Below are 144179 nucleotides of genomic sequence, written 5' to 3' on the forward strand. Positions count from 1 at the left end.
GCAAATATTGCCAAATTTATTGGGCATGGCTTCAGAAACAAACTACAGGAGCAGAAACGAAGAACATTTCCACAAGTTGGAATTACTGTTTGACATAACAAGGCTATTAGTTCAGTAAATTTCATCAGCTTTTAAGATGGATAATTTGGAAATTAGTAAAAACATAAAAGTAAAATGTGTTATAATGACCAACACACAGAGATTGATATTACAAGTATACTGATTCTTTCTTAATTGTGTGTATATGTATGTATGTGTACTTTTAAGTGGAAATACCACTGCATATTTATTTATTACTTCATTTAGCAAATATATACAGCATGTTTGCCAATGCCTGGCGCTATTCTAGGCACTGGGGAAAGTGAAAGTCACTCAGTTGTGTCCGACTCTTTGTGACCCCAGGACTACCGAGTCCATGGAATTCTCCAGGCCAGAATACTGGAGTGGGTAGCCTTTCTCCAGGGAATCTTCCCAATTAAGGGATTGAACCCAGGTCTCGCCCGCTGCAGGTAAATTCTTTACTGTCTGAGCCGGGCAAGCATTAGAATACTGACTTGATAGGCTATCCCTTCTCCAGCTGAGCACCCAGGGAAGCCTGGGTACTGCAGAAAATCAACTACGAATAAAAGACAATAACTCTTTAACTCATGCAAGTTATCATCTATATATAATTGAATATTTCACTTAAAATCACAATGAAAGCATTTTTATGCCATTAAATATATTTAAATGGCAGTAAATAACTGTGCAATGTTTCATTAGTGATATTATGAGGCATTTAACTACTTCCCTATTGTTGAAAGTCTAATTTCAAGTTTTGTTGTCATAAATAACACTGAATATTTTTGTGCATAAATCATTAATCCCATTTCTCATTTATTTCCCATGTAACATTTCCTGGATCATATGATGATAACTCTTTCTCAATAGTTTCCAATTGGCTTCTGCAAAGATTGTAACTATTTATACCCAAACAAGTAATAAATGAATGTGTATATTTTCCTTACCATGAGTATTAAATTAAAATTTGAAAACAAACCAACTGACATTTGGCAATTTGATGGATAAAATTTTATTGAGATTTTAATTTGCATTTTTATTACAAGTTGGGACTGAATTTTTATGTGTTTATTAGATATTATCATTCTTTTTTGTTGTCTGTAATATCTTTATTCTATCAGTAAGTAGAATGTTCACCTTGTTTACGTTATTTGCAAACACTCTTTAGATAGGTAGCAAAATATAAAGAATAAATCTTTAATGGATAAACCTTATGTGGGAAAATATAAACATAAAAGTCAAGTCAATCTTTCTCTCTCTCTCATACACACACACACAAATCCAAACACAAGATGGAAGATTCCTTTCTTAATTGTAATACAATTTCATTTTAAAAAAAAAAGGCTTTTAGATAATATGCAAATAATGACTAACACTAAAATATTATAAAGAAAAAAGCAATATTAAGGGAAATCATGTGTTCAAATGTGGGGTAACAATTCTACTGATTTTTAAAAGTAAAAAATACTCCTCAAATTTGAGTTCACAGTTAACAATGACACTGACAAAGACTTTTCAAGAAGACAGTGACCAGAAACAGAATTTAAAATTATATTGTCACCAAAAGTAGAAGGGAGGATATTTATATTTACAAATGTTGTTTTCCTCTTTCAACCATAAAAAAAAAAAAAAAAAAAAACCAGTGTGTTCCAGAATAGACTAATGTGGTGCTATAGGGCCCTGAGCTAATATAGCCTCTGTCGTGGTGGTCTAGTCTCTTAAGTCGTGTCCCACTCTTGCGACCCCATGGACTGCAGCCCGCCAGACTCCTCTGTCCATGCGATTTCCCAGGTAAGAATACTGGAGTGGGTTTGCCGTGTCCTCCTTCAGAGGATCTTCCCGACCCAGGGATCAAAATCGGGTCTCGTGCATTGCAGGCGGATTCTTTACTGAGTGAGCCACCAATTATTGAGTACAGGAATAAATGAGTGAGTGAATGAATGAATGACCAAATAAGCAAAACTGAGCAATTGATCAAAACTGATCACCTAAAATGAATAGAAGTTCCAATATATATGACTTAGTCAACACAAGAATTACCTTTCTGATCATTAGATTTTACCAACAAAGGGTGGGCCACCACAAGCAATAGTGAGCACCTCAGGATTTTTAAGTATGGAGGAGAGGAAACTGGGGTGACATGGAGACTGAGTTAGCATGAGTTAGCCAGATACTCAGTAAAGCCACTCTTCTACGATTCTTAACTTCTACAAAAGAAGCCAAGCCTGTTACCATTTAGGAACCCAAACAGGAATAAGCAGATGAAACGAACGCTGAGAAATAGAAAACAAGTTCTTATTTCAAGTCTGAGGTGCAGGCAATAGATTGAAGAATAGATAATTGTGAAAACCAGAGTATCTGAAAGCATACTTGAGAAGCCTGAGGGTTAGGAGCTCCGAGTCTAAATGACTTCGGAAGTCACTCAGATTCGTTTACACCACTTTCTGTGTTTTAGAATGGGATCATACATTTTAATGTGATATCTGACCAAAACGTTGAATGAACAGAAAATGTTAGTGAAGTGTATTTCATTCATATTCAATTTGGTGGGGGGTTGTAGATTATAAAGAACATTCAGTAGACATGATGGTATTTCATTATTATTAGCACTCATCAGTTAAACAGCACAGGCTTGATAGAATAAGTTATTCTAGAGAATGGGTATAATCAAGATGAAAATCTCCCTCTAAACTTTTATACCTTATACATTAACTGCAATCAGGTTTCCAGCCAAATTAATCAAACAGATATATAAACTATTTAAGATGTTCGAGTGGGAGAGCCAGAGCCACTCTTTCGAGGCTCCGTCTGCCAAAAACCATTGGAGGCGCCTCTATTTCTAATATTAGATACTACAATTGGACCTCCGCCTCCTGTCTCCAGATAACTACTCGGTAGGGCTGACTTTCTCTCAGCTTATGTGAAGACAGAGGAGAACAAGCTTCGTGACATCCTGGGATTTTGCCAGGATTCAGTGGGTGGTAGAACCAAGGCTGAAGGCCAAGGGGCAAATCCACTAACTCCACACAACACACCCTCATGCCTTTGTTGATTAAAGCGTCATATTAGTTTTTCTTTTTTTTAATCTGAGCGTAGGGGTAGGGAGGAAATAATCTACTTTTCAAAAGTGTCTCTCCAAGAAAAATAGTTCCAAGTTTAGGCTGGTATACTGTAGGGGAGGGGGGGGGGGGACAGCTAAAATAAAAAGCTGAGCTGTAGTTCATTAACTTTAATTGGTTTTTGTTGCCTCTCCTCAGGTTTCCTGGATCTTTCAGCTCTCTCCTCCCCCTACTCTCTGCTTCCCCTTCTTCTACCTCTCGCCTCCTCCCCCTCCAATCTGGCTTTCCCTCCTTCCTGGCAGCATTTTTAGCTTTAATTTGATAGTAAAAAACTGAATCCAAAGTTACAAAATTCTTCAGATTCAACTTCTTTGAAAGAAAAAGAAGTTTTGGAAAAAGAATGGATATCTCAACTTCAACCTCACACAGCTTAAAGGCACATGTCCTCACAGGTGGCAGGTGCTCTATGAAGGTGAACTGGATCATACAAACACATGAAATCATTCTTCTGTGTAAACAATGTTTTCTGGCAGGCTGGCTTAGTAAAAGCACTGTTCAGGGCCCTGGACACTAGTGCAGAACAAGCAAAGTCCCCATTCGCATGGAATGTATAAATTTACTGACAGACAAAAACAGATGAACAAACCAATATATTAAAACTTGGTAGTGAAAATGCTATGGAAAAAAACATAAAGCTGGAAGGAATAAATTAGTGTTGGGGTGCTGCTTTAGAGAGCAAAGGCTTCTCTCAGGAAGTGACTCTTGGACACCGAAAAAAGTGAGAAGACAAACGTTGGGACCTTGCAGGGGAGCTGTGTTCCAGAGAGGGGAACGTGCAGTGGCAAGAAGGCCAATATATACAGACTGAGGTTAACGTGGGGGGCAAGGGAGAAAATCAGGCCAGCAATAAAGGAAAGAAAAAACGGAATTAATCAAGCAACTTTTCCATTCATCTTCTACCACTGGAGAGATATCTGGATGCTTAAGCACTCTATAAAATCTATTAGGTTCTAAACCATTGCTGTATAAAGATGTCCTAAGCATTGATTTCTGAAATGCAAGCCTTTTTAGGATCCCTGCTCCGAAGTCCCCACTCTCACCATCACGAAATTAAAGTTCATCTATTGTATAACCATAACTCAAAGGTCCAGAGCTAATTTGAGTTGAGGGTAAAAAGGACAAGGAGGCTGAACCCTACATCTAGCGCAGTTAAGTCCTATGCAGATAACTGGCCCACACATTCATTTAGCTAAGGGAATTTGTAGGGGTCAGATATCTCCTCCCCTTTTTATTTCTGCTGCACTCCACAGGGATTAGAGTCAAGTTCATTCAAAGATACTCAAGACCTTAAAAAATCATATATATGCACAAACATAAAATATATGTTTATGTACTATACACTATATATACATACACATACAATATTACTTGCTACATACATGCTATACACACACACACACACACATATATACACATCTATCTACCTAAATAAAAATGAATGTGTGTCCCATACTCCCATTTCATGGAAAACAAAACTGATTGCATTTTATCAGCCATGTTTGATATTTAAAAATGTGGCTGCAGAAAATATTTATAAGCACCTGCCTGTTTTAGATTCACTCAGAATTCCTCACTTATACAGATTCTTTTTAAAACCAAAGCGAAAACAGAAAGGAATGCTAAATTGCTTTTTGGTCCACTGGATGATTTCCATTAGCCTTGACTTATTTTAAGTTCAAGACACACACACAAGTACTAATTTTCATTACTAATGTAGTCCAATCCAACCTGATCTACCCAGGAAAAACTGCACCTAAACCTCAGACTTAATTCAGTGCTTCCTAACAGAAGTGGGAGCTTCCAACTTTGGGAGAAAAAAAAAGTTTTACAGAAACAAAATACTGATGGACTATAAATACTGTTGGACTACAAAGAAAGCTGAGTGCCACAGAATTGATGCTTTTGAACTGTGGTGTTGGAGAAGACTTTTGAGAGTCCCCTGGACTGCAAGGAGATCCAACCAGTCCATCCTAAAGGAGATCAGTCCTGAATATTCACTGGAAGGACTGATGCTGAAGGTTTAACTCCAAAACTTTGGCCACCTGCTGCAAAGAACTGACTCATTTGAAAAGACCTTGATGATGGGAAAGATTGAAGGCAGGAGGAGAAGGGGACGACAGAGGATGAGATGGTTGGATGGCCATCACTGACTCGATGGACATGAGTCTGAGTAAACTCTGGGAGTTGGTGATGGACAGGGAGGCCCGGCGTGCTGCAGTCCATGGGATTGCAAAGAGCTGGACATGACTGAGCGACTGAACTGAACTGAACTGAACCGAATGAGTAGGCAGAGTATTGCCCTGGAACCAGTAAAATAAAGTCAGTCCTGGTATATGTTGACTGGAAAATCATTTTATTTTTCTGTTTCAGGGTCCTCATCTATACAAGGTAAGTATGTTGAACTGATGAGTTCTAAAATCTATTTGAGATATTACATTTGATCATTAAAAGATTCAAAGAAGATTTGAAATAGACTCTTGGATAATAAATCCATATCCATGACTATGCTTTAGTAACATTATATTAAGCAGACTACTTGTCAAGATTGACAGCTGTCCCAAATGTAAACTAGCTTTCAGGTAAGAATAGAAAAGAAAAGGCAAAATGAGAAGAAAAGATTTTGAAAAGAAAAAATGAAAAGGGCTAGGAAAATGAAGTAAAAACAAAATTTGTAGAGCAGTATTATTCTGTAAGTACTCAAAATAACCCCTGGATGCTGAGAGCAGGAAAAAGAAAAGAGGAAGTCCATATAGTTCAACACTTGGAAAACAAAGACGTCCTAATAATAATAGCAAGAGTAAAGTAAAGTGAGACATTTCTCAGGCTATAACTGACTTCATGACCAAGAGAATTCAGGACTTATGTTCTGTTATGGACTAAATGATTGTGTTCCCCCACCCCCAAATTAATATATTGAGGCCCTCACCTCTAACATGATGGTGGTAGGTGATGGGGCCTTTGAAAGATAACTGGGATTAAAAGAGGTCATGAGGGTTGAGACTTCATAATGGCATTAATGTTCTTATGAGAAAGAGATACCAGAACTTCCTCTCACCAACCCGTGGGGATAAAATGAGAAGGTGACTATCTGCATGTCAGGAAGAGAATCTAAAGAAGGTCTACTCACCTTTATCTTGGACGTCTCAGATCCAGAACTGTGAAATATAAATGATCAATATCTGTTGTTCAAGCCATTCAGTCTATGGTGTTTTGTGATAACAGACCAAACTAAGACACATTCATCTGATACACTGTTCAATTATTTATCCTCTGGTGGCTCGGTGGTAAAGAATCTGCCTGCCAATGCAGGCGATGTAGGTTTAATCCCTGGGTCGGGAAGATCCCCCGGAGGAGAAAATAGCAGCCCACTCTAATATTCTCGCCTGAAAAATCCCATGGACAGAGGAGCCTGGCAGGCTACAGTCCGTGGGATCTCAAAGAGTTGTACACGATTGAACACACACACACATGTCAATGACCTATTGAATGAGAAAGGTCATCTGTTAAAAGAATTTAAACCCAGAAGCCTTTGAGGGCTTTTGTTTCTTTCAGAGAAAATACAAGCAAGAGAAAGACTGAAAGGCTGTTTACAAATTCTGTTTAAAAAGACAATGGGGAGGGGAGCAAAAGGAAGTTGAGAAGAAACTTCAAGATGATGAGACTACAAGGCCTCCTGCATTTTGTCCTCTTTCTCTTCAACATGCTCCCTTCTAGACCTAAGACAGAAGTAAATGTCAGAGGACTCCACATGTTTCTGGTAAAGGGGGGATAGAAATTAGGTACAGAGACACTGGATTTAGTAAAGGATAAGTGTCCTAATCCAGGAGGCTGATGCTTGAGGCTTTTCCCATCCAGAAAATACCCCTTCCCCCTGAAAGTGAAAGTGAAGGCGCTCAGTCATGTCCGACTCTTTGCGACCCCATGGACTGTAACCTGCCAGGCTCCTCCATCCGTGGGATTCTCCAGGAAAGAGTATTGGAGTGGGTTGCCATTTCCTTCTCCAGGAGATCTTCCCAACCCAGGGATCAAACCCGGGTCTCCCGCATTGCGGGCAGACGCTTTACCATCTGAGCCACCAGGGAAGCTTGTAACAAAAGCCCCCTAAACAAATGGTATATATTTGCCTAATTTTTTGACCTATAATCATATATCAAATAAGTCAAAGCTTTTGAAAAATTGAATAATTGGCCAGATAAGTCTCAAATAATCCACAAACTATCCTTTCTGTGACTCCACATCCCCTAGAATTTTCTCCCTTCTATCTGACTTCATGATATTTTATTTGAGTAACAGGATTAATTCTGTTAAAACAAAAAAGGAAATCCTGCTTTTTGTAATTACATGAATGAAACTGGAGGGTATAATGCTAAGTGAAATAAGCCAAACCAAAAAGAAAGAGAGAGAGAGAAATACTGCTTGATATCATTTATATGTGGATTAAAAAAAAAAAAATAGTAGAAACCAGAGTAGAATGGTAGATGCCAGAGCTGGAGAGTCAAGGAAACAAGAAGAAACTGGTAAAAGGGTACAACTTTCAGTTATGAGTAAGGTCTGAGGATCTAACATATCATATAGCAAGTATAGCTGTTATTGTATAATTGAGATTCACTGATAGAGTAGAACTTGTGTTCTCATTTTTAAAAAGGTAAATATAGGAGGCAATTAATTAATTTGATGGTGGTAATCCTTGCACAATGTAAATGTATACCAAATCATCATGTTGTACACCTGAAATATATTACAATTTGATTTGTCAATTGTACCCCAATATGGGCTTCCCTGGTGGCTCAGCTGGTAAAGAATCCACCTGCAATGTGGGAGACCTGGGTCCAGTTCCTGGGTTGGGAAGATCCCCTGGAGAAGGGAAAGGCTACCCACTCCAGTATTCTGGCCTGGAGAACTCCATGGACTGTATAGTCCATGGGGTTGCAAAGAGTCAGACACAACTGAGAGACTCACTCACTCACCCCAATATAGCTTAAAAAAGAAAAAAAAATGATTTTATGATAACTTTAAGAAATTATGAATGGCATGGTTTTTCTCTGATAACGCAGGATCAATACGTGATTTAAAGAGTGAGAATAAAAACAAATGCAATGCAATTAGTTCTGACACAAATCCTACGCTCCTTGAAGGCTTTCTTGCCTTAAACTTGCTATGGTGTGTCATGAATAAGGGCCACGATGCTTCAGGATGCATGTTCAGCCCTCTCAATGGAAGAAAAAAAGAGATAAATAAGTTAACAGCAGTTAAACATCTCTTCTGGGAGATACACTGTTTCAGTCATTTCACACATGCTATTTTATTAAGTTAGTCCTCAGGATACTATTCACCCCAGATTCTGTGGATTTCAGGAACATATCCAAGGCCAAAAATGAGTAAATAGTAGAACTAAAATTTGAACCCAGGTCTAAAGGTGGGCTAGTTTTTTAAAAAGTTTGTCAAAAGCAGGGATTATTAAAATGAATTTGCTTTGGACACTGGGAATCATCAAGATTTGAGGCTTTTAGCACCTTTGTGACAAGAATTGAGTTCACATTGATGGAATAACATAGATCTTTCAGGAAACAACAATTTGCTTGTGTATTATATACAGAACACCAAGCTGGGTGCTGTATGAAAGAAATGTATACATACATAGATATATACATGTGCATATCAATTTCTCAAGTATTTGACTATTAATTAGCACCTATAATTATAAGTTATCTTCATGCCTTAGCATTCTATTTTTTATAAGAAAGGGGCAAATAATGATAAAACCAAATGACATCTGCACATAATTTCCAGGTATGCTCCTGTGTCAATAATCAGTCCATTCAACCTCTTAGCCCTGCTGCAAATATAGCTCCTCCCCTCGATCAGGATAATTTCATATTCTCAGTGGTAATCCTGAATACCAGATATCCTCAATCATCAAAGTTTGAATTATGTTGACTCTAAAATTATAGAGATAGGAACGTTTATTTGTAAATATATTTGAGGAAAGAGATTTAAGAAATGAATAAGAGATTTTTTTTTTTACTTCTCCCTTCAATCTCATACCAATAAAATGTGCCTTTCATTCTTTCCTTTAGCTTTTAGCTGTCTAGTAAGACAGAAGAATTTTTTCTCACATTTATTGACAAAATTCCTTAAAGACTTACTACTGAGATTGCACATTGTGAGATGAAGATGAAAGATTGCACTTTTAATTGCTTTGATCCCTTATGTGTGACTACTAACAGTTAAAATAATTTGAAATACCATTTCTTTCTCAAAGATACAATATATTGAAACTTCATACTCCTAAAACTCTTTAATTGTGAATGACCATTTGAAAAGACCCTGATGCTGGGAAAGACTGAGGGCAGGAGGAGAAGGGGACAACAGAGGATGAGATAGTTGGATGGCATCACCGACACAATGGACATGAGTTTGGGTGGACTCCCGGGAGTTGGTGGTGGACAGGGAGGCCTGGTGTGCTGCGGTTCATGGGGTCACAAAGAGTCAGACACGACTGAGTGACTGAACTGAACTGATGTAACATTAAAGATAACAGGATGGTCTGGTGTCCATGGTTCACCTTCTCCTCGGGCAACAACACGCATGCATGTTCGGTCACTCAGTGTGTCTGACTCTTTGCAGGACTGTAGACCATCAGGTTCTTTTGTCCATGGGACTTTCCAGGCAAGAATACTGGAGTGGGTTGCCATTTCCTACTCCAGGGGAATCTTCCCAACCCAGGGATGGAACCCACGTCTCCCGCATTGCAGGTAGATTCTTTTACCAGTGAACCATCTGGGAAGCCCTTGGGTAACATAGTAAGCCATTTAAGCCTTGGGATACCAAGATGTCACAGATTCACCTACGTCTTAAACTAGTTTCTTTGTTTGTCTTCATTACTTTAACTTGTGCAGCTCACATTGGAAATTATCTGAATTCCACTTCTGGGATGGAATTTCTGTAGTTTGAATCTAATTCAAATACAAATGTGTTACAAAAGGATAAGAATGAGTGAATAAGCAAATGAATAAAAGGATGAAGTACTACTAACATCAGTTCAGATTCTTTGCTGAGAGCTGACTTTGATTGTGAGGACTACTTATGTTTTTATAGTTGAATAATACTCCACTGAGTGTATATGTATATGAATATACATATATATATATACACACACATATATGTAACACAACTTCTTTACCCATTTATTCAATGAAGGACACTTATTTTGCTTCTCTGTCTTGGCTATTATGAATAATGCTGCAATGAATGTGGGGATACAGATATCTCTTTGAGATAGTGATTTCATTTCCTTTATACATATATGCAGAAGGAGGATTGCTGGATCATACTATTGTTTCATTTTTAGTTTCTTAAAGAACCTCCATATTATCTTCCTGTGGCTATACCAGTTTATACTTCCACCAACAGTATACAAGTGTTCTCTTTTTTCCACATTCTCAACACCATTTTTATGTCTTGCATTTTTTATAACAGACCTCCTAACAGGTATGCAGGTGGCATTTATTGTGGTTTTGATTTACATTTTCCTGATAAGTAACGATGTAGAGATATATTTCATATATCTGTTGGTCATCTGCATGTCTTCTTTGGAAAAATGTCTATTTAGGTCCTTTGCCCACTTTTTGACTGTGTATTTGTTAGTTTTGTTATTGAGTTGCATAAGTTGTACTGGATATCAAACTTGTAGCAGATGTGTGGTTTGCAAATATTTTCTCCCATTCCATAGATTGCCTTTTCATTTTTATGACTTTCTTTTCTATGTAGAAACTTTTTAATTTGATGTAATATCACTTATTTTTATTGCCTATGTTTTGGTGTCAATTATAAAAAAAATTATCCTACATCATATGCAAAAATAACTCAAAATGGATTTAAGACAGTTAACACAGGACATATAACCAAGAACTTCTGTAAAATAACAAGGGAAGTAGACTCCTTGTCATTGGTCTTGGCAATGAAGTTTTTTAAAGAACACCAAAGCAAAGGCAACAAAACAACTTCCTTGGTTAAATTTATCACTAATTAATTCATTATTTTTGATGTTAACATAAATGAGATTACTTTCTTAATTCCTCTGATAATTTGTTTTTGATATATACAAACTTACTGATTTTCATGTATTGATTTTGTACCCTGAAACTTTATTGAATTCATTTTTAGTTCTAGCAGTCTTGTGATAGAGCCCTTAGGTTTTTTTTGTTTTTTTTTTTTTACACATAATACCATGTAATTGGCAAACAGAAACAGTTTTATTTAGTCCTTTCTGATCTGAATGCCTTTTATTTATTTTTCTTGCCTCTGACTAGGACTTCTAGTACTATGCGGAATAAATGTGGCAAGAGTGGATGAACATCCTTGTCTTGTTCCTGATCTTAAAAGAAGTTTAGCTTTTCACTGGTATGATGTTACTTGTGGAATTCTCATATGTGGCCTTTATTATGCTGAAGTACATTTCGTCGACACCATGGTCATTGAAATAATGTTGAATCCTGTCAAATGTTTTTCTGCATCTATTGAGACAATCATATGATTTTTATTTTTCATTTTGTTAAAGCAGTATATTAGATTGATTGTTTGCATATATTGAATCATCCTTGCATTTCTAGAATACTTGTTCATGGTGTACGATCTTTCTAATGTATTGTTGAATTTAGTTTGCATAATATTATGTTCAGAAATTCTGCATCTACATTCATCAAGCATAATAGCCTTGGTTTTCTTTTCTTTTCTTTTAGTGTGTTTATCTGGCTTTTGTCTCAGAGTAATGCTGGCCTCATAAAATGAGTACAGAAGTAACTCCTACTTTTTTATTTTTTTAAAAAGTTTAAGAAAGATTGGTATTAATCCTTTAAATGTTTGGTAGAATTCACCAATGAAGCCACCTGGTCCTGGACTTTGTTTGTTGAGAGGTTTTCAATTACTGATTCAATATCATTATTAAATGGTCTCTTCAGATTTTCTGTTTATTCATGGTTCAGTCTTGTTAGGTTTGGGGTTCCAGGAACTTATCCATTTCTTATGGTTTGTCCAGTTTTAGTGATATATAATCATTCAGGGTGGTCTCATAATCTTTTGAAATACCGTGTTATCAGTTGTAACATTTCCTCTTTCATTTCTGATTTTATTTTTCTCTCTTTGGATCTTGACTAGCCTAGCCAAAGTTTCATCAATTATGTTTATCTTTTAAAAAAAAAAAAAAAGCTCTTACTATACTGACCTTTTCTATTGTCTTTCAAGTCTATTTCTCATTTCAGATCTGTTAATATTTGCTTTAAATATTTAAGTGCTCTGAAGTTGGGTTCATAAATACTTACAATATTTATATCTTCTTGATGAATTGATCACTTTGTTATTATATAATGACCTTCTCTATCTCTTGTTACAGTCTTTAGCTTAAAGTCTATTTTGTCTGTTATATAAACAGCTACCCTGCCTTCTTTTCATTTCTATTTGTATGGCATACCTTTTTCCATCCTGTCAGTTTTATTCTATGCATATCTTTTAAACTAAAGTGATTTTCTTATAGGCATATAGTTGGGTCTTGAGGGTTTTTTAAATCCATTCAGCCACTCAGTGTCTTTTGATTAGAGAATTTAGTCCTTTTACATCTGAAGTAATTATTGAAAAATATAGACTTACTTTTGCCATTTCATTCACTGTTTTTGGTTGTTTTATAGTTCCTTTGTTCCCTTTTACCTCTCTGGCTCTTTTCCTTTGTAATCTAATGATTTTACATAGTAGTGTGCTTAGGTTCCATCTCTTTATCCATTTATGCTTCATCTATATAGGCTTCTACTTCGTGGTTACCATGAAGCGTACATACACTATCATAGAGTTGTAACAGTCTATTTTAAATTGGTAAGTAGGTGAGGGTATGTCAAGAGCCATCAATGTCACAAAAGGCAGGATCTCAGCTCACACATATGCAGACTGATTAGAAGCCAAACTCTCAGACTGAAGCTGGGCAGGTATATTATGAAGTACCTTCCAGAGAGAAACTGAGAGAGAGGAGTTTTTGCCAGCTCCTCTCCACTGACCCCAGGTGTACAGACGTAGGAGGGCAAGGGTAGAGAGAATCCCTCTTCCCATTTAAACACTGGTTCTCTTTTAACTACAGCCCTGTGGGAATCATGAATGCAGGTCCCATTGGCTATCAGGTGATTTAGGGACCCATACCCTGGTGGCAGCCACAAAAGCTGGAATTCTAGATGTGTGGACAAGCTTGTAATGGTGGCTTGGCTTTCTGTTGAAGTGAGCCAGAGGGAGAAGGCAGGGGAAGTATCCACTGGTGGCCCTGGTCTCCAAGGAGCATCAAAGCTAGCCTCTAGACACAAATTAGAAGGTAAACCTTCAGACACCAGCTTTAAAGGATGTATTCAAACCCCTTCTTGGAAAGACTGGGAGATGGGCCTTATTATTGCCTGCTCCCTCTGCCCTGAGTACTGGAAGTTGTAGTTGTGGGGAGTGCTTATGTAACTATTAAAAACTGCTTCTCTGCTTGCTACAGCCCCATATTTCTTGTAGAGGCAACCCTCTTAGGTTTCAGAAATAGATATTTGGAAGCCTAAACAGAGTGGGACCTTAAAAGCTGAAGCACTAGATATGCAGTCCAAATGCTTCATTCCTCAGGGATAATCTGGGAGTTGGGGGTTCCTTCCCAATCATATGGCACTATGATAGGGGTGGGGTGCATGACAAGAATGTATTGCAGCCTGTCCTAGCTGTTTTAGGGAGGGTATTTGCTCATTTGCCCAATGTGTAGCCATCACTCATCTAATTTCTGAATTTCTCTCAGAAGGATTTGCCCCATGTGTAGCTACATATCTAGTGTATCTCTGGGAGGGAGAGAAATTCAAAATCTGCCTTGCCTTCTTGCTATTTTTTTAATACTGTTAGGGACTGATCACATAGGCTAATGAGTCTGTTTCTCACCCAGAGAGAATTTGATTTTTCTTTTGCTTTCACCAATTTAGATACTCTTATTTGAAGTATGTTACACATGTTCCTGCCTTCATAAACCAAGTATTAGGAATACAATTTTTATATCAACAAATACACTTAAAGCAAGTTGAACTATTGAAATAAAAAAAGATTAAGAAAAAAACTATATTTCTGTTTTTGTGTCAATACCTTACTGTTTTTGATGAAAGAAAAGGCAACCCAGTCCAGTATTCTTACCTGAAAAATCCCATGGACAGAGAAGCCTGGTGGGCTACAGTCCAGTGGGTTGCAAAGAGTTGGACATTACTGTTTTGATTACTATAGCTTTGTAGTATAGGTTGAAGTCAGGGAGCCTGATTCTTATAGCTCCATTTTATTCCCTTTGGCCACTCAGGGCCTTCTGTATTTCCATAAAATTTTTTTAAAAATTTCTAATTCTGTGAAAAATGCCATTGGTAATTTGTCAGAGATTGTACTGAATCTATAGTCATTGGATAGCATAGTCATTTGACAATATTGATTCTTCCAATCCAAGAACATGGTATATCCCCCTCCATCTGTTTGTGTCAGCTTTGATTTCTTTCATCAGTATCTTAAAGTTTTCTGAGTATAGGTCTTTTGACTCCTTAGTAGATTTATTCCTAAGTATTTTGTTATTTTTGATGCAATAGTAAATGGGATTATTTCCTTAATTTCTCTGTATGATATTCATTGCCAGTGTTTAGAAATGGAACAGATTTTTTTATACTAATTTTTTATCCTGCAACCTTACCAAATTCACTGATGAGCTCTAATCGTTTTTTGGTAACATCTTTAGGATTTTTCTAGGTACAGTATTATTTCATCTGCAAACAGGTATACTTATTTTCCAATTTGGTTAGAAAGTCCAAAAATTAACCCATGCATCTCTTTTCAACTAATCTATGAAAAAGGTGGCAAGAATACACAGTGGAAATACACAGTTTCTTCAGTAAGTGGGGCTGTGAAAAGTGGACAGCTACATGTAAAAGAATTAAATTAGAATGTTCTCTCATACCATATGTGAAAATAAATTCAAAATGGATTAAAGGCCTAAAAATAAAACTGAATACTATAAAACTCCTACAGGAAAACAGAACACTCTATGACGAAAATTGCACCAAGATCTTTTTTGATCCACTACCTGGACAAGTAAAAATAAAAACAAAATTAAAAAAATGAGACCTAATTAAACTTAAAAGCTTTTTCTTAGCAAAGGAAACCATAAACAAAATGAGAATAAAATCCACAGAATGGGAGAAACTATTTGCAAATGTTGTAGCTGACAAGAGATTAATCTCCCACATATACAAAGAGCTCATGCAGCTCAATATAAAAAACACAAACAAGCCAATCAAATTAAAAAATGGACAAAAGATCCAAACAGATATTTCTACAAACAAGACATACTGATGGCCAAGAGGCACATGAAAAGGATGTTCAGCATCACTAATTATTAGAGATATGCAAATAAAAACTACAATGAAGTATCATCTCACACCAGTCAAAATGGTTATTATCAAAAAAAAAAAAAATCTACAAACAATAAATGGTGGAGAGAGTGTGGAGAAAAGGGAACCTTCCTACACTGTTGGTAGAAATGTAAGTTGGTACAGCCACTATGGACAGTAGAACAGAGAATCTTTAAAAAATTAAAAACAGAGTTACCAATGATCCAGAAATCCCACCCCTAGGCATACATCCAGAGAAAACCATAATTTGAAAAGATACATGTACCTCAATGTTCACTGAGCACTATTAACAGTAACCAGGATACTGAAGCAGCTTAAATGTCAACCATCAGAGGACTGGATAAGAAGATGTTGTACATATATACAATAGAACATGATTCAGTTATAAAAAAAGAATGAAATAATGTTATTTGCAGTGACATGGATGGACCCAGAGATTGTCATACTGAGTCAAGTTAAGTCAGAGGAAGATAAATATAGTATGATATTGCTTATACGTGGACATCTAAAAAATGATACAAATGATCTTATTTACAAAACAGAAATAAGAGTCACAGATGTAGAAAACAAATTTACAGTTACCAAGGGTGAGGTAGGGGAGAGATGAGCTGGGAGATTGGGATTGACATATGCACATAGCTCTACATAAAATAGATAGCTAACAGGAACCTACTGATGGCACCAGGAACTACTCTGTAATGACCTATATGGGAACAGAATCTAAAAAAGGGTGTACAAAAGTCTGTGTAGTCAAAGATATGGTTTTTCCAGTAGTCATGTGAGAGTTGGACCATAAAGAAGGCTGAGCACCAAAGAATTGATGCTTTTGAACCGTGGTGTTGGAAAAGACTCTTGAGAGTGCCTTGGACTGCAAGATCAAACAAGTCAATCCTAAAGGAAATCAACCCTGAATATTCATTGGAAGGACTGATGCTGAAGCTGAAGCTCCAATATTTCGCATCCAAGGATGCGAAGAGTAGACTCATTGGAAAAGACCCTGATGCTGGGAAAGATTTAGGGCAGGAGGAGAAGGGGGCAATAGAGGATGAGATGATTAAATGGCATCATCGACTCAATGGACATGAGTCTGAACAAACTCCAGGAAATAATGAAGGATAGGAAAGCCTGGCGTGCTGCAGTCCACGGGGTCACAAAGAGTTGGACACAACTGAGTGACGAACAATGAACAACAAAAGTGACTAACTTTGCTGTACCGCAGAAACTAATGCAACACTGTAAATCAACTATACTCTCATAAAAATTAATTTAAAAAATAAAATAAAGTGAAAGAGAATCCTAACCCTCCCTAAACTCACAGCTTAGTTAAGAAAATTAGGAATTCAAAAAATAATTACGCTATAATCAGGCCCATTCCTAAGACTTGGGGGACCTGAGCAAGGGTATAATGGAGGCCCAAATACCAGATGTCTAAATATTCAAAACAATTTTAAGTTAAGCTACAAACAGTTGAATAAAACAATTTTTTTTTCTACCTTGGCAAATATACCTTCTTAACAACAGAGACTATCAGGTTGAAGTTTAGAATCCCTGGATTACTCAAAATTCCACGCTGAAAACTAATGTCATCAAAGAAGCTGCTTCCAGCGGCAGACCTGTAGCTCTCCTCTCTTCTTTCACTGCCCTGCCTTCAGCTCTGTCTTTTATTTTGAGGGGCCTAGAAAACATGTATGCGGACACCCCAAGGGAATATGTGTTCTATGGTATCCCTGGGTTGTCCTTAGAATATGCTTTCCATCCTTCTCTATATCTCTCATTTTTCTCCATAGAAAGTTGCTGCTTTGCAAAGACAAGCTTAGCAGCGATGCAAGAAAGGCCAGCGTTTGGAGATTAATAAATCAACCCTTGTCTAAAATGGATTTTACCCCATCAGAACCTCGTAGATACTGTAAAGGAACAGAGAAAGGGCTTTCCCTAGCCAGTCCCATCAGCCACAATTCTAGAAGCTAGCTTCTCTTTCCTCTATGAAGGAGATGCCCTAACTGAAAATAAGCCTGTGCACAATTTCTCCAAGGTGTCTTAGCTATAACCTGAAGGGGACGCACCCAGGGGTGAAGAGCCTGGCCTGGCTTGTAGGAGTTTGAAGTGTAGGTGGTGATTTCCAAATGCCTTCCAAACAAACAGTAGGTCCCAGAAATACAGCATGATAAAAAGCATTTCTAACAAAGCTCCGATTTGCATTTAAAGCATTTGCCTCATTAAGATAGTGCTCAAATAAATGGTTCACTTGACTAGGCTGAAAACAAACCCAGAAACCAAGTTCCAACAACACTCCCTCCATACCTCTGATCTAGTGGTGCTCGCATTATCAGCATGGGCTATTTTCAGACACAAAGACCCAAAGAAAAGACTTTCAGCAGTCCGAGGGATAAGACTTGGGCTACTAGTAGAGTTTTATGGCATTATATATTCAGAGAATAACTTCAAAGGGGGGGGAGTTAAGACTTTGGATAGCACATCCCTTTGACCACATGGATCTCCCCCAACTGGAGGAGGGTCGGAGACCTTTAAATCAGGTTCACTCTTTGCTAGGCCTGGGGGTGGTACTAACTGTAATTATCTTAAACAAGGTATTCATAAAACAGCAATGGAACCCTGAACAGGAGTTCTTCTTTCCAGGAGTGAGGAAGTTTTCAGAGGAGAGATGGCATTTGAGCTGGGTCTTACAGCGTGAGTGGGAGTTTCCCACGTAGAGAAAGGAGGGAAGGGCACTCCAGGAAAAGAAACAGCATATGGGGAAAAACAAGAGTTTGAAAGAGTGGCATATTCAGAGAGTGGTGAGAAGTTACTTGTGGCTGAGGCGTAGGGGGCATGTGGGAGACGAGGAGAGATGAAGGTGGCAGGGTTTGCGGAGGGAAGATTGGGAAGGCTTTGATCGTGAAGACTGCGGTTCTCCCAGAGGCATTGGTGACTATATGAATGGTAGCATGGCATACTCTAAGGCATCAACCTTGTGATTTCAGAAAGGACCTATGGCAGCGTGGACAGAAAAGAACTAGGGAGACCAGCTGAGAGGCAGTCACACCCAGAAAATAATGGGCCGTAAGGTTCTTGTCATCACAAACATTCCTCTCTGTGTCTCACTTATGGTACAGGGTCAGGAACATGATTAAGGAAGATAAAGGTCTCAAAAGTGTAGTTCCTTCCAAAATATAAACAGTTGCAACAAAGACATGGACCTAAGATGAAGAAATACTTAAGAGGGAGAACTGGGAGAACTTGGCTACTTGGCAAAGGAAGGGAGGGTAAGACAAAGGAAGGTCTAAGGATGATGCCAAGGTTTCCAGATTCAGTAGATTGCAGGGCTGAGGTGAGATGATGAGGAGAGGAACAGGTTAATTTGACAAAATTCACATCATTCCGTTGATACTGTCCTACGTGGAAGCACAGTGGCAGACCACAGCGTTCCTGGCCTACCCTGAAAGACCCCTCAAATTTTGCAGTCTTTCCTTTTCCCGCTTTTTAAACATTTTCTGTTCTGGTCTTTGTTAAGAGATTATCACTTGTCAGATATTTTTGTTGTCAAAGCCCCAAAACGGACTGTAAATCAAAACATCCTCTATGTTACAGCTATAAGATTAAACAAGGACCAAAAGATGGACTCAGTGGCTCCTCTAGATCAATTATGAAAACTTCAGGACACTGCTATGATTTCTTAAAAGTTTCTTAAAAGTTCCGTCCCAATGAGCTGAAACTGTCAGATTGGATCTCCAAATAAGAGGTATATTTGCCAACATCTGCAAAGAAGGCCTTGGGGTAACTTGAAGAAGGATGTTGTTTTGTCTTTAATCCTTCTGACGACTGACTTTTCTCCTGCATAAAATGCTTAGTTTTTATTCTCCTAGATCAACAGGAGCCCTGTTGGAAATATCTTTGATACCATCTCTGTGCATGTTTGAAATATAAAGGCAAACTTCAGCTCAGCCATTTAAATTTCTCCTTCCCATTTCTCCCAAACGCTTTGGATAATTTTAAGGACTCCAGAAGAAGCATTTACAGCTAGCTCAGGCCCTCTGAACCATCAGGTAGACTGACCTAGGAAGAAAGCTGGGGTACTTAGCCAAGGCCCAGAAAGATAAATACCGGCCAGTCCTCTGCAGAACTCTGTAACCCACACAGGAGGCATAGCTTCAACTACTGCAGCTGCGCTGGGAGGGAACGTCTCTGACTCTCCTTGAGCTGTCTGTGGGCTTCTCACCCTCCCAACCCGTCAATCTGGTACCATTCCGTGATTACTAAATGTACAAACAACAATGACAAAAAATCAGATACAACAAAAACAATATTAGCCGGGTAAGGAAGACAGCAATAATGTATAGACACAGGATGACTGCTTTCAGATTAATAGAAATATATCAGCAACTTGAGTAATGGAGATATCTGTGATTGTGACTGCCATATATGAAAACAACCATGAAGGATTTTTATGCAACAGTCTTTCAGGCATATAATCCAAAGTAAACAGTCTTCAGGAGATTGTTTTAAAGTGCAATTTCTTTCTTCTAATTATATGAACATATTGAAGATTTTCTCCAGACTTCTTGAAAAAATTATTTTATTCCTCCCTTTTTAAGTTTCTAATTAATTCAGGGTTGTTCTTTTTTTTTTTTTTTTCCCGAGAGAAATATATTTTTGAAAGGCCTCAATTACTTGCTCCTCCTAAATGTTTTCCATTGCAAGGATTAGAGGTGATAAATCACATTCAGTTTATCTCCTACGGTTTCTTCTAGCACATTTTCAACTCCCCTCTCACCCTCGTGTGCACACCCCCTACACAGTAGCTGCCTATGGGACAGTGTAAAGGCTGGGGGATAAGTGACACTATTAGCTCAGTGTGGTGGCTTTGATGTGTAGCTCTCGGCAGGGTTGCCAGAAGAGTGACAGACTCCTGCTCTAATGCAAAGACTATTTCTCATTTACTCGGTTCACTTCTAATGGTCTTCTGTTACCATTAGTGGCAGAGAGCAGACAGACACCACGGCGGAAAAATTTCACATCCTTGGGATTCCTTTATTGTGTTGAGTGCCAGCTTTTTGTACATAAAAACCCTTAGTGAAAAAATAAAAATAGTGAAAAACATTTTTATAAAGAAAAATATTCAAACATATAATGGGTATCAAAATGAGGTCACTTGCGTTTAATTCAACTAAGGAGAATGTTGTCTCCCACCACCACCACTCCCCGAGCCTGGCACAGAGGTGCGGAAACTCCATTTTCTGTGCAGTTTTCTGAGGCAAAAGCTGTCCTAGTCTCCCTGCAGGTGCCAGCGTGCCATGAATTTAGTTTTGCCATTTTCTAAGCCGTGAGCGAAACGTTGTTCCCAAACAGGAACAATAACAAAAAATTAATGAATAATTTTGTATCTAAAAATAAATCGTATTAATGGTTGAAATTGGAGGAAAAAGAAGAAAATGGGATCAAAGGCACCCAAGAAAACAGGGTGGATTGCACACGGTGAATGAAGGAGGAGTTAACCAATGAGCAGTTAACCAGTGGGTTTAAAGCAGAAGCCAACCCACCTATAAATGTGGGAACATTTTTAGTGTGAGAACGCTGTTAAAGGGGACTTAAAAGAACAAAAAGTACCATTTGTTCCCCTAATTAACTTTGAAGAGTCTAATTAAGGGCAACATAAAAGCTTAAGAAATGTTGGTTATTAGGCATGTACTTTAACTTGATCAGTGAGATGGTATTCTTGTAAACAAAGATGCTAATTTCACCCAGCCCAAAATAAACCTCTCTGCAAATATCTCACAACATAATCATGCAGTACCTTGGGAGCAGAATCTCTATCTAGTGCAGGCTGCCTCTTGAGGGTCTTAATTCTAGGCATTAATAGCACTCAATTTAAAGATGCCACCAAGGATAAAGAACATTCTGACAATTTGGTCTGAACATGGCCACTCCTCAAAGGAATCTTCTTCTTGTCTTATAACCTGCCTGAGCAGCTCTAAGAATTGACAATTTCAATCATAAAGAGATAGAACTTTATCTCTAAAATGGAGACAAGCCAGATAAAAATTAAAGAGCATTTGTACCTGATTAAAACAATACATTAGTATTATTCAAGGTTAAGTTAGGCTTTGCTACAAGACTATGCTTAAATTTTAGTTTTTAACACAAACAGATTTAGGGAAAATAGCATTTCTTTTTAGAAAATGAATCTGCCAGTAATATAAAAGTGATTATAATATCAGAATAATGGGATTATGTGATTGTGTTTTTATCTAATACTCCTTTAGCTGTTCTTAGGAGTTGCTCTATGAGGGAACGAAGGAAGCTTTCATCCCAGAGTTGAAAACTTTGACTTCTGGGAACTTGTCTTATGTTTTGATTCAGTGAAGATCAGTGCTGGGGAAATTCAGATGAAGGTATTTTCTAGGAATGCTTTGCAGGGAAGCCAATAAAGAGCTTTGCATTTTTTGTGAAAAAGGTATTATGATTTTTATTATTGTTAACACCAATATTAAGCACAGGAGTGTGTGAAGGTAGACAATTGTGGCTTAAGGATATAATCACACCAAACGAATTCCCAGTCCTATATAGTGCTTTGAATTACCATAGCCTGCAGTACGTAGTGCTGCTTTGCAAATGGCATGCTATTAAAACTAACCCTAAAGCTTGCAGCTAGGGAAAAGAGAGGCTTCTATGATGCTTTGAGACTTGGTTCTAAGATTGGCACTCAAAAGGACAGCTTTCAAAGAGGGCAGTGTCTAAGAACCTTGAGATGAAGGATTATAGATTATAAACAGAATGAGTATTAAATACATATTTTGGCATACAGATACATCTAAGGATTTTCTCTTGCTAGACTCTCAATAGCCTACTGCCTGTACTTAACCTGGCAAAATCTGTAGGGACGACTACTTTGCTCAGGGCTTCTTGCCTCTAGAGAACCAATTGAATGTGGAAATTACAAGACCACAAAAATGACATATACTAGAGTCAAATTGGAAGAGTTACACAAAATTAAGCACCCTGGACTGGGTAACAAAGTGACCTAATCTTTAAGTCTACAAATAAAACTCTTGTGCGCTTCTACACATTTCAGAATGTACAGAGTATCTGCCGTGTTCAAAACACTACACTTTTATTTGAAGAAGAGCAAAGAAAGGGTAGAAAAGAAGGATAACACATGAAAGAATATGCAGAAGACAGAATCACTAAATCGTTTTCTTTCAGCCCAGATCTTGTAATTTACCCTTCAAATTATTATTTAGAAATTATTGGGCCCAGGAAAATCCTGGTGGCTCAGATGGTAAAGAATCTGCCTGTAATGTAGGAGACCTGAGTTTGATCCTTGGGCAGGAAGATCCCCTGGAGAAGGAAATGACAACCCACTCCAGTATTCCTGCCTGGAGAATTCCGTGGACAGAGAAGTCTGGTGGACTATAGTCTATGGGGTCCCAGAGAGTCAGACATGACTGAGCTAGGGGTCAAATAATGAAATCGGGCCCAGGAAAATTATATTACACTGTTCCAAACCGTAATTATCCTGCCCGGAGTATACACACAGCTTCCATCAGTGGTTTCCTTCCCTTTCTCCTGCAGTTCTTCCATCTCTTAGGTTAGGGAAAGCCATCATCTTCCAGAAGCATACAGAAGCATATGTTACCCACACCAAATCCTTTGGGAACAAACGGACAAGAATGAAGGACAGAATCCATTTCAAATCTATCACCCAATATATTTAAAGTACTACCTGAGGTTTGAAAAGGCTTGATCATATCCTAGAAACTATTTTTATCATCCTAATCAATTAGTGATAGAAATTACCCTCAAGAAAATCAATGGAGACAAGAATCATTTTTCTTGTGAAAAGAAATGAGAATATGGATAGATATTTGATTACCGGATTCCTCTCTGATATGACAAAGGCTAGTCCATGGTATTTTTCTGCTACACTGGACTGTGTGACTTTAATATCTTTATGGAACCTTACGTGTCTTTACCTGTAGCAAGAGACTAATTTAGTTCTAGTTGCTTAGCATGGTCATCTGTCAGTGTTGTCTGCAACATCTCACTACCTGTGAGTAGCTTTGGGTACAGATACTTGGTCTGCATATTTATCTGTTTATTAGCCTTTTCACTTACCTATATCCTTTATTTTTCACTTTAGCCAAATTAAAAAAAAAAACAAAAATGAATTGTTACTGGGAGCACCCTAAGTGTTGCCCTATAAGTAATGTGTGAATAACTTTTCATCACTTTCCAGATTTAAATGTTTACAGAAGAAATGAAGAATTCAGAAGACTGAGAGTTACCTAGGTCTGTATGCTGAACCTCTTTTTTAATGTAGTACATACCTATTTATACATTTTCTCAAAACAGAAAAAACAAATGACCCAATAAAAAAATGGGCCAAAGAACTAAACAGACATTTCTCCAAAGAAGACATACAGATGACTAACAGACACATGAAAAGATGCTCAACATCACTCATTATCAGAGAAATGCAAATCAAAACCACAATGAGGTACCATTACACGCCAGTCAGGATGACTGCTATCCAAAAGTCTACAAGCAATAAATGCTGGAGAGGGTGTGGAGAAAAGGAAACCCTCTTACCCTGTTGGTGGGAATGCAAACTAGTACAGCCACTATGGAGAACAGTGTGGAGATTCCTTAAAAAACTGGAAATAGAACTGCCATATGACCCAGCAATTCCGCTGTGGGGCACACACACCAAGGAAACCAGATATGAAAGAGACACGTGCACCCCAATGTCCATCGCAGCACTGTTTATAATAGCCAGGACATGGAAGCAACCTAGATGCCCATCAGCAGACGAATGGATAAAGAAGCTGTGGTACATATACACCATGGAATATTACTCAGCCGTTAAAAAGAATTCATTTGAATCCGTTCTAATGAGATGGATGAAACTGGAGCCCATTATACAGAGTGAAGTAAGCCAGAAAGATAAAGAACATTATAGCATACTAACATATATATATGGAATTTAGAAAGATGGTAACGATAACCCTATATGCAAAACAGAAAAAGAGACACAGATGTACAGACCAGACTTTTGGACTCTGTGGGAGAAGGCGAGGGTGGGATGTTTCGAGAGAACAGCATTGAACATGTATATTATCTATGGTGAAACATATCACCAGCCCAGGTGGGATGCATGAGACAAGTGCTCGGGCCTGGTGCACTGGGAAGACCCAGAGGGATCGGGTGGAGAGGGAGGTGGGAGGGGGGATCAGGATGGGGACATGTAACTCCATGGCTGATTCATGTCAATGTATGACAAAACCCACTACAATATTGTAAAGTAATTAGCCTCCAACTAATAAAAATAAATGAAAAAAAAAAAAAACTTACACCTTTGCAACTTAATATACTTCTATAAGGATAAAGAAACTCCCTGGACTTCTCTTCATCGAAGGTTAGGTGATAAATAAGAGAACATGGAGCAAACTGACCATTCTCCCAATAAAAATGAAATCAGGCATTATTTTGAAACCTTGTGGAAAGCTAATCTATTGCTTCCTCTCAGTTGTTTCTCTGGGAATCTAGAAGCATGTTTCCTGTGGTTAACTCAGGCAGGTATGGACCTAGTCCTACCAGGGAAAGAGGAAATCTTTTTCAAATTCCATTAAGACTTGTTCTTCAAAGCTGCATTTGTTATAGGCGTTTTTGGAAGGAGTACGTAAGATAGCACTAGTGGTAAAGAACCCACCTGCCAATGCAGGAGACACAAGAGATGTGGGTTCAATCCCTGGGTCAGGAAGATCCCTTGGAGAGTGAAAGGGCAACCCACTCCAGTATCCTTGCCTGGAAAATCCTATGGACAGCAGACTACAGTCCATGGGGTTGCAGAGAGTCAGACACAACTGTGCACACATATAGTAGTATGTAACAGAACTACACCTCTGTGTTGAAAGGCCCTGAATATACTTTCCCTCCAAAGAATATTTCCTATTAGCATATTTGGATAAACCTGGAAGCCAAAGTTTAACCTTCAGAGTCCAATATCAGAAACATATCAACCCACATCTTCACTGCCTTATATGTGGAGAATGAAATGCTCTATCCAGATGTTCTAACACCATGGGTGAGATGAATGGCTACAAAAGTAATTCAGCAAGATACACCAGGGGTCAAAGATTTGGGGTGGAGTTATACACCCACATTCAGAAGTAGCAGCTTGTTTCCTGCCATAGATGGAAGGGGACTTGCTAGTGAGAATGTTGTCTCCCAGACATGACACTGGATACCCACTTTTTATGCAGCATACACTTCAAGGTATTTGGGTGCATGAAGCAATGAATCTGTACTGATAAATTCACACTGTTTCTCAGTCTCCTGGTGTGAATCAACCACATCCATCCAGGATGAGTAACAGAGGTTGGAGTCTATTTGCAGACATGGGGCATGGAGGAGGTAATTCAGTCTCAGGGATACAGACTTGGAATCATTGAGAAAATGTTCTTTCTAATCCATGGAGCTAACCATTTAAACAAGGGAAAGAGAGGTACTAGAATAATGTGGGTGGGCCAACATAAAATTTTTGTAAGAACTGTTGTATCTCAACCATTTAAATTGACACTTCCCTGAAAGTTTTCAAAAGCACGCTGCAGGTGAGTCTAAATTGCACAAATGAAAAAAAGGAAGGTGCTAAAGTGCAAATTTACATGTCATCTCCTAAAAGTTATTCATTATTAGCATCATGAAATACCTGAAAAACATTTGTGATGTCTGTGTGACTTGTTTTATTTTTTAACAAAAATTCTGCGTTGGTGTTAAACAGATTTTCAACCCTCAACAAACCAGATGGCTAATCCAAAATTATTACATGAAATATGAATAGGAAACTAAGAACTGTACTCTGCAAAAAGATAATGAGAATTTTTCAGCATTTACATTTTTACCAAATAAGTTATAGTTTTATTTCATTGGTATCTACTTTGGAATTGTAACAAATAGTCCCAGTGATAATTACCAAACATCTATATTTAGGGAAAACTAGCACATGTGTATCATAAATAATAGCACAAATTGATATTTCTGAATTGCCTGTTTTTCTAGATATAGACATTTGGTAATTATTGCCAGAGTTGGCATGTAAAGAGGTGTTTAGACAATTTTTAAATGCATATTGCTTACTCAGACCATGCACAAATGATATTCTGCAGTAAAAATCATATTTAGGTAAGTTACAATAAGGTGAGATCTTGACCCAGTAGATAATAAAGGAAAACTATACACTGTAGCTTAGTAAGCACAACCACTTCACTTTAGGGCCACCAAGAACAGCTCTGTCTGTGACTGATAAACCATTTGCTAATCTAATAGTGGTCCCCAGGTGGAATAACTTTGACCTTAAAACTAAAATGTTTACTGCCCAAATATTATTTCTGTTCCTTGGCACAAAGAAGTTCATTAATTCTGCATCGCTTGTCTGTCTCCTGCAGCTTTCAGTTCTGACTTATTGCCTGATTGGCAAAGAGAAATGTCCAACAGAGACAGGCTTAACACAGCTTAGCCAGAAAGGGCTTGCTTTTGGCTCCTTCACCTGGCAGAATGGATGTCTATAGGAGCAAGTCTCTTTTTCTGCTCAGGTAATATACAGGTACATTCAGAGAGCAAAAAGCGGGTAGCAGATGGAAGACTTGCTTGACTCTGTCCACTACAGTGTCTGGCCAACTCTTGGCAAATATTATTTTCAGAGCACATTAAGACATGCGAAACACCATCAGCTATTACCAGGTGACACCAGCAACAGAAATGGAAGCTGTGACTTGGGCAATGGGAAGGATCAACTGGCTGGAAGTAATGTGAAGTTACCGAGCTGAAACTATCTTGTTCATTGCCGCTGTGAGAAGATGATGCAGCTCAGTGGGCTGCTAATGAGAAGCAAAAGAGGAATACAAAGGCATTGCCAAGAGGCATAAGACAAGGAAGGAAGATAATTAAGAGACAGCATTTAAGCTTCTAGTAAAATCAGAAGTCTGTAGTATTAAGTTTAAGGATGCAGGCCAGTTGGACTGACTAATAATAAGAATTTAACAAATATGCTTGAAATGCTTAGGCAAGAACAACAGAATAGCATAGCAAAATAGATGTAATGGAAAAATAAGAACAATATGAGTAAAAATATAGTTAGTATTACAACTAAACAAAATATCAAAAGAATCTCTGCTAGGATAAGTTAGTATAATAAGGTATTTTGCTGGTTCTTGGCAGGATTCTAAGAGCTGGAAAAAAATTGTTCTAGATTAAGTATTTTCAATTATCTATTAATTCAGCCTATATGATGAAATGTACATATTATATAATTAAATATTGGTTCTCTTCCTGCATACACATCAACCCTCAGCACCACGGATCTAAATGTTCATTTCATTCACAACTTTTTCTTCTGTTGTTGTAGTCATTAACGGAGGTTTCCCAGGTGGTGCAGTGGTAAAGAACATGCCTGCCAATGCAGGAGATGCATTGGATCCCTGGATAAGGAAGATCCCCTGGAGTAGGAATCAGCAACCCACTCCAGTATTCTTGCCTGGAAAATTCCATGGACGGAGGAGCCTGGCAGGCTACATATAATCCATGCAGTCACAAAGAGACAGACATGACTGAGTACCAAGTCATTAAACAGCAATCCTTCATGAGTCCTAATATGATCTCACATTCTGGCAGAGAACATTAGAGCTCACCTATTATTACATATGTGCCCTTATGTGCTTGTTTTTTTCATGTGTCAACTTGGCTAGCTACTGTACTTTAATCAAATACTAAGATAGGCATTGCTGTGAAGGGAGTTTGCAAATGTAATTAAAAAGATACATCAATTGACTTTAAGGAACGTTACTCTGGATAATTTGGGTGGGCCTGATTCAATCAGTTGAAAGGCCTTGAAAACAGATAGGTGACTTCCCTGAGACAAGAAGGAAAGTCCTGCTAAGTAGAGCAGCTGGAACCTGTGCCTGTAAACTCCAGCCTGCTCACAGTCTCGGCTTCTTGGGTACCCCCTTCAGATTTCAGACTTGCCTATCAGACTCAGTAATTTTATAAACCAATTCCTTATAGCAAATCTTTTAGTATATCTATCTCCTACTGATTCCATTTCTCTAGCTGAATCCTAACAGACACAAAATTTTTCTAACCTCCCTTACAACTAGGTTGAAGCTATGTGGCTAATTTGGCAAAAGGACTAAGAATTTAGAATGGATGCATGCCACTTGCAAACTGAGACAGCTAAAATATATAATTGGTGTGCCTTCTTTGTCTCTCCTTTTTCCATGGCAACCTTGAAGGCCACATGCTAAGATGGTAAAGCCCTAGTCAAAAGTAGACAGTGTCCCTAAGCCACAGAGTTGAAGTGCCCTCTGAACTGCATCAGATTTCATAAGAACGAGAAACAAGCCTGCCTTCTATTAAAGCTCAATTCTCTTAACCTCATTTTCAGGATTTATTTATTATGTCAATGTAGCCTTCTAGTCCCACTTAATAAATGTATTTCTGACTTTCTTACAGATCCCTATGTACTTAGGTAGGGTACTTAGGATCTCACTGGCCACATTTTTGTCCTAAATTATGAAGAAGCACTATTGTAGATGATAGGAAACTTCATTTTCATTGCCAAGATTTACACTAAAAACAAGACAGAAGTAGAAAACAATAACTGGGTCAAAAGCACAAGTTGTAATTACTGCATTGGCCATAAATATTAGTAGAATCTTTGTTACTTTGTAAAATCAATTTTATACTTGCTTGATCTTAGCTCCACTGTAGGCCACACTTATCAAAATACAAAGAGTCCTATGATCAGAGTCCATGGCATCCTATCACAGGCAGAAGTTGGAAGAAGAAATACCAATATAATGTTCAAGAAACAACAAAAGAATCTAATACAACAAACTGGAGGGGTGGTTGCTATATGTATGTGTGTATGTGTGTGTGTGTGTGTGTGTGTGTGTGTGTGTGTGTTTGGAAAATCTTTTCAATTCTTTGGTCTTATTGGCTCCTGATCTACTAATCTTACTATATTTTATTTACTGAAATAATAAAAGGTAAAAAATGTCTGGGAAGGTGTTTTTTAATTTAAAAGAACAGCTCTCATATACAATGTAAGGTGAACTACATGAACAATACATATAGACATGTATATGAATACAGATACACATAGGTACCCATGAGAAAAAATACAAGAATGTTAGAAGCTTCACAAGTGACAAAGGTGATTATTCTAATGATGGAACAAATATGTCATTTTAAAATTATTTCCTCTATCTTCTCTATTTTCCAATTTTTCTAAAATAAAGATATTTTTAAATCAGGGGAAATTTTTATAATATAAGCAATAAAGGAATTAATTAAATATGGAATATTAAGAAAAGTGTTGCAAAAGATGATAGCATTATAAGCATTAGTTCCTTGTATTTATTATAACATTTGCTTTTCAGATGGTTTTTCATTTAAAATTAACAGAATTTAGATTATTAATAACTAACTACCTTTTGTACAGAATTATCAAAAGTATTTTTTAATGAACAGCTAATCTTTCCCTAGCAACTAAGTGATTACTCTATGCAGTGAAATCTAAATCTAAATGCACATTTCTCATTTTAACAAATATCTACTCAGCTCCCTTAGTGGATTTTTTTAAATCAAATGGATAGGAATAAGTTATAATTAACATCATGAAATACTTTTTATGTCAAAAGATGCTACTAAATGTATAAGTATGCTTGAAAACAACTTTATTTCTAGTCAATATGAGAATTATATCTGTCTCCAAAATTTGTAAATACTATTAGCTCCCATTACCTCTTGCTTAGGAAAAGTGATCATCTAGTCCCCAGCCAACTGATCACAAGGTCCTAATTTACAAGGATTTATTAGTAGGATTCAATTATTACTCAATTCTACTACCACCATCACATTCATGATTATCACTACATTGTTCAGTACAAGTTTATTTTTGTTAGCAATATTTATAATGTCTCAATTTTCTTCTAATCATTTTAATTATGTCATGGAAATAATTTATATCCTATATATACATGTTACTACCTTTCATATAACATATTTATCAATAATTGATCTTGGCTTTACTCTATTTTAAAATCCTTACCAATCGTGAAGCTTATAGAGATATATCATCATGGAAGTAGAATGGAAATGAATGAATGAACAAATGAATGAATAAATAAATATTAGCCTATTTCAGAGACCAGCTGACAGAGTTAAGTGTGGTTTGTGACTTGAAATGATTTAGAAGTATTCAACCTCAGAAGCCAAGGGGCAAAGGAATGTCAAAGTCCTTCTGGTCCATGTGAAGTTTAAATGATCCTGGGAGTTGAAAGGAAAAGAAAGAACTGCTTGTCAGTTACTCCCTGAAATGTTTTTCTCTGACTTCTGCCTAACTTTGGTGATTCTTTCTTCTTCCTTTAACCCTTAACTGCACATCAACCCCCAAATGTTACTTTTTCTATATCACAACACCAATCTAAAGACCAAATATAGTTCTAACTTAACCTGTTTTACCAAGACAGTCCATATGCATCTGAGGCATTTTATAGACTAGCTTTTGAGTTTGTTTATCTAGCAAAACTCCTTAATGTTTTTCTAAAGGTAAGTAAACAAGAACAATTACAACTTTGTCTTGATGGGCAGAAGGAGTCAAGGGTGTCTCTGAGGCTGTGGTGAATAAAAGAGCAGCTGAGGTGAGGATGAGGGGACTGTCTCCTTCTGAGGTATCATTGTGGGTTTGCTAGAGAAATCCAGGAAAGTAAAAGCTTTCTATATCTTACTAAATGAAGTTATGTCATCTCTACCATAAACATGAATAGCCCTGCCACCAGAGAAAAAGCTACACAATTAATGAGTCTTGGGTGTCTATCTTGACCACCATGCCCACTCCCCTATGAGTGGTTTTTGAAATTAGAAAGCTGCATGCATTCCCAACTGTATATACAACGTGTGTATAAAAATACAGCAAAAACAGCCCCATGACATTTTCAATGAACACTGTCCTGAAATACCAGTTGACTGTTTGCTGTTCTAGGACTTGTTTAGCTAGAGACATAAATATAAAAATACAAATAAATAAACATACAAATAAAACACAGAGACTGGCTTTTTAGGTAAGGAGAGACAGGGAGAAATCATGTTTACCATGTGTGGTTGGAACAATGCAGCCAACATTTACTTAAATTCTACAATGAGTATCTAGTCATAGAGTGGGCTCCCCAGGCGGTGCAGTGGTAAAGATTCCACCTGCCAATGCAAGAGATGAGACACTCAGGTTTGATCCCGGGATAGGGAAGACCCCCTGGAGTAGGAAATGGCCACCTGCTCCAGTATTCTTGCCTGGAAAATTCCGTGGACAGAGGACCCTGGCAGGCTCCAGTCCATGGGGTTGTAAAGAGTCAGACACAACTGAGCTACCGCGCACACGGAGTAGAAAGTTTCTTCACTTCGATTTCTTAGTTCCACAGTAGAGTTACTGCGGGCATTACTGACAATCACGGTGTAAAATGAGAAATCTTCTGTGATGAAGGAATTAAATAATAATGGCAAGAGCCAACTTACAAATCAAGTTATTGGCTTACAAAGAAGAGTTTTACAGAATAAAAGAGGAACTCTTTCAGATGCCAAGGTTAACAGATATCCACACATGAATAAAGCTCTTCCAGTAGTCTGCCTGCTCACCTTGATAGAGGTTTAAAATGTACAAAGGAAATATTCATTATCATTAACTGACTAGCACATAATAAAACCCAATGACAATTTTTGTTTTAAGGTCACCATCATCTTCCACACCACAGCTGAGGATTTCTCCTTTCTGCAGGGCTACAGCTGTTTCTGACTGTCAATATTGTTCTAATTCAAAGATCAAGCAGTTTGTTATCATCTGACACTGAACTAGACTTTTCAGCTATTTGCTAGAAACTATACTCTAATTTTTGCTGTTATACATTCGTCTGTTTGAGAACCTTTAAAAAGTCAACCTTTGTCTGATGCTTTAATTCTGAGATAGTACTCAAAAATGTATGCTGGTAGGAAGACAACAGTCAAAGTAAATCAACAATTACCCTGGAGAATTTGGTGCCCTCCTCACCTTCTGTTCCTCCCCAAATCAACAAGTTCTTGGTTCTACCAGATCCTTTGAAAAATGGCAGATCAAATGCCACAATGGGCCTCAAAACATAGTGAAAATAAAAGGTATATTGATATATTTGATACATTATATCAAGACCTAAAGGACTTAACAAAAGTGCAATAAAATGTGAAAAAGTCTTTGTTACTTTATACTTTCTGTACACTTGTCTTCTGGCCTAAAGGATATCAGTTGTTCAGTAAATCTAGTAGCAAAACGAGCATTCCTAACTTTCTTTCTCAGTTAACCATGCCCTCCCACAGCTCTTTCCCTGATGAAATAATAGCAAAACTCATTTTCTTCATCACCTTTATCACCAAACAACTTACGTAATTACAAATTAGCTGTTTGAACTTGGACAAATTACTTAATTTGTCCTGTGCTTCAATATATACCTATGAAATGGAGATAATAATATCTCCTATGCTACCGAGTTGTCATAAGAAATTTTAAATAATAAGTACAAAACACGGAACAATACATGGCATGCATTGACTTCATAATTGTTATTGTTTTATCTTTATTATAATCATTCTTACTTTCATATTTCACAACACAAAAGTTTTATCAAAAATTGTTCATCACAATATTCCTAAACGTATCAAGTATTTCAAGAACAGGAAGCCCAAAGAGATCTTGACAGTAACGTTAGATCCTTTCATATGGAAGCACTCTGATCTCATGATCATCTTTAATATTCTACATTTGGATTAAGCAGTATCCCTCCATGACAAAAGAAGTTTCTCCTAAATTACTTTTTCCAATCTTAACATAAATTTTATACCACATAAATAAAAAATTACATTTGTGGGTAGAGGTCACTTCTGTTGGGAAACCTGAAATATTTAATTATGCTCCATAATTTCAATAAATTTTCTAGAGTATAAAATATTAGTTGGAAATCTCATTTTGATAGTTTTGACTGGCTTCTGTTAGACCTGCTAGGCTGCAAACATGTGTTTGGATGTATGAGAAAATAAAGTCAACCTCAGGCAAAAGAAATAAATCAGGTTTGGACTTTTATCATAACCTGTTGATTCACTACTAGCAATCTGTCATGTTCTGGGTCACATTACTACAGAAAATGGAGCGTCACCTCCCGGAGTGCCCCTCTGAGAACCTTAAGTTCATGGGAATGAACAGTGGAAGGGACCTCTGAACTCTTTCCCACAGCCAAATGACAGCTGCGATTCTTTGGCCTCAGCTTGCCTTCTTAGGCTGATTCGGCGCGAAATTTATGGTGCCTCCTCCACAGGGTCCCATGCCAGCTCTGGACATTTATTATTCTGACCAATTATTGAAGGATATATGTTTTTCCTATCATCCAGTTTGATCAAAATTCCAGCCTCTAAGACAGGAGGAATAAGCCACAGCTGAGGAATGAAGTAGGAGTGTATTCTGATGTGCTGCCAAAACTTGTTCCCTGAATCTTAAGTGCAAACTTAAGCATATTTTAATACTGTTTTTAAAAAGCCATGTTGAGGCTTCATTTTATCAGCAAGTTTTCTCACATCAGAAAGATGTGCAGGATAGGGGAAAAAAAAAAAAAAAAAGACATCAAAGGGGCAGACGAAGAGCTCAGACTTTTTCACATGAATGTTGGATTTCAATCTTTTCAAGCTTCTATTTAAGAGCGAGTCATCTTTAGTTGATTTCCTAACCTCCCTAAGCCTCAGTGCTCTCATCTGCAAAATGAAAATAATGCACAACTTATAGAATTTTGTGAAATTCAAACAAAAAACAGATGTTAAACATTTAATACAGAAAGGACTGGGTGAATATTACTTGTTACTAATATGATTAGTGAACTTTGAGTTCACATGCACTCGGCCTGGTATTTGTTGAGATTTCTGAATTATTGAATACAGAATGCTTGAATGCTCCAAGCTTAATAAACTTGTGTACTAAATAAGTCCTTTAAAAATGGAAGAATAATTATTTTTTTATTCTTAAATTCCACAATCGAATGATGGACTTTGATCAGTTTTTCAATTTTACTTGCACACAGAAGCAAGTGTTACTATACTTACAGAGAATTACTATATTTGTCTTTTTAAGTATTTTGTATTATCAGTTTTGTAGAATTTTTTCAAAACTATATGAAAACAAATGTCTTCATAAATTTCATTGCTAAAATCTAAAATATAAAATTTAACTCACTGTGTGTGTGTGTGAGTCACTCAGCTGTGTCCCACTCTTTGAGACTCCATGAACTGTAACCCACCAGGCTCCTCTGACCATGACATTCTCCTGACAAGAGTACTGGAGTGGGTTGCCATTCCCTGGTGGCTAAGATGGGAAAGAACCTGCCTACAATGCAGGTTTGATCGCTGGGTTGGGAAGATCCCCTGGAGAAGGGAGTGGCAACCCATTCCAGTATTCTTACCTGTGAAGTCCCATAGACAAAGGAGCCTAGTGGGCTACAGTATGTGGGGTCGCAAAGAGTCAGACACGACAGAGTGACTAACACTTACTCATTATAAAGGCATTAATTCAACAAGTACTCAGTCTCTGCTTTGTGACAGACACCGTTCATGGCACTGGATGTTCAGTGGTGAGAAGACAAAGTCCTAGTTATTATGAAACTTATACTATTTGAAGGAGGTAGACAGGAAGCTATACATAACAAGAGATTGTATAAGGATTAGAGAGAAAAGAAAACAGTAAAATGAAATGATAGAAGCTGACACTGAGACAAGAGGTCTGATTGGAGACTTTGGATGGTGCTTTAGATAGGTGGGCATGACATAATCTCGAGGGTGAGGCTTTCAAAGTGATTCGCAAATGATGGAGAGAAGGAGCCAGCCACATGAAGAGCAGGGAAGGAACATTTTGGGAAAAAGAAGGCAACATTGTCAAACACTGAGAAGGCCTCGGTGTGTCAGAGGACACAGTAGAAAAGATTGGAAAGAGCTAAGCGATGCAGGACTTGGAAGACCATGGGAAGGAGCTAGTTTTATCTTGGAAATAATGGGAGTTTTTTGGATGAAAAATACCATGATTTGTCTTTAAAGAAAATTAAATGACAGAACTTTAAAAAAAAAGAAAGAAACAATAGGGATACTTGTTAGAGAGCTGCTTCTGGTCTGGAGTCAGAAGGCAGAGTCTTAGACTAGGATGGTGGTAAAAGAAATGAAGTAGGCATATTTAAATATCCTCTGTAGGTAGAGTCAGAAGGACCTGCCCATGTATCGTGTATGAGCATGGAGAAAAGGCAATAGACAAGGTGACAAACAGTGGTGCTATTTGCTGACTTGAGGAAGAAAGAAGAAAAGTTTTCATCTGAAATGTGGGAGTGGGGAATCGGAAGTTTTCTTTCAGACACGTTACATTTATGAGGACCATCAGACAAGTATGGGGTTTAGTGAGGGCTGAGCTCATGTAGATCTTCAGGCTGTCATCATACTAATACCTGAAGAGTCAGTTTAGCCAAGAAAGCCCTGCAAGGACCTGATGTAATAGCAAGAAACCCCTCCTACTTGAAATTCCCTAAGTTACAGGAGCAAATATATTTACTGGGGAAAATAGCTTGCTTAGTATGTGTCGGGAAAAGAACTCTGGCTGATTGAAATTTCTTGAGAATCACATATCCAGAGTCACATTCATCACTTATTTAGGCCTAACATGTGAATTACAGAAGCAGTAAAGCGAGGTATGGGACATGGGAAACTTAAGTACAGGACAAATCAATCAGAAATCTTAAGTATCCAGAGGACACTATTTGGAGTTTATGTGAACAGTAATTGTGGAGATAGCATCCCAGATAGCTATGTAGGATAAAAGTATCAACACCACATTTGAAAGAGAAACTACTTCTTCAGTGGTTTCCTTTGAAATAGTCATATGTACAGCCAACTCTCTATTTTGAAATCTAGAGTCTCCAAACAATTATGCTAGACATCAATTTTAGTCCCATTTTACATTTCTAAAATAACCAACAATCAACCACACATGGACTTACATTAAGGCTTTAAAAAAAAAAAAAAATGAAGGTCTGTACTTGCTCTTTTCACTCTTTTCCTCAAATAAATGTGCTAATAAAATGTAAAAATAAAAAAAAAATGCAGCCAAGAAGGAGAAAAGAATACGGTCAAGATATTCCATGTTTCAGGACAAACAAGGCTTTGCACATTCTAAGAATTAGGTGGGGTATTATCAACCTAGGATTATGTCTGAGTATAATTTAAGTCAGAGTTGCTGTTCATAGAATGTGAAAAAAAAATATACCTTGAACATACTGCCTACTCTCTTTCCAGAAGATAACACCTCATAAGAAAAATTAAAAATGTGTGTGTGTGTGTGTGTGTGCGCGCGCGCGCATGCATGTGTGTATGTATAAAAGACAGAAAGAAGGAGGGAGGGAAAGAAGCAGAGAGGTGGGGGGAGACATTCTGTGACACATCCAAACATGAGCTTTAATTCTAGCCCAGAATGACGGCAACCGGTCTTTGGAACCCTGGTGATCCCTGAGGTGGGCCTTAGGATGCAGTCTGAAATCTCCCGCAGCAGGGGGTGGCTGAGCACTGTTGTCCTACAGCTGAGCCAGCAGAGATACACACTTTCCGTCTTTCCATCTGAGCTGCTAGAGAGCAGGTTTTGGAGCAGGTTCTTAGAGCATGAAGCCATCACGACTGAAGCTTGATGCTCCAAGCACAGACACATTCTCGCATCCACAAATGTTTAAGTAAAAAGAGAATGTGCTGAAGGAGGAAATTATTGTCTTTTTGTTTCCTTCTTTTCATTTTTTTTTGCTGCGAAAGCATACCTCGTATGGTGTTTTGACTTCCAAAAAATGAAAAACAAAGATTAATTCTGAGACTGCTAGTAGTGAAGAAACATGGATTTTTCAAAGGAAGAACAAGTTCTTTCATTAACACAGAAATAATTTTTGAAGAGAAAGTATCAGCCTTTTTCCTTAGACTCTTTCTTCCAGTAGAACAGATATTTGGACAAGATTCATCAAAATATATCTCTCAAAAAACCCTACCATAGCGAGCTGATTTTTTCACGTTTCTATATGATCATATTTAAAGTTAGTACAATTTCTAATACAGAGACATTTTTTCATGAAACAGTAGTTATTCATTTAAGCAAAAGGCTTTGATTTCAGATAATGAGAGTTAACGAATTAATATGAAAAAGTGAAAGTGATAGTCACTCAGTCGTGTACAACTCTGCGACCCCATGGACTGTACCCCGCCAGGCTCCTCTATTCATGGAATTCTCCAGGCAAGAATACTGTAGAGGGCAGCCATTCCCTTCTCCGGGGTATCTTCCCAACCCAGGGATGGAACCTAGGTCTCCTGCATTGAAGGCAGATTCTTCACCATCTGAGCCACCAGGGAATCCCCTGATATCAAAAGTGTACACCAAAAAAACTGACAGATACAGTATGACATTAAGTAGATACCAACTATTTCTTCCATATGTACTTTCAGATGGTAAAGAGTCCACCTACAATGCAGGAGATCCAGGTTTGATCCTGGGTTGGAAAGATCCCCTGGAGAAAAGAATGAATATCCACTCCAGTATTCTTGCCTGGAGAATTCTGTGGATAGAGGAGCCTGGAAGATTACAGTCCATGGGGTTGCAAAGAGTTAGAAGTGACTGAGTGAATAACACTTCACTTTCTTTTGGTATCAGCAATTAACATTGAAGACCTTTGTGCTCAAAGCACATTATTTATTGCCCTCTCTACAGAGGTGAGAGACAAAGTGTGTGTGTCATTGGCTTCTGAAATAGTAACCCCAAGGGGTGCATAACTATAGTTGAAATCTCTATGGTGTAGCTAACATTATTTTATAAAAATTATTCAATATATGTCTGCATTTTGATTGCTGTAAAAAGGAGAAAACATTGTGAGATCTGCAAGGGTGATGTTTATTTTTTAAATCTATAGAAATAAGAAGATAGTCAATTATCATTTACTGACAAATGAGAAAATAAACTAAATCAAACTTCAAAATGGGGAGCAGCCAATATTCTATAATAACCTACATGGAAAAATAATTTGAAAGAGAATAGATACACATATGTGTGTAACTGAATCACTTTTCTATACACCTGAAACTAACACAACACTGCTATCTATGCTTCACTATCAAATATTTTTTTTAAATGTGTAGCAGCATCTTGATGAAGAATATAAATCAAATGCTTTTATTTATTGGTGAATTATAACTATCCCAGGGATTGTGGAATAAAACAGTCTTCATCTCTCCTTCCACCATTCAAATGCTTCCTTTGCTTTGTTAGCCCTTTGGGAAATCACGGTTCTCTCTAGGTTGCGTTTTCCTCCTCAGCCAAGAAAACTTATTAAGCGATTACACTGCCACTTAATCCAGTATAATTATACAAATATCTACTGTAAGTCTACTCAGCAACAATGCCTCTCTGTCCAGGGAGGTGGAAGTTTTGTGGAATCTAGATACTATAAAGCCAAAGAAGAAGATATCTTCATCACTACGGATGGTGAAATCGCTTCCACCAATGGCTAAAACTGAGGAAAATATGGGCTCCCTTTCCTTAAGAGATAAGTAAGTCATTACCGGAAAATACTGAGGCAGGTTGCTGGATATATGCCAACAAGATGAAACTTGTTGAAATCCAGGGGAATTTTAAAAAATCTTGAAACAGTAATGTCGCCTCTCTCAGTGGTCAAAGCGTGTTTTCACTCTCTTGCTCTCATTTGCTTTTCCCTGGCAAAGAGAGAGGTGAATCACTTTTGTTCTGCTGTGATTATTTTTACCCCTCAAAACATAGCTTTAGGGCTCCATTTTAGGGCATAATTGCACACAGAGCCTACTTCCTCAAAAGGTTAAAAAACAAAGCAGAACTCCTCTACTCACAGTAAATATCAAGCAGATGATGAGTCAGGTCCAAGTGAAAGCAGAAGAAATATGAACATTCACGGTAAACATACATACTGCATTACTCTCAATTAACCCCACCCCATTCTTGATCTGTACTTCAAGTTTTCTCCATGCAGTGCATACAGCACACTCTCCATCTCTGTAAATAGCTCAATATCCAAAAGCACGTTTGCAAATCAGTAGTCGAGCTCGCAATGTGCCTCACCACAGGGAAAAATATCCTATGTGGGGACTAGCTTTCTAGACTCTACAAGGATATTTAATATCACTCTGACACGTATGAAATGGTAAGCATTGTACCTGTGGTTCAGAGAAGGCAATGGCACCCCACTCCAGTGCTCTTGCCTGGAGAATCCCAGGGATGGGGTTGCACAGAGTCAGACACGGCTGAAGTGACTTAGCAGTAGCAGTAGCATACTTGCAGTAAAAATTGTAGAACTCAATATTCTTAAAATATTAATAATTATAAAGACAGAAACCATTTAAACTGCTCCCTTGTTTTTTTACAAAGTGGAAAGATGAAGACGAAAATGATAAAAGAACAACCATTTGGGTATAGGCCCAAGAATCACTGCCTCTATGTAAGAAGAAATCTAGATTTAAGGATTAGGATTGCACAGGATAAAAGTATACTCAAACCAATCATACTTTGATAATCTGCAAATTATATCATCAATTTGTTGTTCAGTAGCTAAGTTGTGTCTGGCTTCTTGTGAACTGCAGCACACAGGCTTCTCTCTCCTCTACTACCTCCCAGAGTTTGCTCAGATTCATGTCTACTGAGTCAGTGATGCTATCTAACCACCTCATCCTCTGCTGTCCCCTTCTCCTAATGCCTCCAATCTTTCCCAGTGTCAGGATCTTCTCAGTGAGTCAGCCCTGGGCATCAGGGGTACAAAGTACTGGAGCTTCAGCTTCAGTATCAGTCCTTCCAGTGAATATTCAGGGTCGATTTCCTTTAGGACTGACTGGTTTGATCAAATATATGTGCTCATTTTGTATGTGTCTTCTTCCTTCATCATGAAGTTGGACCACATCTTCCACTTACTTTATTTCCTCTACATACCCACCATAGTTTTCAACTATCATTGGGCCCAAGATAAATGAAACTGTGGCCCAGAAAAAAATAACTGAGTTCTCTGACTACTCTGAAGCCCTGAGGCTAAGCTTTCCTGGATCTTGCACTGAATCTTATACTTGACCACTGAGAATGTTCTGCTTTGACTTTGTAACACTCTTCCTCAACACCTGCAACAACACAGCATTCCAAGGGTGTCCTCTTTTGAGCTCTTTAAATTCGGCAGTGGAGGGGGGAAAAAATACATAATGGATTGAAAATATGTTCGTGGAGCATCAGAGGAATTATGTTGTCAACAATTTTCCCTATCTTTGCTCTTTCCTCTAATAGTCCATTTACACACATACCACAGGCATTTAGCAAAACACTGCATCACAGCTATGCCCACTCTTAGGCATCCAGTGCCTTCTGACCCAAACTCTGTATTATCACCTTCCAGATGCCTTCGGTCCTGACTCCAGGCACCTCGCTGAACCACTATTTACCTTATCCTCAAGCTCTTCTGCATCTTAGCACCACTTCACCTCTGCCTGAAGACTCCTGTACAGATCTCTATATGGCCAGCTCTTTAACAGCATTTTGCTTCCAAAACAAGGTAATTTCTTATCTGACCACCATTTTAAAAATAGCCCCTGACCTTCCTCCCTCTAATTTCAGTCAGCTACTCTGCTTTATTTTTTAGATCACTTATCACTATCCCTGGTGGCTCAGAATTTGTCTGCAATGCAGGATACCTGGGTTTGATCCTGGGTGGAAAGATCTCCTGGGGAAGGAACCCACTCTAGTATTCTTGCCTGGAGAATCCCACGGACAGAGGAGCCCAGCGGCTACCTTCCATGGGGTCACAAAGAGTTGGACTCGACTGAGCAACGAACATTCATCACTATCTAAAGTCATATTATTTATCTTACTAATTTCTATTTATGCCTTCCCCTAAATGTAAACTTCATGAGGGTTCAGTTCAGTTCAGTTGCTCAGTCGTGTCCAACTTTTTGTAACCCCATGGACTGTAGCACACCAGGCCTCCCTGCCCATCACCAACGCCCAGAGTTTACTCACGCACGTCCATTGAGTCGGGTAGGGACTACATATGTCATAGTTAGCATGCTTTTTCTAGCACCTAGACTAGCACATAGTAAACAGTAAGTGTGTAGTAAATGAACACACTTGGTGTTAAAGAGACATCACTGAGTTTTTATTGCTGTCTGTAACCACTACATTATCATTTACTTATTTCACTACTTTATTATAATTAAATCATATTGTGGTACAGAAAAAGAAAATCATACCCTTTTCAAAAGAAATGTAAAGTTGAAGAAGCAGAAGTTCAAGACACAAAGTCTAAAAGCACTTTGAGCCAATTCTTTTACAAATGAACTGAAAGAAAAGGTTTAAAGGATGGAGGGTTTTTTTTTTTTTTTAACCAAATAGAAACCCAAGAAATTAGCTAATTATCATCTTCACATATATGACAACATTTTTATCATGAAAATGTCAAGCTTTTATCAGTATATGAGGGAAAAAGACAAAACAGATTTAAATTAAAGCTGGATATAATTAGAGTGACCCTAAGACCCTCTTGGCCACAAAAGAATTGACTACTAAAGTGATTCTGGAATATAGGGGTCAGAATCCTAGCAGGAGAGAGCTAGGAACTTCTACTTTGATTACATGAACATTAACTCATATGAGAAGTGGCCATAGTTGGAAAAATCCCAGATGGCCTCGTTTGGCTGAGGAAAGTGTTGAGCAATATACAGTTAATACAAAATAATGTGTTTATGTGAAATAGTTCAAATTAATATGAACATACAAATACACGCTTCACTCTTTTCTAGACTTCTGCATGCAGTTAATATTCTCTGTCTGTCCAAATGAGCACCTTACATTCCAAACAGAAAGTGAGTTCACAATAATTTTGTCCTAGCTGATTTATCCTTTTCCTTTCTCTCCTCTTACTTGGTTTATTCAGCAGATCCCAGAGAAAGAGTAGAAGATAAATGTCCAGTCAAATCTAAACCAACAATGGGATGACAGATACTGCTATCTCTGACTATCTGTGACTTCAGAAAAACTGTTTTTCTACTCCACTGCTAGCTAATAATAACACGAATTTACAGTTATTGAGCATTTAGTGCTCGCCAACCGCTTTCTGAAAGGTTTACATAAATTTGTGTCCAACTGTTTGCAACCCTATGGACTGTAGCTCGCCCGGCTCCTCTGTCCATGGGATTTTCCAGGCAATAATACTGGAGCGAGTTGCCATTTCCTCGTCCGTGGGCTCTTCTCCACCCAGGGATCGAATCTGCGTCTCCAGCATTGAGAGGTGCGTTCTTAACCACTGAGCCACCTGGGAAGCCTTTACGTGTCATACCCCACTTAAATCTCACAGGTGATTTAGGAAACCAAGACTCAGGTGAAACTCACTTGTTAAGGCTGATACAGGTAGTAAGCGACAGAACCAAGTCAAGAATCCACCCTCTCTGACTACACTGGCTATGTTTCTGAACCATACTGCAAGAGGAAGTTGGAATAGGCTAGAAACAGACAATAATGCATCAATACATTTTCATTTATCAGAGAGCATTAGTATCTTCCTGAGTCCTATGAGAAACCAATTACTCTTTTTTCCTCCCATAATCTGTCCTTTGAGGATCTCTTTCCCTTTAACATTATGCAAAACTGGCCACAAGCCAGCAAGTATTTTTAAGTCAATCCATTGAAATATTGGACAGGCTACCATGCTGAGATACAAAACAGTTTCAAGAGTGTGTGAACAGGAGAAATTCCCAGTCTCCAGCTCTGCTTTCAGTATCCCCTGGTTGTGCTCTCTCTGAGATACCCAATTAGGGTTGCAGTCAAATGAAGTCTATCCTCACACATACACAGGGAGCAAAGGACATGCTATTGTATGTACAGACGTAAATGCCAACTTTCGTGTTTCTTCAGGGGAGTATGGCAGAATAAGGCAATTTTTTTAAATGTACATACATAATGTTTGCTCTAATAATTATGCTAGTGAATGAACAAAGGACATACTCATAAATGCACACAGAGTTTAGTTAAAAGGTGCTTCTCTGCAGTATTTTTTATAGTATTAAAAAAAAAAAAAAACACGCACAAATCCCCTCATGGTGGATTGGTTAAACCAATCATGGTACATCATCTAAGAGCATTAATATAAGGTCTGAAAAGAATTGCTAATTTCATTCTTTAAAGTGTTCACAATGTGTTTTGTGAATAAGCAGTAAGCAGTAAGTTATTAATAAAATGCACATTATGGGCTCATTTTAGCAAAATAATATTAAGATGTGTTTAAGCATAAACAAAAAAAGAAAAAGTCATGCATCAAAAAGTTAATAATAGTTATTGCTACATGATGGGCTTATACATTAATTTTTTGCATTTTTGTGCTTTCTAAAAACCATAAGCATTACTCTCCTTTTGAGAAAATTGAAAGAAGGAAAGAACAGTTACTACAACCTCCTTTCATGAAGAGTATGAATTTCTCCTGCTTCCCAACAAGCTTAATATTTGCTTCCAATGATTTTAATGGAAATGTATGCCTAGGAATTTGCAACTTGTTCAGAAGTAAAGAGAAAGTTTTAACATGAGTTTAACATCCGGGAAATTTCTTATTTTCATCTCTTCTTGGAATTTGGGAAGAAAACGCAAAGCCAGCACCTGAGCAACAATGGTATGGCAGAGAATGGGTAGAGAAAGACAGCTAAGGTGCTCAGGAAAAAAGCCACTGAATACATGTCAGTGACTTGGAAATCAACCAGAAATTAATTGAAAATGAAACAGAATGAGAGGCACCAGCCATTCAGAGATTCAAATAAAAGCTATACAACAGAATATAGAAACTAATCCTTATAAACATGCTTATTCAGTCTATGAAAGGAGAATTTCAGACCAGCTTTAAATGTTGAGCTTTTTAATAAACAGTAGTCAGATAATCGACCACTCATATATAAAAAAAAAACTTTAGAGTCCTACCTCACGTAATTCACATGCAGAAATTTGATAAAGATCCACATGTATCAAACTGATCTATAAAATAGTTAGAATATGTAGTGGAAATGGAAAGGGCTTTCAAAGTCAGATATGAAGACTCCGAGAAAATTAGTGATAGTTTAAAAAATAAAATATATAAAATTTCTGAGATGGAAAATATACTTTAAATAATATAAAAAAAACTGACTTTTTGGAGAAAATATTTGTAATGTTTAATGTGTAAAAATCAGCTGACAGTACACAACTAAGCTCCCATAAAACATTAAGAAAAATAGAAAGGATCTATAGAAAAATGAGCAAAGAATAAGAATAAGCAATCCCAAAAGTAATACAAATAGCTAATACATGAGTAAAAAATATGTTCACCGTCAACAGTACTTGAGCAAGTGCAAATTAAACAATACCAAGACACCATTTCTTTCCCCGGATCAACAAAAATTGTTTTATTAGCTTGATGGAAAAGAATTGTGGTTTTGCACTGTTGAACTTTGCCATTTGATACTGGAAAACAGTCTTAAATGGGATTATGTTACACACGATTTTAATGCACATTTGTCACTTTATGGTTTTTTGCTAATGACATATTACTTGCTATTTATATTTATTTTGGAAAAGTAAACAAAGTCTTGGAAAAGTTGGAAAGTCCTGATGCTGGGAAAGCTTGAGGGCAGAAGGAGAAGAGGGTATCAGATGATGAGATGTCTGGATGGCATCACTGATCCAATGAACATGAACTTGGGCAAACTCTGGGAGATGGTGAGGGAGACCTGGCATGCCACAGTCCATGGGGTCACAAAGAGTCAGACACAACTGGGCAACTAAACAATAACAACAGTATTTACTACAGACTAGGGAAATTATATTAGACAAAAAGCAAATCCCATCAATTTTCTTATTTGGGTTCAAAATGGGTCCTATAGCAGCAAAGACAACTCACAACATCAACAATGCATTTGGCCCAGGAACTGCTAACAAACGTTCAGTGCAGTGGTGGTTCAAGAAGTTTTGCAAAGGAGATGAGAGCCTTGAAGATGAGGAGCATAGCCGGCCATTGGAAGGTGACATGAACAGCTGAGAGCCATTATCAAAGCTGATCCTTTCCCAACTACAGAAGTTGCCAAAAAACTCGACGTCAATCATTCTACGGTCATTTGGCACTTGCAGCAAATTGGAAGGTGAAAAAGCTCAATAAGTGGGTGACTCATGAGCTGGTCCCCAAATCAAAAAAATCATCACTGTGAAGTCTTCTTTTTCTCTACACAACAATGAGCCATTTCTTAATCAGACTGTGATGTGCAACAAGAAATGGATTTTATATGACAACCAACGATGGCCAGTGCAGTGTTTGGACCAAGAAGAAGCTCCAAAGCACTTGCCAAAGCCAAACTTGCACCAAAAAAAAAAAGCTTCTGGTCACTGTTTGGTGGTCTGCTACCCGTCTGGTTTACTACAGCTTTCTGTATCACTGCAAAACCATTACATCTGAGAAGTATGCTCAGCAAATCAATGAGATGCACCAAAAACTGCAATGCCTGCAGCCAGCATTGGTCAACAGAAAGGGCCCAATTCTTCTCTGCAGCAACGCCCAACTGTACCTTGCACAACCAACACTTCAAAAGTTCAACTAATTGGGCTACAAATCTTGGCCTCATCTGCAGCATTCACCTGACCTCTCACCAACTGACTACCACTTCTTCAAGCATCTTGACAACTTTTTTCAGGGAAAATGCTTCCACCTTCAGCCGAAGGCAGAAAATGCTTTCCAAGAGTTCGTCGAATCATGAAGCATAGATGTTTATGCTACAGGAATAAACCAATTTATTTCTCGTTGGCAAAAATGTGTTGATTGTAATGGTTCTATTTTGATTAATAAAGATGTGTTTGAATCTAGTTATAATGATTTAAAATTTACAGTCCAAAACCACAATTACTTTTGCATCAACCAAATAATTGGAAAATACTGAAGACTGGAGATGCTATGGTGAAATAGAAATGTTCATACACTAGATTATTGGATTATAACTTGAAACATCTGTTCAACAATCAGAATAATATTATCTAGCAAAAATTTAATTGCACTTACAGGAATCTATCCCCAAGGAAAACCTAGCAGTTAATAAAGCTATGCATACAACATTGTTGCTATTAATAGTAATGAAGCTACATCTTAACTGACATGGTAATGGCTAAAGAAAATACATCTCCACATATTCACAAAAAACCAGACCTATGTATCTCCATGTCTGTTTTAAGATATATGTAAGCACCTTAATAAATATAAATATGAAACCCCAACCTGAAGGCCAGTTCTAGGTAAGTGTAATGTCTACATTGAGAGGCAAAGAAAGGATGAGACCTATGATATTAAACCCACTGTTCAGCAAAGGTCTAGAGCAGCAAATCACATTACTGTACCTCTTCATCTCAAAGAAAAACTCAATTCTCTGTTTCAGAAAAGGCTCTGGAGAAAACAAAATTATTCTGTATCATAAAATCAGAGAATTTCCTTTTCTCCTGAGGGTAAATTATTGCTCTTCAGAGAGAAAACAATAGAAGGGCGGAACAACATAGTGAAATGGCCCAGGGCCTCTTATGAACTTAAATACATAATTTCATGTTAAATTGCTTAAACTGCTATAGTGTTCAATACTCCATCATCTCAAACTTTCAGGAATATCTGTTTTACTCAGAAATGTGTGTGTGTGTGTGTGTGTGTGTGTGTGTGTGTACAACTTCCAGGAAGGGTCTGAGCTTTATGCTTGTGTTGGAGCCACAGCAGAGATAAAGAAACATCTTAAAAAAAAAAAAAAAAAAAGTGAGAAAAAAATCAAAAGAAACAAGGAAACCAGAATCATGAAAATGTTTACAACATTCATTGTAGAAAAATTACAAAAGGAATATGCACTGATATAAAAATTTGTACAGCCATGAAAATATAAGCCTACTGATAGCTTACAGTGAATGGTGTCAGATTCATGATCTCCAAAGAAGAAAATTTAGCTTCAGGATGATTGACCATGCATCATCACTCAAGAACTTTTGTGTAGCAGAGTTCATTAAAGTGAAAAAGGGACAGAGAAAGGTTCTGACATAGACATCTGAAGAGGGATGGAGAGTGGCCCCCTCGCTAGTCTAAGCAAGGGAGTTATATACTTTTTAATTGGTTATTCAGTTCAGTCACTCAGTCTTATCTGGCGCTTTGCAACCCACGAACTGCAAGACACCAGGCCTCCCTGTCCATCACCAACTCCTGGACTTTATTCAAACTCGTGTCCATTGAGTCGGTGATGCCATCCAACCATCTCATCCTCCATCGTCCCCTTCTCCTCCTGCCTTCAATCTTTCCCAGCACCAGGGTCTTTTCCAATGAGTTGGTTCTTTGCATCAGGTGGCCAAAGTATTGGAGTTTCAGCTTCAACATCAATCCTTCCAATGAATACTGAGGACTTATTTCCTTTAGGATGGACTGGTTGGATCTCCTTGCAGTCCAAGGGACTCTCAAGAGTCTTCTCCACATCACAGTTCAAAAGCATCAATTCTATAGCACTCAGCTTTCTTTATAATCCAACACTCACATCCATACATGACTACTGTAAAATCCATAGCTTTGACGAGAGAGACCTTTGTTTGCAGAGTAATGTCTCTGCTTTTTAATATGCTGCCTAGGTTGGTCATAACTTTTCTTCCAAGGAACAAGCATCTTTTAATTTCATGACTGCAGTCACCATCTGCAGTGATTTTTGGAGCACCCAAAATAAAGTCAGCCACTGTTTTGCCATCTATTTGCCATGAAGTGATGGGACCACATGCCATGATCTTAGTTTTCTGAATGTTGAGCTTTAAGCCAAATTTTTCACTCTCCTTTTCCACAATCATCAAGAGGCTCTTTAGCTCTTCTTCACTTTCTGCCATAAGGGTGGTGTCATGTGCATATCTGAGGTTACTGATATTTCTCCCAGCAATCTTGATTCCAGCTTGTGCTTCATCCAAACCACCATTACACATGATGTACTCTGCATTTAAGTTAAATAAGGATGGTGACAATAAACAGCTTTGATGTACTCCTATCGGAATATGGAACAACTTTGTTGTTCATGTCCAGTTCTAACTGTTGCTTCTTGACCTGCATACAGAATTCTCAGGAGGCAGGTCAGGTGGTCTTGTATTTCCATCTCTTTTAGAATTTTCCAGTTTATTATGATCCACACAGTCAAAGGCTTTGGCAAAGTCAATAAAGCAGCTGTTTTTTTCTGGAACTCTCTTGCTTTTTTGATGGTTGAATGAATGCTGGCAATTTGATCTCTGGTTCCTCTGCCTTTTCTAAATCCAGCTTAAACATCTGGAAGTTCATCATTCACATATTGTTGAAGCCTGGCTTGGAGAATTTTGAGCATTACTTTACTAACATGTGAGATGAGTGCAATTGTGTGGTAGTTTGAACATTCTTTGACATTGCCTTTCTTATGGATTGGAATGAAAACTGACCATTTCCAGTCCTGTGGCCACCGCTGAGTTTTCCAAATTTGCTGACATACTGAGTTCATCACTTTCACAGCATCACCTTTTAGGATTTGAAATAGCTCAACTGGAATTCCATCACCTCCACTAGCTTTGTTCATAGTGATGCTTCCTAAGGCCCACTTGACTTCACATTTCAGGATGTCTAGCTCTAGGTGAGTGATCATACCATTGTGACTATCTGGGTTGTGAAGATCTTTTTTGTATAGTTCTTCTGGGTATTCTTGCCACCTCTTCTTAATATCTTCTGCTTCTGTTAGGTCCATACCATTTCTGTGCTTTATTGTACCCATCTTTGCATGAAATATTCCACTGGTATCTCTAATTTTTTGAAGAGATCTCTAGTCTTTCCCATTCTGTTGTTTTCCTCTATTTCTTTGGATTGATCACTGAGGAAGTCTTTCTTATCTCTCCTTGCTATTCTTTGGAACTCTGCATTCAAATGGGTATGTCTTTACTTTTCTCGTTTGACTTTCTCTTATTTTCACAGCTATTTGTAAGGTCTCCTCAGACAACTATTTTGCCTTTTTGCACTTCTTTTTCTTGGGGATGGTCTTGATCCCTGCCCTTGTACAATGTCACAAACCCCCATCCATAATTCTTCAGGTACTCTGTCTATCAGATCTAAATCCTTGAATCTATTTCTCACTTCTACTGTATATCTGTAAGGGATTTGATTTAGGTCACACCTGAATGGTCTAGTGGTTTTCCCTACTTTCTTCAATTTAAGTCTGAATTTGGCAATAATGAGTTCATGATGTGAGCCACAGTCAACTCCTGTTCTTGTTTTTGCTCACTGTATAGAGCTTCTCCACCTTTGGCTTCAAATCTGACTTCAGGGTTGACCATCTGTTGATGTCCATGTGTAGAGTCTCCTCTTGTGTTGGTGGAAGAGGGTATTTGCTATGACCAGTACATTCTCTTGGCAAAACTCTATTAGCCTTTGTCCTGCTTCATTCCATACTCCAAGGCCAAATTTGCCTGCTACTCCAGGTATTTCTCCAGGTATTGACTTCCTACTTTTGCATTCCAGTCCCCTATAATGAAAAGGACATCTTTTTTAGGTGCTAGTTCTAGAAGGTCTTGTAGGTCTTCATAGAACCATTCAACTTCAACTTCTTCATCATTACTGTTTGGGGCATAGACCTGGATTACTGTGATACTGAATGGTTTGCCTTGGAAACAAACAGAGATCATTCTGTCATTTTTTTTTTTTTTTTTTTTTTTTTTTGCAAAGAGAACCAGATATTTTTTTTTTTTTTTTGAAGGTGTAAGAAATTATTTTTATTACAGTAATTACACAGCATATTTTTTTCAAAAAATTAACAGATATTCAAAAGGCAAACTATTTCCTTCCATTTTTCCTGTCTCCTTTATCACTTTCTGTGTCTCCTTGTAAAAAACTACCATGTAAATGGCACTGGTTGTATTAGGGAAAGCTACCGGATATTTTAATTTTGTTTTAAAATTTAGTGGAATTAAAAGGAATATTCCAGATAAAACCTGCAGGGTGTTTTGGTTTTTTTCCAGTTACTACAGTAGAAAATTTTGGTGCTGTGCTTAGCAACTGGTTTCACCAGTCTTTTTCCTCTATTATTTCCCCCCAAAATAAATATTTCTGCCTTGAATAATTCAAGCCTCTAAAGAAAACCTCCACTTTTTCCTACCAATTTAGACCACCTGGTAGCATCAGAATGCCTTTGGTAGACATTAATGTATAAGAAATACAGCTAACAAATAGATTGCATCCAAGTACTGCATTTTGGAGTCTTTTGTTGACTATGATGGCTACTCCATTTCTTCTAAGGGATTCTTGCCCACAATGGTAGATATAATGGTCAACTGATTTAAATTCACCCATTCCAGTCCATTTTAATTCACTGATTCCTAAAATGTCAATGTTCATTCTTGCTATCTCCTGTTTGACCACTTCCAATTTCCTTTGATTCATGGACCTAAAATTTCAGATTCCTATGCAATATTGCTCTTTGCAGCATCGGTCTTTGCTTCTATCACTAGTCACATCCACAAATGGGTGTTGCTTTTGCTTTGGCTCTGTCTTTTCATTCTTTCTGGAGTTATTTCTCCACTGATCTCCAGTAGCATATTGGGCACCTACCGACCTGGGGAGTTCATCTTTCAGTGTCCCATCTATTTGCCTTTTCATACTGTTCATGGGGTTCTCAAGGCAAGAATACTGAAGTGGTTTGCCATTCCCTTCTCCAGTGAACCACATTCTGTCAGACCTCTCCACCATGACCCATCTGTCTTGGGTGGCCCCACACGGCATGGCTGTTTCATTGAGTTACACAAGGTTGTGGTCCATGTGATCAGATTGGTTAGTTTTCTAAGATTGTGCTTTTCAGTGTCTCTGCTCTCTGATGGAGAAGGATAAGAGGCTTATGGAAGCTTCCTGATGGGAGACTGACTGAGGGGGAAACTGGGTCTTGTTCTGATGGGCAGGGCCATGATCAGTAAATCTTTAATCCAATTTTCCATTGATGTTATTACAATAAATCAAAAGAATGTCTCAAGGTTGTAAAGATCCTACCAGACCCACTTCCATAATACACATTCTAAAATATCAGGATTAGTCAGGTTTTCAGGAAGGAGAAACTGTCCTCAAGCAGGATACATTGCTGTTATATAATCTTTAGTTACAGAGTTTAAACTGAGTTGTTTGTTGTGTAATCAGTTCTGGGCTTAAAGAAAAAAATGTTTTATGTGACTAAGACTAAGGAATGTAGAGGAAAAAAAAAAAATGTTTGTCCTTTCCTCCTCCTTGAGAATTTCCTCCTCCTATCTCCTCCTTGAGAGCCCCAGGCCCCTTTGTCCTCCTCCAGGTCCCCAGATTTCTTATCAACCTGCCTAGGAATTGATTCTCTCACTACTTTAGAAATCTTGGAGGCACATGTTCTTACTATAGGCCAGATAATAGGCATTCAAGGATATCTCATCTAGATCAAAAAAACTACAGATGTCCTAGCTGGTTACAAAAGTTTGTAAATGTAATTGTATAACGTTTACAACATTCATTGTAGAAAAATTACAAAAGGAATATGCACTGATATGAAAATGTCTGTAGAATAAAAAGAAAGTCTTTTTTCACTATCTCCCTCCTAATAGCTCCCACTCACTAGCACAGTGCAGACTTCTAGACACTAACATGTTCCTTAATATATAGAGAAGTTGAGCTGAACTGCTATCATTAAAGCAGATGCTTTATGACTTCCCAGAAACTGCCCCCCCCCACCCTCGCCACCGCCTGCCCAGTATATACTAACAAGTGGCATTATAAGGTCGCTCAGTCATGTCTGATTCTTTGCGACCCCATGGACTGTAGCCTACCAGGCTCCTCTGTCCATGAGATTTTCCAGGCAAGAGTACTGGAGTGGGTTGCCATTTCCTTCTCCAGGGGGTCTTCCTGACCCAGAGATCGAACCCGGGTCTCCAGCATTGGAGACAGATGTTTTACCATCTGAGCCACTATCTTTAGATAGGTGAAATGAGTATTAACTGTGCATATTAACTGACCAGGTTAGGAACTGTATACAGGCTTCCTTCGTAGCTCAGTCGGTAAAGAATCTGCCTGCAATGCAGGAAACACGGATTCGAATCCTAGATTGTGAAGATCCCCTGGAGAAGGAAATGGCAACCCACTCCAGTATTCTTGCCTGGAGAATCCCATGGACAGAGGAGACTGGCAGGCTATAGTCCATGGAGTCACAAGGGTAGGACATGACTTAGTGACTAAACCACCAGGAACTTTATACATTATCATTCAGTGTTCATAGGAAATTGGTTCTAGGACTCTCACAGATACCAAAATCCAGGGATGCTAAAGTCTCTTTTATAAAATAGCACAGTATTTGCATAAACCTAATTTTGGGGGCTCCAAAATCACTGCAGATGGTGATTGCAGCCATAAAATTAAAAGACGCTTACTCCTTGGAAGGAAAGTTATGACCAGCCTAGATAGCATATTAAAAAGCAGAGATATTACTTTACCAACAAAGGTCCATCTGGTCAAGGCTATGGTTTTTCCAGTGGTCATGTATGGATGTGATAGTTGGACTGTGAAGAAAGCTGTGTGCCGAGAAATTGATGCTTTTGAACTATGGTGTTGGAGAAGACTCTTGAGAGTCCCTTGGACTGCAAGGAGATCCAACCAGTCCATCCTAAAGGAGATCAGTCCTGGGTGTTCATTGGAAGGACTGATGCTGAAGCTGAAACTCCAGTACTTTGGCCACCTCATGCAAAGAGTTGAATCATTGGAAAACAGCCTGATGCTGGGACGGATTGGGGGCAGGAGGAGAAGGGGACAACAGAGTATGAGATGGTTGGATGGCATCACTGACTCGATGGACATGGGTTTGAGTAAACTCTGGAAGTTGGTGACGGACAGGGAGGCCTGGTGTGCTGCAATCCTTGGGGTCACAAAGAGTCGGACATGACTGAGCGACTGAACTGAACTGAACTGATGCACATGTCTGGATGTGAGAGTTGGACTATAAAGAAAGCTGAGTGCTGAAGAATTGATGCTTTTGAACTGTGGTGTTGGAGAAGACTCTTGAGAGTCCCTTGGACTGCAAGGAGATCCAACTAGTACATGCTAATGGAAATAAGTCCTGAATATTCATTGGAAGGATTGATGCTGAAGCTAAAAACTCCAATACTTTGGCCACTTGATGTGAAGAGCTGACTCATTGGAAAAGACCCTGATGCTGGGAAAGATTGAAGGCAGGAGGAGAAGGGGACGACAGAGGATGAGATGGTTGGATGGCATCACCGACTCAATGGACACGAGTATGAGTAAACTCCGGGAGCTGGTGATGGACAGGGAGGCCTGGCGTGCTGCAGGCCATGGGGTCTCAGAGTGGGACATGTCTCAGCAACTGAACTGAACTGATGCACATCCTCCCATATACTTTATATCACCTCAATATTACTTAAATTACAGATTACCTAATACAATATAAATGCTATATAAATAGTTGTCTGTTCCAAGCAAATTCAAGTTTCACTTTTGGAACTTTCTAGAGTTTTTTTTTTTCCAGAATATTTTCCATTTAAAGTTAGTTGCCTATGTTAATGCTAAACCTGTGGATACAGAATGCCAACTGGAAATGAAATTATGTTTGTGGGTTCAGTTGAACCAGAAAATAAACAGAACTGCATCTATGTAAAAGATGAGGCCATTGAGTAAAATAATGCTTTGTTGAAATTGAGAAAAAGAATAGTCCCAATGATCAGAAGTTTGTGATTATTCAGACACAGAGAACAGATGTGTGGTTGCCAAGGGGAGCGGGGATGGGGGGGAAAGGATTGGGAATTTGAGGTTAGCAAGTGCAAACTATTATACATAGAATGGATAAATAACAAGGTCCTACTGTATAGCACAGGAAACTATTCAATATCCTGTGATAAAACATAATGGAAAAGAATATGAAAAGGAAAGTACGTGTGTGTGTTTATATATATATATATATATAACTGAATCATTTTGCTACACAGCAGAAATTAACACAACAGTGTAAAACAACTATTCTTGAATAAAATAAATTTTAGAATAGAAATCTGTAGTTATTAAATTTGGAAACTAAGCAGATAATGAAGCTGTTTCTTAGAGAAACTTAAGCTCAAGTTTGACCAGAAACTGAATCTTATAAAAACCTGAAAGACTAGAGATACCACAGATGATGAAAAGCATTTGACAAAGACATCTATAAGGACCTGACAAACCCCGAGATGGAATTAAGAGACACTTTGCTGCCCCATCATTGCCTTACCAATCAGACATAATAACTGATCCCAGCTGAGTCAGAGGTAAATACACAATCCTAATGAAGATAACATCGCAGCCAGTAACTACCAGTGGATAAGAGTTAGTACAAGACATAAAGTCTTTTTACCATCGAGTGATCTTACAGAGATATGCATAAATATCCTGAGATGGTTGATTGGCATCACCGACTCAATGGACATGAGTCTGAAGAAACTCTGGGAGATAATGAAGGACAGGGAAGCCTGGCGTGCTACTGCTCATGGGGTTGCAAACAGGCGGACATGAGTTAGTGACTTAACAACAACAACCACAACACCAGAAATAAACCCTCTTCAAGTAAGATACCTCCAAGACCCCTCCTTGCCAAAGCAGAATTTGGTATATCTACTCTGGCCAGAGTAAGTGTAACATGTACAGTTTTTACCCTGAGTATAAATAAACTGCTGCTAATCACTCCGTGCTGTTCAGTCTTACAGAACAGAGGTGTAAATTTATGTCCTCAAAGATCTAATCAGAAAAAAAAAAACCCTCCTGAGTGTTTAAATTTAAGCAACAGCATTAAAAAACCTAGTCATGGGGTAGAAATATACAGTGATGAAAAGAATACAGAAGACCTCACTGCAGCTCTCAATGTCCTCTCTACTGCCTCTCCAGGAAAAACTCAAAACCAGGATTACCAGCTCTCCTGGCATATGTGTTAGCCCACTCTGCTCTTAATCATGCAGACAATAGAAATCTCATGACATGCAATATTCTGTGCTGGGGGAGCGTGGCAGGATTTCTGCTCAAGAGGTCAGAAGAGCAAAGAGCTGCATTCTTCCTAAAGAAGGCTCTTGCAAAGTTTCTGCTGAATTGAGCTTTACATGCGGGTGGAAAACCCAGTGTAAGGCATGTGGTTGCATTAATTATAAGATTTCAATTTGACAGTTTAATTAGGAAAAAGAGAGTTAGTGTAGGGCTTGCAGAATTCATGATGAATCACATACTCCAACAGACTTCATTTTCATATTTCAATTACACACATTTCTAACTGATGAACAGCAACATAGCGTTTTCTGTTTAATAAATGTGATATCTGTTGGAATTGATAACATTAGTTCAGTAATTACAGAGCCATTATTGTCAGGCTTTTTAAAAACACGGAAAGAAGCCTTAGTTATTAAAGTTTGGTACAGCACAAAACTACATTTTCAGATGTTCCTACTAAAGAGCTTTTGAACAGTATATTAGCTATCCCTTATAGTAGAGAGGTAAAATTTAATATCAGGTATCTGCATGAGATTGGTTTTGATATATTCACACCTTATTTGATTCCTTGACACACAACTGTACCTATATCCTTTCTAAATCTTCATTCAGAATTCAGGCCAAAGAACAAGGGAGCAGGACTTAGGTTTGAATGACATAATTTAATGCAAAATCATGCTTTAAATTCTGATCTGATTCTGGTCTTTGCTTAAAATGATAACAAAATGTAACAAAACACTTATTTTTCATCAACTTAAAGATAAAAATAGATTCAAAGAGGAACAAACTTTCAAAGAGGAATAAGCTCAGTCAGTCAAAATGCATAGAAACAGGAGTTCTTTCCCAGAGTGCCTGCTCTGAATTCTGGGAACCTAAGCTGAGAATCTGGGTATGTTCACAGATTGCACTAAGGTCTTCTGCATGGGTTTTGAACAACAGTCCATTAAATCAAATACAGATGTCAGTTTCCTTGGGGACTAAGTAAAAGATCATGTCCTACAATAAACACAACTGTAAACACCAGAAGTGAAGCTCACTTCTGTTTTTTAAATTACTTTCAATTTTGTTCATGATGATCCTTTCATGAATAATACCTGATTTCTATGTACCTGAACTACCTGCTTGCTACTGCTTAACTTGCAAAAATATTGATATTTTGCTTAGGTAAATCACATGTGTTTAAATACATTTGTATATGAATCACAAAATTTTCTCAACATTCAAATAACAAAGTATAGAAAAAGATAGTTTTGTCACATGATACCACCTGAAATCTCTTGAAAGTAAAAGTCGCTTGGTCATGTCCAATTCTTTGGGACTCCATGGACTATAGCCTGCCAGTCTTCTCTGTCCATGAGATTCTCCAGGCAAGACAACTGGAGTGGATTGCCATTCCCTTCTCCAGGGGATCTTCCTGACCCAGGAAGTGAACCCAGGTCTCCTGCATTTCAGGCAGTTTATTAACCATCTGAGCCACCAGGGAAGCCCCTACCTATTGCATGTTAAAATTGTAAATGTAAAGGGTTTTTGTTTTACAGTCTCAAAAAAAAAGTCATATATTTTCCCATTATTTCACTTCCTTTAGTTTAAGGGAAAAGTTGAGTATTTTACTGATATCTTCATAATAAGGACAATAAAGTGACTAGCATAATGCCTAACATATGCATTCAGTAAATGGTTACTATGATTATCATTAGCAGGCCAGAGATTATTGTACAAAAATTAAAATGATATAAAAATTTAAAGTATAAAAATTATAATCATAGAAAGCTTAAAAGTTTGAGAATTATTTCAAATTTTAAAAGAAAAATCATAAATAAATGACCTTCTCACTCCAAATGGCACATCTTTAAGAAAATACTTAACATCTTTAGTTCCTTACTTGACACAAATTGCAACTTGATCAGTGGACAAATGAATGTTTTCAGGACTTAGAAGGGCTCTGCTCTGTCAGGTGGTAACAATATAAATGTAAACAAAAGAAATCAGAAAGAAAAAAGAGAAGGAGAATTCAAAAAGTAAAGATTTCCACTTCCCCTCATTTTGTAATACCTGAGGCCCAGAAAAGCAAGTTTTTTTCCTTTATCACAATGGTTAAAAAGTATCAAGCTAGATTGTATACTAATATAACGTTCTGTCTCCTTTAGCAACCATTGCCAAAGAATGGTCCATGAAGTTCAAGGGATCCCCAACTCCCTTTCAGGGTCCTTAAGCTCAAAACTAGTTTCCTAGCAAGCTTAAGTTTTGCCGTTGTTCTTTTATTAACTATTGAAGTTTTCACTAACGGTGTAAAAGAAATGGTGGGTGAAACTGCTGGCACCTTCGAGTGAATCAAAGAGGTGGGACTGGGCTACACTAGGAGGGACTGTATTTGTCACTTCACTATCACTGTAAAAGACAAATAAAAATAAAAATCCGCCTTCACTAAATGTCAAGTCTTACGTACATGTTTTTAATAATCTGTGTGACAAAATGGGGAGCATACCTAACATCCTTCTACATACTGGACAATAGTTGCCTCCAGGAAAAGGATGATGGACGAGTTTCCAGTGAACTAGCCATTATTCTTCACAGAACATAATTTTTACTTGAAAAAAAAAGAACTTTGATTATTCAGATTTGCTTATTTTATAGACATTGGCTTGAAGATGACAAAAAAAAATGACTCAGTCACCTTAGGGAAAATTATTTGGATGGTATGTTTCACCTGGTGGCTCAGATGGTAAAGCATCTGCCTACAATATGGGAGACCTGGGTTTGATCCCTGGGTCGGGAAGTTCCCCTGGAGAAGGCAATGGCAACCCACTCCAGTATTCTTGCCTGGAGAATCCCCATGGACGGAAGAGCTCGGTAGGCTACAGTCCATGGGGTCGCAGAGAGTCAGAAAGGACTGAGCGACTTCATTTTAACTTTCATGTTTTGCCAAAGGTAAAATTTAAGCTTTCAAGCAGAACTTAGAATTTTGGGAATTGTGCATCTGTCATCATGACAGCTTCTCAAGACATAAAGAGTTGTCTGATAAACTGCTGGTGACAGTAATGAATGTGCTTTATTGATATTGTATAATTAGAGGAGACAACAATTACAGATATGCATAGCTTAGTAAACCAATATTTTCCAAATCGTCAATAATACTGTTACAAAAACATGCATGGGTAAAAGATAAATTTAAAATATAAGATAGGCATATGGATTTTAGTGTAACAAGTATGAGTGGTTATTGGCATGGGTTCATATTCTACATTTCAAATAATCTTTAATAAATCATTACTACATGTTGAGTTTTGGTGTAATATCAAAAAGAATATTTAAAACATCCTCCTTTTACTTATATGCTTATGAGGCAATATTTTCTTGATATTATGTAACCAAACAACATATAACAACAGCCAGGGATGTTTTCTGTTAAACCAGACATTAAAGATATTTTCAAATATATAAAATAATGCTAATTCTTCTCATTAAATATGTGTTGGGAAATGTAGGGTGGATTCTTTTATGAAAAGTGTCATTACTTCATATTGATATTTACTATTGTCTTTAGTGTTATTTTTAAATAAATTAATGCATAGCTTTAAAGCATTTATGCAATTTAATACATAAATTGATGCTGAAGCTCCAATACTTTGGCCACCTGATGCAAAAAACTGACTCATTGGAAAAGACCCTGATGCTGGGAAAGATCGAAAGCAGGAGAAGGGGACGACAGAGGATGAGATGGTTGGATGGCATCACTGACTTCATGGACATGAGTTTGAGAAACCCTCAGGAGTTTGTGATGGAAAGGGAAACCTGGCGTGCGCAGCCCATGGGGTCACAAAGAGTCGGACAGGATTGAGCAATTGAACTGAACTGAATGCATAGTTTGAAACTTTCTCAGTATTCATTTCTAATGTGGTATATACTGATATACATTATTCACAAAAACTAAAGGTCTTTTTGGGCTTTCCTAGTAGCTCAGCTGGTAAAGAATTAACCTGAAATGCAGGAGACCACAGTTCCATCCCTGGATTGGGAAGATCCCCTAGAGAAGAGAGAGACCACCCACTACAGTACTCCCAGGCTTCTCAGGTGGCTCAGACAGTAAAAACTCTGCCTGCAACGCAGGTGACCTCAGTTCGATCCCTGGGTTGGGAAGATCTGCTGGAGGAGGGCATGGCAACCCACTCTAGTATTCTTGCCTGGAGAATACCTATGGACAGAGTAACCTGGCAGGCTACCGTCCATGGGGTCACAAAGAGTTGGACATGACTGAGTGACTTTTAATTATATATATATTTAAAGGTCTTTTTGATTCTCAATAGCTTTTAGGACAATTAAAGTTTCCTGAGTCCGAAACATTTGAGAACTACTGAATGATGCTATACAGTGGACACAGAGGATGAGATGCTTAGATTGCATCACCAATGAAACAGACATGAACTTGGGCAAACTCCAGGAGATGGTGAGGAACAGGGAAGCCTGCTGGGCCACAGTCCAACGGGTCACAGAGAGTCAGACACAACTTGGCGACTCAACAACAAGAGATTATAAAGCAATTCAAATACAATACAAACTTGAACCAGTTTGCTATGGCTGCATAGAACTGGTAGAGAAGGACCTGGAAGCCATGTTTTGAGTCATAAAAATAGAAAATTAGAAAATGTGGTATTTGAGCCACACTGTACCCAAGAATATGTTGTTTTTCAGATCTTTCGGAATAGTCCAATGTCCTACTCATCTTTCTCATCCTCATAGTATTAGCATAGTGCCTATACAGGGCCAATGAATAAATGTTGATGAATTTAACTGAATCTAATACAAAATTACACTGATTCATTTTACAAATTCTGATACAGAGCAGAAGGCCAATGATTATTGTTCTTTGAAGCAAATGCCAAAAAAAAAAAAAAAAAAATGACAAAGGTCCACCTAGTCAAAGATATGTTTTTTCCAGTAGTCATGTATGGATGTGAGAATTGGAACATAAAGAAAGCTGAATGCCAAAGAATTGATGCTTTTGAGCTGTTTAAGAAGACTCTTGAGAGTCCCTTGGACAGCAAGAAGATCAAACCAGTCAATCCTAAAAGAAATCAATCCTGAATGTTCATTAGAAGGATTGATGCTGAAGCTCCAATACTTTGGCCACCTGATGCAAAGAACTGACTCATGAGAAAAGACCCTGTTGCTGGGAAAGATTGAAGGCAGGAAGAGAAGGGGACGACAGAGGACAAGATGGTTGGATGGTATCACTGATTCAATGGATATGAGTTTGAGCAAGCTTCGGGTGATGGGGAAGGACAGGAAAGCCTGGCGTGCTCCAGTCCATGGGGAAGCAAAGAGTTGCATAGGACTGACAGACTGAACAACAACAAGGAGAAAATAGAATAGATAACTACACAGGCTGCATGATTTTAAGGGAATACAGTAAGTAAATAAATAAAACTTTTTTAACCTAATGATTAGTTCCTGAATTTATTTTTATAATTAGAGATATGACCTTTTATTCCACAATGAAAATGTCAAAACACAAATACTCAAATAAGAGGTTGCATATTCATTCAAACTCACAATAAAATTTAAATAATATTATCCAGATTTGAAATGACATAATCAAATACAAATAATAGGGTAGAAGATCTCAGATGAAAGACATTGTGGAGATGGTGAAAGAAATGACAACAAGAGTGAAAACTGAAGATTCTAAAGAAAACATATTTGTTTCACAATTTGATATAATAACTCTCTCTAGAACAACAACAGAAAACATTTGTCCAGTCCATATGCAATATTGTAACCTATGTAGAATAAAAAAGAAAATCGACAAAATGAAAACCAGAATGTCCTACAACCTAAATCTAGCTTGTTGGATTCCTACATGGCAGTCAAATTACCACATTGCATATCCTGTATACTGACTTGAACAAGATTTCCTTATTGCAATACAATGAATGAAGGAAGGCTTTCAAATAAGCAGTGACGGCTTAGCACAATGGAAAGAGAATTAGGGTAGAGAAAAGTAACTTGGGTTTAACCCAACCCTAAAAACTGATTGTTAGCTCTGTGACTTTGGGCAAGTTTTTTTCATTCTCCCTGGGTATCAGTTTTCCCTTGAGGGAAAAGATCTAATGATCTTTTTTGAAATATAAGATGCAATAGTTTTAAATTTAATTATTTAGAAAGGAAATTAACATTTCTGTCATAGACATTATTTTTAGCATGTCTCATTGAAATTTTGTAGAACAATATTTCCTTCAAGGAAAATCAGAATACAGAATATTAAAAGCATTTTAATGAGACAAATTATGTGAGGAGAAAATCTATATTTAAGCAACTCTTTTGTTTATCTCAATTTTTCATTAACCAGTTAAGAACTTATACTCTTTCACTGTGTTTTCTCTAGCAATAACTAAAGGGCATTGAATAGTAAGAAAAACACTTATAAAGAGTTCAAAATGGGAATTTTTTTCTATCAATATCCATCTCTGGCCATTTCCTAGGGGGATTTTATGAGCTCAAGATGTCAGAATCATTCTACAGAATGAAAACCTACTTTATTCCACTTCTTGTTACCTCAAGAAATCCTGAAAATAAATTTTTGTGTGGACAGTGTTTTTGTCATTTTTAAGTCTGCTGATAACCATGTCTGGTCACATTTCCCCCCAACTGTGTAATGTATAGGATTCCAATCCTACAGTCACTTTAAAGTGAAAAGAGCAGCTTTTTTTTTTTTTTTTAATAGAAGGGCTAGTGTCTCACTGTTAATTCACAATGGCTTTTAAAATCTCCCTTCCATTTTTAAAGTGTACTCTACTGAAACATATTTTTAATAGTCTTTACCAATAGCAAAGACACACTAGATTTCATTAGACCACCAAAATGATCAGTTACCCAAATTTCTACCTAAGCTGTGTCAATGATTATGCCTAACCCTTCCTTTTACTTCCAGCTTCCTTTTTTACTTGGAACTCTTTGACACTAATATTTGTATGAACTTCCACTCAACTATTAAAAACAAGCAACAACAAAAAAATAGAAATATCTAACAAAATGTAATTAAATACCAGAAATACCAGAAAACAAGAATGGCTGTTAAATTATCCCACAATTACAATAGATTTATTGGGAGAAACTTTTCCCTTGTACTTGCCAAAGCCTGCATGACTGACTGACAGAATTATTGACCTACAGCATGAAATGAAGAACAATTGCCAATATGAAGCATTTTTTAAAATCCAGTTTATTAACAAAGATTCCTATGTTGAGCTTTAGACAGATTAGTTCACAGGAATAATAATAATTTAGATTATAAAATTTGCACTATGGGTTGTATTGCAAACGGGCCATTGTCTCTGCCAAAGAGCACGTCAACAGATGAATGAATTAAGCAGATGTCTACACACACACACACACACACACTAGAATATTACTCAGTCACTAAAAAGAATGAAATTCTGCCCTTTGCAACAACATGGATGGATCTAGAGAGTATTATGTTAGTGAAATGTCACACAGAGAGAGATACTTTGCTATGACTTATATGTGCAATCTAAAAAATAAAATGAATGTACATAAGAAAACAGAAACAGACTTACAGATACAGAAAACATTCTAGTAGATACAGTGGAGAGAGAGAAAAGAGAATCAAACTAGAGGTATGGGATCAAGATATACAAATTATTATGTATAAAATAGACATACAACAAGGATATATTGCATGGCACAGAAATATAGCCATTATTTTACAATAACATTAAATGAAATATAATTAGAAAAATACTGAATCATTGTGCTGTACTTCTGAAACTAACAATATTGTAAGTCAACTATACTTCAGAAAGAGTCCATCACTCACTTTGGGTTGCGGGGGGAGGGGATGATTCTAAGAAGATAATTCACATCCATAGTAGTTTGAAAGAATGGTCTCCAGCCTTAACTTGTTTCTTGGTGTCCTTTTTCTTAAATAGATTTCTAAATATTTTTTAAATTTCAGGAAAAGCATTTGTAACAAACATAGAAGTCCTTTTAAAAGTTTGCTGTCCTTTAAAATGAAGTCAAGGATCAATTATCAAAACAAACTCATTCCGTTAATCAGTTTACAAAGGTGCAAATTGTTTGTCAGAATACAATGCCAGGGAGGCTGCTTTGTTTAATGACAATCCTAACAGCAAGAATCCCTGGGGCAGGAAGCAAGTAATCAAGAATCCATCTCTGAAACTTTGAGAATGCTGGCAACAGCCTATTATAATGCATGGTTACAGGGAGACCTTGTACAGAGAACAATACACTGAAATAGACCTGACTTGTTATGAAACAATAAACTTAAATATAGCCCTGAACCTGACACAGCTAAATGATTCTTGACTTCTAGGATTGAATTTAACACTCTAGGCTAAATATTTCAAACAGATTTTTCCACTGCCCACTTTGTATGCCTGAATGCACATACCATAATCACATTTTGGTGTGCAATTTCAACAACGTATAGGTGAACTAAAACCAACATGAAAGGTTAAGGAGCTGATGTAAAGACTGTTTGGTCAAACATTATTTGAGGGCTTCGAGTACTTACCCTGGACTTCACTTGTGGCTCAGCTGGTAAAGAATCCACCTGCAATGTGGGAGACCTGGGTTCAATCCCTGGGTTGGGAAGATTCCCGGGGAAGGGAATGGCTACCCACTCCAATATTCTGGCCTGGAGAATTCCATGGACTGTATTGTCCATGGGATCACAAAGAATGGGACACAACTGAGCAACTTTCACTCACTAGGTACTTACCTTGTGCTAGAAGAGATGAAGGACACAAAAAAAATGTTGCAGTACATTTTACAAATTCTGGAGCAAGAAATGTGTATCCAAGTGAAATATTAAGTGGAAAGAGTCATAGGATTTGAGAGGAAGGAAAAGAGTGAGGCTGAATTTAAGAATTGGGTTTAGATTGAGTATCAATTGGCAAAGAAAGAGGAGCATCACACTGGGGCAAGGCATGCTGTCACTCAGTCATGTCTGTCTCTTTGCGACCTTATGGACTATAGCCCCCCCTGGCTCCACTGTCCGTGGGATTTTCCAGGCAAGAATACTGGAGTGGGTTGCAATTTCTCCTCCAGAGGATCTTCCTGACTCAGGGATCCAACCTGCATCTCCTTCACTGCAAGCGAATTCTTTACCTCTTGAGCCATCTGGGAAACCCCAAGGAATGGCACAGAGGTAGAGAATTCTATATTATTAATACCAAAAGAGATAGTGAGTCCATTCCTTGGGCTGAAAGCAAGGGTTCTGGAGAAAGTGTAGTGGAGGGCAAATAGGGAAGGTAGATTCAGACACAAGTGTGCAGAAGATAGGGTTGGCCTTCCAAACATGATTCCCATTTTTTTTCAGCATAGTATCTCACGACTTTGGGAGAATGCTGTGAGTTACATGACAAACATCATTTTCCCCCAGTTAGAGGTGGGGTCAGGAATGCTGGGAAGAGGTCAGGGTCACACACACAGTGACACAGGGAAAGACAGAGAGTGCTGTTTCCCAGTCCAGCCATCTCTCAGCCAAGATATACTCCAACCTCCCTGCCTCTTTCCCAGGTTCCAAAACACTGAAATGGAATGGCCATGCTGGAATGAGCTAAGATGCTGGAACTGCCTCTTATTTTTTCCTTCCTCTGTGATGAGAAAGAAAAGAGAGGAGGACTGTTGAACTTTAAACTTCCTGATAAACTATAATGTGGGAAAGTGCCATTTTTAGGTTTACATGAAGGAGCTACCTCTGAGAATGGCCTCTTGGCCTGTGAAAAACTAGAAACATCCCAGGAAGTCACTGAAATGTTGTAGTACTGTGAGAATTTGTATAAAAATAAACACTGGATTATTTCAGGCTTAGTCCCTTGAGAAAATGAGCCAGAATTACTCAGAACTACTAGCCTAATCTTGACAGAACAGAGGAAATTAACAACTGAAGCCAGATTTTTTTTCCCCCCTTCTTAAAAAAAAGGCCTATTTGTGATATTTTGGAAAATGAAAAAAAGAATCAGGTTAACCATGTGATTCAAGTGACCCTGAAACTAAGATGGCTGAGTGTCCTGATGAGAAAATGCAATGCAGAACAGTGCTTCTTGGAAAATGTCAGCTGGAAACACAGAGGCAGGAAAGCTGGAGTACATGGATTCAAAGAAGCGTGTAATTCAGTTCTCTGTAAACTCTGTTCTCTAGAGCTTGGTGGATTTTTTTTAAAGCTGGCTCATTTTTTCTCCCCTCAGGAGATATAAAGATTTAAAAGTCAAAGGAAAGACACACTATCACATGTCACCATGGGACCTGCCCCCAAGCTTGACTAAAGTGCTTCCTTTCTACTGAAAAATAATTTCCCATTGAATCTCTGGTTTGAAAGAAATTTCATTGAGAACATCAGATCACGCCATTGTTTAACTCATATTTCTAATGAAAATGAATAAACAACAACTCAGAGTTATTTATTAAAATACTGAAGGCAACTGCTTCTCAACACCACCAACCTACATAGTTTAGTTCAGTCAATATAGCATAGCTTCTATGTGCCCAGCACTGTCATTTTGACTGTAAAAAGTAAGTCACAAGCTTTCTGCTCAAGAATTGTGCCACTTCTACACACAAGCATAATAACTACAGGATCCATAACTCCCCGACTGGTACCTCTCTGGGTCCACAGAGATGATCCGGGGATGTGACATGAAGCAGAGTAGGAAGATGAAATCAATATCACACCTCATTATTCCTCACAGCTAACTATGGCCCCCTTTATTTCGAATGCAGAAAACTAACTCATGGAAGAGATGTTCAAGGTGTCACAAAAGAAGATGTAGCTTCTGCTAAGACAGCATGACTGGTCAGGCAGTTTGCAGTTATGCTGTCTAATCACACAGAAAAAAAGTGGGAAAAGAAATATGGGAGTATGAGTGGCTTTCCCCTCCACACTTGAGTCTGTCCCCAGGAAGAGTGGGGACAGACTAATTAGGAGCCAAGATTTCTACCTTAGAGAGCACAGAGTTGTAAGAACAGGAAGAACAATATCCCATAGTAAATCATTGTGGACAATGTTGGTAGCATTCTTGCTTCCAACCCTGCTACCGACTGAAGTTTCAGATGCATGAATCTATCAGATACAATGCCATATACAAGTCTCTGATCCACCTACACAAGGCACCACTTTCGTCCAGAGTATGGCCTCTGAGCAGCTGATTCACCTCTACATTCCCCAAGCCATTTGCACACCATATCCACCGGGTAGCTTTTGAATGTAGTGTCTGATGCAACCCACAGATTCCACGGGCATGGTCTTCTTGCTCCTATATCTCATTGACTGTGAAGTGGGTTCATTGGTGGGATGCATATAGGATTCCATGCCTGTCGGTAAGGCACCCTGACAGTCTCTGAATGGGGGTGACTTGGAGGTCAAAAAAGATGACCTCATATGCTTTCGAATTTTGATGCTGTAAAAGACTCTTGAGAGTCCCTTGGACAGCAAGGAGTGAATCCTAAAGGAAATCAACGCTGAATATTCATTGGAAGGACTGATGCTGAAGCTCCAAAACTTTGGCCACCTGATGCACAGAGCTGACTCATTGGAAAAGACTGATGCTGGGAAAGATTGAGGGCAGGAGAAGAAGGACATGACAGAGGATGAGATAATTGAATGGCACCACTGACTCAATGGACATGAGTTTGAGCAAACTCCAGGAGATAATGAAGGACAAGGAAGCCTGGTGTGCTGTAATCTATGGGGTCACAAAAAGTCAGACATGACTTAGTGATTGAATAATAACAACAACATTCTGGTATGTTCTGTAATAAACTACTAGACCTTTCAGAACAAAAGAGACTGAATACTGTCAATCTGCTCCCAGCAGTTGATTGGTCTCTTCGTGGAATAGAGACACATCAGAGATTCGGCTTTGGCAATAGCTAGACTAGCCCTGGAAAGTGAGTCACTCTGTTGGATGCACATGAAACCTTCGTCTCTGCAGCTGGGTCCTCTCAAGTCATGAGCTCATTACACCAGTTCTGGGGTGGCTGATGACGAAGGCAAACTAATGTCTACCAACTGAGTCAGTTGTGCCTACTTTCTAGTTCCATGATTCTTCTACAGTGATGTCTTCTGGTGGGTCTTCACAAACCAAGCAAAGATCTTCATACTTTGTGCCCACTCCTTTGTTGCCTCCATCCACATATTCTACCTCGTACATTCTTGTCTCTAAAGTTCCAGGCCCCTTGGGCTCATCCAGTCATTTCAATTACTCATGACTCTATATATTCTCACCTTGGGGCACTTCTTTCAGATAGTAAGTAACCAAATATACAACCAGAAGCTGTGACAATGGGAAAAGTGTCTCTTAGCACTGTCTGAGTATAGCTTGGAATGAAACCACACCCATTTTTGGTTTGCACATAAAGAACCAATGCATTTGATTATTTGGCAAGAACTCCAATGATTATTTGGTCATCCATACACCAAGCTTGAGCTTTCTTCTCCTTCAGCTGTCATAAAGGATATCTATATATGGTCATAGATGGGAGGTGAAGCAGGGTCCTGGTGCAAACGTAGTGGTTGATAGAGAGGGGAGAGAAGTCTAAGCTAGGTATTCATGCAGTTTTCTTGTGCCCTCTGGTATGTTCAGACTCAATGCAAGTCTGCCATTTTTTATGATGGACTGCTGCTAGGTTCTACCAAATAATGGTTTGGGACATTAAATAGAACCCAACTCATATGGGTCTCTACCAGGATCCAGCTGTTTCTCCACCCCATGACATGGCCTTGCTCTGGAACCACAGTGTCTTTGATATGAATCTCTTCTTGCCATAAGCCACACACTGCATCCTTTCCTACCACACACCTCCAGCATCACACGTTTTGCTGGACAACATACCTGAAGTGGATTTTTACTTACAGTATAGCCTGAATTGCTGCAAAACCCTTTATTGTTCTACACCTCATACAAAGATAACAGACTTTTGTATCATCTAGCAAATCAGCTAGGACAGTACTTCTAAGTATGAAAAGGTACTACCTTCAGAACACAAATAGGCTTAATAAATATTATGCCTTCTTTGTGATAGAGGATACAAGTAGCAATTTTTCTTTAATTTTATAGAAAATATCCCAACATGTCCTGGACCACTGAGTCCCTAAAAACTACAGAAGTATCAGGTCTCTGAATTTTCAGCGGGTTTATCTCTCACCCTCTGGGGCACATGTGTCTTACACTAAGACCTCCAGCATGCTAATCACCCCTCCCTGATTCTTCCTCATCAGCATGATACCATCAGTGTAATAATTAATCTGATGCTGCATGAGATGTCTAGATAATCCAGATATCTTCTGATTGATGACAGAGAGTGGGACAGTTAACATACCTGGAAGAAAACTATGAATGTGTATTATCACCCTATGTGTCCTTTCTTGTCTGATTACAGTAGAAAAGAATGAATTTGCTACTTGAAGCCTCATGTCATACATCTGAGAATTAATTACTCAAAGAAAGATACGAGCACATCTGGCAGAGCAGCTGAGTCAGGGCTATAACTTTGTTGAGCATGTCCCCATTACAGTGGATCTCAAAGGTCTATTTGATTTCTGTAAGCAAAGAGACTTATGGATTAAATAGAGGTATGATAGACACCACTACCCTTGCGTTCTTAAGATCCTTAAGGGTGATTCTATGTCTGCCATCACTCTCAAAATTCGACAGTTTTTGACTAACTATTGTGATGGTGAGAGGAGGTAATTCCAAAGTTTCAACTTGGTATCTTTCTTTCAAATAGCTTTTATCTCACAGTCCAAGGATTCAACTGGTCTTATTCCAGTTGCTGAGTACCTTGATTCTAAATTTTACATTTGAAATTTGGATAAATGACAGCTGTATAGTGTCAAAAATCTAGAGGATCTGCTTTAAGCAGTCTGTCCTGTGGGAAACCAGGGATGGATTTCCTGATGGGAAGGCTACATTCCTACCCAGGTGGCACTAGTGGTAAAGAATCCAGCTACTGATGCAGGAGACCCAAGAGATGCGGGTTCGATCCCTGGGTTGGGAGATCCCCTGGAGTGGGAAATGGCAACCTGCTCCAGTACTCTTGCTTGGAAAATCCCATGGACAGAGGAACCTGGTGGGCTACAGTCCATGGGCTCACAAGAGTCAGAAATGACTAAGCACACAGGCAACTGACTGCAGATACTTTTAGGGCAGGCAGTGGAAACACCCATGGTTGTCCTTAGTTTCTGATTCATCCTAAGCCTGGATTCCCTTCCAGTCACAAAATCACTGCCAGAGGCAACGTGGCCTGGCTGCTGATCTGAAATTTTTCTTTCCCTCAAGTGGAGAGAAAAGCTTTGATTTCTGGTGTGATTGGGGCCATTTGGCTCACGTCCGGCTACTGGCACCGGACCATGAGAATCCACAGGGAATGCTGTGGCCTGACTATATTGATTAATTCATTAACCCCAATCATAGCAGGTAGGAATTTGTCTTTTTTAATACTGCCTTTGTTTATTTGTGACTTTTTGTGTGTTTTGACTACTCTGTTTTCATAGACATAGTTCCAGTGCATAAAACAGTCCCTGGCCATAATTGGCCCTCAGTAAGTATTTGTTGAATGAATGAATGAAATGATTTATTAGGAGGTCCTTCTGAAGGAGATAGGGTGGATTTCAGAACAAAGTTGGAGGAAATTGCTAGAAAACTGAAGTGGACGTAGAGCTGCCAATCAATACAATCTGCCTTTCTATTCTTTTGAAGATATTGAGCAAGTCAGTCTTTCTCAAGCTGTGGGCTGCCACATATGTGTCTCATCAGAAGAAAAACACGATTTCAACAGGTAAGCAAAACTGATCAATCAAATGTTCTTTATTCCTAAGAGTTCTGCCTCTATTTGGAAATACTCAGTTTTCTTGGTATTAACAATAGTAAAGCCAGTACTTTTTCTCTTTAAATAACTTGTACTTTACAATGCTCTTAAAGTGACGTTGTACTTTCAAAACCATCATACACTCCTATGTCTGAAATTCAAAATAATCACTCTCAAGCAGTATAATATCTAAAGTGAGAATTCAATATCTTCTGCCATTAACAACATCATTAATAACAAATGTCTGTTTAATTACTCTTGCTAAGATTAAAAAGGCCATTATTCTTGTAACTTGAGAAATTCATTAGCTGGAAAAGGCTGTTTAATGCCAAATGCACTCCTTAAAGATGCAGTCCCCGATATCTGAAGGTATTTCTGACATTCATGCATTTGCGTTACTTTTAAAAAGTGCTACCCACTGTGCCGAAGATCATGCTGTGACAATAAGCAAGCACTGTAAATTTCAAAATCAGAAATGAAGCTTCACTTTACAATACCATACAGAGTCTGTTCTTTTGAATATTTAAACTCTACACAGCCTCTTACTCATCACTTACCTCTCACTAATTCTGTGCTCATACGAATCCTGCACCAACATAGTGCATCCTACATTTCCCACACCTAGCAGGTACAGTTAATATTCATAAGCACCTCCTCCAAAGGGATTCAGAGCCATAACTTAAGATCTTTGCAAGTCAATTTTAAAGTTTGAGACTTCAAGGAATTTAGACCCATTAAATGAAAATTACAAGAAGGGATTTAGAACAGCATCTTTCTTAATCCACTGTTTCAGCTCAATGTATTTTTAGCACAGAAACCTGCTTAACATTTACTGAAAATGAGATCGGTGTACTCACAGAAAGCAATTCAAATTGCTTCAGTGGTCATGGTTACATACCAAGTGTTGGCTCATGCTTTCACTTTTTTGCCCCAGTGAACAATAAAGCAGAATCACCACACAAGCTGTAATGAAGCCTATCTCCTTGCTTCTAGAATTGATCTACTTACTGAATTTGATTCACACTTCATACTCTATGCTTTAGGTTCTGAGAGACAAGACTTCAACAACAGAGGGCCAGGAAGAATTGCAGAGGTCAAGCCAACCAAGGTAAATTAACTATCTCGTAGAAAGTTCCTGCTCAGTCCATCCTAAAGGAAATCAACCCTGAATATTCATTGGAAGGACTGATGCTGAAGCTGAAGCTCCAATATTTTGGCCACCTGATGCAAAGAGCTGACTCACTGGAAAAGACCCTGATGCTGGGAAACATTGAGGGCAGGATGAGAATGGGACGACAGAGGATGAGATGATTTGATGGCATCACCGACTCGATGGACATGAGTTTGAGCAAACTCTGGGAGACAGTGAAGGACAGAGAAGCCTGGTGTGCTACAGTCCATGGGGTCACAAAGAGTTGGACACAATTGAGTGACTGAACAACAGAAAGAAATGAATGTCTTGCCATAAGAGAATGGTCCCTCTTCTTTCTTTTCTTTATGTAGTATATAAATTGAGCATCTCTTCTGTGTCAGAAACTAGGCTACCAACTAATTTAAAGCTGAGTAAGACATGGTAGCTACTAAGAAGCTCTTATAACCTTGCCAAGGCTGCAAAATTTGTTAGCCAGGAAATGCAATCTTATTGTAGGTGCTGTGCTAGACATTTGGGCAAGAGGCAGCAGAACATGAAAAGGGAGTGAGAAGTTCCACAGTTAGTAAAGGCATATGAAAAGGCATAGAAGACTTATATTTTGATTGGTCTTAAAAATAAAGTTATTGAAAATTTTCTTAGTTGCCCTTACATATGTTAAGGCACAATGGGTGAAGGGAGAGTCTGTACTAGTCTCAAGTTTTATCCAGTGAGATTGACTCCTGTTACTGCCTTGCACAGGAACACAGTTAATCTTATCTTTCTTGTTTTTTTTGTTTCCATCTGTCTAGAGAAATACAGGAACCAGTAAGTTCCTGGTTTCATCACCATTTGCCACATTGCTCCCTGGGATGCTTACCTTTGAGAAAGGCAAAGTCTTCTGAAATTTATCTAATCAATTTTTACCTATTATTGCTCTCTGTTACACTACATGGTGCTCAAAGTATAAACTTACAAAAATCTTAACCAAAAGCAGAAAGCTGATTTTTCTTCATTTCTCTGTTTGAAAATATGGTGTCTAGATGATTTTAAACACTTGGGATGATTAGGTTTATTAATGGTGTTGTAAAAATTTGTGATAATAGTCAAGTAAAAGTAATGCATACCCAATTATTCAGAAAACAAGAATATCTCACTCTAAGCAAGAGACTCTCTATTACAGTTAGCCGTCCATGGAATAGATTGCCTTCTAACCTGCCAAAACCCCTGACGCTGGAAGTAGGAAAGCCAAAGCACACTGATATTAACAAAAGAAGTCAATAAATGTCTTTATTTTAGAAAGGTTATTTGGATTGTATGATCTACCATCTTGAAGATTTTTATCATTCTATAAAATATGGTTTAAACAAAAATAATTCCTACAGTAATCACCTAGTTTAAAATTCAAGGCGGCAATATCTGTTTGTTCTCCCACATAAAAAATGATGGTATCAAGAACAAGTACAATATTAGTCTTGGCATGTTTCCTTGCTTGTAACTTTTTACTAACTTAACGCCTATGAATTGTAATGATATGAGTAACATAGGGCCAAAAGCATGATAGTAAGCTGCAACCTCACCTGCATTGATGACTCTCCTGTAGACATAGAGTGTTTTTATGTGATGACATGAGCTGCTCTCTGAACCTGGCTGGAGCTTAATGTCCGAAATTACCTGTGCTACCCATCCCTGAAAGAAGGCAAAGAAATCATGGATGGAGCTTCATCTGAGAAGACTCTCTAGCTATTAGAGTTCTGGGAGGGACTCAAAACGGGATTCTATCATCATGGAATCCTGGGGCATTTAAAGATTGCAGAAATCACGTTGAGTCTCCCAGGGCTGTGACACCATCCACACCTAAGAGGTCTGGTATCCTGGCAGAGTCAACAGATTGGCTTGAGTCTGTCTAGGCATCAGCTTGTCTCTGCTGTGTTCTACCTTATGTCTTCATTTTTTAAGTTTCTAGTGAAGAAAACCTCATATAATTTTTCACAGAATGGAAAGTTCAGAAAATGCATTCAAATAAACCGCATTTTCTGGAGAACCTTCTCTTACTCTGCTTCAACATCCCTAGTCGCTGGAGCTTGCTCCAGAGGGGATTAAAGGGTCTTCTCGCCAAATTCATTCGATCTCATTGTCAGACTATTTAGGTTGCATGACTGGGGGGTTTACTCAGAGCATGCTTTTCCTCATACACATATACAAACACATGCACACAGATATTTTAAACTTGAGTTTGCATTTCCATGGGAACTAAATAGACGTTTATAGTACAGATAAAAATGAAAGGAAAAGAGACTTTTTTATTCTATAAAAGAATCATTTTTATTCTGTGGAAAACTCTATGGGGAAAATCTAAAAGGTAAGAGGAACTTCTTAAGTGGAAAAACAATTCAGTTTTTGCCGTGAGCATCAAAATTTACACAAAATTGGTTGAAAGTCTCACTTAGGAGAAGAAAATGTGTGTGTGAATGCACATGTATGTGTGTAAATGTGCACACATATTATAGAAACAGATAAATGTGAAATGTTCCAAGCTATTTACCAGTTGTGAAGTTTTTACTTTACAAAATCCATGAACATAAAATACATTGAAATATTTTACACAGAAATTAATTCTCAATGAAAGTGATCAAGCTTTCATTTTATAAAATAAATAACTTCACAAATAGCACAAGGAATTTCACATTTAATAAACTACCTTCAACTGGACGCTTTGGTTGTGGGTTAGAAGAAACTTTTGCCTCAGAGTTTTGAATTCAAGACAAACTCACAGGAAGAGGAAAGAAAGGAGTATGTGATTCTTTGTATAGTCCTAAAGGGAATGTTTTTAGCTAGGTTCAAGGAAAAAAAGGCAAAGATTTAGTACAGAGGTAAAGAAACTCAAGAAGAGTCATGCAGCTGAGCTACCGGAATAAATACGCTGAAACCAAGGACTAAAGCATCATGTATAATTTGGAAAGACTCCTCTCCTAATCTGTCATTAATTACATCTCTTTTCACCCATGTGTCTTTTCAAGAACTCAGTATAGACTGACTCTCTCTGCTTCCTAAGTCAATGGAAATAAAAAAGTTTCTTAGGTGTTTATAAAAGAACAATTAGAGTGATGCTATAGTGTATTAGGTATAAGTCCAAACACACCTATTACCTAGCTCGGGTAAAATGTGTAACTTTGGACCAGTCGATTGCGGCAAGGTAAATAGAAGCACATTATATGGAAATGGCTGCCCCTGCTGTTACTAGGTGAATTGAAGGGTTTAGTAGTCTTCAGAAAAGTGGCAGGCAGTACACTCAACCACAGTCCTTGGGCACCAGGCAGATTTCAAAGAATATGTGAGTGAGAAGTATAGCCAGGAATCACAATAAATGATGAGGGAGTTACTTGACCAATTCTTAAGCTCTGGATTAAACAGAAAGACAGAAAGCTGTGTTGGAACCCAAGTATTGGGAGATAAATGACACTGAGGAGCATTAAGCAGTTTTACACATTTTTTGTCAGCTATTTAAATAAATAATTGAAAGGATAGTATCCATTTTAAGTATATAATGATTTCAGAATGTCACCTGGGAAGGGTCTCACAGAGAGCCTCAGAGTTACATATAGTCTTTGAGAATTTTCCTTAATCAAGGCCCTGTTCCTTAGACTTGCCGTCTCTAATACTTAATGTTTTTAGGGTCGGAAAGCAAATCCATCTAAGACAATTTCTCTATTCAATCAGTGATGAGACTGTTACACAAGTTCCAGTGCAATATCTCTCTCACACACACACACATGCGTGCACATAGTTGTGCTATACATATATAGTGGTGGTAAACAGGCATATGAAAAAATGTTCAACATCACTAATCATCAGAGAAATGCAAATTGAAACCAGGAGGTATCACCTAACACTTGTCAAAATGGCTATCATCAAAAAGTCTAGAAATAACCAGTGCTGACACTTGCAGAGGAAAGGGAGCCCTAGTACAAGGTAGATGGTATTGCAAATTGGTGCAGTCACAATGGAAAACAGTAAGAAAGTTCCTCAAAAAACTAATAATAAAACTACCATGCCACTCAGCAATTTCACTTCTGAGTATACAACTGAATAAAATGAAAAGATACATGCATTCCAATATTCATAGCAGCATTATTTATAATAGTCAAGATATGGAAGCAATCTAAGTGTACACCAACAGATGACTGGCTGAAAGATGTGGATTATATGCAATCGAATATTAGCCACAAAAGCAACAAAATTCTTCCATTTGCAGCAACATGGTTGGACCTAGAGAGTATTAAGCTTAGTGAAATAAGTCAGACAAAGAAAAATATGCTACATTATCACTTAATGTAAAAAAAAAAGAAAAAAATGTATATAACAAAACAGAAACATATTCACAGATATAGAGAACAAACTACTGCCTACCAGTGGGGAGATGTAAGGGGAGGGACAAGATAGAGCACAGGGATTAAGAGATATAAATTACTATGCATAAAATAAATAAATAAGCAAGGATATATTGTTTAGCACAGGGAAATATAGCCATTATTTTACACGAACTTTAAAAAGAGTATAATCTATAAAATATTGGGTCACTATGTTTTAACACCTGAAACAATTTTAATATTGTAAATAAACTATACTAAATAAAAAAAGGAACTTGGGAAGTAACTTCTTAAACTTGTCCTACTGACACCACTGCATGTGTTCACAAAGTATGCTTATCACAGCGTCTGAAGCAAAATATAGCAAACTACCTAAATTAATGACATTTGTTAAAGTATAATAAAATGGGAAACCAGATAACCATTTAAACTCTATATATTTTCCAAATGAAAAGACCCATCCTTTTTTAACTATATGCAGTCTTTTTTTTTTAAAAAGACATATGAGAAGTAAGTTCATAAACAGAATACCATTGCTAATTTATAATGAGAAATACATTTTAGCAATCAGAATTGTCCAGATGACCTGTCAATTTTATTCCTAAAAGCAGACTTTTAAATAAAAATAAAGAACTTGCTCAATGAGCATGGAATTAGAACAAGATAATTTAGTTAGCTAAATCAATGTTTAGTGGCATCAGGATAAGAAAGTCTTATGTCTCCATTTGCACATATTGCAAATGATCTTTTTATTAGGTTTTGGAATACTTAAAGACTGTTGGTTACAACCTGCTGTAGTCTTTCCCTCAGAAATCATGGTTTAGCAAATGAGACCATTTGCTAAAAGCCATTTAGCTATAGAAGTCTCTGTCCCTTTGGAGAGCAGCAAGGACACACCCAAAGCTTATCTCTGTGACCTTTCTTTCTCTAGACTTCATGGTCAACTACTCCCCTTATTGTTGGGCAAGCTCTCTAATATCTTTATTCAGAATAGAGTTTACTACAGGGTATCTTTGAAGCAACTTAACATTTCCCAGCTTTGACATAATTATCTTAAAATTTTAATTTAACTTCTTCAACACAATCTCATTTTCCTCATGTCTTCAGGGACACTTCATCCTAATCCGCACATAATCAATTGTGCAAATCTACAAGTTCACTTATTTGTTACTCTTCGGCTTCCTAGGAGTCTACTCTAAATGAGAGAAAGTGAATATTGGTTACAGGATTTCTGAAGGTCTTCTGTCTCACCCCAGCTGACTCAACTATAGGCTGGCTGGGAATCTTCACACCAAGTCACAAGAAGAATCTAGGACTGACTTCGGAACAAATCTAAACGTAGAATTTGACCCTGAAAGAGCCAATCCTCATTCAAATTCACAGTGGGTCCATGACATTAGAAAGAGGCAATATTTGAAATCTACAGTTGGTTAATATTATGCTGTTCAGTGGTATCTTAGTTGTGATTATAATCCGAGTCAGTAGCAAGATAAATGTGAGAATATGCCTATTTCTCAGACAGAAGGTACACTGTTAATTCATAACAAATATTAAATAAAACAAAGCTGATGCAGCAAGATCAATAGCAGACAAAATAAAATTAAGGGCAAATAGCATTAATGGAGATAAAAAGGGAAGTTACATAATATTTAAACAATCCACCAATCAAATGTTTTAACTGACTCTACATATACCTAAAAAAATAGGATACTATAACTGACTTTGCATATACCTAAATAGATAAAAGAAAAACCTTACAGAGTCATGAGAAAAATACTGACAAAACCTCAATCAAAATAGAATATTTTAGCATTTCTCTTTCTGAAACTGACAAAACAAGCCAACAGAAAAAGTAAAAGATACATAAAATTTGGACAACACATTTAAATGTCTCTCTTTATTAGATATATTTAGAACACTGCATTCCGCCAAATATAAAACATAAATTGTTTTTAAACACAGACAGAAACCTTTACACAGTGATCTAGTGTTAGGACACGTAGAAATCTCAACAAACATAAAAAGATCACAACCACCCATACCATATTATCTGACCTGAATGAAGTTAGATAAAGAGAAGAATTGTATGATATCCCTCAAATGCAGAATCTAAATAGAAATCATACAAAGGGATTTATTAACAAAACAGAAACAGACTCACAGACGTAGAGAACGAACTTATGGCTACCAGAGGGAAAGGGTTGGGGGCACTGATAGTTTGGGAGTTGGAGATCCACGTGTACACACTGCTGTATTTTAAATGGAAACTAACAAGGACCTACTGTATAGTGCAGGGAACTCTGCTTAATGGTGCGTGGCAGCCTGGATGGAAGGGGAGTTTGAGGGAGAGTGGATAAAAGCATATTAAGGCTGAGCTGCTCTGCTATGCACCTGAAACTATCACAACATTGTAAATCAGCTGCACTCCAGTATAAAATAAAAATAAAATAAAAAGTTAAAAATAAAAAAGCAATGAGAAATAAAAATATAATACAGTGTATATTTGGGGAAAAGAGCAAATTGTAAAACAATGTTTCAATGAAAAAGTAAAAGGGAAATATAAAATTGATAACTGAATACCAAAGAAACAGTTGAAACAATTACATTTTAAAAACTTGTGGAATGCATCTAATGCAAAATTAAGAGGTAAGTTTATAATCAGAAATGAATTTGTTGAAAAATAAAAAAGATTCAAAAGAAATAGCACAGAACCTAGAAAACCAGCAAAGAAGCAGAATAAAATCAAAGTAAGATATAGGCAAAGAACAATTAGCATAGTAAAAGTTAATCAAAGAGAAAAAATTACAGAAATTATCAATTTCTATAGTATGTGTGAAAATATAAAAAGTTGGTACATTAAAAAAAAACTAGTGGGGAAACACCTCTAAGACTGATAAAGAGAGAAAAAGAAAAAAAATTAAAAGTATTAGTAATTTTGGAAAAATGAATATAATCACTAAAAGAGTCAAGATTTTTAAAAAATCATAATGCTATAAATAAATGACATTGTAAAATTTTCAAAGAAACATTTACTTTTCTAGAAAAATATACATTATCAAAGTTAGCTAAAGAATAAGTGAAAAATTAAAGGGGTTATGAATATTCAAAAACATAAATTTTTAATCCAGAATCAGTTCCCATGAAAAAAATATGAACTACAATTTTAGAAGTGATTCTAGAAATGACAGAAAAACCTACAATAAACAGACAATTCCTATCTTTGAAATCTGCTCAAGAGACTTGAAAATAAAAGCAGAGGTATGATTCCCAAACCAGACCAGACTACTCACGAAACTTGAAAAAAATGGATTCTAAAATTGTGTTCATGATTAAAGGACTAAAATAACCATGACAATCTTTAAGAAGAGAAGAAATAGGATGAGGACCTTACTGAATAAGAGAACATAATAAAGAGTCCAGAAATATACCTACAATAAGTGGTAAATTAGAGGGTTTCCCTGTTGGCTCAGATGGTAAAGAATTTGTCTGCAAGGCAGAAGACCCACGTTCAGTTCCTGAGTTGGGAAGATCCCCTGGAGAAGGGATAGGCTACCCACTACAGTATTCTTTCCTGGAGAATCCCCATGGACAGAGAAGCCTGGCAGGCTACAGTCCAAGGGGTCACAAATGAGTCAGACATAACTTAGCACACATGCGTGCTACACACTATAAAGGATTAAGGTTTATAAAATAGATCTACACTTATTAAAGTTGACTTCGAAAACAATTTGAAGTAAATAAAGAATTTACAGAATGATGCATAGTGTGTGATTTCAACATGACCATGATTATTAATTTTATGTGTCAACTTGCCTGGATCATGTAGAGCCCAGATATTTGATTAAACATTATTTGTGGATATGTCTGTGAGGGTATTTTTGGATTATATTAACATTTGAATCTACTAGACTTGGTAGAACAGATCACCGTCCCCAGTATGGGTGGGCATCATCCAATCCATTCAGGGCCTGAATTTTTTAAAAAAAGAAAAAAGTGGAGAAAGGGAGAACTCTTTCTTTCAGCCTGCCTACTGAGATGGGACATTGGTCTTCTCCTGCCCGTAGACTAGGACTTCCACTATCAGCTCACTAGCTCTCAAGTCTCTGCAACTGAAGTAGAATGTGTACCATCAGCTCTCCTGGTTTCAGGGCTTTGGAGGAGGACTGGAACTATGTCACCAACTTCATGGGTCTCCACATTGCAGAAGGAAGATGATGGGATTTAGTCTCCATACTCACATTTTTCAATGGCTTATAGTAAATCTCTAAGCATAAAAAGACAGATGGATAGCTAGACAGAGAGAGATGGAGGAGAGAGATGAGGCAAAAGAGAGAAAGATACTATTGGTTCTGTTTCCCTGGAAACAGACAAATACAATGACTTAAAAGTAAATCTTTCCCATATATGAAGAGAAAGTAGAAAGCCCTTCTCTCCTAGCCCTAGTGGAGTGAGAATTAATGTGAGGTCCACAAATAGAGAAGAAAGGGGCTAAATTTGAGGAATGTATAGAAACTCTAAATATCTATAAGGAAATTCGGGAACATTATAGAAAGAAGCTTATTTCTCCAAAGGCTGATAGAAGTTGCAAGATTCTAGGACTAGCTTTGGAAGTGAGAGAGTAGAACAGCAAGGTGGGGTTTCCCCGGTGGCTCAGCAATAAGGAATCCGCCTGCACTGCAGGAGATGCAGATTCAATTCCCAGGTCAGGAAGAACCCCTGGAGAAGGCAATGGCAACTGCCTCCAGTATTCTTGCCTGGGAAACCCCATGGACAGAGGAGCCTGGTGGGCTACAGTTCACCGGGTCACAGAAGAGTCAGACATGATTTAGCAACTAAATAACAAAAATAAGAAGAGGGAAGTACAAAGAGGTGGCTAGAAATGTGAGTGTGAGACAGTGCTCCTAGTTACCTATGGTCTGTGAGTAGGGACTTAGAAGTTTCTACGTGCCTTAGTGGTTAAGGAGGTTCTAAGGGAACTAGTTAAACAGCATAGATCAGGAATCAAGATCAAGACATTTTAGTGAGCTTTTAGTAGGCTGCATGCAAATAGCTGGGACTGTGGATTTCAGTTGCTGCCTTCATGACAACCACAGAAGCCAGCTGGAACTAGTCACACTATTCTCATTAGTGTGTGTGTGTGTGTGTGTGTGTGTGTGTGTGTTCGCACGAAGTCATGTCTGACTATTTGCAACCCCCATAGACTGTAGCCCACCAGACTCCTCTGTCCATGGGATTTTCCAGGTAAGAATACTGGAGTGGGTTGCCATTTCCTCCTCCAGGGGATCTCCTTGACCCAGGGATCAAATCCGCATCTCTTATGTCTCCCACATTGGAGGCGGATTCTTTACCACTAGTGCCCCTGGATTGCCACCAATCTACCCAGATGCTATCTAGGGAGAGAAGAAGAAATTCAAAGAACTAGCATTTTTATAAAAGTGTTTGACTTTAATGCAGAGGTTAGGAGACCACTGATTGTCAAGATTTCTTCCTGCCCCACACCCCTGCACACTACTCAGTACCAGAGGAGGTTATGAGAAAGATTACTTGCAGATTGCCTTCTTCAGTTCCAATTTATAAGTTTTGGCCCTGCTACATATCCACATTTTGGAAATCCAGCTTCACACACTGTTTATCAAAGATCTGTGCCATATAATAAAATGAGCTTTCCTACTCTGTATGAGCAGCAATGTAACTAATAACATCTGGTTAAAAAATAATAATGCTTCCTGTTAGCTTGACTTTATAATAACACCTAGTTTAACTGTTTGAAAGCTTGGTGGGGCATCTATCACATAACATCTGCTTATCAGGCAAAACTTATTGTTGTTGGTCATTTGCTGAAGTGCCCAACATTCTCCCCTCACCCTGACTTACTGAGTAGGTACTAAAAGCATGAGCTTCCTTTAGAAAGTGAAGTCGCTCAGTCGTGTCTGACTCTTTGCAACCCCATGGACTGTAGCCTACCAGGCTCCTCCGTCAATGGGATTTTCCAGGCAAGAGTACTGGAGTGGGTTGCCATTTCCTTCTCCAGAGCTTCCTTTAAGACATCCTCAAATGTTTTAACTGAACTGCCCCTAAGCTTTACTGTCTATACTCAACCAAAAACAGCATACTGGATCAGAGGCTAACTGAGGAACTTTTTCATCTTCTTCCTCTCCATTTAAGTTCAAGTCAGATATTATTTTGAAATTAATATTTGGATAAAATCAGAATACCAGCCTAAACATGGACCTTATGTTATCATTCTGAAACTTCCACTGCTATTTTTGTACACATATTTCTTTCCCTCTCCCTTCCAATCCTTATAACTTTATCCTCACTAGGATTCTTCTGTGTTAAAGCAGATAAGCAAAAGTGAATCCTTACATTAGCCGGAAGGCAGTAGGCATGAAAAGAAAAAAGAAGTGGTGGTCACAGTCAAAGGACATGCTTTTCAATAGTGGTTCAGACATTTCAGGAAAGCTTACTCATCTCCTTTCATATCTGCTGGTATGACCACCTTATTCTTCTTTGTCAGATTGCCTTCAGGGTTATCTGCTGTTTGTCATTACAAAAGTCAGGTCTGCTCAGGATCATGTCAAATAATTTATCCCTGTATCCTTATTTTAACTCCCCATTGCTTCTTTGCAGCACTGCACTCTGGGTCTTAACCATACTTGATGTAATAGTAGTTGGGTGCCTCACAGCATCACTTTCTCTCTTAATGTGAATACCAATGCTATGCAAATACCACAAGAATGTCTCAGATTATATGGTTTTGCTGTGAAATCTAAACAAATACTGAGTTCCCTTGTGGGAGGAAAATAAAGCATCCTCAGAAAGTGTTACCTCTACAGTTTATTACACTGGGATTACTATTCACTTAACAATATAAAATTTCAAAAAGACAATTGCATTTTATAGGTATCTTACAAATAAATTCATACTTTTTTAAAAGCATGCTGTTTAACTTTGTCTGGAATCTTACCTTCTGCCCCCAGATTAAACAGCTTAGTTTTCCACTGTCTAAGTATTTGCCTTACATGTGAATAATACAGTTTAATCAGATTTTCTAAAGCTTTTATTAGATTATTTTAAAGTGGCATAAATAATGTAACGTAAGCCTACTTTCATACTAGATACCTTCTGTGGCAGCTCACGCAGCTCAAGTTTTTCTTTTTTTTTTTTTTTTTTTTAATTAAGGCGATTCCAGCAATCATTTCTGACTTTTGTGGCATCTTTCTGCAAATCCTATCTACTTTACTGCTACATTGAGGTTCATTTGTGTCATTCAAATCTTTGCTCTTTAAATATCCACTTATAAATTTATTATGGCAATACATTCATATCTTTACATTTAATCTGAAATTTCGATAACAAGCAGGAGATGGAATAAATGAGTAGCAGACACACTTGACAAAATTAAAATGCTCTCCTGTCAGTGCCTATATGAACTATTACAATGACAGAATAGCATTTTAATTTTGTCCAGTTCTTCTTTCACTCTTCATTTCTCCTTCTCCATCTTTCTGTGGAAGCTTTGATAAAAGATCTAGACTTTAAGTGCCCAACATCCTCACAAAAATGTCGGAGAATGTTTTAGAATCATGGATTTTGAATGACAGAGATGAACTTCGCTGCAGCACTGCTGCAGTGGGGAATTTATCATTTTGTTAATTAAGAAGGGTTTTCCAATAGTCACTCCAGAAATTGCCTCTGGAATATCATTAATTAACAATCCCACTTCCACCATGGGAGGGAGGGGGAGGCCAAGCAGCAAAACTGACAAAAAGAGTCACTGTTAAAATACACACACATACAAATTTGAAAAGCACCAGATAAATTTGGAAAGGAGGAGAATTACTTAAAGCTGGTGTTATAGGATCAGCAGAGTTAACAAAAAAATCCAATTCGTAGCCTGAAAGCTATCTCAGTTCACAGGCCTTGTGCTAGTCTCCAAACAAAGTCAACAGTTTAGAAACTCTTTATCTGAACGAAACAATTTACCATGTTGTTTGGAATTTGAGGTTCCTTGTTTTCTTTCCTTTTCCATGATGACTGTTTCCTTTCTAGGGAAGAAGAAAACAAGTCTCTCTCTCTCTCTTTTTTTTTCCAGTTTTCTTATTTGTTAAGTATCCAGGTAACAAACTACTTAAAATCAACCAAACGAAACTTGATAAGTGGCCCCTCTCCCCATCTGAACCACAGAAGAGTGTAACCATGACAACCTGTCGTTTAGAGCAGACCATCTCCTGTACCTTTCAGGATTTAAGTATGTGAGAATCTATCCATTCCTAAGTGGAATCATCATGCCGGGAACATTTTATTCTTTATTGTAAAGGAAAAAAGAAGCCAGTATCCTAAATAGTTCTCAACAAGGTGTTCAGATAAAACAGAGGTTCCATGGCTGTGAAAGATACAGATATATACTCTAATCTGAAGTTCTTTCTCGTAAGAAATAAACAAGAAGTAGACCTTATGAAAGAGCAATAATTAAAGCCACAATGACTGTAGCAGGATAGCTTGCTAAAATCTTAACGTTTCCAAAATAAGAAGCTTTATGGTTAGAAAGCAGCAGATTGCAGAAACAGACCCTCCAGAATTTATAAAGGAGTTTGATGCTTATTATAGTCACAGTTAGGCTTCCCTGGTGGCTCAGAAGGTAAAGAATCTGCATGCAATGCAGAAGACCTGGGTTCAATCCCTGGGTTGGGATGATCTTCTGAAGAAGGAAATGGCAATCCACTCCAGTATTCTTGCCTGGAGAATTCCATGGACAGAGGAGCCTGGTGGGCTACAGTCTATGGGGTCGCAAAGAGTTGGACACGACTGAGTGATTTTTAATAAAGGAATGTGATCTTTACAATACTCACAGTTAGCATGTATCAGTTAAGTACTATTCACCTCTTTTGTTGTTGTTTTCCTTTGGCAATCAAACCTTAAAACAGAACTTCAGTTCAGTTCAGTCACTCAGTCATGTCCGACTCTTTGCGACCCCATGAATCGCAGCACACCAGGACTCCCTGTCCATCACCAGCTCCTGGAGTTTACTCAAACTCATGTCCATCGAGTCGGTGATGCCATCCAGCCATCTCATCCTCTGTTGTCCCCTTCTCCTCCTGCCCCCAATCCCTCCCAGCATCAGGGTATTTTCCAATGAGTCAGCTCTTAGCATGAGGTGGCCAAAGTTTTGGAGTTTCAGCTTCAGCATCAGTCCTTCCAGTGAACACCCAGACTGATCTATGTGGATTTCATAATACATGGAAACAACTGTTTTTTACTTCTAGGGAGAGAGCTTAACCTGGCCAGGAATAATCTCATAGACTCTTAATCATCAGTTGCCCCAAACTGGAAAAGAAGTTTTAAAAGTGATTCCTTATTAAGTAGATCAAGAATTTTTTTTTTTAACTGTTACAGTACTCCTAGTCATGACTAAAATATATGATCACCTTCCATTCTATTAATGAAACTGGCAGTCAACTTGTACATTCCCACGAGAGTAAGAACATAAAAAGAGAAACTGTGTTTTAGTCACTCAGTCGTATCCGACTCTTTGTGACCCCAGGGACTGTAGCCCATCAGGCTCCTCTATCCATGGAATTCTCCAGGCAAGAATATCGGAGTGGGTTGCCATTCCCTTCTCCAGGGAAAAAGAGAAACTGGTAAGTGATTTTTCAAGTTGTGAGCGTAATGGAAACGAAGCAAGTTTTGTTAGAGCTGAGTATATTCCGTTTGCAGTCTTTACATCAAGGGGCTCTAATGGGTATCAGAAGAAAAATCAAGGGTGGATTATGCTCTTTCCACTGAACATTCTGACAGCAGATTTATATTTCTACCTCACTGGTATATGGGGATCACTGTGAATGGAGTTAACACTTTTTTCTATATACACTATCAAAGCCACCTGAGATAATTCTCCAGTTCCTATTCGTCTCAGCTCCTAGTCAACAAATGTGGTGGTGTTGTTCTTGTTTAGTCATTCAGTCATACCTGACTCTTTTGTGATCCTATGTTCTGTAGCCCACCAGCTGCTCTGTCCATGGCATTTCCCAGGCAAGAGTAGCGGAGTGGGTTGCTATGTCCTTCTCCAGGGGATCTTCCTGACCCAGGGATCAAGCCTGCATCTCCTGCTTTGGCAGGCATATCATTTACCACTGAACCACCAAGGAAGCCCCAACAAGGAAGTGTTGCAGTTCAGTCTCTCGGTCGTGTCTGACTCTTTGCAACCCCATGGACAGCAGCACACCAGACTTCCCTGTCCTTCGCCTTCTCCCAGAGCTTGCTCAAACTCATGTCCATCACTGAGTCAGTGATGCCATCCAACCATCTCATCCTCTGTCATCCCCTTCTCCTGCCTTCATTCTTTCCCAGTATCAGGGTCTTCTCTAATGAGCTGGCTCTTCGCATCAGGTGGCCAAAGTACTGGAGCTTCAGCTTCAGCATCAGTCCTTCCAATGAATATTCAGGACTGATTTCCTTTAGGATTGACTGGTTAGATCTCCTTGCTGTCCAAGGGACTCTCAGGAGTCTTCTCCAACACCACAGCATACTAAGCATTTATTGTGTGAAGGGTTTGCTAAATGCAGTGGGGCATGGAAAGAAGCAACATTCGATTTTCTGTGAAGTTTCTATGAAACTTTAGGGCTCCTACCATCCTCTTGCAAGGACCTGGCAGGGATGCTGGCAATTTTTTTTAATTTAAAATATTTATTATTTTTCTTTTAAAATTATAAAATTGTATAAGCTTTAGGCTCTGCAAAACCTAGATGCCTCCCTATCAGGTTTCACTGAATTTAATGAAAGCACCTTAAGATGTGCATGTTTTTCTGTGAGGAACGACTGCAAGAAGAGCTTAGGAAACTGACTAACAGTGTTGCTATAGGTTTAAAGACTTTTCAAGGAAAAGAAGAAATGTGGCCTAGGTGATATAATGATGAAAACTATAGTAAATTAAAGTGGTCTCCGTTTTACTGTTTGGGACATCCTTATTTAAAGCTGTTTTTAATATGTGGAAAGTTTCTGGCATTAAGTTAAAGAAACCATTTGAGAAATTTTCTTTTGCCAGTAAACGTATGAAGTTTAATGTGAAAGTATGTAAAAGGAATAGATAAATATTTTGTGTAATACATAGCCAATTACAATCCTAATAATTACCACTTATTGACTATATATTTTGTGCTGAGAAATATGCAAAAAAAAAAAAAAGTTACAGACACTGGAATCAAGTAGAACCCTGCAGATCCTCTCACCCCCAAGTAAAAATCTGAGCAGTTAATGATCAGGATTAGAGTCACAGACTCAGTGTCTGCTGCACATTTCTTAGCTGCTCTACAGATGCTGAAACTGCCACCAAAGGAAGAGGAAGCTAATTGCATGATTACCGGACTACAATCATAACATAAACTGCTAAAACTTGAGCAGTACTGAGTCTATAGCTCATACAATTCTGAGAACTGTTCTCAACAGAATGAGAGTAACACTATTACTCATAATAATCTATATCTTCGTGGGCATGAAAATAACTGTAGCTTGCTCTCGTCCTATATGAAAGCAAACAACCAAGACTGTCAGCATACCCCATGTTGACATCTTCCACTCTGAGAATACAGCACTCTTTGTCAGCATGAAGTTACAAAAGCTAGACCTTCACCCCTAATCCCATAGAAACGGAATGATGTTCTGTCAAGTGGGGATCTGTAACCAGCTTTTAGCTGGAAAGAGCTCTCTGCAGGAGGCTGACCCTTCTGTCTACCTTAAGCCAGGAACTTCCATGCTCTACTCATCTCCAGCCCAAGATCACCTTTCAAACCTTTTAATCACAAGATACCTTGCCTAACTTCTCCGTTATTTCCATCAATCAATGAAATAGACATGAAGAATAAGTGACTAACAGATGACCAGATCTCTTCCATAGTGTTCCCTTCAGTAATCTCCCAGACAAACTGTGTGACCAAATCTTGTGAACAAGATAACAGCCAGAGGAAGATCAAGAGTCAACACACCTGCACACAGTCTGCATACAGTGGGAGATGGTGACAACTGTGATCCCCTATCTCAACGAATATCTAAGATTTCCTCCTTGTTTCCCCTTAAAGTTTCATGGTTAAGAAGAAACGTCAGAGGTGGTTTTTGAGGAACACTGAGTCCACCGTCTCTTCAAATCTGCCATATTGCTGAGTCCATCATCTTGAAAGCATTCTGATTAAAAGACCCTTTCCTCTCTACCATTGTGAGTATTGATTTTATAAGCTGAGAGCAGCAGAACCCCCTTCAACAGCATATTAAATCCTCATAACAAACTTGTGAGGTAGATACTATCATTACCTCCATTTTACAGAGGACTCTGAAAGCAAAGAAAAACTAAAGAGCCTCTTGATGAAATTGAAAGAGGAGAGTGAAAAAGTTGACTTAAAACTCAACATTCAGGAAACTAAGATCATGGCATCAGGTTCCATCACTTCATGGAAAATAGATTGGGAAACATTGGAAACTGTGACAGACTTTTTGGGGGGGTGCTCAAAAATCACTACAGATAGTGACTACAGCAATGAAATTAAAAGATGCTTACTCCTTGGAAGCAAAGTTATGACTAACCTAAATAGCATATTAAAAAGCAGAGACATTACTTTGAAAACAAAGGTCCATCTAGTCAAAGCTATGGTTTTTCCAGGAGTCATGTATGGATGTGAGAGTTGAACTATAAGGAAAGCTGAGCACCGAAGAATTGATGCTTTTGAACTGGGGTGTTGGAGAAGACTCTTGAGAGTCCCTTGGACAGCAAGGAGTTCAACCAGTCCATCCTAATGGAAATCAGTCCTGAATATTTATTGGCAGGAACTGATGCTGAAGCTGAAACTCCCATACTTTGGCCACCTGATGTGAAGAGCTGACTTATTTGAAAAGACACTGATGCTGGGAAAGATTGAAGTTGGGAAGAGAAGAGGAAGACAGAGATGAGATGGTTGGATGGCATCACTGACTTGATGACATGAGTTTGAGTAAGCTCCGGGTGTTGATGATGGGCAGGGAGGCCTGGCATGCTACAGTCCATGGTGTCACAAAGAGTCAGACATGATTGAGACACTGAACAGAACTGAAAATCTTATTAGAAAAAACTATTAACTCAATACTTTATAACAATAAATATAGGCATCTGACAAAATCTTGATTTGAAATGCTAATTTTAAAAACCTCCCTTGAAGCAAATTTGAAAAAATGAATTTTTTACCTATAATATTTTCATTCCTTTAAAATCAATAGCTTTATTTCTAAAGAAATCATTGAAATGAGGGAAATATTTATATCCAAAAATGTTTCATTATCACTTATAATAAAAAATTACAAATATTTAAAATTAAAGGTATATTCAATTCAGTTCAGTGGCTCAGTCATGTCAGACTCTTTGCGACCCCAAGAACTGCAGCACACAATGCCTCCCTGTCTATCACCAACTCCGAGAGTCCAGCTAAACCCATGTCCATTGAGTCAGTGATGCCATCCAACCATCTCAAACTCTGTCATACCCTTCTCCTCCTGCCCTCAATCTTTCCCAGCATCAGAGTCATTTCAAATGAGTCAGCTCTTCACATCAGGTGGCCGAAGTACTGGAGTTTCAACTTCAACATCAGCCTTCCAATGAACACCCAGGACTGATCTCCTTTTGGATGGACTGCTTGGATCTCCTTGCAGTCCAAGGGACTTTCAAGAGTCTTCTCCAACACCCCAGTTCAAAAGCATCAATTCTTTGGCACTCATCTTTCTTTATAGTCCAACTCTCATATCCATACATGACCACTAGAAAAACCATAGCCTTGACTAAACGGACCTTTGTTGACAAAGTAATGTCTCTGCTTTTTAATATGCTATCTAGGTTGGTCATAACTTTCCTTCCAAAGAGTAAGCGTCTTTTAATTTCATGGCTGCAATCACCATCTGCAATGATTTTGGAGCCCAGAAAAATAAAGTCAGCCACTGTTTCTACATCTATTTCCCATGAGGTGATGGGACCAGATGCCATGATCTTAGTTTTCTGAATATTGAGCTTTAAGCCAACTTTTTCACTGTCCTTTTTCACTTTCATCAAGAGTCTCTTTAGTTCTTCTTCATTTTCTGCCATAAGGGTGGTGTCATCTGCATATCTGAGGTTATTGATATTTCTCCCAGCAGTCTTGATTCCAGCTTCTGCTTCATCCAGCCCAGCATTTCTCATGATGTACTCTGCATATAAGTTAAATAAGCAAGGTGACAATATACAGCCTGATGCACTCCTTTTCCTATTTGGAACCAGTCTATTGTTCCATGTCCAGTTCTAACTGTTGCTTCCTGACCTGCATACAGGTTTCTCAAGAGGCAGGTCAGGTGGTCTGGTATTCCCATCTCCTTCAGAATTTTCCACAGTTTATTGTGATTCATGCAGTCAAAGGCTTTGGCATAGTCAATAAAGCAGAAGTAGACATTTTTCTGAAACTCTCTTGCTTTTTTGATGATCCAGCAGATGTTGGCAATTTGATCCCTTGTTCCTCTGCCTTTTCTAAAACCAGCTTGAACATATGGAAGTTCATGGTTCACGTATTGCTAAAGCCTGGCTTGGAGAATTTTGAGCATTACTTTACTAGTGTGTGACATGACAGCAATTGTGTGGTAGTCTGAGCATTCTTTGTCATTGCCTATATCTGGGACTGGAATTAAAACTTACCTTTTCCAGTCCTGTGGCCAGTGCTGAATGTTCCAAATTTGCTGACATATTGAGTGCCGCACTTTCACAGCATCATCTTCCCGGATTTGAAATAGCTCAACTGGAATTCCATCAACTCCACTAGCTTTGCTCATAGTGATGCTTCCTAAGGCCCACTTGACTTAGCATTCCAGGATGTCTGGCTCTAGGTGAGTGTGAATCATCACACCATCATGATTATCTGGGTCGTGAAGATCTTTTTTGCACAGTTCTTCTGTGTATTCTTGCCACCTCTTCTTAATATCTTATGCTTCTGTTAGATACATACCATTTCTGTCCTTTATTGACCCCCATCTTTGCATGAAATATTCCCTTGGTATCTCTAATTTTCTTCAAGAGATCTCTAGTCTTTCCCATTATATTGTCTTCCTCTATTTCTTTGCACTGATCACTGAGGAAGGCGTTCTTATCTCTCCTTGACCTTCTTTGGAACTCTGCATTCAAATGGGTATATCTTTCCTCTTCTCCTTTGCTTTTAGCTTCCTTCTTTTCACAGCTATTTGTAAGGCCTCCTCAGCAGCCATTTTGCTTTTTTGCATTTCTTTTTCTTGGGGATGGTCTTGATTCCTGTCTCCTGTACAATGTCACGAACTTCTGCCCATAGTTCATCAGGCACTCTGTCTATCAGATCTAGTCCCTTAAATCTATTTCTCACTTTCACTGTATAATCATAAGGGATTTGATTTAGGTCATACGTGAATGGTCTAGTGGTTTTCTCCACTTTCTTCAATTTAAGTCTGAATTTGGCAATAAGGAGTTCACGATCTGAGCCACAGTCAGCTCCCGGTATTGTTTTTGCTCACTGTATAGAGCTTCTCCATCTTTGGCTGCAAAAATGTAATCAATCTGATTTTGGTGTTGAACATCTGGTGTTGTCCATGTGTAGAGTCTTCTCTTGTGTTGTTGGAAGAGGGTGTTTGCTATGACCAATGTGTTCTCTTGGCAGAACTCTTAGCCTTTGCCCTGCTTCATTCTGTACTCCCAGGCCAAATTTGCCTGTTATTCCAGGTGTTTCTTGACTTCCTACTTTTGCATTCCAGTCCCCTATGATGAAAAGGACATCTTTTGGGGGTGTTAGTTCTAGAAGCTCTTGTATGTCTTCATAAAACCGTTCAACTTCAGCTTCTTCAGCATTGCTGGTTGGGGAATAGACTTGGATTACCGTGATATTGAATCGTCTGCCTTGGAAATGAACAGAGATCATTCTGTCAGTTTTGAGATTGCATCCAAGTACTGCATTTCGGTCTTTTTTGTTGACTATGATGGCTACTACATTTCTTCTAAGGGGTTCTTGCCCACAGTAGTAGATATAAAGGTCATCTGAATTAAATTCACCCATTCCAGTCCATCTTAGTTCATTGATTCCTAGTATGTTGATGTCACTCTTGCCATCTCCTGTTTGACCACTTCCAATTTGCCTTGATTCATGGACCTAACATTCCAGATTCCTATGCAATATTGCTCTTTGCAGCATCGGGCTTTGCTTCTATCTCCAGTCCCATCCACATCTGGGTGTTGTTTTTGCTTTGGCTCCATCCCTTCACTCCTTCTGGAGTTATTTCTCCACTGATCTCCAGTAGCATAGTGGGCACCTACTGACCTGGGGAGTTCACCTTTCAGTGTCCTATCTTTTTACCTTTTCATAAGGGTATATAATTATGGTTGAATGTAGGGACAATTTTATGTTAGAATGATGCAAAGCCATTAAAAGTTTTGTTTAAAATTTTACCTAACATTATGGATATACAAATACTAAACACATGAAAATGCATTTTAAAAAAAAAAAGACTGCAGAAAAATATGCCAAATTGCAGCAAGTTGTTTGAGATTTTGGTCACCAGGTGGAAAGTGCTATGTGCACTTGAAGGTATGAGCCTGGGTGATAAGACATATCTGCAGCTCCAATGAAGAATCATCAAGCAAATAGTGAAAGTCTAAATAAACCAGACAGCATGAGATGAGATTAAAATTTTTGAAGCTTTGCTGAACTTTTAAAATCTTTTAAGTTTGAAGTCTGCCTGTAATAAAAGTATTTTTAATGGGGAATGACTGAAAATTGAAGATGCTGAAGAGGATTTAGATAGACAGAGAAACTTCACTTGGATCTGGAAATATCAACAAGATTTATATGATGAGAGAGGAAAAGGCAATCCAGTACCAGTACTGGATAAGCGCCAGTACCAGAAGAAGTAAAAGCTTGAGTAGAGAATGTGCAGGCTGCATCTACTTGGAAATGCCTTAATTTGATGGAATACAGGATTCCCTGTGGAAAGATAAAAATGCATTTTAACCTTTGGTATGAAACCAGATTATTATGCAATATAGTGCCATCTTGAGGAGCGTGAAAGCTACCTAGTAATAAATTTTGGATCAATATAGGCTATCAAACCAAGGACTGGTGTGCAAAACAGCCCTGCAGGAAGAAGAATCCAGGGGGCAGGGTGGGGGGAGCTGTATGTATAGGAGATGGGATCTCTGGAATACTGAATTCATAGAGCACTCTTCCATAAAGCTTATGATGATTAGCTATGAAAAGACTTTATTCATAGTGGTTATGACAAGGAATGAACAGACCCCAAAGAAAGTTTAGAAGGAGAATCAATAGGATTTGATTAAAATAAATAAATGTATAAGTAAAATTAATCAAAAGGTATAGACACTTGGGCTTCCCCTATAGCTCAGCTGGTGAAGAATCCACCTGCAATGCTGGAGACCCCAGTTCTATTCCTGGGTTGGGAAGATCTGCTGGAGAAAGGATAAACTATTCACTCCAGTATTCTTGGGCTTCCCTGGTGGCTCAGTGGTAATGAATCTGCCTGCAATGCAGGAGGCCTGGGTTCAATCCCTCAGTTGGAAAAGATCCCCTGGAGAAGGGAATGGCTACCCACTCCAGTATTCTGGACTGGAGAAGTCCATGGACTGTGTTGTCCATGGGGTCGCAAAGAGTTGGACACGACTGAGCGACTTTCACGTCATCTCACATAGACATTTCAGAGACTCTGAGGTTCACTGACATCAACGGTACATATCTATTTTAAAGGAGAAAGGCACAACTTATCAGAAAGAAAATGATCTCAAATTTTAATATGTTTAGCTTGAAGCAGTGCACCAACAGAACAAGTCCCAAAAGCAGTTGGGATATAGACCTCAAAAGCGGGGAACATGAAGCAGAGTGTCTCTTATGACTCAAACAAAGTTATGAGCCAGAAGAGAGGAAAAAAATAATCATCTCTGCCTAGTACCATGAGAGGGTGTTAGCAGTTACTCATTTTAAGTGTCACTTTGCAAACAGACTTAAACCAACCTTTTGGAACCTCACCAAATTATAAATAGAAGTTCTGTAAAGAGAAGGGCCATCAACATGGAAGAGAAAGTCAAAACCATGAGTCACAGCTGATTCAGGGAAAACACACAAAAAGGAAAGAGGAATGGCCTAGAATTAAACTCTGGGAACATTCATAGATGAGAGAAAAAGAATAGTTTAATTCCAAAATGCAACGCCTTAAACTCAGAGAAGTGAGGCCAGATTTGTTCTTCAGCCCAGATGTGGACAACACATTGAAATCCTGGAAAGAAAAAGACATAAAAAAACACACTTCTTTGATCAGAATTCAGAGTACACTGTTTACTGAAAAACAAGAAGAAAACTCTCAAAATCAACTGATACCACTGCATGTTTCACAAGAAATCTATTACTCAAAAATTCTTCAGGGAATATAAGAAGCAGATACATTTTTATTTCAAATTCAATGACCAAGAGATTAAGACTAAAGAATGTATTTCCAATTAACTGAATTAACCTGTAATGTTGAAATTGAAATGCTTACATTTTACTTCTTAAAACACACATGTAAATCAAAAGGATATTAAAAATAACTACCCATATAGACTATCCAAATTCCAAATCCTTTTTTCTATGTGTTTTCGTCAGACTACAAATACAGTGACCAGCTTTCTGTGTCTTGATTTCTTCCCAGCCACGATTTTAGAAAGAGCCATTATACTCCTTCTCATAGGATCTCACATTTATGGTTTCTCAAGTACAATTTCCCACTTTAACTCAAATTAAAGAAAATATGTTCTTTCTTCTGAAGGGCAAATCCAAGGAGCTTAGTTAAATTGAAGCCAGACAGAGGTACCAAGTCTCAGGAGAACTTATTGGCAATCTGGGCGTGTCCTGTCACCAGGGTTACAGTCAAACACAGCATTACCAAGGAGTTAAGAGATAGTGAATCAAAACATTAAACTTCCTTTAATGTGGAACCAAAAAAATAATAAGGTTCTATTAACATATTTTTATTTGAACTTAACAATTTCCCACTTTGGGGGTATCATTTCAAGTCATATTTTTAAGAAATAAAGCAATGCAGATAAACGTGAAGTTTTCTATATCCAGTTCCCTCCTTTCCATATCCCATTTCACTTCTTCCCTCCTTAAAGGCTAACTTCACAAATGGATTTTCTACCTCAGAAATCTTTAGCAAATACTCACCCTCACCAGTAATCAGAGAAGAGCAAATTTAAATAATGAGATAACAATTTATATCCCTCAAACTGGCAAAAAATTATAAAGTCTGACAATATCAAGTTTTGGTGAGTCTGTAGGGAAACAGGGATTCTCATATACATCTGATGAAAAGGTAAATGAATCTATCACTTTGAGGAGTAATTTACTATTATCTTATAAATGTAGAATATGTTTACCCCATGACAGGTCAATGCCAAGGCTAGGTGACAAAAATGAAAAATTATATTTTTCCTTCTGCGCATATAGAAGGATGATACTACTCAGCCTCCTTTTCTTGGGTGAAGCTGGTTCTGGCCAATGGTTGAGAGTGAAATGACAGATGTCATGTATTGCCACATATATAATTGCCAGTGAAAACTCCTCCAGCTCCTACTTGACGAGCTGACCTTGGAAGCATGCACTAAGGTGCAAGGAACAAAAGATCAAGGCAGCCTGGGGAGTGCTGAGGAAAACACATGGAAGAGAGCTGCCCAGGATAATCATCTGAATCCTTAACAGATTTCATGTGAGAAAGAAACTTCTTTTGTTTTAAGCCACTGACAGTAGGTGAACCGTGAACTTTCAGATGTTCCAGCTGGATTTAGAAAAGGCAGAGGAACCAGAGATCAAATGGCTAACATCCACTGGACCATTGAAAAAGCAAGAGAGTTCCAGAAAAACATTTATTTCTGCTTTATTGACTATGCCAAAGCCTTTGACTGTGTGGACCACAACAAACTCTGGAAAATTCTTAAAGAGATTGAAACACCAGACCCCCTGACCTGTCTTTTGAGAAGTCTGTATGCAGGTCAGGAAGCAACAGTTAGAATTGGACATGTAACAACTAACTGGTTCCAAATAGGAAAAGAAGTACGTCAAGGCTGTATATTGTCACCCTGCTTATTTAACTTATATGCAGAGTTACATCATGAGAACGCTGGGCTGGATGAAGCGGAAGCTGGAATCAAGACTGCTGGGAGAAATATCAATAACCTCAGATATGCAGATGACATCACCCTTATGGCAGAAAGTGAAGAATTAAAAAGCCTCTTGATGAAAGTGAACGAGGAGAGTGGAAAAGTTGGCTTAAAGCTCAACATTCAGAAAACAAAGATCACGGCATCTGGTCCCATCACTCCATGGCACATAGTTGGGGAAACAGTAGAAACAGTGGCTGACTTTATTTTTGGGGCTCCAAAATCAATGCAGATGGTGATTGAGGCCATGAAATTAAAAAATGCTTACTCTTTGGAAGGAAAGTTATAACTAACCTAGACAGCATATTAAAAAGCAGAGACATTACTTTGCCAACAAAGGTCCATCTTGTCAAAGCTATGGTTTTTCCAGTAGTCATGTATGGATGTGAGAGTTGGACTTATTAAAGAAAGCTGAGCACTGAAGAATTGATGCTTTTGAACTGTGGTGTTGGAGAAGACTCTTGAAAGTCCCTTGGACTGCAAGGAGATCCAACCAGTCCATCCTAAAGGAGATCAGTCCTGGGTGTTCATTGGAAGGACTGATGCTGAAGCTGAAACTCTAATACTTTGGCCACCGATGCGAATAACTGACTCATTTGAAAAGACTCTGATGCTGGGAAAGATTGAAGGCAGGAAGAGAAGGGGACGACAGAGGGTGAGATGGTTGGATGGCATCACTGACTCAATGGACATGAGTTTGAGTAATCTCTGGAAGTTGGTGATGGACAGGGAGGCCTGGTGTGCTGCAGTCCATGGGATCGCAAACAGTGAGACATGACTGAGTGACTGAATTTAACTGCACTGAACTGAGATTTGGAGGTAGCTTCTTACAGCAATACAAATAATTTATCCTAATACATGGGATTCCCTCACAGCTCAGTTGGTAAAGAATCTGCCTGCAATGCAGAAGACCTGGATTCTAATACATAAATATATATATCAGACAAAAAATTTCACATATATACACAAGACATTTTCTCAGATAAATCCTCTGCAATAATACAAAATTGATAAATATCTCAATGTCTACAAGTAGTGAGATTGATCAGTTGCGGTGTATTTTTCTACAATGATATACTAATTGAAAACATAAAAGAATTTATATGTGTATGGATTAATCCTAAAAATGAGTGAAACAAGTTGCTGAATGATCTGTACAATATAATGCTAAATATAAACTCAATTAGGGCAGGAAATTTAGTACATGGCTTGTTGCCAGCACTTAGAATATCTTGATAGGTGTTAGTAATAACTCAATAAATATCTGTTATGTGAATAAATGATCATTATCTCAGAAACTTTAGAATAATTATCTATAGACTCACATGTAGTAAACAAAAACACATAATGAGAACATCATTCGTTAGTTTATTTTCAGCTCAATAAACTAAAAGCTTAACTTAATTGCCTTGTAACCCCCAAATTAATCCTCCCCACTATTAGGACATTTTAATTTGACATAAGCTTTTGACATCAGGCAAGCTACATAATTTTTCAGTGTCGCAATCTCCTCACTAGTAAAATGGGGATTAAAACAGTCCCTACTTTATAATATTTTTGTAATACATTAGATGAAACTAGGCAATACATGTAAAGTGCTCAGAACAGAGTAAAGCATAAAGTAAGCAATCAAAACTACTAGCCATTTTTGCTATTATTATTATTGCCATTATTCCTTTTCTGGCCTTTAAAGAATTAGACAAGTCTATTCTCTAACTTCTTCACATATGAGTCATGATGTACATATCTAAAGGAATTTATAAAATTCCCTTTTATATTTGCCAGCCTTTTCACAATATATTAGCTTTGTAAGTAAACCATTTTAATATCTAAACATTGATATTTACATGTGGTCTGATAGTATGCCTAAATCTGGGAAACTGAGATACAAGGGGGGAAAAAATTAGGTTAAAAAGAGAAGTTTCACAGCATTGGGTTCCTTTTCTTCTTAGTGTCTCAAATTGTTCTATTTCACACTACAAAGCTAGATTAGAAAGATAACTGCATATGTGTATGTGAGAGAGACAGAGAGAGACACCGAGTATATTATTGCCATTAGCCAGCTGAAATTTATAGGTTAACTGAATTGACTATGTGTAAAAGTTCAAAATGTGAAGCTGATTTCTCCACTGATGAGAAGAAACTTTAGTTTGGGACTGCCACACTAGAGTTAAGCCTAACCAAAATCAGTGACTTTCAGTGGCAGTCTCACCAAACGTCCTGATCACTAAATAGAATCTCTTTCGCCCTTCACAGTTATCATTCTTTTCTGTTTCTCACTGACAGCTACTTATAATTCTAATATGCAGGTAAATTAACTAGGCCAGATTTAGTTGTTAGTAATTTATGATTGAATGTGAAAACCCAAATTGCTTTATTTTATCATAAATCATGTTAAAAGTTATCATCAATAGCAGACATTTGTTTATCATATATTTAACTATAGAGTGTTCATTTTGGAAACCCTCATTAGTGAAAAAAATAGTAGTAAACATCCAAAACAAGTATCACCTTACAACGTTCTACTTTAAATAGATTTGATAGCTTTACTGTTTCATGTGGAACAACGTTTTGACTACGCTGTTTGTGTCTATAAGTAGACTAAAGGATATAAATTACAAAAAAAGGAAAAACTAAGAGACTTTCCCAAAACCAGCAAAGAAGTCTACCTTAGAGTTTCATGCAAAAACTAGTAACATAAACATCTTACGGCTATTGTAGAGCCTGTATTCTTTGAGTACATTTGTTTTCTCTGGTAATACTAGAAATTAATAAGTATGTTTGTTGAAAATAAAGCAGATAAATATTAGGAATTTTAATCTTCAGAAAGTAAACACTGCTTTGCCACTAAACTTTATCCTTAGAGAGTTTTATATCTTGTAGGTTTTGATAGAAATAAAAGCTCATTAATGGAATATTTTTTACCCAAACCATTACAACTTCATCATTTTGAATCACAGCTCATTAAAACAATTATAATCAAATGTTTCATTTTCTTTTTCCCTTGTGAGAAACAGCTGAAAAGGTTATGTTTGTTTTTCTTTATCTAAATCTCTGGGGTGATATAAACAGGCTACATAGATTCATGTGCTGTTTTTCATTTATGTTTCAATGTGTCTCTGATGCTAGTTTGAGTTATTTTTTATTCATTTTAACATTATTTCGGCAGAACTTCAGAACTTGGCATTATGAGCATAGTTAAATTAACAAGACATTTAATACCATCCTTTCAAAATTCAAATATTGGCAGGTGATTGCTTAATAGAATTCAGTTACATTCCCTTGCAGGTGTATTCTATTTTGGATCTCTCCAAAGTTGAAAGAGGATAAATTCTCAAGGGTTAGTTTTAAGACTTCTTTTATACTTTGAAGTACAATATAACACACTATGTTACCTAAGCAACCCTGAACAAAAATAAAAAAGCCAACACCCTGGTTACAGGTAATTCAACTAATCCAGAACTGAAAAGAGATACACGTATTCTAAAATCTACAGGGAGCTAATTGGAATAGCCCTCATTTCTCCCTTGTGCTACCCATTTTTTTACTTATTCATTTTAAGTACATATAAATTATGAGTCTATACTTATGATTTCACTCAGATTGACTCACTCCAGTTCTCAGAATTGATACATAAGAAGAGATCTGCCACTAGAAAGGCATTTTCAGCAAAAGTTGGACATCTGACTACAACTTCTCATACTGATGTTATTCCATTGTAATGTGCCATATCTATAGGATCATTTTGACCTTTTTTAACCATTCTAATAATATGTACAGTTAGTGTTTTAACTACTGTTAATAACAAGTACACAATTACTGGCTTAAGATGACAAAACTCTAGACACATAACTAAATACTGACATTTTGCACCACAACCTAGGTAATATAGGTAATTTTTAAAATTTTGAGATTAAATGTTAATCATTTAACAAACAGAATTATTCTATGTAGAGTACTATTTTAAATACTATGGAGAAGTATAACAGAACAAATTCATCTTCATGGAGCTCTTACACACAAATCATAAACATATCAAAAATTTTTAAGAACATTGCATAATTTTACCTCTTTTTCATCATTGTTTCCTGGTGACTTATGTTATGGATATGATACTTATTTTATACATCCAAAAAAATTAGGAAAAGTAAAATTTTCATATCATGTAGGCCAAAGATATTTTCTGACTTTTTTAAAGTGTGTTCAATGCAACTGAATGACTGTGTAGGCAAGTCAAAGCATATATAGCAGATTAAGTGAACAAGATCAAAATTCCAGTAAGTGTTATGTACTGGATCCACCTTCCATTTTAAGTTGCAAAAATCATTTTTTTAAAAAATCAAAGGAAGGTTACACTGTATCATGATGTTTAAGGACTTGAAGTGAGTTAATGCACATGAATAAAATGGATTTCCTTCTAATGCACTTATGTTTTAAATGGTCAATGAAACACAAATGATTTTCTGAGCTATAACCTTGAATTCCTGACATCATTTAAAAGATGCAAAGGAAACTTACCTCCTTCCAACCAACCCTAGCAAAGTATTTGTCATGGAGCATAAAATGGTTTCCTGAATTACTTTCAAAGGCTGACAGAATCCAAATGGACAATGTAAGCTGTTGAGTTTACTTACCATAAATCAATTTATCTATCATATGCTATGTCAATATATGCAGTTCAAGTCATTCAGGTAACCAAAAAGTCCAAAGACCCTACACAAAGATTATTAATCATCTTAGTTTTAAATGTGGCAAATTTATCACTGCATCAGTCTTTTCTATAAATAGGACCATATGTAACCATACTTTGATTATTGGATAAATATCTATTAACTGTTTAAAAAATGAAATCCACATTCACCTTGATGATATAGATAAATGTCCATTGTGAACTTTATCTACATTTTGATAGACATTTAAATATGTTGATTTTAATGGTATAGAGAAGAAAAATACACTAAAACATAATAAGAACTAAAGGAAATAGTTTCATTATATAAATTTTAAGAAGGAGGCCCAGAGGACCAAGGACTTGCCAAAGGTCAAGTTACAAGTTGCATAGATGGTACTTGAACTCATGGCTTCTGATTTCCAGATTAGGGTTTTTCGTCATCAAACTGATGTTCTAGTTAGAATGGCTGTGTGACAAATGACCCCCAATCACACTGACTCTGCACCCATTGTTGTTCATTCGCCCAGTCATGTTCAACTCTTCGTGACCCCTTGGACTGCAGCACGCCAGGCCTCCCTGTCCTTCACCATCTCCAGAAGTTTGCCCAATTTCATGACCACACTAGACATATCACACCCACTAAGATGGTTATAATAAACAAGACAGATTAACAATTATTAGCAAGAATATGGAAAAACTGGAATCCTCATATATTACTGATAGAAACATAAAGTTGGTGCAGTAACTTTGGAAAATAGTTTGGCAATACCTCAAAATATTGAACATACAGTTTCCACATGACCCAATAATTTTACATCTAACAGCTAAAAATGAAAAAGTCAAATGTCCGTTACCAGATATAAGAATAAGTAAAATGTGGTATAGCCATACCATGAGATATTATTCAGCCATAAAAATGAGTTAGATATTGCTATCTGATACAACAGGGATAAACCTTGAAAACACCACACTAAGTGAAAGAAGTCACCCACGTGAGGAAGCAACAGTTAGAACTGGACATGGAACAACAGACTGGTTCCAAATAGGGAAAGGAGTACGTCAAGGCTGTATATTGTCACCCTGCTTATTTAACGTATATGCAGAGTACATCATGAGAAATGCTGGGCTGGAAGAAGCACAAGCTGGAATCAAGATTGCCGGGAGAAATATCAATAACTTCATGTATGCAGATGACACCACCCTTATGGCAGAAAGTGAAGAGGAACTAAAAAGCCTCTTGATGAAAGTGAAAGAGGAGAGTGGAAAAGTTGGCTTAAAGCTCAACATTCCGAAAACTAAGATCATGGCATCTGGTCCCATCACTCCATGGCACATAGTTGGGGAAACAGTAGAAACAGTGGCTGACTTTATTTTTCCGGGCTCCAAAATCACTGCAGATGGTGATTGCAGCCATGAAATTAAAAAACGCTTACTCCTTGGAAGGAAAGTTATGACCAACCTAGATAGCATGTTAAAAAACAGAGACATTACTTTGTCAACAAAGGTCCATCTAGTCAAGGCTATGTTTTTTCCAGTGGTCATGTATGGATGTGAGAGTTGGACTGTGAAGACAGCTGAGCCCAGAAGAACTGATGCTGTTGAACTGTGGTGTTGGAGAAGACTCTTGAGAGTCCCTTGGACTGCAAGGAGATCCAACCAGTCCAGCCTAAAGGAGATCAGTCCTGGGTGTTCATTGGAAGGACTGATGTTGAAGCTGAAACTCCAATACTTTGGCCACCTCATGCCAAGAGTTGACTCATTAGAAAAGACCCTGATGCTGGGAAAGATTGAGGGCAGGAGGAGAAGGGGACTACAGAGGATGAGATGGCTGGATGGTATCGCCGACTGAATGGGCATGAGTTTGAGTAAACTCTGGGAGTTGGTGATGGATAGGGAGGCCTGGTGTGCTGCGATTCATGGGGTCACACAGTTGGACACGACTGAGCAACTGAACTGAACTGAACTGAGAGAATAGGAGGAGGATGAGGGAATGAGGAGCAAGAGCTAACAGAAAGGGGTTTTTCTGTTAATGACAATGTTCTAGAATTAGACAGCAGTGATGGTTACACAAATCTGTGAATACACTCAAGACCACTGAATTGTGCATTTTAAAATGGTAAATTTAGGGTGTGTGAATTAATTTCTAGTAAAATATATCAATAAAAATTAATTTTCAAAACACTTGACTTAAAACTACAATTACATTTATTTTCCACATAAATCTTTAGTCTCCTTAGCACTTAGTATGAAATTAAGGTTGGCTAGTGCTGCTTTGAGGCTGGAGGAATTATCTAGAGTCTTACTCACTCATTTATTTGGCCTGGGATGAGACTTGAAGAGTTAGGTCTGGAACAGCTGGAGAGACTCTCTATGGAAGCTTCAAGGCAGCCATGCTTCCTACATGGCACCTCTGGCTTCCTTTGTCATATACCCCAAAAGAAAGAAACAGAAACCAAATGACCATTTATGACTTCGCTTCTGAAGTCACATCAAGTTACTCTGACTACATTCTCTTGGTAAAGGCAGTTGTTAATTAGTTTGGTTCAGATACAAGGAGAGTGAGCACAGAAATCAAGTCTCAATGGAAGAGCATAAATATTGCATTGCAAGAAAAGTATGTACAACTCAGGGAAATGAAATCTATCATATTATTAGCAATTCAAGCTTCCTAATATTAATATATACTCACCTTATGGGGAGGGCACATGACAATACAGAAGTAACTAAGGCACCAATTGAGCAGCAAAGATCACATGATATATTGGCTACTTTAAACCAGCATTTTGGTGATGCCAACAAAATACTTCCTGCTTCCCACTTTGAACATTTCACCCTATACCCACACTCTTTTTTTTTTTTTTTTTAAATGAAGGATAATTGCTTTACAGAATTTTGTTTTCTGTCAAACCTCAACATGAATCAGCCATAGGTATACATATATCCCCTCCCTTTTGAAACTCCCTCCCATCTCCCTCCCCACCCCATGCCTCTATGTTGATACAGAGCCCCTGTTTGAATTTCCTGAGCCAGACAGCAAATTCCCGTTGGCTGTCTATTTTACATACGGTAATGTACGCTTCTGTGTTACTCTTCCCATACATCTCACCCTGCCCTCCCCTCCCCTCTCCCATGTCCATAAGTCTATTCTCTATGTCTGTTTCTTCATTCTTGCCCTGTAAATAAATTCTTCAGTAGCATTTTTCTAGATTCCATATATGTGTGTTAGAATATATTTATCTTTCTCTTTCTGACTCACTTCACTCTGTATAATAGGTTATAGGTTCATCCACCTCATCAGAACTAACTCAAATGTGTTCTTTTTTTATGGCTGAGTAATATTCCATTGGGATATTCCATTGGGAGAAGGCAATGGCAACCCACTCCAGTACTCTTGCCTGTAAAGTCCCATGGATGGAGGAGCCTGGTAGGCTGCGATCCATGGGGTCTCACAGAATCGGACACGACTGAGGGACTTCACTTTTACTTTTCACTTTCATGCATTGGAGAAGGAAATGGCAACCCTCTCCAGTGTTCTTGCCTGGAGAATCCCAGGGATGGGGGAGCCTGGTGGGCTGCCGTCTATGGGGTCGCACAGAGTCGGATACAACTGAAGCGACTTAGTAGCAGCAATATTCCATTGTGTATATGTACCACAACTTCTTTATCCATTCATCTGTCAGTGGACATCTAGGACACAGTTTTCATGTTCTAGCTACTGAAAATAGCGCTTCAGTGAACAATGGGATATACCAGTCTTTTTCAATTTTGGTTTCCTGGGGGTAATATGCCTAGGAGTGGGATTGATGGGTCATACGGTGGTTTCATTCCTAGTTTTTTAAGGAATCTCCATGCCATCTTCCATAGTGGCTGTATTAATTTACATTACCACCAACAATCCCTTTTCTCCGCACCCCTCCAGCATTTTTTATTTGTAGACTTTTTGATGATGGCCATTCTGACCAGGTGTGAGGTGATATCTCATTGTGGTTTTGATTTGCATTTCTCTAATAATGAGCTCCTTGGAAGGAAAGTTATGACCAACCTAGATAGCATATTAAAAAGCAGAGACAGTACTTTGTCAACAAAGGTCCATCTAGTCAAGGCTATGGTTTTTCCAGTGGTCATGTATGGATGTGAGAGTTGGACTGTGAAGAAAGCTGAGCACCAAAAAATTGATGCTTTTGAACTGTGGTGTTGGAGAAGACTCTTGAGAGTCCGTTGGACTGCAAGGAGATCCAACCAGTCCATCCTAAAGGAGATCAGTCCTGGGTGTTCATTGGAAGGACTGATGTTGAAGCTGAAACTCCAATACTTTGGCCACCTCATGTGAAGAGTTGATTCATTGGAAAAGACCCTGATGCTGGGAGGGATTGGGGACAGGAGGAGAAGGGGACAACAGAGGATGAGATGGCTGGGTGGCATCACTAACTTGATGGACATGAGTGTGAGTAAACTCCGGGAGTTGGGGATGGACAGGGAGGCCTGGCATGCTGCGATTCATGGGGTCGCAAAGAGTCGGACATGACTGAGGAACTGAACTGACCTGAACTGAACTGAATAATGAGCAATGCTGAGCAATTTTCGTGTGTTTGTTAGCCATCTACATGTCTTCTTTGGAGAAATGCCTGTTTAGGTCTTTTTCCCACTTTTTGATTGGGTTGTTTGTTTTTCTGACATTGAGTTGTATGAGCCACTTGTGTATTTTGGAAATTAATCCTTTGTCAGTTGTTTCATTTGTTATTATTTTCTGTCATTCTGAGGGTTATCTTTTTACCTTGCTTATAGTTTCCTTTGCTGTGCAAAATCTTTTAAGTTTAATCAGGTCCCACTTGTTTACTTTTAATTTTATTTCCGTTACTCTAAGAGGTGGGTCATAGAGGATCTTGCTTTGATTTACGTCATCAAGTGTTTCTGCCTATGTTTTCCTCTAAGAATTTTATAGCTTCTGGACTTAAATTTAGGTCTTTAATCCATTTTGAGTTTGTCTTTGCACCCTACACCTACACTCTTTAGGCTCACTTTTCTTAGTATCAAAAATCCCTTGACAAGAAAACAAGTAGGTAGTAAATCCTGGGATCATTTTCATTTTGCCTCTTTAAGTCACTATGTTTTAATGTGTTAGCTTTCAAGCAGTTTTCTTTTATAAATGACAGAAGAGTGAAGTAATCTTTGGCAAGGTAGAAATGATATAAAAACAAAGGATTATGAGGGAAATCGTAGAACTCCCCATTCTCCCCTAAAAAAAGAAAGAATAGAGTCAAACAGAAACTCATCTCTACTCCTCAGTGTAAACCCCGTTGCCCTGAAGATGTGCTTTATTCATATACATAATGATAATTTAAAAGCACTAGGAAAGAACAGGAACCCACATCTCCATGGAAGAGCATTAATGTTACATGGTAAGAAAAAGCATGTGCAACTATCTCTGGAAAATGAAATCCACCACATGATACTTACCAGTTATTACAAGAAAGATTATAGATAGATAGACAAGCAATGCTATAATTCTAAGTTTTTGCTTTTTTGGTATCTTTTCTCTGAACTTGAGTAATTTAATTTTCAAAAAACTGAAGACATGTTTAAACAAAAGCGCTTTTTTTTCCTAAAATAAGTATTGTTTAACCCTACGCATTAGCTAGAATATGAAAGGCTATGCTATGATAACACTCTCATAATCGAGTGGTTTTATACAACAAAACTTTGTTTTCCTGTCATGCTAAGCCAGCAACAAACCCAGGAGGGTCTTGATGAAGTTATCCTCCAATGAGAGACCTGGAAATATAGGCTGATTTGATTTTGTGGTTTACCATTTAAGTCCCTCGGGATCCCAGGGATTGCCTCCACAATCCCTCAGGCAGAAGATTAACCTGAAGAATCCAGCAGATCTTCCAGTGCCTCAGACTAGGATCATCACATGTGACTTTTGCTCTCATTGAGTTAGAATTAGAAACTAGTCCCTTCTGTCTGCAAGGTAACTGAGAAGCCTTTCCTGAGGAGAAAAAGAGGATCAGTTACTAAGTCGTAGTGATGTCCATTACAGTTTACTTTAGTTCCTATTCCAACTAGAAAGGGTCATACAATAAATTCATGGATATTGTTTCAGATTCCCACACTGGAAAAGCTAATGGGCTGAATCTTTATAAGATCCATTCTTCCCTCATTGGGTGCTATAGATTTCTTCTTTAAACATACAAAAAAAAGTAAAGGGTGAGAGGACTGTTACATGTATTTTATCAGCACAAAATATGATGCTTATGATTTGTAACAGCTCTAGAATCTCTGCATAAAAATATTTTCAAAATAGCAATTTCTTGGAAGGAGCCAGGGCATTTACCTTAAAAGTGAATTTTCAAGCAAGCACACCATTTGTCAAAGTGTATGCTGATAGAGATTAGCGGGACGCTAAACTGCTGCAGCTGACTGGGTGAGGTTCTGACATCTTTTATTCTAACCTTTCTGATTAATTTATATTAATCTGTGACTATTAATTTTTATTAACCTTTAACATTTCAATTCAATGTATTTGTCTCATTTGTTAATCTTAAATATCACACAGATTACTAAATGTGACCTATGCTGAAAGCAATCGCAATTTGCTTTCCATGGACTTGTCTGCTAACTATGCATCCTGCCTTCTGCAGAATCTGTATTAAAGTACATTTTAGTGATTGCTATTCCATGAACCAGCCTCTGTATTATGTTGTAAACTGCAAACTAGTTAGGTATGCAAGCACAGTTTAGATGCTCCAATATAGCATTCTGTAAAATATCAGTAGAGGTGATAATTTCAGTTCTGAAAATATTTTAGAGTTATAAAGTCCATGGAATGACATTAAAAATCATTTGTCTCCACTCAGTAATAATTACTAAAATTTACTGATCATCTACTTATAAGCTAGGTACTATTCTAAATATATACTAAGTACCTACTAATACATACCTCAGAATCACTAATCTGCACAACTCTGAAATGGGTACCAGGATTTTCCAGTTTCATAGGTTAATAGGTTATGTAACTTGGCCTAAAACTGTCATCAGGTAACAATCAAGTCAAGAGTTCAAACCCAGACACTTGATCTACTACTCTACATGCTGTTTAGCTAAAGTGGCAGTTTGCAACCACAGGAAAAACTTGGTAATGTTATCTAAGGTTCAATTTCTTCCCTCCTCCCTCTGCCACATCCATTCCAGCTTAATGAATTCTAGAACAATCTACTTTACTGCTTCCATCCATCACATCTTATTGGAGCCTTTAGAGTTGAAGAAAAACAGCAAAAGAAATAAGCATTTACTTTAAACACTCTATGCTATCGTGTGCTTCCAGACCCTCATCTCAAATCCCAGTTGATACTACTTTGGAAATGACTCACCAGCAGGGATATAATACATTACTGCAATGGGGGAAATCTGGGAATGAATCAATGCCGCGTGGTTTCCCATCACAAACATGACATGCACATAAAGGTAGATCAGGGCAGAGATACTGACAATAGCTCTGTCGGGACATCCAGGGAGAATGCTTCAATCACCTGAAAGTCACCTGGAAAGGACTGGGAAAAAGGACCTTCGATGAGCATTCTTATTACGTTTCTCACAATATTCCTCACATGTGTAATATTCAAGAAATCTTAGGAAGTCAATAAAGATAAATATTTATGTGTCTCCAAATGTCCTTCAAGATTTGAGTCCCTTGAACCCCAAAGAGTTACCACTGGACATTCAAATATTTAAGGTGAAAGTGTACTGAAAAGGAGAGACAAAGCCAAAATGCAGGAGGATGTAAATGGAATATTCAGATTTTCTTTGTAAAGTACAAAAACACTGTGTTTTCTGGAACTCATTAAGCCAACACAGCCAAGTTCAAGCCTGCAAAGTTTTGATGTCTGATAATAGACTTGCTTAACGGTCTTGCTTATGCCAATCCTGTTGTTTTGTTTATAATTTTCCCCAAAACCTCCCCATTTTCCTTCCTTCATATGTTCAAACTGTATCTCTCACTCAAGATCAGTTTTTCTCACCATCTCCGTTAAGGAATTGTCTCCAAATCTTTGACCTCACACTAGTTTCCTCTTTTTCATAAGAAATTCTTGGCCCTCTTATTGCCTCTACTTATAACTATAGCTATTACATTTCTTTGCCATGATAAAATCATTAACTCTTTTGTATTAGAACACTGATTTTAGTTTTTCTGATATCTTTCAAAGGATATAACACTGTGTTTTCTACCAAGTTACATCTAAATAAGCTTATTTTGAATTTAACTGAATTGTCATTGTGTTCTTTGCTCATCTTCTAGATTCCAGAGTACTAGGAGATAGTTGTTGCAATTTTTATAATCATTTTATTTTAGACAAATCTTTTGTTATGTACTCAGTTATACTTTTCTCTGAGGAATGCTGACAATAAACTGGTAACATTTTATTTATCAATCTATGTTCTTCTTCAATGGGAAGGCAAGTCTTCATTTTAAGTTAAATTGAGTTATATATATGTTATATTTTAGTTTCAAAAAGAAAATCATTGTCCATTTACACTTCTGAAAATCTGGACTCCTTAAAAAGCAAACTGGGATGTCATCCAGGAAAAAATCACTTCAGAAGGCACTGCTTAAGAATAGAGAGCCTACTCTGACCCTGGGATTTTTTAAGTACCCAAATTTAAGAAACAGTAGGGAATAATTAGTTATCATAAAACTCTTCTCACCAATTCTAGCTCTTAGATTATTGTTAGTGAAACAAATAGAAGCATTTATTGAAAATAAGAACAAATTTATGACAGATTCAATCTGCAGCCCTCTGAGCCACTGGACATTGAATTCATTCCAAAGTGAATTAGTTTATCCAGCAATGTCAAGCTGCCAATCAAGTTATTCATCCATCTAGTATTGTCAAGTTGGATAAGAAAAACAACTGCTAAAAGAAGGAGAATTAATAAGAACCAGGGAGGCAGCTACTAAAATGGCCTTTTGAAAATGATGTCCTTAAGAAATGCTGTTGAGCATTTCAGATGCCAGTCTTTATTTCCTTTCTTGAAACTAACATTTAAAAATATGTCTCTTGAATCTCAAATTCTGAGTTCAGGATTTCTTGGACTCAAAGCTTAGTCTTTTCTTCTGAAGTTTCTTTTGGAAGAAATATGGCGATTGTGGCAATACCATGCCCATCATTGTAAGCTTATAATGAAGTGGCATCTAGTACTATCTTTACATGAAACTGCTCTGCTCTTTGACAAAAATTCACATCACATTTCCCCTTCTAGTTGTGATTTATTAAAACCAGTCATATCTCTTTGTGTCTAATCAAGTTCTATTGTTTTTTGAAACAACATCAGCAATTTGGCTCTTTTAAAAAATATATGAATATATATACCCCTCTGAATTTATAATGGAGGGGGTGCAGTCCATCATTATTGAGATTTAAAGGAACAAATCATTTTCATGGGAGAATAGATCTCAAAAGTATGCATAAAATTAACAGATAAGCATGGCTTCTATTATTTTTATGTTAGACTAATTAGTGCCAGCATGAGCTATTAAGCAAAAGGTAACAGTATCTTAAAGGTAACAGCTTCCCTGGTGGCTCAGAGGGTAAAGTGTCTGCCTGCAATGTAGGAGACCCTGGTTCGATCCCTGGGTTGGGAAGATCTGCTGGAGAAGGAAATGGCAACCCACTCTGGTATTCTTGCCTGGAAAATCCCATGGACAGAGAAGCCTGGTAGGCTATGGTCCATGGGGTCGCAGAGTCAGACACAACTGAGCAACTTCACTTTCTTTCTTTCTTTCTTTCTTTCAACAGTATCCTGACTATAATATGCAGTTCTCATGATAAGCTGATTCTAAAAAAAAAAAAAAAAAAACTATATTAACCACTGGCCCTCCATCACCACTGGATATGTGTTTGTGCCAATTGGTAGAAATTGTTAGAATTTTAAAAACCAAGAAAGCAAACACACAAATAAAGGTGGCCAAGTTTTTCTCCATCTTTCCCAACAATACTAGATTGAATAATATTTTTGCCTTTTATCTAAAAACTTTAATAATGCATTATATGACCAACCTTTTAAAAAAAAAATAGTTGAACTCTTTTCTTTTACTTCAGCTGCATTTATAAATGAGTAATACATCATCCAAATACATTTTAGAAATTAGACCTTGTATTCCATTATGCATTTAGACATTTATAGCTGGATGATAAACCTGTCTGCACCTCAGGGGTTGGACTTATAAATCAGTGCTTCTTGTGAAAATATGACACTCCTGTTTTAAATTATTGGGGTTCTATACCTTGTTCTTCTGGCTCCTTCAAAGAAACAATGAATTCCCATGAAGGGAAAGATACAAGTAAAGATACAAGACAAAATGTATTCTTTCCTTTATTACAGTATCCTGAGTTACAAGGGTCTCCTTCTAGAACTCTACATTTTTTACTAAATTCTCCACTAACAAAAAGACTCAGAACAATAGTTTCTCCAAAAGGAGAAATTCTCATCAACAAGAGCCCTACTACTTCCTTGATTACTTGAGAGATACTTAAATTAAATTGTATGAAATAACCTACTCATCTTCCTATGGGCTTCCCCGGGGGCTCACATGGTAAAAAATCTGCCTGCAGTGCAGGAGACCCAGGTTTGATCCCTGGGTTAGAAAGGGCCCCTGGAGAAGGTCATGGCAACCCACTCCATGGCAACTTCCCAGAATTCCATGGACAGAGAAGCCTGGCTGGCTACAGTCCATGGGGTTGCAAAGAGTCGGATATTTCTACTTTCTTCTTTCTACCCTACTCATCTACCATGAATAGCGTCTCCAGGACTGGCACTTGACCTGGCTCCTAGGAAGTGACCTCTGGAAGAATCTGCCTTATAAAAATGTTTTTGTATGCCTGAAGCCTCATGCCACTCTATCAGTCTGACCTGGGGCCAGGGAGAGGGGTTTGAGTAGATGAGATCAGCCATAGGAATGTACTACAAGACAAACCCCTAACAAAATCTGGCCACCAGGGCTTGTCTGAGCCTTCCTGGTTGGCAACACTCACACATCAATTCAGGAGAATTACGCACCCCACCCCAGCCCCCCACCATGCAACTCCACCAAGAGGGACCACATGGAAGCTTACCCGTATTTCCCCTCTGCTTTGGCCCACAAGCATTTTATATTTTGCTGATTTTAGTCTCTATCCTTTTACTGCATAAACCATAACCATGACTATAACAACTTTTCTAGTCCTGTGAGTCCTTCAGTCTCCATGTCTGAAGATGGTCTTGTGGGCCCTCAACACAAAACTTACTTCCAGTTCTTAAAAGAAATAAATATATTGACCTTAGAAAGGTCCCCATCAATCTTCACTGGGATTCCACTGGACTCTGGCTTGCTGACACAGTCATATCCCCACCCTCCCCTCTGCCATATTTCACACTCTGTGGTATGGCTGAATTTTCTGGTAGAAGAAATGGTAGAAGAGAACTTTCTGGTAGAAGAGATGGTGCATCATCAAAATCAATGGGAATAAGTGTATGTCTTCAGAAGGTGATTCAGAAGTAATTAAAAATAATATAAATTCATAGAGAATAGGATTTGGAAACTTCAAGATATAGAAATTCCACCAAAAATCCTCATTGTAGATAGAACCAAAAAATTTACCACTTATCATGGACTTTGAAAAGTTCTTCTCTCCTTCTAAGCTTAAAAGTCAGCCATCATTTCATTATGCCTATTTAAGCAATACTGAGATTTCTCTGAACAACTTTAACAGGATACGTACTTCTTAGAATCTATGTAACCCATATGCTTTTAATTTTATTCATAAATGTTAGGCATTCAGATATTACTTTATTTAGATTTATTTAAATGAAACCTTCATACTAAAAGCTGACCCTCAGGTCTCACTGAAAATGAATCAACACTGATCAGTTTTCCTAATTAAATTATGTTTTTAAAAATCAAAGATGTATATAGACTTTAATGATTCTAAATGGTATCAATTTCTATTTTTTCCTGAGGTGTTGATTGGGGTTATTGATTTTTCATCACTGATTGAAAAATTACTTCTTGCCAAAGATCCTAAAAGAATTTGTCAGGTCAAATTAAGATTGAGGACTACTAAAATGTATTTAAAATTAAGTATCGTGGTATCGGTCACTTTTTTAAAGCCTCAGTCTTAGTTTTCTAGTAAAAGTAGAACAGAAAAATAAAATTTTCCTCCCTCTGCTAAAAATAAAAAGCTAGAGTTGTTAAATATTAATACTAACAAACAAAAGTAATACTGATTATTGAATGATATGGATGCATACTACTAACTTTGCTTCAATTCACTCTTTCATATATTTGGATAAACTCAAGTCTGAGCTATAAAGGAACAAATGATGATTATACATGCAAGATTCTGGAAAATGGTGAGAGTGTTTCCATTTGTATAGAGAAAGAAAAGTCTCACAATTCAGGGACAGGAAGCTATGATTTACATAATGAACATGGCAGAGACCTATAAAGAAGCAAGACTTAGATGGCAGAAAAATCACATTGGCTTTACTCCAAGACACCAGGCACATCCCTGGAAAATTCTGATGTGCCGGAATATAACAGTATGTACTTTTCCCAGAGCCAGAATCAGTGCAATATTTGGCTTTCCTACTTACACTTGGAACATGGGATTCTTTTTCTCAAATCCTATCAGGGTTTCCTTTATGTTTAGCACCTGCATGCAGCCTGGGGGTTCTAAGAAGAAATTTTTGTATATAGGTATCAATTGCCCAACAATACAGTCATTTTGTAACTTAAACTAATTCATTTTTATCATCTCCACACTCTTTAATATCTGGCAATCATGCAGATCAAAGTATTACACTTACATAATTGCAATAATACCATTTAAATGAGCTTCTTAAAAATTCTTCACCATCATAAATAGGGAGAAACTGCTCATCAATGTCATATACAATCATAAAAGTTTATCAATAATCAAAGCCATGCCATGTAAAGCACCACGGTTAAGAGCCCTACCTCAGAAGTATAAATTCCAATTCTACAATTTACTAGCTTTGGGAGACTTAATAAATAATACAATCTCTTTAAATACAAGTTTTCTCACCTGTAAAAAGGGATACTAGTTTTAGCTAATGTAAATTTAAGGTGAAAGTGAAAATAACAAGATAGAGGTAAAACACTTTTGCACAGCGCTTTTTTAAGAAAACTATTCAGTAACAGTTAATGTGTGGGATAGAGACAATGAACATCAGACATCTACATATCTCCCTCCCTCACTTTGCCAGTCACTTCAGGAACCGGATGAGAAAAGAGAACTAAGTTAGTATATGCAAACAATCAAAAGAAAACGATGAAGTCGAACAACTTCTCTCCCAAGGCTTCCACTCTCTGAGAGAAAATGGCCTCTAGTAAGCAAAATAGCTTACCAGGTGGACATGGATGAGGGGGCTATGATGCGATAAAAGTGTGAGATTCCCAAGAAGTGGAAATGTCTGAAGACTGGAAAGGCCAAGAGGTAAGGGTGAATGTTGACAAAATCATCAGAGCCACATGAATTCAGAAAAGTATCAATAAAGACTGAAAATTTTGCCTGAAGTAGATTTTGTTGTTGCTTTTGTTTTTGTCTTTTTAGAATACAACACATTCTAGCACAGGATATGTGGGGTCACAGATTATGGAGGTGTTATGGGTTGAATTCAGTCTTTCCAAAGACATGTTGGAAGCCCTAACTCCCAGTACCACAGAAAGTGGCTAAACTTGAAGACAGAGCTTTTAAAGAGGTGATTAAGTTAAAATGATTCCCTTATGGTGGGGCCCTAATCTGATGCCTAAAGAGCCTCTTGATGAAAGTGAAAGAGGGGAGCGAAAAAGTTGGCTTAAAGCTCAACATCCAGAAAACTAAGATCATGGCATCCGGTCCCATCACTTCATGGCAAATAGATGGAGAAACAGTGGCTGACTTTATTTTTGGGGGCTCCAAAATCACTGCAGATGGTGAATGCAGCCATGAAATTAAAAGATGCTTACTCCTTGGAAGGAAAGTTATGACCAACATCAACCTAGATAGCATATTAAAAGGCAGAGACATTATTTTGCCAACAAAGGTCCATCTAGTCAAGGCTATGGTTTTTCCAGTGGTCATGTATGGATGTGAGAGTTAGACTATAAAGAAAGCTGAGCGCTGAAGAACTGATGCTTTTGAACTGTGGTGTTGGAGAAGACTCTTGACAGTCCTTTGGACTGCAAGGAGATCCAAACAGTCGATCCTAAAGGGGATCAGTCCTGGGTGTTCATTGGAGGGACTGATGTGGAAGCTGAAACTCCAATATTTTGGCCATCTAAGGTGAAGAGCTGACTCATTTGAAAAGACCCTGATGTTGGGAAAGATTGAAGGCAGGAGGAGACGGGGACCACAGAGGATGAGATGGTTGGGTGGCATCACCGACTCAATGGACATGGGTTTGGGTAAACTCCGGGAGTTGGTGATGGACAGGGAGGCCTGGTGTGCTGTGGTTCATGGGGTCGCAAAGAGTCAGACACAACTGAGCACCTGAACTGAACTGATCTGATCTGAATTCTGTAAGAGGAGGAAATTTGAACACACAGAACACGGGAGGATACATAAGAAAAGACCGTGCAAAGACAGCATAAAGCAGCTACTGCAAGCCAAAGAGACAGGCCTTCGGAGAAACCAAACCTGCTGGACCTTGATCTTGAACTTCTAGCTCCAGAAGTCTAAGAAATCTCTGTTCTTTACGTCATTCTATCAGCGGTACTTTGTGGCAGCACAAGTAAGCCAATTAAAGAGGTAAATGTTTAACTACAAAAGGGCTTAGTATAAAAGTGCTGGGGAAAGGGGGTTGCCTGGAATCAGGCTGGTTGAATTTAACTTCTCAGATCAGATTTGGTTCCACTGCTTTCTGACTGCATGACCTTTATGCAAATTATTTACTCTATCTGTACCTCAATTTCTTCATTTAAAAAAAAATCTATTATAATGGTGTTTGCTTCATCAGGTTGCTGTCAGGCTTAGATGAGAAAGAGACAAGGTCTAGAATGGTGGCTGACTTGTTGTTCAGTCGCCCAGTGATGTCCAACTCTTTGCAACCCCATGGACCGCAGCGTGCCAGGCCTCCCTGTCCTTCACCACCTCCTGAAGTTTGCCCAGGTGATGCCATCCAGCCATCTCATCCTCTGACACTCTCTTCTCCTTCTGACATATAGTATTGACACACAGTATTGATCAATGATTTTAACTATTTGTGTTCTCTGTGATAACTCTTTTCAAAGGCTGGCTGTCCTTCTGACTTTCACCATATTCAAGACCGTAGACGCAGTGTAGAGTCCCTGAGTCGGCAGAAGGAATTTTAGCTGTGGGATTACCGGGACAGCTTATTCCAAGTCACAGGTCTACTCCTCTTCCTTCAAGTGGCAATGAGAAATGATACTCTCTTTGATAAATATTCAGAGATTGGGATTCATTGGGGGAAATGTATCCAGTAAAGAAATCTGGATACAAATCAAGTTACAGAAGCAAGAGAGAATAATGCAACTTGGGCTTCTAAATTTTGACATTCTGAAATGTTTGTTGCAGACCATTCTTAACAACTAGTTTCTCTTTTTCTATTAGTTTTGCAGTTCCAGATACTGTTCTTAAATGCTTTACACAAATTAACTTATTTAATTCTCTTATAAACACATGTGATAGATACAATTTATAAACGAAGAGATAGTTAACAGAGAGAGGTTCAGTAAGGTGCTCATGTTTATAGGGTGAGCAAGCACAGTTGGTATCTGAATGCCAGTGGTCTGGGTCAGAGTCCATGTTCTTAGTCATCCAATGTGTTGTGCTAAGTCATTTCAGTCAAGTCTGGCTCTTTGCAACCCTGCGGACTGTAGCCCACCAGGCTCCTCTGTCCGAGGGATTCTCTAGTCAAGAATACTGGAGTGGATTGCCATGCCTTCCTCCAGGGGATCTTCCCAACCCAAGGATCAAACCCAAGTCTCTAACATCTCCTGCACTAGCAGCTGGGTTCTTTACCACTAGTGCCACTTGAGACGCCCTATTCAACCTATATCCTACCTCAAAAATTTACTGTGCAGAAATCATGTTCTCTCAAATGTATGTAACCTGTTTATTCTCGAGATGCTACAGAGCTATCATTTATTAAGGAAAAGCAGTATGATTCATTGGCGAAGGCATTGGCACCCCACTCCAGTACTCTTGCCTGGAAAATCCCATGGATGGAGGAGCCTGGTAGGCTGCAGTCCATGGGGTCACTAAGCGTCGGACATGACTGAGTGACTTCACTTTCACTTTTCCTTTCACGCATTGGAGAAGGAAATGGCAGCCCACTCCAGTGTTCTTGCCTGGAGAATCCCAGGGACGGGGGAGCCTGGTGGGCTGCCGTCTATGGGGTCGCACAGAGTCGGACACGACTGAAGCGATTTAGCAGCAGCAGTAGCAGCTGTATGATTCATTCACTTGGATATTAAGCTAATATAGATGCTTCTGATCAGTGATTAAAAGCAAAATATCCACTCTTGCACTTGTATCCCAGAATTGTAGAAACTCAGGGAAAGTTCTATAGGCTGATGTATACAAAATTGCTGAAGATCATTTTCAAGACATCATGAGCACAAATGACAAGATTGGCAAAATCAGATTATACCCCCAAAACAATAATGTTCCACTTTCCTAGACCATGTATGCTAGACTGAAGAAGTGCAAACAATTCTAGAAAGGAAGGCATGGAGTCTGCTTGAAAAGATCCTTGATTGAGTTCCAAAAACTCCAATTTTTTTAAATGAAAATCATCACTGGTTCTTGAGCAAGAGCTTAAATTAATCACAGTGCCTTAGATGAGATGAGCAGAAGAAACTGAAATTAGGGATGTAAACAGGAACACCATAAGACTATTTCCAATATTGGACAGTAATAACCAAACTTGGTGCATGGCAATAGTCATACAAAAACAGAAAACAATGAAAAAAAATGTTGCAAAAGGAAAGTCAGATTTGGCCACTCATTAAAAATGGAAGTAGAAAGGAAAATCAAGGTAAGATTCAATGAAGACTGAGGTTCCTTGAGTCTGAGTTATTTAGCTCATTCAGGTGCTATCAAGAGAAAGTAACAGGAAGAGACTATCTTGGTTTTAAAAAAAAATGAAAAGCTTGATTTTACGAAATAAAACTGCAGCTTGTTTTCCACCCATATAAATACATTTCTGCCATTTCTACCTTAGGAAAGTGAAGCTCTAATGACTTAAAGTAACAGAGACCAAGGAGAAATACCTTCAAATTAAACATATATAAAATTCAACATTATATGACTTTAAGTGACCCAAGCAAGCTCACAGAGAGACTGCTCCTTCAGGCAAATCAGCTGCTATTGACACAAATTACTATTTGACAAGGGATTAGAGAAAGAGAGTCCAGAAGAAAAACAATTAAGTGTAAACAGTGCTTTAATACTCTTCCTTTCTGCTTTTAGCTAGGTGCCTTACAAATTGTAAGTTAACTCATTTCCAGGGTTTTAAAAACAGTTGCTATTATTAACTGTTTCTAGAGGCACTTTGCACTAGGGCCAAATCTCCAATGTTGTGTTTGTACACATAATGTAATTTAGGTGACATGGGAATTACTCTTCAAATTAGAACTGGTTTTTAACTATTGACAGCAAGTTAATGAGATTTTACTGAATTTTTAGGAATTCCAGAAATATGGAGACTTTCTACAGAGGCATTGAGCATTATTTGCAAAAATTTCAGCAGAATCTCCAGAGTTGTTTCTTTTTTATATAAATAAATATAAGTCATTATGCTTCTACAAAAGCAAGCATATTTTCTGGAGCTTTAACAAATGACAGTCCTCACTTTGCCAGTTAAGTGCCCCAGGATATGTAACAGACCAACGAATTACTCCAGCAGAGAGCTAAACAGGGCCCTGAAGAAGTTAATGCACCTGTCTAAATGCCACTTTTTACAAAGTGGCTTATTTAAAAAGTAGATGTCAACCCAAAATACTATATGCATTAAATTCGTTAATAACATGTATTACATAACAATAAAAAACCAACAAAGAAAGCTAAATACACTTTGGGGCAAAAAAAGTAGATTTTTCTGACTTCTCAGGAAAAAAAATCAAAAAGTGAGAAAATCATTAAAACGTTCTACCCATGTCCCTAAAACCTACTATAATGTTAGTAATTTCTGCATTTTTGTATTTGAGATGAGTCAAGCGCACAAGAACAAAGATGAACTAACTTTAACTGCTCTGAAATAAAGTAATATTACATGTACACATAATAGGTACATAGACAATCAGTTGCTTATTTTATTATTGTATCATATATTATTGGTTGTACATAAATATTACCATATGAAATTCTATTTATATTTTTTTCTAAATATATAATTTTGTGTTTCAGGTAAAAATGGCATATGAGCTGGGAGGTCAGCAGATCTGGGTTCAAGTACTGGCTACTGCTTCCTAGTGTTGTAACTTGGGATAACTTACTTAGTCTCCCTAAGCTTCCCTTACCTCATCTGTAAAATAAACATAATACTAAGTATCCCATAAGTTTGTTACGAATACTAAATATTTAGTCTATGAAATAACTTATCATTGTGTACACCCATGATATGTGCTGGCTTTGATATGGTTCATTTTACTCCTCTCATTAAATTATAAGTATCTTTAAGGCAATGAGTATACCATACTAATAGCGTTGGTTGCTCGGTCAAGTCCGACTCTTGGCGATCCCACGGACTGTAGCCCACCAGGCTCCTCTGTCCATGGGATTCTCCAGGCAAGAATACTGGAGAGAGTTGCCATTCGCTTCTCCAGAGCATCTTCCCGGCCCAGGGATTGAATCTGGGTCTCCTGCATTGCAGGCAGTTCTTTACTGTTTGAGCTACAGGGAAAACCTATATACAACACTATGTTTTTGTAATTCTATGTATCATCTTATACCATGCCTATCACTCCCAGCCTCGAGTAGATTGCTTTTCAAAGATTCCCTCTCCTTTATCCTCTGTATGAGTTACTGACATATTTTACTATTCCCTAAATTCCAAGCAGAACTGTCACCAAATTTTCTTTTGAAATTTGAAAACAAGCACTAAGCCAGAAGCAAAACAAGTATTTTCTCAAAATAATAGGAAAGCTTTTCCCAAGCTATAGTACTCACCCCTCTAAGGCCCTACATATCAAAACCATAATACAGGGAACATGCATGGCCATGTTTGGTGTTTTCATTCATTCTAAAAGTACCATTGTACCTCCATTGTCTTGGATAGGCTGTTGTCTATCCATCTTCAACATCCATCCTCTTTCCACCCGAAATAGAAAGGATTTGCCGTTCTTAGCCAAGAAGGTAAGACACACACAGGACAATTTACAAGTTCTCTTGGAGGCAAGGCTTGATATCCCTGATACAACTTCAAACCATTTAGAGTCTAACCACTTTGGGAGATAATTATCCTTGTGACAGTGGAAGTCTAGTGGCCTCTTGCCTTGCTGCCTGCTTTTTCCTCCAGCTGGAATACCCTTTCCTTTCCCTTCAGAATCATTCTTAATCATCTTTCAAAACCAATCTCACAAGTAGCTTTCACATGAAAATCCTTTTGACAGCCTGAGATTGAGTCAGATTTCCTTCATTCAATTATTCATTAAGCAAGCATCTGAGTACCTACTATGTGCTAAGTATTATTCTATAGAGCAGTGATAACATTAACTTAAATCCCTGTTGGAGCTTATCTTCTGATGGAGGGAGAAGGAAAACAGACAAAGCACATTGTATAACATAGGGAATAGTAAAAAATGTGAGTAAAACACAAGAGGGCAGAAAAACAGACTAGGGAGAGAGACAGTTGGGACGTGACATCCTGACCGACAGGGTAACTGCTGTTAAGTAGGATGGTCATGGAAAGCCTTAATGGGACAATCACACATAAGCAATAAGCGGCAATCCCAAAGAAGTAAGTGAATATACCACGTGTGTGTCCAGAGCAAGACTGCTACAGACTTGAGAGAACAGCAAGTGCAGAAAATCTGAGGCAGGAACATGTTCACACCTGTTGGCATGTGTTCAAAACCAGAAAGATGCCCACAGGGGCAGTGTGGTGATGAGGCAGGCAGTGTGTGACAGGCTGGTATGTTGGGCGTTTCACCTTGTCAGCCTGAGGACTGCAGCATTTACCATGAGCCGAGAAGGCACTGGGGGTGTTTGGGTACAGGAGTGTCATGACCTGCCTTATGTTAAAAAAAAAAAATTACTCTATTTACATCTCAAGAATGGAGTGTAGTAGGACCAGGGAGTATGCTGGCAGATCAGTTAAAATTTCAGTCATTCAAGGGAAAGATCACAGAGGCTCCCTATGTGTGTGTTGGGTTTGTGTTTTTGCTTTTTGTTTCTTTTACAAGTTGACCATAAGGCTAGCCTACCATTATCCTACATTTGTCTTGATAAAACTGTGACCTTAAGAGGAGAGAAACTGCTCATAGCTTTATCATCATCATTTTACAAAAAAAAAAAAAAAAAAACCTTAGCATATTACAGTGCTCAATAAATTTTTACTGAAAAAATAAATCTACTATCACAGACTATTACATTCAGATCATGCAAAGGTCCAAATACCACAGATATTTTAACAGAAATATTCATGTCAAAAATACTTTGGAATGTTTCACTGGAAGGGAAAAATATGAGTATTATACTACACTTTTTGAGATGATATTAGTCTTCAATACTATCCAGTAAAAATGTAAAGAAATTATAATTAAGGATGTGAGTCAATCCCACAAAGGCAACTGAAGTAATAAATGTAATGGATTTTGATCAGTACATAAATGAAAATCATAAATAATGTACTTGAAAAATACAAAGTGACATTAATAAGTAAACATCTGCTCTATATAATTAAGGTCAGTTGAGAAAAAAAATCTAATTGTAAAATCTAATTTTAGTAAATACATCAACTACTGTTTTGGCAAAAAGCATCTGAAATTTGAATGATAATGAGAAAATTTTTATGAATCAAGGAAGGTTTTAATATTCCAGACTCACGCTGAATTGCAAAAAAGGCATTTGTCTGTGTATTAGCTTGCTACTGCTGCTGTAAGAAATTACCATATACTTACTGAGTTGAAACAACACAAATTTATTATCATATTCCTATAGATCAGAAGGCTGACTTTGACCTCAGTGGGATAAAATCAAGGAGTCTGCAGGGCTGCACTCCTCTCTGGAGCCTCTAGGGAACAACATACCTCCAGCTTCTAGAAGATGCCTGTTTCCTTGGTCCATGGCCCTCTTCTTCTGCCTTCAAAGTTAGCACAGCAGGTTGAGTCCTGCCCAGGCTGATCACTCTGACCTCCACTTCTGCCTCCCTCTTCAACTTTTAAGGACCTGAAATTACACTGTGCTGTCCCGTGTTAAGTTGTTTCAGTCATGTCCAACTCTCTGTAACCCCACGGACTGCAGCCCGCCAGGCTCCTCTATCCTTGGGATTCTCCAGGCAAGAATACTGGAGCGGGTTGCCATGCCCTCCTCCAGGGGATCTTTCCGACCCAGGGATTGAACCCACCGCTCTTACATCTCCTGTATTCACAGGCAGGTTCTTTACCAACAGCAACCACCCAAATAATCTGGGATAATCACCCTCATATAAGGTCAGCTGATTAGCAACCTCAATTCCATCTGCAACCTTAATTCCCCTTTCTTATGTGTAGCAACATTTGCACCTGTTGCTGGAACATGGACATCTTTGAGGAGCATTATTCTGCCTGCCATAGTGTAACACAAGTATTATTACTTGCATTAATAAGTAATACTAAAAAGACATATAGAAAAACTAAGGCCTACACTGAAGGAAGAATTACAATTAAAAAGAAATAAGGAATTTCAAACTTTATTACAATTTTACAATTAATACTTCAAAAGAATCTATATCATATCTGTGCCAAAAAATCTGGGAGGTTTTAGGTATATTGTTTTGTTCATATACTCTCCATATTTTTGTATATAATATTTATTGCTATTTGTAAAACCTAACCAATTATGCAATAACCTCAGATATGCAGATGACACCACCCTTATGGCAGAAAGTGAAGAGGAACTAAAAAGCCTCTTGATGAAAGTGAAAGAGAAGAGTGAAAAAGTTGGCTTAAAGCTCAACATTCAGAAAACTAAGATCATGGCATCTGGTCCCATCACTCCATGGCACATAGATGGAGAAACAGTAGAAACAGTGGCTGACTTTATTTTTCTGGGCTCCAAAATCACTGCAGATGGTGATTGCAGCCATGAAATTAAAAGACACTTACTCCTTGGAAGGAAAGTTATGACCAACCTAGACAGCATATTAAAAAGCAGAGCCATTACTTTGCCAACAATGGTCTGTCTAGTCAAGGCTATGGTTTTTCCAGTGGTCATGTATGGATGTGAGAGTTGGACTATAAAGAAAGCTGAGCACTGAAGAATTAATGTTTTTGAACTGTGGTGTTGGAGAAGACTCTTGAGAGTCCCTTGGATTGCAAGGAGATCCAACCAGTCCATCCTAAAAGAGATCAGTCCTGGGTGTTCATTGGAAGGATTGAAGTTGAAGCTGAAACTCCAATACTTTGGAAACCTGATGCGAAGAGCTGACTCATTTGAAAAGACCCTGATGCTGGGCAAGATTGAAGGCAGGAGGAGAAGGGGACGACAGAGGATGAGATAGCTGGATGGCATCACCAACTCGATGGACATGAGTTTGGGTAAACTCTGGGAGTTGGTGATGGACAGGGAGGCCTGGCGTGCTGCTCTTCATGGGGTTGCCAAGAGTCAGACACAACTGAGCAACTGAACTGAACTGAACCAATTATGAAAGAATTAGTGAATGAGATAGAAATAATATACAATTCAATATGAGATTACCTTTTTCACCTACCCAGCAGAGACTTTTAAAAACTAATAATCAGTGCTTGAAAGAACACATAAAAATGATCACTTTCTTATGCTGGTTGTGAAACTGTCAATCTGAGCATCCTTTCTGTAAAATAATTCAGCAATACATGAGGTTTTAAAATCTGTTTTTTCGCTCTAAAAATTCCATTTCCAAAATTCTACCCTAAGAAAAAAACAGAAATGTAGGAAAATATTTATAGAAAAGGATGTTCATCACAGCAGAAGGTATAAGAGTAAAAACTGAAAATGACTTAAATTATGATACATCTTTGAGATGGAATACTAGTCATTAAAATTAAGTTTCTAAATTTTTAGTCATGACAAAATATGATAAATGAAAGTCATTACAAGCCATGTTATATATGGGATATGATTTCAACTATACAAAAATATACATGCATGAACAAGTGACTGAGAAAAAAAGTATTTTGCTACCATTTCCAAGTATTGTAGTTATGAGTGATACCTGTTTCTTCTTTCTGCTCTTTTCCTAGTTTTTAAATAGACTTGCATAGCTTTTGCTTTCAAACTAGCATAATTTTCAAAAGTAGTTCTGTCTGTGCATTTGAATATATAAGCCATGTGTTTATACAAACATTTTAATATTTCCTTTTAATACTAATACTTTCTTCTTCCCCAAGCAAGTATGGGGTAACTACTTGGAGTTAAGACTTTGTTTTAGAAACAAGAAAATTTGAGTAAAAAGAGGGCAAAAGTTGCATCCATGCTCTGTACTTCTCTATTCATGAACTACATTCTGCAAGATTCAAAATCCAATGCCATTTTGGATTTTCTTATTTAAGTTTCAAACAGACTCTTTTTTCATGAATTCTACCTTATTCTCTAGTTAGATAGTAGGTAGCCTTTCCAGAAAAGACAGAATTTTCAATTTAACTCTAAAAGCCATTCTCCTTTCAGATCTGTTGAACTATTATAGCACCCTAAGATTTTCTGGCATAGCCAAAACTGGAAGGAGCGGCATAATTATGGAGATGGTAAAGGATCAGTGTTTGCAAGGGGTCAGGAAAAAACAACAGAGGGGAACAGAAAAAGTGCAGAGGATTTCTAGGGCAATGAGAAACTTTATGTGATATTTTCATGTTGCATACATGTCATTATACAGTCAACTAAACCCATAAAACATATAACACCGAACCATTATGTAACTATAGACTTTAAGTGATAAAATGTGTGGATTCATCACTTGTGACAATTGTGCCAATATGGTGTGTTAATGAAGGAGGGGGCTATGCATGTTTGGGGCAGGACATGTATAGGATATGTCTGTAGCTTCCTCTCAATTTTGATGTGAACCTAAAACTGCTCTAAGAAATAAAACTTTTTTATAAAAATTGAAAAGGAGTTTAAAAAAAAGAGGTAAATTCACACCTCTTCATCCATTAAAAAAAATAACAGCAAAGCTTTGTCTTCATCTGCCAAATTTAAATACTAAAAGTAAAAAGCCGACATTCAAAATCACTTCAGTTAATTTGTTTTCATACATGTTATACATACATTCATTTGTGAATATACTTACATTATTTTCAAACAGGAAGTGAACATAGTCTTATTAGAGAAATCAGTCTAGGAATCAGACATCTTCTCCTTCCCCATCTGTTCTTTGATAATGTCTCTTCTTCCACTTTGAAAAGAAAAAGCCTACTTGCCTTTATTCATCCAGAATCTCACCACAGTGCCCTCCCTTTAAGTATAAATTTCCATGGTGCCCATCAAAGGAACAATTTGAAATACTGATATTAAGAACTCTGTGAAGACTTCTTAAATCAAGGCACGACGAAAGCAGGGTATGGCTCTCTGTCTGCCCTTCTCTGGTGGCTCAGACTGTAGAGTCCGCCCGCAGTGTGGGAGACCAGGGTTCGATCCCTGGGACGGGAAGATCCCCTGGAGAAGGAAATGGCAACCCACTCCAGTATTCTCGCCTGAAGAATTCCACGGATGGAGGAGCCTGGCAGGCTACAGTCCATGGGGTCGCAAAGAGTCGGACACAACTGAGCGACTTCACTTTCACTTTCTTTCTGCCATTCTATATATCTTACACCTCTTGCACTAATGGCTAGGAGTAAAATTAAAGGCGGCATAATCTGGCCCACATTGGAATGATCAGAACTGAGATATACTGTGAGTGGGTATCAGGAGTGAAGACAGTTTTGTTACCTTGTTCCTCCGCTGCCTATTGACAGTGCTCCTGAGGGCAAGACCTGGGAGCACTTAAGCACAAATTATTAAAGGTGCAACCACCTTAATGAATCCAAGTAACAAATCTGTGAAAAACAGCTTCTCATTTATTCATCAGAATCACTCTGGAAATCAGAAGTGATGTGGTTATGACTTTAAAAAAAAAATCATTTTAAATATTGAAAAACAAAGGCAAACATTTTGTGACAGAAAGGAACACTAACCTGGCCGATTTTTTTTTTTTTTTAACAATAAAATCTGACCTTTCCAACTAGGTTATAAGGTGAAAATTTTCCATGAATTGAAAGAGTTAAGTCCATACTTAAAATTTTGATAGAACTATATATAAAAGATAAGAAAGCAGAACTTTATTTTAAAAGTACCATAAATATATTAAATAAATGGTATTTTTATTTCACCAACACTTGCTGAAAATATTGAGCTAAACAATGTGCCCTTACATGAAAAAATGACAGTAATAATCACTGGGAAAGTCTTGGGAAAGACTTTGTGTTTTTTTTGTTTTTTTTTTTTTTTTTAATTTTTATTTTTTTTTTAATTTTTTTATTAGTTGGAGGCTAATTACTTCACAACATTTCAGTGGGTTTTGTCATACATTGATATGAATCAGCCATAGATTTACACGTATTCCCCATCCCGATCCCCCCTCCCACCTCCCTCTCCACCCGATTCCTCTGGGTCTTCCCAGTGCACCAGGCCAGAGCACTTGTCTCATGCATCCCACCTGGGCTGGCGATCTGTTTCACCATAGATAGTATACATGCTGTTCTTTTGAAACATCCCACCCTCACATTCTCCCACAGAGTTCAAAAGTCTGTTCTGTATTTCTGTGTCTCTTTTTCTATTTTGCATATAGGGTTATCGTTACAATCTTTCTAAATTCCATATATATGTGTTAGTATGCTGTAATGTTCTTTATCTTTCTGGCTTACTTCACTCTGTATAAGGGGCTCCAGTTTCATCCATCTCATTAGGACTGATTCAAATGAATTCTTTTTAACGGCTGAGTAATATTCCATGGTGTATATGTACCACAGCTTCCTTATCCATTCATCTGCTGATGGGCATCTAGGTTGTTTCCATGTCCTGGCTATTATAAACAGTGCTGCGATGAACACTGGGGTGCACGTGTCTCTTTCAGATCTGGTTTCCTCAGTGTGTATGCCCAGAAGTGGGATTGCTGGGTCATATGGCAGTTCTATTTCCAGTTTTTTAAGGAATCTCCACACTGTTTTCCATAGTGGCTGTACTAGTTTGCATTCTCACCAACAGTGTAAGAGGGCTCCCTTTTCTCCACACCCTCTCCAGCATTTATTGCTTGTAGACTTTTGGATAGCAGCCATCCTGACTGGCGTGTAATGGTACCTCATTGTGGTTTTGATTTGCATTTCTCTGATAATGAGTGATGTTGAGCATCTTTTCATGTGTTTGTTAGCCATCTGTATGTCTTCTTTGGAGAAATGTCTGTTTAGTTCTTTAGCCCATTTTTTGATTGGGTCATTTATTTTTGTGGAATTGAGCTGCAGGAGTTGCTTGTATATTTTTGAGATTAATCCTTTGTCTGTTTCTTCATTTGCTATTATTTTCTCCCAGTCTGAGGGCTGTCTTTTCACCTTACTTATAGTTTCCTTTGTAGTGCAAAAGCTTTTAAGTTTCATTAGGTCCCATTTGTTTAGTTTTGCTTTTATTTCCAATATTCTGGGAGGTGGGTCATAGAGGATCTTGCTGTGATTTATGTCGGAGAGGGTTTTGCCTATGTTCTCCTCTAGGAGTTTTATAGTTTCTGGTCTTACATTTAGATCTTTAATCCATTTTGAGTTTATTTTTGTGTATGGTGTTAGAAAGTGTTCTAGTTTCATTCTTTTACAAGTGGTTGACCAGTTTTCCCAGCACCACTTGTTAAAGAGGTTGTCTTTTGTCCATTGTATATCCTTGCCTCCTTTGTCAAAGATAAGGTGTCCATAGGTTCGTGGATTTATCTCTGGGCTTTCTATTCTGTTCCATTGATCTATATTTCTGTCTTTGTGCCAGTACCATACTGTCTTGATGACTGTGGCTTTGTAGTAGAGTCTGAAGTCAGGCAGGTTGATTCCTCCAGTTCCATTCTTCTTTCTCAAGATTACTTTGGCTATTCGAGGTTTTTTGTATTTCCATACAAATTGTGAAATTCTTTGGTCTAGTTCTGTGAAAAATACCGTTGGTAGCTTGATAGGGATTGCATTGAATCTATAGATTGCTTTGGGTAGAATAGCCATTTTGGCAATATTGATTCTTCCAATCCATGAACACGGTATGTTTCTCCATCTGTTTGTGTCCTCTTTGATTTCTTTCATCAGTGTTTTATAGTTTTCTATGTATAGGTCTTTTGTTTCTTTAGGTAGATATACTCCTAAGTATTTTATTCTTTTTGTTGCAATGGTGAATGGTATTGTTTCCTTAATTTCTCTTTCTGTTTTTTCATTGTTAGTATATAGGAATGCAAGGGATTTCTGTGTGTTAATTTTATATCCTGCAACTTTAAGACTTTGTGTTTTTGAGAAAGGACAATTCTGACTGGGTAATCCTTTTGCAAGTCAGATGACTTCTAATTCTTGCTTGCAATGAAACTGAAAGAGGCCCTGATCAAGCTGATGCTTGAAATATAATTTTAATAATAGGTCACTATATAATTTTTGACATATGACTGATGAACTAAGAATAATGATATTTCTATAATAAATAAATTTCATTTCCATCTACTTATTTATGTGAAAATATTTATCAATGTTCTCAACTACAAAATAACTGGGCATAGAATGGATACAAAATTTCTCATTCTAGTAATAAATAATATACCTCTGTGAATACATGATGCCTTTCAAACTCCCCCACCAAAAATTTTTTAATTTTAATAATTAGCTTTTTTCAAGATTTATAAATTTGTGTATTGGCTTGATCAATTATGCACTAATAATAATCATAATGATAATTCGAATCTGGAAGAAAGTTTAACATTTATATGGTCAGAAGAAATAGAGGTTTTAACTTCAATTAAGATAAATATTTATGTTGCTAAGAATTAAGATAATTATACAATAAAAAAGATTTTCAAGCATAAAAATGCATTATACTAAGTTAAATTCTTTGGAGAAAATGAGATCACAGTATGAATTCAAGAAAATGTGTCTCCAACTATTAAAACATTTTGTTCATTTTTTTAAATGGATGATGTTGGATTGATATTTTAATATTTACACTCTGTTGGATACTTTTAAAAAACTGATGCTATAGTTTTAGTTTACACTCTTAGTATTTACAATAAATTAGATATTATGGCCTTTGCAACTCTTTAAAATTAGAGTGGAAATTTTTAGGAAGAGCTTAATGTTGTGTGAGGATACATATAGGGACCACATAAGATAGAAATGATCACTTTAAAACTCCCTTTAAGTAAACAGAAGGGAAGTCACCCAGAAAAGAAATCTAACCAGATCTTCCATTTAGGCAAAGAATTCTACAGATTTTTGTACTAAGGCTAAAGCACATTTCCATTTGGGACCACAAGTTGAATATAATAAATATTAGAGAACTTTAAACCCAATTTTAAGTAAGAAGGAGAAAAAAAAGAAAAGATTTCCCTGCAGAGTGCTAACTGGAAGTAGTTTAACGAATAAAAATTTGCTTACGCCTCATGATTTATAATATACCTCAAGAGGCCAAATGAACCAGAATCCAACAAGCACAGTCCTTTTGGACTGATTGGATACTCTCAACAGACTATTCAGATATCCCCATGTGGTAAGTCTAAATGGTTGAGAAATGACATTGATTAGTAAATCTAAGTTATTTGAAATGGCTGCTTAATTTGTGGTCATGCTTATGCCAGGTTACTAAATAGAGAGAATTCATGAAACATCCAAGTATGCATGGGCTGGTCTGGATCTCACTGAGAAAGGCAGAAGTCTATTTTTTCTTCATTTAAATGGCTTGAGCTTCCTTGCTTTGACAGTGACTAAAAGTATATGTTATTTTAAAAGGCTCTTTCATGCACCTAATTTATTTTTACTTTTTATTGAGATGTAACAAAGTGGAAAGATATTAAATGCACGCTTGATACTTTTAGAAAAGCATATGCCAGTGGAACTCCATCCAGATCAAAACACAGATTACAAACACACAGAAGCCTCTTTTTGTCTTTTCCTAATCCGGTGGCTCAGACGGTAAAGTGTCTGCCTACAGTGCGGGAGACCCTGGTTCGATCCCTGGGTGGGGAAGATCCTCTGGAGAAGGAAATGGCAACCCACTCTAGTACCCTTGCCTGGAAAATCCCATGGGAGGATCCTGGTAGGCTACAGTCCATGGGGTCACAAAGAGTCGGACACAACTGAGAGACTTTACTTACTTACTTAATCCTTATCACTTCCCCATCCACTAAAGGTAAGCAGTAACTTGACTTCTACTACAATAGGTAAGTTTTGCCTGCTTTTTGAACTTCATGAAATAGTATTATACAATATATATTCTTAATGTCTGGTTATTGAAAAAAAAAGTCACAGGATGAGAGTGTATACTGGCATTACATATATCTGACAAGGAACTTGTCCCAGAATATATTTGGAATACAAATAAATTTTTAAAGGTAGACAATCCAATTTTAAAATGGACAAAAGATATATTACTAAAGGGAAAAAAGCAAAGTATATTTCACACATTTTAAATTTCTTCCTTTTAAGTCCTGAGTCTGAGAACAGTCTCAAAAGCTTAAAGTTTCCTTCTTTAAAATAACTAATATCTTCTTTCACATATTTATAAACATTTCTTAAACATCTCCTGTGTTCAAGGCATTATGTCATACAATGCAGAGTTAAGATAAATAAAGCACCTGGCCTCAGGGAATGAAGAGTCCAGTAGCTGAAATAAGTCATGTAGGAAAATGGTCATACTTCAGTACCAATAGCAACACTGGCCATAATAGAAACAGGATGACTGACTGTTTCTACCTAACAAGGGTGGAAGGGTGGAGAGAAGTAACTCAAGAAGAAAAGGTGGTATTTGGTTGATTTAATATCTTATGTAATTAGTGATATATACCTGAGGGGGGTGGGGTGGAACTTAGACAAGTATCCTAAGGAAATTTCCTCCCTGATTAGCCTCTTTTATTATAGATCAGCCTTTGGTCCTGCATGTGTTAGTTGCTCAGTCGCGTCCAACTCTTTGCAACCCCATGGACTGTAGCCCACCAGGCTCCTCTGTCCATGGAATTCTCCAGGCAAGAATACTGGAGTGGGTTGCCATGCCCTCCTCCAGATCTTCTCCACCCAGGGCCGAACCTGGGTCTCCCACGTTGCAGGCAGACTCTACCATCTGAGCCACCAGGGGAAGCTTTGGTTCTGAGAGGAGATATACAAAGCTTTATGGCAGTAATTTGATGGATCAGAACTAAGAACCATTCTTACTTCTAATTCTACTCTGACCTCGGTATTCCAGAACTGGATAACTCTTTTCAACCTGTACCACATTCCACCAATTACTGGATTTTCTGACCCTGAATCTTAACATTCCACTCAGTACATTACTGATGTCTACCAGTGAAACTTCTTAATCTGGAGTTTTTAACATTTAAATCACCGAAGCATTACATTCGTCATCTATTCCTTCCTTCTTATTTCTGCATGGCAAATAAACCCTGTTTAGTTCTTAGTTGATAGTACCTTCATCCACATGAGTCTGTTTGCTTGTTTCTATTTTGATTTTGGAGTGATTTCCTGGTTTTATAACTGATATGCACTCTCCAAAAATAAATAGACCTCTGGTCTTGCTCTTGAGTTTTGATTCCTGGTTTTCACTCAACTCTGAATCATTTCCACTATGTAGATCCAAGACTTTTGCAGTCTGTCCTGTCTCATAGCTGTGAAAGTGCCAGCCAAAAAAACAGGAGAGGGGAAGGATTTTTTAAAAAATAAAAGCATGCAATGAACACAACCTATTCCTTTCAGATCAAGATATCAGCTTTTAAATCTTTGTGTCTATCATCCATATGCATTTAATGGGTTTCCTTCATGCTTTTGTAATACACTGAGTCACAGCCTGAAATTGTTTTCTCAAAATATGGCCTAATTGCATCAGAATATCCTACTTATTCTCTGAATAAGTTCTTAGAACCTGCTGGAACCTGCTGAATGAGAACATCTGGACCTGAATCTCACAAATCAAGATCATTTCTTAAGAAACTCCAAAGTCTTAAAACAACTTAAATGGAACAATTTCATGAGCCAGCTGACCACCAACCAATTTAAATATTTATTTTTGCCTACTCTTTGATAAACACTGTGGGAAAAATTCAAAGGGACTGTCATAAACAGAGAGGCAGCTTCTGACACCATGTAAATAAGCATAGGATAGCCTCATTGAGAGATGAGAGACCAAATGAGACCTCCAGATGTCCTTTCTAAAGCACCAGACACATGACTGAAGCCATCTGAGACCATCTAGTCCAAGCCCAAGCCAGCCCAGAAGAGAACTGCCCCACAGAACGGTGAGAAAATTTTTCTATGGCATAGTGTTTTTAAGCTACTAAATTTTCAGGTGGTTTGTTACACAGCAAAAACTGATTGACCCAGTAAAATTTCTTGTGCAGAAAATGTGTGGTAAGACTCAACACATTCGAGCACCCATATTCTCAGTGGAGAACAGCTTCACCGCATATTCCATCCGGTGTGACTTTGTCCCTTCTGCTATCCTCATTTTCTTCCATTCATTCATAAAGTATTTGTTGCTTATTTTCTTCTGAAAGAGTTCTAACCATCTTTTTGTTTACTACATTTTAAATGGAGTAACACTGCTCACCATCAACAAAGTATAAAGTTTTATAACACATGCAAGGCAGTCAATGAAGTTCTTTTTATAAGAGCATAAAAATTGGGAACAGCCTAAATCCTCAACATTAGGAGTATAGTCAGATAAAACATGGTATCTGATGGAGAAATATTCAGCCACTGAAAATCTTATTTTTGAAGGATATTTAGTAACAAGGAAAATGTTTCTAATAATTAGAAAGTAAAAAACAGCATAATTTAAAACTAAACATATAGTTATTCATATACCCATATATAAAAGTGAAGGGCATATATTGGGATTGAATAGTCATTATCTCTAAATAATGACATAATAAATAATTTTTACTAGCTTCTATAACTTTTTATCAATCATTACTTACACAATGATCATTTATTACTTTCACAATCAGAGAAAACATGTTAAAAACAAATTCATAAATTTTATTTTTGCTTTCCTCTCACAGTTATCCAAATTAATCATTAAAATGTCTTTTGTGAACCATATCCATTAAACAAAATAGGAAAATGTTCATTTGGCAACTAGAGCTTACATTGAGTACTACAGTACTTTTGCTTCTTAAAAAAGTATCTAGGTATCTACAGCTATCTAGCTGAAAAAAATTAAAAACCAAATAAAATATAAAAGGAGAAATTTTAAGCACTGCTATAGCCTCAACCACTGGGGTGCACCCTGTTCTTAGACATAAAGGATTAGTCACATTGTGTCGTTCTTTCTGAAAATGCAACTTTTCTATTTGATACTGAATAATGTATTAAATTTATTGAAGTTATGATAACTAACCTAAAGTATCTGTGGAAAACAGTGCCTTACTAAATATTGTTAACGACAACAATATTGTACTCTAAGTAATAAACTTGTTTTCACAGGGAAACCGGTTAATAATTGTGAAACTATATATAGGTTAGAATTTAGTAAATAAGTAAATATATTGTGGGTATAAGAGCCAACTATCTCACTGTCATAGAAAGAACATATAGGCAAGGTAAGGGAAAGGCAACAAGGGACCTTGTAGTTCTAGATGTAAATTGAATGAATCAGTATAAACTCTGCTGTTGTTGATATTGTTCGTTTTTAACATAGATAGGTATAGAAATATGTATGTCTTTCCTAGTTCTGTCTGCTAAAAGTATTTCAAAGGAAGATTACCAAGTACAAATGATCATGCCTAACATCCAGATTTTGCTTTCTAAATATAGCATTCTCCAAGAAAAATAAATAGAGCTTAGCTAGGAAAAATATAAGCCGGGGACATTTTATGGTGTCAGAAATTACAGAGCATCTTATAAGATGATGTACTGAGGACACAAAAGCATTTCTATGCCATTTTTTGCAAAAATGCATAATATAAACTTGGACATGAAACATCATACAGGCAGATTTATTCTACATAATACTGGCTAGTACCCTTCTAAGATGTCAAGGTCCTAAATTAAAAAATTCAGACTGAAGAAATACCCTAATTAGAAGAGACTAAGAAGACATGAGGGCTTCCCAGGTGGCGATAGTGGTAAAGAACCCACCTCCTAATGCCAGAGACTTAAGAAAGCAGTTTCCATGCCTGGGTCGGGAAGATCCCCTGGAGGAGGGCATGGCAACCCACTCCAGTATTCTTGCCTGGAGAATCCCACGGACAGAGGAGCCTGGAGGACTGAGTCCAGTTCAGTTCAGTCGCTCTGTCGTGTCCAACTCTTTGCAACCCCATGGACTGCAGTACACCAGGTTCCCTATCCATCACCAACTCCTGAAGCTTACTCAAATTCACGTCCATCAAGTCGGTGATGCCAGCCAACCACTTCATCCTCTGTCGTCTACTTCTCCTCCTAACCTCAATCTCTCCCAGCATCAGGGTCTTAAAATGAGTCAGTTCTTTGTATCAGGTGGCCAAAGTATTGGAGTTTCAGCTTCAGCATCAGTCCTTCCAATGAACACCCAGGACTGATCTCTTTTACAATGGACTGGTTGGATCTCCTTGCAGTCCAGGGGACTCTCAAAGAGTCTTCTCCAACACCACAGTTCAAAAGCGTCAATTATTCAGTGCTCAGCTTTCTTTATAGTCCAGCTCTCACATCCATACATGACTACTGGGAAAACTATAGCTTTGACTAGATGGACCTTTGTCAGCAAAGGAATATCTCTGATTTTTAGTATTCTGTCTAGGTTGGTCATAACTTTTCTTCCAAGGAACAAGCAATCTTTTAACTTCATGGCTGCAGTCACCATCTGAAGTGATTTTGGAGCCCAAAAAGGTAAAATCTCTCACTTTTTCCATTGCTTCCCTAACTATTTGCCATGAAGTGATGGGACCGACTGCCATGATCTTAGTTTTCCGAATGTTGAGCTTTAGGATAACTTTTTCACTCTCCTCTTGCACTTTCATCAAGAGGCTCTTTAGTTCTTCTTCACTTTCTGCCATAAGGGTGGTGTCATCTGCATATCTGAGGTTATTGATATTTCTCCCAGCAATCTTGATTCCAGCTTGTACTTCCTCCAGCCCAGCGTTTCTCATGATGTACTCTGCATATAAGTTAAATAAGCAGGGTGACAATGTACAGCCTTGACGTACTCCTCTCCCAATTTGGAACCAGTCCATTGTTCCATTCTGTTCTAACTGTTGCTTCTTGACCTGCATACAGATTTCTCAGGAGGCAGGTCAGGTGGTCTGGTTTTCCCATCTCTTTAAGAACTTTCCACACTGAGTCCATGGGGTCATAAGGAGTCAGACACAACTGAAACTTACCATGCATGCACGGATACAAGAAGACTAATGAAACCAGAGGATTCAGGAGCAGACCTTAGTTCAGATTTTAAAAAACATTAGTAGGAAAACTGGAAAAGTCTGAATAAGATCTGTAGATTGGTCAGTAGTAATATATCAGCATGAATTCCTAGCTTTGATCACTGTGCTATGGTTGGTTATGTAAGATGGCAATATATGGTGAAGATGGTTAAAGGAATCCTTAATGCCATTTTCACCTGTTTTGTAACTCTGGAAATAGTTGAAAATTAAAGATTTTTTAATAAGGGGTTTCCTGCAGGACAGGACAATTTTTTTTTTTTTTTTTTTGATGTCACCTATACTCTTCTCCAAAAGTTGTTCCTAATTTCACAGTTGTCATTTTTATCTGTTAAACACTTTTCTCACTAAGGCCCCTTTTAGCAGCCAGAAGAATCAAATTAAATTTTATGCAATAAAATCTCTTTCTTCTTCCCATAACTTCCTTCTCTCCTTTTAAACTTTGCATTATGTTATTCTCTCATCAAACCTGCATGAGAAATTCTTACTTATCTAACACTTAATGTAATATATAGCATCTTATAAACTTCCAATATCATTGAAATACTATAATAATGTAATTCTGGACACTGTGGTTAAATAATTGCAACTGTCTTGATAGCTACTCAGAATAATGTAGCTAAAACATTATTCTAAATTCTGTAATTAAATAATTAGAGTTGTCTTGCTTGCATGCTATTTTTATTATTAGTTCCATTTTTCTTCAGCTTTTTTTTTTTTTCCTTGACTCAATGCTGATACATCTCTGGAACATGCTGGGTTTCTTTTTTAGTATGTCCTAGAGTGGGATCATTACAAATTTTAGGTAATTTTTCTTTTCCTTTTTTTATTTTACATTTTCTTCTGAAAAATTTAATTGTGACAAAATAAACATAAGATAAAGTATATCATCTTAACTATTAAGTGTACAGTTCTGTAGTGCTAGATATTTTCACATTGTTAAAGTTATGGGATTGGTCCCTTTTTTTTTTAACTTTTATTCATGTATCTAAACAAAAGGATGCAAAGCAAAGATGATTTTCTTAGTCTTGGTGGGCTATTAAGGATAGTATATTCCTGGTTTCATGTACCATTTTTCCAGATATTATTTGCAAGGATTCACACAAGCTATAAAAAATGTTTTAGAGCTAGCTTTGAGTTCAAATGATTAGAAACAAAAATCAAGCAGAGAGGGGCAGAGAACTAAAATACAGTTATGTACCTACCATATGACTTCCCAGGTGGTACAGGGGTAAATCCACCTGCCAACACAGGATTTATAAGAGACTTGGGTTCAATCCCTGCGTCAGGAAGATCCCCTGGAGAAGGGAATGGCTACTGACTCCAGTACTCGTACCTGGAGAATTCCATGGAAAAAGGAGCCTGGCTGGCTACAGTCCATGGGGTCTCAAGAGTCTGACACAACTGAGTCTGACACACACAGAACTCCTGCATAGAAATTATCTAAAAAGCACAACTGTCCAGAATACAGTTTTTGGAGAAGTAAGTAAGTAAATAAAAGTTCTCTGGGGAAATAAAATTAGTAATACAAAATCCAGGGCTTAAATTTGACGTAATTTAGACACAAAAGGATCTCATGCTTTATTCAAGGGTTTACTCTTACTTTAAGGGCAATGTAACATTCTTGGCTACCTGGTTTCTGAAAGTCACCAGAGACCAGAAATAGCAAATATGAAGTAAAAAGAGTTACTCTTGTAGGCAGTGTTGGCAGTACATTGAAAATAAAAAATTACATGTGTAAAGACACAGAAATACCATAAGAAGCAGACATCATAATACAATTAACAGAAAAATGAGTGTATTGTTAAGGAATAAAAATGTTTTTCACATCTCAAAGTTCCTATAGGCTACTATGAATTTAAAAATATTATGATATCCAATACTCATAATGGTATCTTCAGTGTAGTATATTTCTGATAACAAAGGATAAAAATAAATTTATACTGCATGATTTCTATGTTCCAGTGTTCACATATTTAATTTATAAGATATATACTATATTTTAGAATGCATAAAATAAAACAGCTTTTATTTTTGCTGCTGTTTAAAATTTGGGTGCTCAACACCAATTTGGAGTCAAGGGGGAGATACATACTACTGCAAGAAATTGTACCGAATCATTTTTTTCCAAAATATAATTTCACACAGTTATTCTAGCTCTCCAACTAAAAAACAAAAAAGTGCTGGTAATAAGAATTCATTTTCAAAGTGCATATTTTCTTTAAATACTGGCTTTTCATTAATATATTACTAAATGTGCAACATTAAAATAAGATTACAAAGATTAACATTTAAGAAAACTCTGGAGAGAGATGAGGTTAGAAATGCTTAGAGACATTCACTGGGAAACTACCACAGGCATTCATGGAGAATTTTTGGTCTCAGGTAGATGCCCTTTGGCAAATGATACAGGCTAACAAGTTTCCCAGAAACTGAGACTATAAGCTCTGTGAGGCCAAGAACACTGTCTCTCTTCATCACTGTATCACAAATTCCTGTTACACAGAGTAAAACTGTGTTCTTCCTACACACTATTCTCATTTTCTATGAAGTGAATTAAGGAGACAGGACACTGGAAGCTAGTAAACATGTTCCTTTCTGGACTTAAAGTGACTTATTGTAACAAATCCTATGGATCTGTAATTTCCTCAGTTCTGTCTTGCCACAGCAAAAATTCAAAGCAACAGACAAATCAGTGTTACAGCTCAGTTTTATTAGGAAAAACAAAGGAGGGGTGAGGACAGGCTGACCCAAAAGACGAAGAGAGGCCTCAATCCTTCCAGGCTTCCTGCTTTTATACATTTGTCTCCTCCCCCCTCAAGCCTACCTTATGTAAACTGGGCTAGCCAGGAGGGCTGTTTGTTTTACCTGAGGTCCTCACTCCAGGCCTCAGACCTTCCTTTGTTCTATTTTTGCAGGTTTTTCCCTTCTTTGTCTTTTAGCCACTGCCATTTTGGACTCCTTTTTCATCTTCTAACTACCTAACAGATCTAAAGTACCATCATATATTTTATTTTAATCAGCTCACAAAACTTCCCCAAAGTTTTTGTGATGACAGCATTATTAGACATTTTGACAAGTACAGCAGGACCATGCTAATTGTTATATATGCAGAGCATCATTGTCGGCCTAGCCTGCCTCCTCAAACTTTATGTCTCCTGTGAATACACCAGTGATAGCAATATCAGAACCTATGTCTTGTCTTGTGTATTCTTCAAATTCAGCAAATTTAAATATGAATAACTGACATCTTTTGTTCTTTTTGTAGTATGTGCTGAGTATCTACTCTAACCAGTTAACTCTACTGGAAGCCCAATTAACTCTACTAGACACCAGAAATACAGTAGTGAGGAAAACAATCTTCCTCAAGGATCTTATACTCTCTTATAAAGAGTTAAAAGATGCAACAAAATTAACAAAATGAGAAAAACTGACAAAAGCACTAGGAGAAAATATGGGCAGTAATAAGAATAACAAAGGGAGCTGGGCGGGGTGGGGGTTGGAGATGCACTGGGTCTGATTGAATCAGAAAAGACTTCCTGAAGAGGGGACATTTACGCTAAAATCTAAAAATGATGCAGTGCTTAGATTGACAGGAGTTTGGGGAAGATGATCCTATGAGGCAGTAAGGAGCTTGCCATGTTAAGGAGTTGAAACAAGACCAGGATGGCTGAGACCTAGTAGACAGGCCATGATAAAATGTGAGAAGCAATTGAAGATGGTTAGAGAAATGATTTATATGGCCTAATTACATCTGGTATATTTTTCTTAGTTCCTAAAGCAGTAAGTAAATAATGCTAACTTAAATTTTATTTGCCCTGAAGTTTTCCATGATGCAATTGAAATAAAGGTTTCACCAACCTTTATTGTTTGAACATGTTAATGCTACAGTGAAACTTGATTTTCTTGAGTGTCTTCCAAAGATCAGTCCTTACTGATCTCTCATAAAACTCAGAACCACTTATGCCTGTAAGCATCCTAACTCGAAGCCCTGTTTTCCCTCTATCGTCTTCATGACCATGGAGACCTAGAGTTCCCAGACGGTTATATGACAAAGTGCATTAACCATCTGCTTCAAAGGGCTCCATTTGTTGTGTTGGCAGTTTTCATTCTTTCTCCTCCTTAATGAGGCTCAGTTCCACTCACTGACATCCTACAACAGTCAGACAAACCACCATCTCAAGTTCTGCCAGGAATCAAAAATAACATAAACTGCACTCTATGCCAGGTATCTATATTTAATGATAATGTATTAATATAGTGTCTCTGATGGTATTTTTTCAAAATTTGTTTCTCCATTTCCCCTTCATTTGGAAAAATGCCTCCTAACCATTGTCTATATAGCTTGTCTGAAAAATATAAATGCTTATCCCCCCTGTAATACCTATATTATAATTAGCACACAGAAGTCCTTTAAAAGTTCCTGATTTTACCATCTAGAAAGAGAGTGGGCCTCATAATTGTTCAGTAGAGTTCTCTATACCAACCCTGACTGGGAACAGATGCACCTAATGTAATTCTGCAAATGAACGCAGAAATCCTGGTGCTTCCTCAAGGGAGCAGGATTCTTTCCCCAAGGCACAGGATACTTCAGAAAAGGGTTAAAGGAGACATCTTCTTGAACATGCATTTATACCTTCTGGTCCTTAACAATCCTTACTTGTAGCAGTCATTATTCCTCTAGACTTTGTAGTTTTACACTCTTTCCAAAGTCACATAGAAAGATGCCAGATCAAGATATGGCACATAACTCATTACAATCTTCCTACACAGACTCTTACAATCCTGCACACCCTGGTAAGACAAAATATCTTCTATCAGAATTTGCTGAGGACATAAAATGAGGTGATCCATAGAAAAATACCACGAAAGACACAAAGGAGTGTGCAAACTTAAGGTACTAAGACTATGGCTTACTTATCCTTGTATTCCCAATGACCAACAGACTACCTGGTATGCAGCAGGTTCAAAGGAAATACATAAACATATAATGAAATAAAGTTCTAAAAATACATATATTTATCTATATACAGTATGCGTGTGTGTGTGTGTATATATATAGAGAGAGAGAGTGATATATAGAGAGAATAAATCTAATTACTATATTTGAGTATCAATAGATTTAGCTAGCCTTTACTTTAACTTTTAAAAAATTTCCATCTTTATGAAAGTATTTAGTATTTGTCTTTTGTCTGTCTATCTCTCCTCCCTTTCTCTGTGATCCAAACCCTTTGTTACCCAAACTTTCCCCTATATAGACACATAATTGCCCAAGGCCATCCTGACTGGCAAATGATACCTCCACCCAGTCCGTAGTACCTCATCTCTGCTATCTCCAAAATTTTCCTACCAACTCTCCCATCAGCTGTTGAGAAGAGCAGAAATTCAAGTCCAGAGCTATCTGTCTCCAAAGCTCTTTTCACTGATCTCTGCTCCTTCCCAGGGACATTCTCGTTCTGATGACTCACTGATAGAGGGACCTTTCTGTTGTTCCTCCTTGTGTGGTGTTCCTACCTCTTCCTCTATAGTAAATGCAATACTATTTAGAAGTCACCCGATGTATCAGGAAGCAAGTGGTTCAAGTTTTTAGAAACCTGAAGTCCAGGTGTCTAATCAGAAACTAAGAAATCTGAAGACTCAGATGAGGACAAAAATTATCTCCTAAATTAATCCTCTTTGTTCATTCTTGGGCTCTTAAGCCAGTGAGTGTGAGCGTCAGACCTGAGGAGTCTTTGAGATACAGCCAGTCATCTTATCCCTCACTCACTTGAGTGGCCCCCAACAAGTCACTCATTACCAGTGTCACAGCAGATCAGCCACGAGCCTGAAGTCCTCAAGTACACAGAGAGCTGTGCTATCAGCGATGGAGAGCAGCTCTTCCCTGTTCTTCTGGGAAGTTGGAGTCCAAAGAATTTAGAAGGGATATATATAAAGATATAATACACAAAAGTTTTGAGAAAGTGAAATCACCCAGTGGTAACATAAAGCAGGGGTCCTCCCAATGTCGCTTTCTTTAAGAAAAGGAGAACTCATTTCCATAAAGTTTTAACAGGGTCAGTAAGGAAAGGTATTGTGCAGAAAAAAAAAAAAAAAATCACTTCTCCTAAACACACTCCCAGATCCCATCCCATACCTGGGCTTACAATTTAAGGAATTGCAATGGGCACAAGCCATTGCATGTGCAGAACCTGCCAGCACAACTTGATGTGTTGGTTGGAAACTACTGAAACAAAATATGGATCTCAGGAGAATTTTAATAAAAGGTAAAGTTTTTCCAAATGATCGAAATGTTGTCTTATTTAAAAGCAGAGGAATAACTACAAGTAAAATTTGAAATTCTTTGCAAATCTAAAATTCTATGATTATTAAAAACAAAGAGGGAGGGAGAGGGAGGTGGGAGTGGGGATCGGGATGGGGAATACATAAATAAAAAAAAAAAAACAAATATATAATAGCAATCCTTTATATAGGATGTTAGCTCTGAATATTTCTATTTTTAATAATTGTACTCTGTGAAACAAAAACAAATGTATGCTACAGCAAGAGGGATGTCATGACATTTTGAGTTCTCTAAGCAGCTATCAGAATTGTCCATATACATTAATAATTTCAAGCAAAAGGTTATTTAGAGAAATAACTGCATGGAGCTATGTGTTTGCTTTCCAACACCTCGAATATTGTCTAATGGAAATAATACAACCTAGTTATGCAACAGTTCTTTAGTTATTTATGTGACTGAAATTAATTTTAAATTAATGTAACATTTTGAATGCTAGCTACTACTGGAGATTTTTAAATATCTTCTATTTTTAGTACAGCATAACTTTTTAGTAGCTGATATTGGGTCCTCAAAATGCACTGCAGTAAGGAGAAAAAAAACAATGAACACCTTAAAGAGAGTAATACAATAGACATATATTTTTTATGGAACTTGTTTATCTATCCTCCTGCAAAGAGATTTTATTTCCTACTCTCATCTAGGGCTAGAACTTTATCAGGTCTCTGCCAGAGTTGAGTTCTGCTAGTTCCAGAAGGAAATCCTATAAGTGGTTTAGTAAATGCTAAATGGAAACCCTGGGATATCTGACTACACAAAATTCAAAAGTAATAGCTTAGTAATTCAAAACAGAACCTCTGTGTCTCTCATTACAGTATGTTAAACTAAGTAGAAGATCTCTAAAGTTTTAGCAGCTAAAATCCCACCCTACTTGTTCCAGTCATAAGCAATGTCTTCTCAACAACATTAACAAAACAAAGTGTGAGCTATTTGTCTATTTCATCATGGAAGTGCTCAGTTTCACTTACATGTGTTTGTTTCTCTGGGCTCTGATCAAAAGTTTCATTAAGTGTCCAGTCAAATAATTACACATAAAAATAGCTTTTTTTTTTTTTTTTTGCGTGTAGACATTATGTCTTCAACACTTTAAGGGCTTTAGCAAAACAGTCTTTGCTCTTTCCAGTAACAATGGTCCAATTCAGTCAATCACAACCTTGGCTCAAAAAATGGCAATTCAATTTGGCTCCAGCTACACAAATTAGACCAAAGAACAAAATCTTCATAATAAGCAGTGTATTTTAAAGAATGAAGTGGGGAAAAAAATAGCTTTTTCCTTCAATGAAAAAATTATGAACCTCTTAAATGGAGCTTAATACTAATGATCTGCATTAGGTTTTAGCTTTGACCTTAAGTATTTTTTCCTTTAAATCTAAAAACTAATAGTTATTTGCCTGAAATTTCAATTAAAATTATTTGGTTTAAGCTTTCTGGGAAAATCTGCAATGGTTTCCCTAACTCACAATTTTACTTGAGTAGGTAAAGCTCTATAACAAGTTTAATTCTACTTAAATACTCATTCTCTTCACAGACTTAAATAAATCCCAAGTGTCTAGATTTTTTAAATCATCATTTATTCTCTCAAAATAATTATAATAATAGATGAGATATAAAGAAGCCTAATGTATAGAAAACTATAGAAAAGTTTTACATCTCAAGAATACAAACAAGAGTCCCAGAAATCTCCAAGAAACCAAACAATATGCCAAAAAATTAACAAACAAAACAACATAATGCATCAGGGGTAAAGGAGAGGTTTGCACCCTTTCCACTGGTATTTCTGGCCAAGCAGTTATGCCCGAAGGGAACCATAAGTGAGTAAGAAATATGTATTAGTTTGGAAAGCTTGCCCCCTTCTCTCACCACGCTAACCCACCACCTACACAACTTCTCTTGTTAAAAGAGAAAAATTTAGACATAAAGTCTAAATAAGGATTCTTGCTTTTCTCCCCAAAAAACTAAGATTTGGAGTCCTCAAAACAGACTAAATATGATTTATGCCCCCTCCTCCAGATGCAGAAGGGCTAAAACATGACAAGAAAGTACACATGAGTTAGCACGAGGTAGGTCCATCTCTGGAAAGTAAACCC

The sequence above is a fragment of the Dama dama genome, chromosome 9 (genome assembly GCF_033118175.1).
Source record: "Dama dama isolate Ldn47 chromosome 9, ASM3311817v1, whole genome shotgun sequence".
NCBI classification, from domain to species: Eukaryota; Metazoa; Chordata; class Mammalia; order Artiodactyla; family Cervidae; genus Dama; species Dama dama.